Below are 144,179 nucleotides of genomic sequence, written 5' to 3'. Positions count from 1 at the left end.
TTAGATGCTTTTTTAATTGTTCTGGACACTTTTTTAATTGTTCTGGATTAAGTCTGAAATTGTCCGTAAAGTTTATTGTATATACATATATATTTTTGTATTTTTACAACGCGCCTTCCTAGACAATTAATTACAAACATTGCAGCATTTTTATTACATAAATCGCTGTATTTCGAGAGAACACGAAATTAACAACTAATTTATTAATTAATTAATCCATACAGACATCTATGGATTTAGACTTGTACATAAATCAAATTCAGATATTTGTGACAGCGGGTAGGATAATTTTTTCCAATTTGATGGAGGAACCGTCTCAACAATGAAATCAGATAAATTGGAAAGCTCTGATCAGAAATGATTGACTTGGAGCACAGATATCTATGTAAGTCTGACCAGCAGTATTAAAGATTAGCATGATATCGAACCCGATAACCTCTCGGTGCTAAACATAAACGCAACCTCCGATATAGAACAGATGTTTAATCTATGCGGTGTGTAGGTAATCTACCTCTTCTTCTTCATATGAATAAATATGTAAATATATGATAACGTTTCCGTTATATGAATATATGTACCTACGTACATATGTACATATAAGTAGAATCATTTTTTTTTTTGTATGTAATTTTTTATATATAATGTACATAAAATATTATATATCTTTGATACTATACTCGTATGAGCCACTATATTTGAAAGTCCAAATTTTCAGTTCCAAAACCACAATTTCTGTTTGAATTAATTCACAAATTGCTATCGCTTATTTTAATGCGATATGTTGATAATCTTGGAAAAGCAGAATAAACGTATTTACAGGCCACCAGTATTTTTAAACATTGTTAAACGCAAATCATTATATTTAATATTTTGCGAGATATCTCTCGAAATGAACAAAAGTGGACTATGCCACTTTCAAATACATAAATATAACCGCTCATATAATTGTTTGTAATTAATTGGTCAGTAAAGCGCATTGGGGTTTACCTGTTAGACTTTCCTAGTATGTATAATTATATAGTATGTATAATTATATAGTATGTATAATAATAGAATATGGATTTTCCACTAGCCTCCACGAGTTACTAGAAATTAAATTTCCCTCTCTGCGTCTAATTTCTAATGAATTTGAAAATTTATTTCAAACATCGTTTTATAGTTACAAACAGATCTATATATAATCAGTGTTGTTTCAACATCTCGACAAGTAAATATCCGAGCTGTAGTTTTTGACATGTCTCCACATAAAGCGTACATACAGACATACATATACATTTGTATAACATAAAACGGCAGTCTATTGAATCTGCAGTCTAATGACGCGTTTAAAGAAGTTTACGTGTATGGGAAGCGAGTACTCAAAAACCAGACGAGAATCCGTACGAACTAAAAAGCGTACATCGTAAATAGGAGAATCTAAAGTTTTCGAATGCCCGCAAATACATTATATCGAAGAGCCATTCATTGAGATGGTTTCTTTGGAAATACCAGATCTAATAGCCATGCCGAGCATAAAGGAGAGGAAATACATTCAAAAGCCATCTCGAATGAAGGTTTTTACCCTACCTATATCTTCAATATGTCGTTGAAACGGCAGTCGAGTGCATAAAATCGCATCGTCTCCGACTGAAAAGGAAGAAATAATATAAACATACACACACACACACACAAAATAGACACGCGTTATTCAAATTAATAGGAATCAGGGCACGGTGATTCGGATGCGTCTTGTCGATCATTCAGAAAACGGCGTAAATTTTATACCGCAGAGTAAAAGGCGCATTTCGCAATATACTCGATAAGCCCATTGCTATTACAATTTACGTTTCGCCATCGAACCGAACGACGAGCTTTTGAGCTATTCAGCTCCTACAAATATCCTCTCCTTGCAACCTGCGTCCGCAATAAACGTAAAGGACACATCCTACGTGCATTTGCATAATACAACTTCGCCTTAACGACGTCATACGGCCTCGAATCCTATTCAGACGAATCGTCGTTAAAGCTCGCCCGTCTCTCGTCTTCGGAGCTTTCGCGGTGCGTGTGTGCGCAGAACGAGCCTATTTCGGAGATTATCCGCTTTGCGACTTTCGAATGGGAGCCCGTCCTCGACGATTGTAAATTATTAGCCATATATGTAGGCGTGTGTGTGTGTGTATGTGTGTCATTGTATAGGTATAAAATAGTCTGTACAAAGATGTTACGACGTCGTACGATTCGTATGTCCGATGAAGAGTTTTCATTAGTGGCATTGTTCTCGGAAAATGGGGGCATAAAATCGGACCGTATAAGACGACGCCTTTATATCGCTCGGATTTGCATTGAGGGTCAGTTGCTATTATTTTGAGCTTAATGCGATTCGTTGCATGGTTAGAATTTAATTTATCACATTTGCAATATGGGAATTGAAGTCGTCTAAGATACAGTTTGATCCTCGGCATCTTTAGTGTTTAAACACTACACATAAATATATAGAGGTATACAAATATTTTATTTTTTATTTTTAAATATATTTACACCAGGAAGCCTTAACAAGTTAACTACAATGCGCTTTCCTGGCCAATTGCAAACATTGCAGCATTTTTTATTACATATGTAGATTACGGAATTTCAAGATACTGAAAAACTCGAAATCAACAAGACATCTATGAATTTAAACTTGTGCATACATTTAATTGTACACAAATCATATTCAAATAGTGGTGATGTAGTGGGTAGAATGATTTTTAGCCAATTTGATGGAGGAACTGTTTCAACGATGAAATGAAGCGATCATCTTTCGAGTCACAAATATCCAAGTCTGACCAGCAGCATTAAAGATTAAAAATTATTGTAAATCAAGGTCAGTTCACGGGATTGAACCCGGCAACCTATCGGTGCTTAGCATAAACGCAATCACCGAACCATGCTGCTGGCTGATTTGTACATATGTGCATACATATGTAATGGGAATAAATTTTGATTTGTGTAGGTGTTTTCCATGTGAGGCTTTAAAGAAATCATGAAAAGTACATGTCATAATATTATAATTCATGCATATATGTATGTTTGTATGTTCTTGTTTAATATTATATTTTTGAGATGCTCTTTTGGATTCATAAATAAATAATTGTTGCGTTTTGATTTCATAAACCAGTCTAAAATCTTGACTTTTGCTAAGAATTTTTACAAAAAAATCTTTTGCATAATAATTTATGATAAACCCGGTGGATTTATCCAAAAGTTAATATGTCTATTAATAAACTTTCACTTGTCAACAGTATGTTTCTGTATTATTGGTAATGCAACGTTGTTTCAGGAAAGATACAATTTAATATAAGTGGGTTCTTTGGTCATAATGGTAATATAAATAAATATTAATGCAATATGGTTAAAAAAATCTAAAGCATCGTTGCAAAAAATGCGGTTTTTGTAATTACAGTATGTGTTTGAATGACATCACTGAATAAATGTTATTATAATTTACTAATCAATTTTTCTATATTACTAAAATATAATGGAAGCTATGGAAAAGAATCGTTTTTTGATCGATGAAAATATCGTTTAGATCCAAGTGAATATTTTGATAAAAAATGCAATTTGAAAAAAAACATGCGCTTACATCAAAGTCCGATTCCAATGTGTCTATGAACGATAGTGCATGCACTTATAGCGTTGATAATTGATCATTAATCCATACAGAAATATGCTAGTCTACAATTGATTATCATTATCAGTCAATAGCTGGATCAGAGCTCACGATTTAATGCACACATAAGTGCATCTTGCACAATTGCTGATAAGTACAATAATAAATAGGGCTATATTACGGTTAGGGTCGTTGACTGTAAATAACTTTATATTATTGCATGCGAAAAATAATGGTATTAAAGTGTCGTGTAGGCGAGACACACACTATTTTAAATTTGCAGTGTAAATATTTACGCGAAATGTAACAATCAATTGACATTGAAAGATTCGTACTCTCCGGCCTTGAATCCATTTAGGTTAATGGACTTTTAGCGAGAAACACCGATAGCGCTATATAATTGCTCGAATGCAATAGCTATGCCATTTTGTAATAATATTTGGAAAAATAAAGTCGCAATTGATATCAGAAGATAACCTGTCGGTGCAATGAACCGTTGACATTGACTGGTCTACGATGCTCGAACGCGAACTCGTCTTGTCAAACTCTTGCTATTATGTAACGCGATGTATTTATAAACGAATTAAATTTTAAAATATCAACCGCGAGGTTGAATTTGACAGTTTGGAATTTATTTGCGCTGGTTTTCGAAAGTTTTCGTAATCATAAAATTCAGTCCGATTAAGCGGTTATAAATATACCGATGATGCATTAATAAACTTATCGAATTAGCCGACGAATAATGTTTTATTGGTGGCTATTAAAATTATACATAAATAATTGTATAAACCGAAACATAAATCACAACTAATTGGGTAAATGAAACTCTTATGCATCTATTATACATATTTATAATTTTAATTTTTGTTATATCCGTCTCTCTCGCTCTCAGAATACGTTGCATCATTAATATCGTCATACACACGGTTTTTCCCACTGTGTAAACGTTACTTTAATAAGAAATATATTGCGATGAAAAATCAATTGGAATTTTCCAGTTTTTTTTTCTCAAAAATTTTAATATAGTATTAATCTTTACTTAATACATACTAACATTTTTTATTATTTTTTTTAAGGTACAATGATAAGATTTTTCAGTAGTGATAAGTTTAGATTGCTTCCTGTATTACAAATTTAATTGTACTTTTTCTTGCGTGCATATTTCATATATTAAAAAAAATGTTTACACAAAAAAACGTTTACAGCTTTGGTTTAATTACATATGTACATAGATATTTATCAAATTTAATTTATTATAATATATTATAGTATTTAAAATAATTTATGTTCAGAATAGAATTGGTTGTGCTCTGTTTTCAATATGATGCATTAATTTATATAAACAAAGCCAATTTTATTTATTTTCAAAATAAGCTTATCGCATCCTTAAGAAAGAGAGAAAAAGTTATAATTCCACAAATTGGTTAAATTGAATTATTTATGCAGTTTTGTTCCTTTTTTCATATTTTATCATAGCACACTGGTAACTTTTTAAAGTAATATTGTGAAATACAACGATGTACATTTTAAATAACGTATCAATTCCATGCCAAAATCGCCCGTGGATTTTGTCAATTGTCAAAATACTAGAAGAAAATCATATGTAGCTAAAATAAAAACGGACGAATGTATGTGGGTATGTGGTGGGTGCATCGACAAGTATAGAGATTTCTAAAAAACAAATTATCAAGAGTTTTTATATCGACTTCGACTGCGATTTCTATTTCGATTCCGATTCCGGTTCCGATTCTCAATTCCTATTTAAGTTTTGTTTCCTGATTTCTATTTCAGTTCCGATTCCAATTCCTATTTCAATTCCAACTTCAATTTCCACTTCGGTTCCGATTTCGGTTCCAACTTAAGTTACGATTACCATTACGACGACAAAATTGTAGTTTTTTGTTATTATTATTATACGAACATTTGTATTATTTTATTTTAATGTACATATGTATCAATTATTTTTCCGAAAACACGCGTTTAAATATCAACGGTCACAAGGTTTTAGTAAATGATTACTGAAATATTTATTAAGTTGTCCTAAACAAATACATAGGTTTCGTTGACTCATCACATTTGCTTTAGTTAATGTTAAATTAGATTTTATTCGTTTTTGAATATTATAACGTAATGCTATATATGTATATAATCTCTTTAAATCCAGCCGCCGTCAAAACGTCTCGCAGCTATAAACCTTCCCCATATGATCTAATTCACTTTTTGTCGACTCCATGGGTTAAAATTGACGCGAGCGATAGGCAAATGAGACTTCGTTTTACGACTGTCTCCACAGCACGTTCGATACATTCGGATTTGTTTTAGACCTGTGTGTTCTGTTGAAATAAACTTTACATGTATGTACTCTGTACATAGAGTTCGGTGGCCTACACCCCCTAGGGCTCGGTGCCCCCTCCCATCCCACCCCACCCCCCCGGGCTCCGAATCGTTCGCCCCCTCAGGTGCTTCAACCGGCCCGAGCGTTTGACATTACGCGACCCGCACACAATTACGTCAGTCGGAATCAAAAATAAATTTGTTTATTGCGTTTTTATCGCGCGCTTTTATCGGCGAAGACGAGCCAACTCGTGAATGTGACCGAGTGACTGACCGGCCGATCCGATATCGCCAGATCGCAAACAATACGTCAAATCAATTACGCACCTCTTGATGGCACCTCTCTAAATGACGGTGGTTGTTGTAGATTTAGGATGTTATTGTTGCAATAAACTTCTGATATATGAGGATGTTCTGAAAGGAGGACAAGATATGTTCAATGTGTCAATGATGTAGATATGAACAATAACTATGTACATATGTATGCACATATATAGGATGTGAACCAACCTATAGAGCAGGCAGGGTTTAGGGCAAATTTCAGCACAATGGACCACCTCCAAGTAGTTGGCGAACTAATCGAGCGCGCCAACGAATATCAACGGCCACTGTGCCTAGGTTTCGTCGATTATGAGAAAGCCTTCGATACAGTTAGTCATAATGCAGTACTTAACGCTCTAAAAACACAGGGAGTGCCGGAACCCTATGTGGGACTGTTAGCTACAATATATAAGAATGCCACAGCTTCAGTTAAAATTTTTTCAGGTACAGATAGATTTAGCATAGGAAAAGGAGTAAGACAAGGAGATACAATCTCGCCCAAGTTATTCAATGCGGTGCTTGAGGGAGTTTTCAGGAAATTGGATTGGGATACAGCCGGAGTAAGCATCAATGGTCGCTTTTTGAGTCACCTTCGGTTCGCAGACGATATAGTTTTAGTAGCTCGTGATTCAGCTGACCTACTTATCAGACTAACACAGCTGGACAGGGAAAGTAGAAAAGTAGGATTAAAAATTAACGTAGATAAGACTAAACTAATGTTCAATAGTTATTGCATGCCTGATAGCATCCCCTTAGATGATAAACCAGTAGAAGTAGTAAATAATTATTTATATTTAGGTCAAATAATTGACATGTCTGGTAGTAAAAATGAAGAGATAAAGAGACGTATGAAATTGGGGTGGAGTGCATTCGGACGGATGAATGCTGTTTTTAAATCAAAAATGCCACTCTGCCTGAAGAAAAGGATCTTTGATCAATGCGTTTTGCCAGTGATGACGTATGGATGTGAAACTTGGACACTGAACGCCAAGATGCAAAATAAAATCCAATGCACTCAAAGAAGTATGGAACGCTGTATGCTTGGCATAACGAGGAAAGACAGGAAGCGGAACACGTGGGTGAGAAATATGACAAGGGTAGTGGACATAGTGGATAGAGTGAAGAGATTGAAATGGCAATGGGCGGGTCACGTAGCTAGGAGGATGGACGAAAGGTGGACAAAAGAAGTGCTTGAATGGTACCCGAGAGAAGGCAAAAGAGTAAAAGGAAGACCGCAAGGAAGATGGGTGAACGAAATTAGGAAAATGTGCGGAATGAGATGGATGAGTGTTGCGCAAAACAGAGACGAGTGGAAGCGTGTTGGAGAGGCCTTCATCCAGCAGTGGATGGCGAATGGCTGTAAATGATGATGATGATGATATAGGATGTGGAAGGGGAAGGGTGTTGTGTAAGTATTACATAGTTTGGATGTTTTGCTAAGGTAAAAAAATAATAAAACAAAAATTAAAATCGTCGCTGATATATTATAGTAGCGTAAATTATTCATTATGCCAATAAATAATGTTTTAAAATACCATAAGAGTTGATATGTGAAGATGTCCTTTTGCCCCGTAATTAACCCTTTTATTTTTTAAAACGCAATAAATCAGCACACGCGAATAATTTCCATTTAACGACGTTCATTTTCGACCGTTTATATTACGCGGAAAATCCTCCTCTATGGCTCATAATTCACGCCATTCATTGTTTGACGTATTCTTTTATACCTTCAGTAGTGTTGCGTATATACATAACTATATATGTACCTATAGAATAATTTTGAAAATTCATAAGTACATTACATACATGTGTATGTATCCCTATAGTTGGGTTTAACGTAAACTTTAGTGTGTTTGAGTTGACCCCACACGTATCGAAACACATAGAAGTCCCGACTTTATTGTTTATATTGGCAATCAATTAAACCAAAGTACACAAAAACACGCTAGTTGTAATTAATTTATTGCACAACCCAATACTCTATCCGTACAGTTTGTACATGTAATCAAATGCAATACATAATGCTTAATATTAGGTAGTACATATGTATTGTATAATACACGATACCTGTTATCACTTTGGTTATTAAATTTATAATGGGAGCTTTTTTTCAGTGATGTGTAAAATAATTACACGTGTTATGGGGCAACAAAATATTTGGGCAAATTAAAACCATTGAAATTTGCAATAAAAACTAATTTATTGTACGTAGTGGGTATCGTTTTCTATGAAAAGAGCGAGTATTCGTACATGAACATGAAATTACGCGTACACACGCGTTCAACTACTAAACACTATAATCTGCATATTTTATATTGCATATTATATTACTGAAGTCTTTAAATGTTGCTTTAAGAAAATGTGTATGCAAATTCAAATTTTTTTAATGCCGAAATAAGTATGCTGATATGCTAATATGTGTATTAGAAAAAGCATCTATTTTTAAGCATTGCCTTTTTATCGTTATCTAAATGTATAAGGGGGGGGGGGGGGGGGGGGCTAAATTTAACGATATTGAAAGGTGTCATGCTATAACATTACATTTATACTTGTAAACGGTGTATAAATTAATGTTTTTGTATTAATTAAATGTTTTTAAGTTCGAATTTGTCGATTGAATGACATATACATATGTGTAGATAATTTATATACACAGGTGGTCGCATACAAATTCATCAGGGTAAATGCACTGTTATTTAACTTATTTTTTCGTTGAGTGCAAATTTCCTATTCTTATGCTGACGATAGATTTATTATATATGTATAATTGGATGTATTATTATTTGAGATTGAAACATAATAGCGTGTGAGAGAGGGTATGTGTGTGTCGTATAACAATTGACAACTATGAAACAGCAGTTCACGGCACGTCACTAATCAGAACCTCAAACTTCGTAATTGATAAGGCATTCTCAAGAAACATGTTTGTTCTGTGCAGACTTATACTTGTCCATTAACAAACTATGCGTCTGTAAATTCGCAAACTCAGGAACGTTCCGCCGCATTAAAGCGCATTTGCTGAAATTGCTTCAGCAAACTAAACTATACTGAAGAACGTAAGTAATGACGCTTCAGACGCGAGACGAATCCAAAGGCAATTTTCCACGTATTGTGTGTATTCCTTTATGTGAACACCACCATAGCAATGGAGAAAATGTAATTCTTAAAGGGAAAAAAAATCCGATGATGAATCGTTATTGAATCATGCTGATCGTTGCATTCGTGGTGCACTAATGACACATGGCCTTGGTGAACTGCATATACGGCAGGCTAAATTGCAGACGCACTGCTGAAAAACAAGATCGTAAATTGCAATCGCTCGTATGCAGATGCACTCGAGAGTCAATGACACCCGTCTAATACACGCTCAGCTGTAATTCGATAAGTGTACGAAATGATTTTTCAGATGGATCATTCGCCGATTGCTTTTTTTTTGTTTTGATCTAAAATCGAAATGGCAATGGTCCGAATGACCGTAAATCATCGCCGATAAAGCGTGAAACTGTTGTACTTGCGATCGTGGAAATGATAGTTTGCCGATACTTGCGGTACACATTGGCATTGTGATCGTTTTGCGTAACGAACGATTACGCCCGAATTGTGTCAACCCATATAAATCGTTCGACAGCGTCGATTGTTCCGAAAAAAGTATATTTAAATGCGATTAAACGAGAATTTTTGGTCCGTTGAAGCAATTGTTGCGTTTTGAATGGTGCCACTATTGTAATACAATAAGAGTGTGCTAATGTTGAATGTATGCACAGATAAGTTCATATTGTATAATATAAATATAAGTACATATATAGTATATTTGATTCAAAATTTGATTTTATGAAACATATATGTACATAAAACGAAGCAGTGTTGTCTTTAAATTTAAGGTATTTTAGTTCGTTGATCTTCAAGAGAGGTAGAGTGTCAACCGTAAAACCCGTTGGTAGTAAATAAGACCGAAGTGGTGACGAATTCTATTAATTTTTAAAAGTGGCATTCAACTATTGAAGAGTTGAAAGATTGACTGACTAACTTGAATGTAACTGCTTATCGTCTTTCTAAATATGGTTGAAATGTTTGGTGGAACTATGTAAGTTTGAGTCTTTATCTTTTTAGTTAATTTTATGCAGTGACAGCTTTTTTAGTGTGGAAAAACTTCGTTCAAGGTTTAAAGTTTAAAGTACAAGTATTATACTAAAGTACTTCCAATTTAATGAAATTTTCTTCTTAAGAAAGCTTCTACGTATAATAGCATATGATAATTGTTATTAAATATTATAGGTGTGTGTGTGTGTATTTTTTGTAGTTTACAGTATGTACCTATATATGTGCAAATAATCAATTCGAAATGAGTTGGTGGTTTGTATCAAATGATTAATTAAAAGTTTTTTTTTTCTCGGTTTTAGTACTTGTCACACTGTTATGGATAGCGAGTGACCGAGACTTATATTTAATTTAATTTCTCCAAATACTGAATGCAGGGTCTTCATATTTTATGTAGTCCCCATCAAAACCTCCATGATTCGAATTATGTCATTATGAAATAAAAAAAAATGATCAATATCAACAGAAATAATGATTTTCGCGGGAAGCCCATTGAACACGTGCTTTACATATTCGAGGAAGAGGGGGGATTCAGTACGCGCCGCGCTCAATGGTCAGTGTGAAAATGATATCCGTGGAATGACAACTCTGCTTCAGTCTTGATTTTTTTCAGTCATTATTCGACTTTTAAAACATGGCTAAATGATTTTCACTGCTAATTATATTAATTAACCTCTCAGATTTTGCATTATTTTAAACATTTTTAACTGGATGTTTGGCGTCCAGCACAGTGGCTACCGGATTTTTTTAGCACAGTAAGGCAAGTGCTAAGATTCGATATTTTTATACATACATACGAAATACCTATGTACGTTGTATGTACGTAAGAATAATATGCATACATATATTTATATTGAAATTTAGGAATTAAGTTTGGTGAGTGTTTTGTGCTTCAAAATTACAGTATGATTTATCGAAATTGAAGGCTTTTTTTTTTGTACGCATTTAATATAAGATGCTTCGAGAGTATTTTTCGCTGTGGCCATAAATGGCAACGCGACAGGTACTCTCTCAGCCTCGTATAAGTGTATAAATATGAGGTGATGATGATATTAAGGGGCCGGCTTCGTAAATTGTTTGTTTGTCGATACGTCTGGGTTCGAAGGTAGTGTGGGCGATCACCTCGCGGTTAAACGAAGCTCTCGTGTAAGAATTAATTACACGTCTTTGTTTTGCAATTAACACATCCACTACCGCAGCTAAATGCCTCGTCTAGAACGACTTCGTGACGAGTGAATAGAGACAAGACAGAATCCAAGTAGTAATGTGTCGTTTCGATCTTACCTAATTAGTGCAGAATCGAGTCAAGTTTTCAACATACTTTAAATGTGTAATGTATATGCTACATAGATCAATTGTACATTTCGTTCGTTCATGGACGTACTAGTTTGTTCATAAACGAACAAATTTGGCCAGTTATACTATACATAAAATAACAAATTGACAAATGAACTAGTTTGTTCATAAACATTAGGCATAAGTTTGTGTATTATCAATCGTTCGCAATGTAGTAAATGTTCGCAGGGATTGCAATTTACCGTCGAATTTCATAACCCGGTAATCTGTGAATGATTTTTCGTACTACCGGTATACCGATATTAACCGGTAAATGAAAAAAAAATCGTGGGTAGATAGATACATAGCTGTATGTGGCTACTTTTCAAAAAACGTTAACCTAGATTTAATCTTAAGTAATCTAAAATAATGTCGGGTATGCATGTGATATAAATGCATTTAAATAAATTCGTAATAATGAATAAATTTAATTTTTTTAAATTTTAACTAATCATATTTATTTATTTAAAGTTTCACATTTGTATACATACATATATTCGTTGATTTTATTTATAATCGTATGACATAAGAAGTATTATTGAAATTTAATGATGTTTTCCAACAATTTGACTGCAATGACTTATGATGCATGTATGCGATGAATTAAAACTGAAATAAATAATAATGGAATTTTCCGTGGAATATTCTTCGTAGGGTGACCACCGTCCCGTTTTGGCCGGGACAGTCCCGTTCGTCCCGTCGTTGTCGTAAAATTGTTTGATTTCTCTCGTTTCAACCTTCCACTGGTGCACATAATATTTTTTTTCGATACTGTTTTTATTTCCAAATTTTTCCTTGTTTTTCCAAATCAATTTGTTTCCCAAAAACAAATATTACCGGAATTTCCGATACCGATATTATAAAAATAAAAATAGAATGATACCGATATTAACAGTACTTTCGGTATTTTTATTAATGAATTAATTTTTAATAAAGAAAAAAGGCATTGCTTCCGATATCCTAAGCACCGCTTGCTGTTTCAACATGTTTATTGAAAAATATACGCTAAGCCAGCGGTTTCCAAACTTTATGCTACTACGCCTCCCTAAAAAAAATTTTTTTTCCGCGCCTCCCTACCTTTTATTTTTTAAAAGATATAATAATATAGACACGTTTAAAATAATAAACCTTTATTTAAAAATAAAATACTGAACTCTACAATAGACAGAATAATAAAAAGGTTTTACTATAACATAAATTTATACGAACACGTACATATATTTATTTTTATATTAAATTACTAATTAAACTACATCTAACACATCAAAATTGAATACGAAGGATGTTGTTGTTTATTGGCACAAAGTTTATCAAATCTTGGGGGCAATATGGAGAGTGCCACTCGTTACTTCTTTTCGACTATTAACCTGGCTCGATATTTGGTTTTCATTGCAGCTAGTGCTGAAAAGCCCGTTTCGCATAAATAAGACGTTACGAACGGTAGCAGCACTTGCATTTCTTTGCAATACAAAGATTCATACTCTCCACTAGGATTCATCCAAAATTTAATTATGGTTTAATTTTGAAACTTTTGTTTTAGTGAGCTATCGCATGATAACTCTATCAATTTTTATTTTTCGATGGTTGTCATCTCGAATTCGTCTTCTTCACTGTAGTTAAATGGATTCTGTATCCACAAAAACTTTGAGAAATCAAGGTCTTTGAAATAATTGGAAAAATGCAGCACTAAAACATCCAAGTGGTCGGTAAAAATATTTTTACTGGCTTCAATATTGGCTGTGGCCCAGACATCTTTGGAAAGTGAAAACCTATCAAACCCATTATTTTGTAAATTTGATATCCATAACTTTAATTTTTTAATGAAAGGTTTTACTTTGTCTTTTTGAACAAGTGGGTGTATTTGTGATCCCTGCATTGATTTATTTAAACCGCTCAATTTTCCAAAAATTTAAACCAAATAGGCAAGTTTAACAATAAAATTATCGTTCGTCATACAAAAGTGAGGTATAATTAGCTTCCATATCAGCACACAGCTTTGCAAACAGCCTTGCTCTCAAAGGACTATTCTTAATGTTGTTTATAATTCTTATAACTCGCTCATATTTTTTGACAATAGAGCTGCTCTGAGAATCATACAGTGTGTCCAGATACCATGTGGTGCTTTCTTTTTGATCAATGCTTTAATACCTGCTTTGTGTCTGGACATTGAGTGAGCTCCGTCGGTACACAGTCCAATTATTATTTTATGTCGTTTTCTTCAACAAAGCTGTCTATTATATCAAAAATTTCAATGGATGTGGTCTTCCCAAGAATGTGTTTGCAAAATAATATATCTTCTAATATATTATTATCCGCGACATATCGAACATATGCAATTAAATGGGCATCTTTAACTAAAACAGAGCGTATGCAAAGGCGCAATTTTTAAAATCTTCTTCTCCGGATAATTTTTTATAGGAATTAAATGTATATATAAAAATGAAAGAAATATAAAAATAAACATTCATGCATTGAATTTTTACTGTTAAGCTACGATATGAAGTTTTATTTATTTGTAGATATTATGGTATGAAAATTATTTTTTTATTAAAAAGTTTTGGCGCCTCCCAGTTTGGAAACCGCTGCGCTACGCCCAAACAACATTCAAATACAGGATATTCGGGTACAAAACTGTAAAGTAGGTACGTTCCAGATATAAAGGATTATAATGATATTATTATTACTATTTTTTTGTGTGATTTTTAGCTTTTTTTTGCAACCGAAAATGTTGCCGAACATTGTATTTAACGGCATGTATCGGAAAATAGTAAAAATTAAAACAATTTTACAGACGTGTGGCATGATAAAATAAAAAGAGATCGAAAACAATTTATAAAATAATAACTCGCTCAATATCGCGTATGCAAAAAATATATGCATCGGTCGTTTTCGTAGATTTTAGCCATGGAGATATCGTTTTCGATAAATAAAATTTGAAAAAAGTCGATACTATCGTTATTTCTTTTTTAAATACCGGTATTACCAAAGGCTTATTTTTGGTCAAATACTGATACTACCGGTATCGGTATTTCCGGTATTGTAATCCCTAGTCCCGTTTTGAGTCCTGGGAAATATGGCCATAACAATTCTTCGCCAAGTCGCATTTTTCCTTGATATTTACCACATTGTAGTAGACTAATAAACAAGTTGTATTTAATGATTTCAATTGAGTTTAAAAAAATCTACCAATTAAAACTTTGAGCAATGACAATGGATTTTTTTTCTTAATTAACCCACGTTTTACATGGTGTTTTATTGTCTAACGCTGACGTCGAAGTTGAAATTGAAGAATACTTCTAAATAACAACCCTCCCCATTCCCTTTTTGACACCCATGTTTCTTCTTGAGATGTGTCTTTAGAGATCGTGTTCATATTTAAACGTAACAAATTTACTTTAGCATGAAACATCATAAGGCGAAGCCTCTTTTCATAGTATTTGACGATTCTTGGAACATTTATTAACACCCGTATTCCTTTGAATGCTCATAAACAGGTCAAATTCTAACAGTGTAAATTTCATTACACATAAATGAAAGCCCTTCAAACCTGACGCCCTCCCTCATTCTGTTTTCAAAGGGCACTTCTCTCTATTTCACCCACCCAAAGAATACGTATTGCATATTTGAGATTCCTGCTTTTTACCAACAGGTAGGTACTGCATCGTCTATTCGGCATATAATAGGTGTGTATATCACGGGGAAAATTATGTTATAGGGCAAGTTTTTTCCTCTACTTTTAATATGTATTACCTTTAAACACGAATTGATTTATTTTACGATTTACTCCCATGATAATGAAATAAGTTAATGCTGTTACGAGGCTAACATAGATTTTGTGTTACAAATTACTGAAAAAAAAATATGCTCGCCTGGGAACGATTAGATTTATTGACAGAGGACACGGAATATATTCCGACCGCGTATGTATATAATATTATACGAAGTTATTGTATGTCGCTTCGGCGATTCGCGATTAATGCGAGTACTTTTTTTTTGTATTTTTTCGGTGGGCCAATAATGGCCATTGGGCGATTTCAATTTAATTTAATTATCCAGTTATACCTTCGGCTAACGGATAATCTTATTGTTAAAGCGCAACCGAACGATATCGCTCACTGATTTTAATCTGCGGAATTAGCCGCCTTTGTGACGTTTGTATTTCGCGTAAATACTGTTGTACAAGTGGAGCGTTATTGCCAAGTTTAACGTTCGGAAAACGTATTATATTTCAATTGAAACGGCCAAAAATTTATTTCGAGTGGGTGTATAGTAATATTATATTTGAGATTTACTTTCTCCGCGGCGGCCGCGCTGAAATAAATTTGCTTATGGATTGCGAAATCGCCGCAAATATATACATTTTCATGATAAATCGGAATCAATCTAATCACGATAGCGGACCGTTCGGTACTTGCCGGGTTGACTAATCGCGCTTAACCGACTTCATTGAGTAATGGTACAGAACCGCATCGACTGTACCGATTTAATTTATTTTGATTTCAAATTATAATAATTAAATTTTTTGACAAATACTCGAACATAATCATTTTCTTCATTTTATTATAAATACATATGTACATGTATATTGCAAACTACAATTCATCTCTATAGTAATTCATCAATTATATCCTTGGATTTAAATAATTATCGGTTAGCTAAATTTAAATATACAATATGTACATACACAAATATATATACATATATGTAGATGGCCTAAATGGTACCCCGACAAAGCCGCGCACGACATTGCTGCACTGACAGTGCCGCGAACTACAATACACGTCGATATAGTCGCACATTAGTAAAAGTAAACTCCTATATATTATATTTTATATCCAATAAAACATAAAAATATCCAGTTATCCAGTCACGTGGGCGCAACAATAATAAAAAAGTTTTTGCAAGAGCCTAATTGGGGACTAGTGATGAGAGCCTATAATGCAAATTTTATAAGATATGGTGTGAAAAAGTGTAAGTTATAATCGTTTTAGTCTAGAACTGTTCTTGTTTCGAAAATTTTTGAATTTTTAAACATATTTATGAAAATTAAATGTCTCTATCGACATTTAATTTTCATAGATAGTTTCAAGGCGATCAGAAAAGTTTAGGACGGAACCACTTATTTTTGAAAGAAGTGAAACTAGAAAAGCCTTTTTAATAGTTGCATTCAGTTGAATAAAGTTAAAGATAACAATTTTTTTTATCAGAGCTTCTCAATTATTTTTAAATATACCGTGATTCTTCTATCCCCCTATCTCATATATAGAACTTGTTTTATTAAATTAAATTAAATTTTGTATTTTTGTTTTATGCGCCACTGATTTAAATACAGCAGCTTATCAAATTCAAAAAGATTTTTTTTCAACTTACGTACGTGTTAAGAATATAAAATTGATGCAATCAGATTTCTTCATTCTGTTATATCCAGATACATTTGTAGTCATAAAAAATGATTGTAGTTTTATTTTTGCTATAAAATGGAAAGGGAGCGTTAGAAATCAGAGACGAAATTCAATAAAGAATATGAATGCTTATTTTTACATACCTCTTATACAGTTCATTCATTGAATACAGTTCAATATTTATTCAAGAAATTTTCAAATTTTTATTATTTCATTAGAGTAGAAAATTCGATAGTTTTTTTGAATTCACATCAAAGGAGTCTTAAGCTTTGTATAGACAGCGTTGCAAATTTATATGTAGAGCTTTTGTTGCGAAAAGTAAATATTGGAGCGAAAACTGCGAATGGTATAAAATCGCACACGAGGGAATATAAAATATCCCACGAAAATGTCTACATGGCCGTGCCGGGAGATAAAGAAGCTAAACTATACTTTATTAAGCGGTCGCAGACGTATTAAGATACACGTAGAAGTGAAACAAAGAGGTCCCAATCCTAAGTATTTATGTAAAATTTGCAGTATCCTCCATTTGTTCAATGTAATATTATATTTTAAAACTTGTATGCAAATTTATGCGACGGCGATCTTCCTACCGAACACTTTCGCACTTGGATTATACATATGTATGTAAAAGCATTGCGCTTGCTTTAAAATATTATAAAATGTATGTAAATGTGTCAAGTCCGCTTCTGAACTTTTTAAAATAAAGCGTATCGGGCTACAATGGCAGACAATGAACTATAAAGTGAAAGGAAGTATGGTTCTCCTGCCGTCGGTTTACCTATTCATCTGTGTTATTTGGTCGCACTGTTTGCGAGAGGTCAAACCATGGATACCGTTCGTTGAAAGAGCGATATGAATACATCACCATCGTCGATTGTTTTATTAATGAGAATAAACATTAAATGTTATTACGTATTGAAATGTACCTTTGTATACGTATGTTTGTGGGTATCTTCATACTTTGGAATAGGTATCGTATTGTAAGCCTACATGAGCTCAGCACGCGTTCCTCTCAGAACGGAAGATTTATTTCTCGGGCAAGCCCACCGATCTAATCGGAATTATGACTTATTATTCAATTACCGAATGACCTTCCCTATAAAAAATAAGCCCGCTCTAACGAGGCAAAAGTCATAAAAAAAATCAACTCACTCGTGAAGCGCAAGATCAATCTGAACCGCGCGTATAGTACATAAGTTGATGCTTACAAAGTACCTCATATCCATACGAGCGTAACCTATTCCTTTCATTAAATTTTACGATTGTGTCAGTTGATGCTCTCGCTGAGAAATTTATCGTATGCATTTACATACATTATACGTTTATGAATCATCTTTTTATAACCGATGAAAGTTTGGCACGCTTTACACTGAATTCAATTTATTGATTTGAGAGGTAGTAGAATTATTAACTATAAAATGATGACGTTTTGTTCATTTTGAGGCTCAAATTTATATCCACTATAACTGATTGTCATTTTAGAAAGTAAGTATAACGAACGTCATCCCTTTCGATATGACGTTCCACTAATAATTTTTCAAGAGGGTTTCTTTTATGGGACGATAAAAAAAATCGTAAAAATGAAATTGCGAAAATTTTATTGATGTATATCTTGATGATATACGTATATTGATGTATAAATATGTATATCAACAGCGGGCGTTGGTATATCACAAAATTATACATACGAGAGCGTAAATTTGCGTTAGGGTTTTAATTTAGCCGCTCGCAATTAATATGATAATAGAAAAGTGGCGGCTATTATTATTTGAACATTAGCAAATGAAACATTTCCATCAAAATATTGCGCTAAAAATTGAGGGGTTTCTTAGCAAGGAGGTGTGAATAACCGCCGCAAATGGAATCGTATTATATAATACAATTTTATTTTTCGCACAAAAAATTTTCACAATACGATGCACACACGCACGAGCATAAATTTTAAGACAGAGTGGGTATTATTATAATTTGCAAAAATAGAGTTATATATTTTTGCGAATCTTATGTGTCGATTAATATTCATTAATTCGATCGAATTAACATAAACTATTACGTTAAAACGTAAGCGATAATTAAGACAATATTTATAACGTAATTAATAGCGCAATTTACGCTTTTTTTTCAAATGCTCGTTCATATACATACATACATATGTGTGTATCTGTATGTAGATTTATCATATTCTCGTTCATTACGACCGGAAAATTTTATGAAAAAAAAAACACTGAAAATTTACACAACGTGTGATTATAGAATATTAACAATTAAAGTGGGCAACATTCCATGTTCCGCATTTTGTTAAGAAAATATGATAATCATTCGAATTTAATGGTAGAAGAATATTGTTTTCGCTCATAGAAAAGTATGGTAAATACGCTTGTGAAGTATACTAATCAGTATTTTATTGTAGAAAACGCAATAATGAAATAAAAATTTCATATATATATATATATATATGTACATATGTATGTATATGTTTATGCAATGTTATCATCTTCGTCGTCATAACTATAAATATAAAAATATTCAACTGTGGATAATATAAATTGGATAGATATACGATGAGATAATTCGCCATTGCTTATTATAACAATAAAAACACGTTTGAAATAATAAAAGGTATATAAAATTATCATAATTAACTTCAGATTGTTTTATTTTACATAAAATTTAATTTTTGACGGTGTTTATTCGTACACTGATAGGTTAGTTAAAGCTTAAATTTTATTATTTCTTATAAATATTGCGTATTTTCCATCAAACAAGCATAGAGTTAAAAGTAAGCACCGTAAGCTGTCAAGTACACACAAACATACATATATATACATATGAACAAATGTGAGATATGAGATCTCCTTTTATTATTTTGTGAGATACTTAAATTTTTTATGAAATTTATTTTACAACAGCGTTTATTTATGTATCTAAAAATCTTCATTAAAACAAATATAAATTTTAAATATTGAAGCCTGTTCATTTATTAAACAATATGGCAAAGTATGAAAACGATCGGATAAGAGATAAAAATGACCACTGACACGAAAGCCACGTGAAACGTAAAGGAGTTATGTAAAAAATCCTGTATTTTTTGAAGTATAAACTGGTATACATATGAATGTATATAGAAATATAAAGATCTTGCTTTTCTAACAATATTCCCGCTCATATTTATCCTTTTTGTTGTTCCTTTTCTTGCCTTAAATTTCTACTCATGTCCCATATCTACCATTATTCAATGCTTTTGTTCTTTGATTTTATTTTTACTTTATCTATGTACGTAGTAACAATAGATTAAGTTCGATCATGTGAAAATTCGAACTCGAGATTTTGACTGCTTCGAACTCAGAATCGATTACTGATCACATTTTCATGATCTATAAAAAATGTGTGTGTGTCTGAAACTTAGTATCGGTTACTAAAATTCTTATCGACACGACGTAAATTTTTTTTCATTGTTATTAATTTTTAGAAACTGTTTTGGTGCCTATTTTATAAAAATTGTAATGCTGTTTATGTCTATTTTTAAAATACAGATTTCCTTCATATAAAAATTAACTTCAGTACATATGTATGTACGTGTCATTTCCAAACAGTATAAATCAGATCAGATCAGTTCAGGGCATTGAAAAACTCTTCGTTTTTTTCCTCGCATCAGGACATTTTTTTAGCCTCCAGCCGAAGCAAAGCATATAAATCGTGCATATTATTTAATAATAATAAAAATATGACCGTCTCAACGAAAACAAATAATGCGGGCGACAATTAAATTAATCAAACGACCGCTTATAAATCACGGAGACAGTGAGAGGGGGAGAGAGAGGGTCACGACATCCGACTAGATTCGTACGGCCGAATTATGAACCGAATTCGATATATTACGAATTGTCAAACGTTTCCCAGAAATGCGTACATCCTCCCGAGTCGTCCTTCTTCCTACCCCTCCGCGAAAAGGGCGGCCTTTTGCGGATCCGTCTTCCCTGGAATTAGCGATCCCTCCCGCCTTCGTCCTGCTAAAATATGGAGTGTCGTCGTTTCGAGACGGTTCTCCGGTATGAATTATAACAATCCCTAATAATATGTAATTATAAATGTGGCAGACGACTGCCGCCTACGCCTCTCGTTTACCTCTGGCGCGGGGTCGACGTATCGGCCGAGGTCAACGGTATTTGAAGACCCGCCGTATTATTTATTTATTTTTTTCTTTTTGATTTGGGTTCGAGACCGATTTTCGAACGGTGTACAGTTTAATTCGCATTGTGAATATTGTATGTGTGGGTTAAATTCGATGGCTTATCGGCCACGCTTCAAGGTGATACGCGCCGCAAAAGTGAAATAGCGAACGCTTGCGAAACGTAAAAATTATATCGATCGATGAACGTTTTGGCAATTGACAAATGTGCGAGAACAATCGCTTTGAGATAAAATTTTAGGTTTCGGGTTTTTAATGCCGTTTAGTGCCATTAAATACAGCGGTGATACACGAAACATGGGCCAATAGGATAATGATCGGAGTTGCTCAACGTAAAATGTTTCATCATGATTTTTGATGCTTATCAACAGTGACATTCTTTTTTTACATACCTCTTCTTACTTCGCCTTACGATTACAATTAATTATTTCCTAAAAAGATTAACAGTGCTTATAAATTAAAGTACATATTAGGAAACGCATATTATGTATATATGTAGCTTCGTTTATACCAGTGCAGTTCAAACTGGCAACTGCACGTAAGCAGCAGTACGAAAAATATTCTGTAGTATATTCTATATGGACACATTCATGTCTTCCGAAATATTTACGTGGCATACCGAAACAGCAGTAGCCGACACGATCCATTCATATTATACAGCAGTACATGTCACCGAAACGTATCAAGCCGAACCGGTTTTATTCGGCCACTGTGGAAATATTCACGCACGACTTGGCATTCATTATAGTGGTAAATGTTGCCATGTAAATATGAATATTTTAGGAAACGTCATATTTTGACTATATTGATTCGCTGATACGACGCAAGCAATATTTCGCCGTATCGTTGCGCTCTGTAATGTACGTATGTATGTATATGTAAGCCGATTTTCCCTGCACTCGTTCAAAAAAAAAAAATTAACGTGCCAAATACGGGCGGTGCTGTATAGTATGAATAGAAGTAGTCTTTTCCGTGCCTAACTTTTGACGTGCATTCTAGATAATACATATAAGCTGATCTTTAAGCGTGTGTGATTATGAAACTGTATAACTGGAGAATAGCTAAATATAAATGTATTTATATTATCGAATAAAAGGGTTGGAAATATATTTCATAGTTTCGATAAATTAGAATTAATTAACTTTAATATTTTGTATGGTGATAAATTATATTATTATGGGGTTTTGATCTATAGATTAAGGCTTGAGATAATTTTTACTGATATAATTGATTCGAGTACTGAAATCAATATAATATAATTTTAAATTTAATTGTTCTGATAATATTCCTACATGTATATATGTAAATTTTTCATGATATATACGTTGTAATTCTCATATTGAAATTTTAATTGGAGCTCTCACAGTGATTGAAATCCTGAATACACATAAATCACCAGCCAGATTTTTTTTTTGCACTAGTTGAAATGTGAAGAGTTCGACCGATTGCATATAAATCAATCGTTGCCAAACTTTTTATATATCACTACCCTTTTAATAATGGAGGTTTATTTATTCTTGTGCTAAAATGCACGTATGCACGTTTTTGTGATGACTGTCAACGATATCAAGGTCAACAGCTGCAGTAGAGAGCGCTCGTTATCTCCAAAAATCCTTGATACCGTCCGAGCGATAAGCGATCGCATGCGCCGCGGTGCAACGACCCGTTATCACTTTGACTTTGCAATAAGGTCGTTGCTGTTACTGCACCGGTCAAAAACATATTCGCGATAATTGCGCTAGTTGCTTATCGCGCATACAGCCTGTGACTTAATCGAACCCGGGTACCGACGGGCACTCGGCAACTGAATCAGGAACTTTCAAGCCGTGATGGGAGAATACAATTTAAATACGTATTCTTAAAATATTCTTAATCTGTATGTTGCATAGTCAATAACGTTCACTCTATTTACGAAGACCCACCCAAGCTCCAGAAAAAAAAGTGCGCAAAAGCAAAAGTTAGTATACGATCCTAGTGTGCATCTTTTTAAGGAGTGGGGGTGAGTCTTCAGAAATGGATATTTGTATATGAATTTAAGACCTCACTCTTGCAAATGACTAATGTACATACCACGGCCGTAGCTATGTAAGAAGGGAGGCTATCTATGGAGGCACCAGCTGCCCCTCCCATAAATTAAAAAAAAATATATTTATCGGAGGGGCAGGGAGAAATAAAATATTAATAAATAGACACTTAAAAAGTACTAAAACGTTAGCTTGTTTTTGATAATTCGCAATATGATACATACACCTTTTGTATAAAAACGTATTAAAGCGCCGCAGGAGTAAATTCTTTTTGAAAAAGTAGCATGATAAATTAATTTGATAATTTGACCCAAAAAGTCATGATAAAAATAACGAAAAGTCGATTATTCTATAAACCTCGATCGTATGAATTCACTGGATAAATATTTATTTTAAATGTGCCGAAGAATATGTACCTAATATCCACTAATTCTTATATTCCATAAATTCTAGAAACGAAAAAAAGATGTGTTTTTTTCTTTTGAAAAAAATACCTGGTGGGGGGTTACACCTGTGTTTCAGCCCCTCCCTTAAAAAATCCGGGCTACAGCCGTGTTACATATGTATGTATGTATGTACTTATGACACCGTTATGATCGGCTAATATACATATGTATTTACATGTATTACAAAGTCTTTAATGACCTGACTTGACCTTATTCATTACGCGCGCGAATTTTTAGGACTTCAAAACTCACTGAAAACAGATACATTATTCAGAAATCATCTCGAGTTATCATTAAAATTTGATATTTTTGATAAATTTAAACATTTAAAAATTTCAGTCGGTCAAATGTCCATCAGCCTAATGTCCGTTCAGTCAACAGTCCGTCAACTATGTATATACCTATATTGTACTGCTGACTCAAAGCATACAAACTGATATATGTACATATTGTGTTTAATTATTTTTTTTATTATATTATTTTATTTAGGTTATTATTCAAAATGATGTATTTTATTTAATCAATCGAGGTCAATTTGTAGTAGAGGACCGCCACTTATTGTACATTTTTCCTTTATAATATGTACATATATCTGCTCTCAAACTCAATGAAGCTTTTTCCCCTGTAGAATTTAAGGCGGTATCTTTTTGCATGATATCATCATGGCGGTCGGTGGGTGCACTTTATAATACAATGGCAATTAAAATTTGGAATGCTACCCGCTTGGGCTAATCCCATAATCCCCGAGGAGTCCTCCACACCCTTCTTTGGCCCTCCTACGAGACCCGACTATGATCCAAACAAATGGATTGTTTGTTGAATGACACTCGGGCGGTCTCCGAGCCTGAAGTGGCTTAGGTTGAAAGTTGAAAGTGTTAACCCACTTCAAGTGGAGTTAGTAGTTCATTTCGAGGAATTAGTCCGGAAATTCGAGGTTGTTGTGCATGCATATGTGCTTGGACGAGGACTTAATTTGATCATTTATTATCGGAACCGTTTTGCAGATTCACGTCTTGCAAAACAACCAACGATTATCCCAAAATACACCAATCGAAAAATACTATTATCGTTTTGTGTAATTTTCGTTGATATTGTACAACTTTCATGTAACCTTTACATCGGTTATCGCCTTGAATGGTAATTAACGAAATTAAAACATTGAGTATGATTTCAACGTTTCAACTCATTTATAATGTTTATATTGCATTATTAAATTTTTATGATTTAACAATACAAGTTCACTCTCATTTTCAACGTTGTATAATATATATTAAAGAAATAATAATTGGAATGTTTTAATAACTTATCGTAAAATGTAGCTCATATGTAGATACATGACCTCAGGCAACATTGACTTGACTGATAAGCGGCGGCTATCGACCGAGATAACCGTGACAGATTTTTTTACAACGTGATAAATATGATTGATCGAATGCAAAAAAGTGCAATTTGGATAAAAAATAGAATGGAATTTTTTTTAATAGATAAACATGAGAGAATTTGGGGGTAATACACTGTAGGTCGAATTTTTCCCCGCATGTTCGCCATATTTGAAAAATACTTAAATTTGTTATATTATTAAAACGTTGATTAAATTCGTATACACATAGATAACTAGGATTTAGAAAAAAAAAGTCCTTTTAATTCAACGGCTTACCGCATGTAATTACTGCACATTGAACAAAAATACGTAGAATATTTATAACTGTAGGCTTATACAACAAATTATCTTCTTTGGAATTATGATAATATTTATATATATTATCTAATTAATCAGACTAAATATGTATGTATATTCGGAAAATGTAAATACATCCTCGTTTTATTGGAAATGATACATGGAAATTAGTAAAAACATTTTTATGATGACAAATAATATAATGATAATAGATTTCGATACGTATGTACATATATGAAAATCAGATACATATACGTCATTGAGGTTTTAAATACATATAGTATAGCTAAATAACTAACAATGAATTATGAATACATGAATAATGAATTCTTCTTATAATATATTTTTCAGTAAAAAATGTGATTAAATGTCACATGTTATATGCATTATCGAATATAAAATTAGTCATCATATTAATAAACTTATGGCAGTGAATGATATTGGTTATTCAACTTTTATACTGTGCACTTTGGTAATATGAGTTCTAAGCGATGACAAACATCATTTTATCCTCTAAAAAACAGCGGTATTTTATAAATACAAGTAAATATTGTATTTAATATGCAATATAAGCCGTTATAATTGACAATGGCAAAAGTCCACTTTTCTTCATTTCGAGAAATTGCTCGCACAAAATTATTATTTATTTATTTAATATACTTAGGGGAGGCGGCAAAGCCGATAGACGATAGGGGTTTGATCGTACATATTTTATTAATTTATACATATTTGCAAATTAAACGAGAAAAATAAAATATATTAAAAAATGACAACATTAAAATAAAAATAAGAGAGCAAAAAAGTAAACATAAAAAAAACAGAAATATGATCTTGGGAAAGAAGAATTATAGAAATCCTTTAGTTTTAAAAAAATTATCAAGCTTATTCTTAAAAATATTAACGTTATCAGAGGTTACCATATCATTGGGAAGACGATTTCAAACTGAAACCACTCTGTTTGCAAAGAAGGAATCTCTGGTCAATTTATTAGATTTTTCTTTTTGGAGTCTAAGCGAGTGACCTCTGAGGTGAGTGTTTTCGTTGAATGTAATAAGATTAGACATATGACAATTATAATAATTATTTAGTATTTTAAATACTTCGATTAAGTCACCTTTTATTCTTCTCGCCTCCAGTGTAACGAGATTCATTATTTTCAATCTTTCGTTATAAGAATGTGATTTCAATCTTTCGTTATAAGAAGAAGTTCAGAAGGAATCTTTGTAATTAAATATAATATTTTGTGTTTAACAATGTTTAAAAATACTAGTGGCCTGTTATTTACCATGCACCCTTTTTTTAATCTTTCGACTTAAGATCTTTCGTTTTTCAATCTTTGCCTTCCGATATTTGATTTTTCGACCATTTCACTTTCGGTGCCGTGAGGTAGACCCATATTTAATATAACTTCCTATATTTTCTAAATTAAATGCGTAGATTACAAATGAAGATAATTTTTTCTTAAATATACTCTTTTAAATAATTAGGGATTGTTGCAAAAACTGGGATTCGCGTTTGATGTTGTACGTGCTGATGATTGCCATTAGGGACATTTTATCTCGAGTCATTGGCCTTGTGCGGACACAGCACTGGTCGCGCTCGATCCAGCATCTCTCTGGCTTAAATATTGTAGCCAAGTCCGCGGTGTCCGGGGCTTCCTTATCGCGGGGTCTCCGGTTCAATGTTTTATTACGGGGCCGGGTGTGCCGCGGTAACGAGACGCCGGGGAAATCACCGACGCCGGCTCTGGCGAGAGTTTGCATCGCGCCACCCACCCACCCACCCATCTCATCCACCCCAAAACACGACCCAGTAGTAGGCAGGCAATGCGAGCTCAGCGAGAAAACCGAAAACGGGACGAGGGGCAAAGGAAGAAAAAAAACACGAAGAGATACAGAGCCCGGCTAAAAATACGACGGTTCCAAATTTAAGCCGCAAAAGCCGCAAGATTGCGCGGCGCAGACGCGGCCCACAGATAGGGAAAAACTGGCGCCCGTGCGACGGGGCGTCGCGACGTTCTACCACTTTAAAACAAACATTTAACCGCAATTTGTAGATTGAAGGTTGCCCCGTATGTATGGGCCGTCGTTGCATTTAAAATTCATGGACTCGATGTGTCAAGCCAATAAGTGCAGTGGAACGATGGGGTTGAAGTTCAAAAGTCGCTACGTACACAAACAACACTGTCGACGTCGTGTTTCCAAAATCAAATCAAGTTGAACGAAAAAATATTTGTATTTCAATTCGGAATTGACGTAGTTATTTTAAGCAAGAAGTATACCTTGGTGGTAGCGTTAATGCCAACCACCGAGAGGTTCCCGGGCTCAAACCTAGGTTGACCTCGATTGAGGAGATTTTTTTTATATATATGTATTTACTAGTGGCCTGTGTGCACATACTTGTAAAATATCGCGATTCGGATAAACGGAAGCCGCCATTTAATCGGCCGACATAAACAAAAGAATAAATAAAAAGTACGATTTTTTTTTTTAAAAGATAATTAAATTTAAAATTTCATAAATTTGCACGAAGTGATAAGCGCGTGCAAAATAAATATCTCTTTCCGTGATATTTATTTTATTTTATTACATTTTATACCAGGAAGGCCTTACAGGTAAACCCCAATGCGCCTTCCTGGGCAATTACAAACAATACAGCATTTTTATTATACAAGTCGCCGAATTAACGAGACATCTATGAATTGTACATACATTTTATTGTACATTAATCATACTAAAATAGTGGTGACGTAGTACGTAGGAAGGATTTAGCCAATTTTTAATCGGGAACCGTTTCAACAATGAAATCAGAGAAAATTGGCAAACTCTGATAGGAAACGATCGACCTGGAATCATAAATATCCAGGTATAGCCAGCAGCACTACAGATATATTCAGAAAAATTCTTTTCAATCGAGGTCAGCTCATGGGATCGAACCTGGCACCTCTCGGTGTTAGGCAGAAGCTTAACAACCGAGCTATGCTGCTGGCTGCTGGATATATGATTCCTAGGGGAGAAAGAGAGACGGAGCATGGTGTTAACAGCGAGTACTTCGTACACGTGCACGCACGCACGGATTAGGCAATTATTATATACGATACGGTCAAAAAATGACCATTTTACAAATTGAAAAGAAAAAAAATACAATACAAATAAAGTTATTAATAAAAATTTAAAGAAACACAAAAAAGTAACTACAACACGTTAAAAATATTTGGATAAATCGAATTTTAACTTACATCTACTGACATTAAATAAATCAAGCATATACGGCTCATTACCCAATATGTGCAATTTTGACATGACCGAGTTCGATGAATAATTGGTGGTAAACCTGGGCATATCAAGAATATGGTTATATCTAATTGATCTGAAAATAAATAAAATTGTACTATATGCACATCTCCCGCCATTTTAAGTACGTACATATGTTTCATAATGCGTAGTCATCCTGTACACAAAGATGCTGAAAAACCGGAGTTAATGTAAATTTGATTCCAAAACTCATTATAAATAAATACAGTTTCTCAGTCGATTGTTTCGTGCCGTGTTTATTTTCAATTAAGGGTGTATCAAAATAAATATCCCTTTCCCCTGTTGCCTTCCCGCTCCGTATCCTGTCGCCACGCTTTACGGCCCTCCGAATATTTCTCGTGTTTATATCGGCACAGCAGGCTCTCCTAGGTAACAAGCACGACGACGTAAAAGAACAATATTCCTAAGTCTAAATATAACATTATATTCTATGTGTTCGCTAGCTAAAGCACGACCGAAAGTTTTACTCGAGTATTAAAAAATCATGTGTATGGTACATAGAAAGGAAAACAGAAAATTGATCTTCGTGGCAAGTAAATCTCATCTTCAGTTTAAGCTTATTATTATTATTAATAACAGCTCAAATGTGGCTTTTCGGACGTGTTACCTGAGAAAACATATGATGTATTATATATTTCCCTAGATGCATTATGTTACAGTGAAAGTATATTTTCATAAATTCAAGCAGTGAAAATGTATCTCTATAAAATTAACTCTATAAATTTAGCCCTAACAACCCAATCTTAAATGATTAGGGCCAACCCATACTTAACCTAACCTATCCTTACCCTTAAAAAATACCAACCCTAACAATATAATCTTAAATGAATACAACCAACCCTAAAAATATAACTGGTTATGATTTCAATGAAACGTCAGCGAAAATATATTTTTACTTGAAATATAATTTCACTGTGCAAATAATTATTAATATTAAGGTCAAATAATAGATATGTCCGGTAGTAAAGAAGAAGAAATAAAGAGACGTCTGAAATTAGGATGGAGTGCATTTGGATGAATGAATGTTGTTTTTAAATCAAAAATGCCATTCTGCCTAAATAAAAAGATCATCGATCAATGCATTTTGCCAGTGATGACGTATGGATGTGAAACTTGGACATGATATGAACGCCAAGGTGACACACAAAGTTCAATACATTCAAAGAAATATGGAACGCTGTATGCTTGGCATAATGAGGAAAGATAGGAAGCGGAATACGTGGGTTAGAAGTATGTCAAGGGTAGTAGATATAGTGGATAGGGCAAAGAAATTAAAATGGCAATGGACGGGCCACTTGGCTAAAAGAATGAACGAAAGTATGCAATAAGGTAAAAGGAAGACCCGAGAGAATGCAAAAGGGTAAAAGGAAGACCACAGGGAAGATCGGTAGACGAAATTATTTTGAGTCACTAACTTAAATTTTCCCTCTGGCGTATATGGGTATAATACAGAGTTTTCTGAATATAGATTTAGTTGAATGCTGTATAGCCCCGAACTAATTAAGATAAGGAGATGTGAAGAAATCATATGTTAAATATTTCATGTTGAATATTTATATACAACTTAGTGTTTTTAATTTTAACCTGTTTTCATTTCTTGTGCAAAAATGTGTTTACCGTAAAAACGCTAAACACCCACTCGCTTATACAAAATATATGTACATATACATACATATATAGAAATCTACGAATGTAATAATAATGTGATTAAATTTAATTAAATAACGACATAGCTTAATTTTGATTTTTTCTTTTGTGATATATTTACATACATAGACTGAAATTGAGCATAACTTTTGTGATCGCTCCAGTTATTTGCGGGGGGAGGGGGGGTTTTTTAAACGGAAGAAAATTCCGCATTTCCGGAAAATTCCCGGTGAATCCTCAACAGTGTGACGAATAGACGGGGAGCGACGCACAGCCATAAATCTGTCGGCAAATATGCCAAAATGTGCACTCAAGCTTCTTCTAGCGCCAACCGCTCTGAATCATCTCCATTGTTGTTTGGACCCGGAAAAAGCAACCACGGCGCGTTGTTGATTCTCGCGGAATTCTCTCTCGGCTTATGCACAATAAATACTATTTCTGCCCCGTCACTCAGCTGTCACCGGCAACGAGTGCCCTCGCTTTCTTTCGATAGGGAACCGGAGAGGGAGACCTCCTCTTCGTTTGCCAAAACGTCTTATTAAAATTTGCTACACGAACCGTCCTCTCATCCCCTTACGTGCCTTCTCCTGCTATAGCTAAACGTACTTCGAAATTAATTTACAATACACGTTGACTCGCTTCGATATCGTTCACTGTTCATGTCGTCACTGATCTCTCGTCGCGTACGCCAAAATGGAATATAATAATGACAGTATTGAAACAAGTGTTACAATGGGCTATATTGAAATTGGAATGATTACGCTTGATAATGTTTTTAATTAAATAATGTATGGGAGCTCTATTTTGCATCGTAAAAAGCGAATTTAGACATCAGGCCTGCCACGAACAGAAAAAACAATTTCTTACAATGTATTTACATATGTTGATAAGACTTTTCTTGTTGCTGCATATACATACATATAATCTTTATGAGAAACTTCTTTTGATACATTTTTCACTTTCAATTCTTCTCAACTTCTTAGAATTAGCGAATTGATAAAAATATTCAATTTTTTTATTATTTTGGCTCATTATTTTAGGCTATTTTCCCATTTTGTATAAAGGTATAACTTATCATTATTGGCGTTATGTATCTTGAAGTTGCAGACACACTCTGTATGTCTGCAACTTCAAGATACATGACAACTTATTTTATCCTTATATCGACCTTTGTAGGTTTCACAATGATCGATGGTCCCATATTTAAATAAATGTAGGAGAAACTTGTCGAAATAATAATATCATAGGAATTCAAAATTTCAGAAGATCCACCCTTCACAGCTGGAAACCAGGAGCAAGTCTCGTGTCATATTGCCGACTGTATTTTTACTATAAGGGCGTAGACACAAAGAGGTACGCGGTACGTGTTTTTTTTTTGTTACGATAATTGTGCACATATAAAACAATCTCCAACACGTCAAATCAATACCATCCCGATCTTTGGCAAAACTCTCTTCCTGGAGTGTTTTCGGTGATATTTTATTTTTTTATTGACATAGGTTTTTTAGGTACATAGGTTTGTTTGACAGTGATCAATAACAGAGATTCCTATATTTAATAAAATGTAGGAGGAACTTGTCGAAATGATATTAATATACGAATTAAAAATTACATGAAGATCCACGAGCACGAGCTGGAAACCACGAGCACGAGAACGATTATATATAATGTATATTCTTGTCAATGTATATATTATCTAGCCAAAGTGTCATATGGAGTAAACTGTGAAAACACTGTGATATACATATATATGTTTATTAAAATAAAATAAGGACACTGATACACAGCACGTGGTTTTTTTAGATAGTTTTGCACATGAAAATACAACGCTAGCACGCCTTATCTATGCTATGGTATTAGGCCAAAGCTCACTCTGTGGTATCTTATACATGTATTGAAACTTGCCGACATGGGAATATCAAACGAATTAAAAATTACACAAAGATACACCCATCACAGCTGGAAACCACGAGCACGTCCCGTGCCACACTATTTATTGTGTTCTTACAAGAAGATATAATAGCACGTGTGCCTCAGGTTAGCTGTTGCTGATTCAGTGCAATACAAACCTGTTGAAAAAAAAATAATTAAAATTACCATGTAATTAAAAATAAATGCTGGTGAAACGAGGTTGATAAAATATCAGATTCTGATATTCAAATTGGTTCTGTTTCAAGTTCAAAACATCTTCACGCGTATAATAAATTAATGTTTGCAAGTAACACTTTTAGTATCCGGCGATAAAGTGCATTGAATTTATTCATATAACAAACGGAAAGCGTAAATTATAATAAAAATTATCTTAACGACCTCGACCGTGCGGATTCGCGTAAACAATTTTGCACATTTTCGTGTGCATCATATATAATATATATGTACGTACAATACAGACATAGCGAGTCCCCCAAGCTATTGTAGCAGAGATGGAAAGCGTGTCGTTTTATTGGTTGTAAATTACGCAGCACATGACACATTGCCGTGATTAAGGCCGACTAAGAAGACGGGTCGAGGCGCAAATTAATCTGCCCTCGGGTGCATCACAATACTTTTTGCCCGTATTTCGCTTTTTCTTTTGCGTTCCGTTGCAACAGAGGCAAACAAGGAAGAGAGCGAGCATTGTCGGTTCAGAAATTTTTGGCACGGTGCCTGAAAGCGCGACCGTGTCGCATCGCGAATATTTACTGCGCATCAAGGTTGGAGGTCTCCAAGTTGGTTATCATCGAAAATGGAATCAACTGGAATCAGCGTGTGCGATCTTCGATCTGACCTCGCCCTGTCATCAGATACTAAGATCCGTTTGAATATATAATGAAAAACAAACATTACAACTACATACTTAGTTTGATACATATATGTATGTACATTCATTTTTGACTTTGAATGTGTCGAAGGACTATTTGTATGCTATTTTAATTGAACCAAGGTAATATGTAAACTATTTAAATTATCATTATCATTTTAAGTCCTTTGCCTTATGTGTACATTCAGTAGGATGCAAGATATGCCTGTCGTGCACAATCTTGTCAATTATGTTCCACACATTTTCTTCAGTGCTTCGTCCATTATCCACTCAACCTGCTTTGCTTTTATCTGTTCTCTTTCGAATGTCATTCCAGTACTTTCTCTATCCATTTTCCAATGCCAAGATTTTTATATGTATTTTTCTTTTCCTGTTTCCATACTTATTTTCTAAGGATTGTTCTTTCCGAAAGAGCTCCAACCCGATTTCATTCTACTTCTTCTTTGAAAGTGATTATATGTACGATTTTAGGACACATACCCCCGTTCAAAAACCCCCTGGACATTAACCGCCAGTGCAAAAAAAACCCCGCCATGGATACAAATTATATAAAAATAGTAATAAATATTTAATAATTTAAAATGAATAAATAAGAATAAATTAAGTGTGGTAGAGCATGTTTAATTTAAATTTCAATTTATTGTTGTAAATAGAATAAATATTAATTTAATAGAATTTCAGTCACGTTAGCGTATGCGTTCTGTGGTATTGAAAGTAAATTTTCAATATAATTAAGTAAATTAAAAACAAAAAACTATTTATTAATATGTTATATTATTATTATTATTATATTCAAATAAATTAGTATTGATACTGATTTTTTATTATAGATACTATCAATTTTTATAAAATATTTTTATCCATGGCGGAGGTTATTTTTCAGAGGGTTTTTACACGGGGGGTTAATATCCAGGGGGTTTTTGACCAGGGGTATGCGTCCGGGGGGGTACATGGCCTGATTTATATATGTACCTACATACATATGTACATAGCCACAGTATAGCTCACTAGTAAAGCTATTGTTTACCAGTGGAGTGGTCGAGGGTTCAGAGTTTACCAATTTATCTGATTTCATTGTTGAAGCGGTTCCTCCATCAAATTGACAAAAAACATCCTACCCACTATATCACCACCATTTGAATATGATTTCAAAAATACATTATCTATAACATAGATTTCTCGCTAATTTTCTTATATTTAGTATTTGTATTATGCTTAAATGTGTGGTCACAGTGACGCGTTAAAGTATTCTGTAATGTCACTGTGTCAAAATCCCAGCCGGAATCGAACAATTATTCATTGATATTATATGTTGCTGGCAAGATTTGGTTGGTTATTAAACCACATCGATAGTCTCCTTTTAGAGTTTTCAATTTTATCTAACTTAGATAATTGTTATGACGGATCCAATAAAATCGACATCCCATTTATCGCACATTTGTTGCAAATACGGATATTTTGATAATTAAATATACCGAGATTGTAAAATGTTTGGCCAGATGTCCCTTTAGGGCAACCTACCCATTTATCGCACATTTGTTGCAAATACGGATATTTTGATAATTAAATATACCGAGATTGTAAAATGTTTGGCCAGGTGTCCCTTTAGGGCAACCTATCATGATACCTATGTATAATAAAAAAAAATATATAAAAAATAATACAATTTGCGCCAGTTATATAGCTTAATACTACTGACTATGCTTATGTGTCTAATTTGTATTGTATTTTGGTTGCAAACTTCATTAATAGTAAAAATGTAATCTGAAATATAAAATAGTTAAATTTAAGGTACATTAGGTAGTTATATTTGATTCAAATTTTGAATGTATACTAGATGGCGAGCAAAATTTTAAAAGAAACTGAAGGCACTTTTTCGCTTAATAAATATTTACGATTCATCATTGCGCCGTTACGAGTTTAATTGAGCATTAACCGAGCGTGAACGTGACAACAATGATGTAAAAAAACAAAAAAGAAAAAAGTTAAACTGAAACAAAGGTCGTCCCATTCATTCATTGTATTGTATCGACTGTTGTTGAATGATCGATTTTTTAAAATTTTACCGCTTTACCAAAACGTTGACCTCACGAAGTATACATAAATAGACAGACCATGCGATTTGGTTGGAATTTATAAAGAAACTAATTTAATAATTTAAGTTTGGTTGTAAAATACATTTAATTATCGATGTGTAAATACATGTGCAATTCACGAGGGTATTGTGTAAAGATTGTTTTGTTTTGAATGTGTCGTACAATTAACCTTTTGCCAAGGTAAACTTTCATGCGTATTCCTACATACATAAATGTAAACATGAGTGTTTGTGTCGTTCGAGAACGTTTCTAATTGGATTATTTTCAGATTTGTAACGTAATGGGATGGCGGTCGGATAATATTATATTATATTAGCTTCAGACAAATCTTGCCAAGTCAGGACGCAGATAACTGTACGGTAGTCTTTCTGAAAATGAAATAATCGAGGAGGTAAAAAAGAAAGCGAGAGTAAAAATAAAACTTGTTTTTACTCGGCCGCTCAGCGGGAGGTTCGCAGGGTTATTATGGATCCGGGCTATAAAACAGAGGGAGCATTTTATTTTGGGGGATATTCAGGAAGAATATTTCGGTCGTATTTTATTATTTTTCTACTTTTATTTGGACTACCTATGAGTGAGTATGCATATAGTTGACAATGAATAAATTTAATATGTTATTTTATTCTTAATGGGCTTAATATGCCAGCGTCAAAATTATTAGACAAATCATTAGAATTAATGTTCTTACTCGTTTATTCTGGATTTATACGAATTGGTGTGGATTATTTTTTTATGTTTAAAGTGAACTAGACATTTTTTTGATCGATGGAAAATTTTACGTACATATGTATGTAGGTATAGATATCATAAACACATAATAGATGCCCGATAATCGTGGAAGTAGCTTTGGCTCGAATGCTTAGCATTAGAATTGCGGATGACGCAAGTGATTTTCGCAAAAAAAGAAATGCGTCAAGAACAAGGTCGACCCGAAGTGATGCAGTTTTCAAGCGCATATCGCGTCAAGCTTTCAACGATGACATCTCGATCGCATGCAACTAGTGCATGCGTTGTACGTATCTTCTCACACACAGTTTCTCAGTATGTATGTAAATAGGAAAAATATTGATTTTATTTATTATTTCCTTTATATAAATTGATTTCGTATGATCGTAATGGAAACGTTTATTTTGTGCCCTAAAGTAAAACCTAAGATTTAATCGCATAATCGTTAGGAGTTACATTATATCAAGGTCAAATTTATAAATTTCTCCAGACTTTTATACTTAAAGTATACTTTTCTATTTAGTATACTTTAGGTATTTTTATGGCTACTAAAAATATCGATCATTGATTTATTGTGTATAATATTAATATTTTCTTGAGATGTTAAGCCTGCCAAAAAATTCACAAATTATGATTGCAGTTTTAGATGTTTTTTTTATAAAGGAAGTTGAAGATAATCAATCCAGCTGTTTTATACAAAACTAAAGTGTATAAAGGGACATCTAAAGGTATGACTTAATTTAGATTTGTAATAGAAATGAAAGCCTTTCATGCCGTGTTGATATTTTCAATGTAATGATAAGTTGACACAATGTATTTATAGGTGGTATTAGAAATTCTTCGTATTAAAATGGTAATTTCGCATTTATCCTGCATAATATGTGTGTATGTGAATATATATAGGGTAAATGTGTGACCATTGGAGTTTTGTCACCTTTTCTAACCCCCGGCGCGTCGAGATCCGCGCCGCTATGTAAATGTTAATATTAAACTTTTACTCAAATGTCAAACTTCTGCTTATTCTGAGAAAATGGGACGTAACGTGATTTCGCATGAGCACATATAGCTACCTATCCGTTAGCTTGTATATGTGTACATGTGTGTTTTCAGTACCTTTTGACGAAACGTTCTCCAACTTTTCGAAATGAGTTGCAAAGTTGGCGTCGGTGGCGCCTTTCGCGAATTTTCCGACGCGGCGCCGATTTTCCTCTCCAATTGCGCGAGAAATTTTCACTTCAAGGTCGAATCCATAAATCGCCGATTTTCATTAAGAAATATGTACATGCGCGTATTTTCGATCTAAATTTTATCGATAACGAACGGTCGAATCGGCTGAATTGCACCGCATCGGAAATTTACAACGAACGTTCGCTCGACGTGATATACGGAATTTATTTATACGAAAATATTTCGACATTTGATAATGAAATAATATTTGCAATGAAATAATATTTTAAACAGAATTACAAATTTGACATTTTCCAATCAATCATGACATTTTCCAATCACTTGACTTTTAATGATAAAAAAACATACATACTAAAACAAAATTGTATTTGCGAAATGTATTCATAAAATATGGAATGAATTTGATTAATATTTTCAACGATATTATTGGTATTTCAAATCATTCGTTATAAAGAAATGGAACAACTGATCATCAATATCGTATCTCTATACGTAAAAGTAAACAAAAAATCTGCAGCTTAGTGATTTAACCGGGGCTGTGCGGAGTCGGCTCAAAATTTACCGACTCTGAATCCGAATTTTTGTTATGATTCAAATCTGACTTCGACTCCAAACTTCAACTCTACCTACTCTACGATTTTACAATGGTCGACTTTTCCTACCAACGTATAAAATTATTAGCATACAAATAATAGTGATTTTCGAAATATAAAAAATTAAAGGAATTAAAAAAATCAATTAAAATTGATATGTAACCCAATTTATTGAATTATTAATAATGGTTAGGCATAAATAAAAAAGTAAGTACTTTCATAGTTAATGTGTATGAATTTCATACACAAACAAATCAATTTAATAAACATAAAGTAAAAATTATGAGACGGAGGAAACCTTTGGTTTTGGTCACAACGCATAAAATACGTGCAATCCAACAATAGACGATGTAATTTGAATTCATGTTTTTTATGAAGAAATTATTAAATTTTTTTACGACTCCGACTCCGCTTGAAATGTTCCGACTCCGAGTCCAACTCCACAGCCCTGGATTTAACTTTTATTTTTCCAAGATAGCTGGGAACAAATTTGTTTCCGATACGTCCCAGGGTTTGGCACAAAAATGAATTCCACAAATATTTCTTCGCGATCCACCGGTAGATCGACCTTACTTGGATTCCTTACATAAAAAATGTAGGTTAAGTTATACATAAATTCATCATTATTTATTATAGAGTTAATTTCATATTTTCGTAGATATTTCTTCATGAATGATTGCTAAAAAAAGATCGTGGTGATTGCTCTAGATTTTTATTTTATTTCAATATAAAGTTTACCTGTTTACACGCAATCGCACATTATGCTCAATGTAATGGATATTACGATATTGTTCAATCTTTTCAAATACTGGTTAGAGCCAGTTTGCAAACGTGAAACGTGCATATGAACTCTTGTCACGTAATTTAAAAGTGAAGGCTAAATCTCGTTCGAAATATACGCAACTTTTCCTTTTTTAAAAAATCCCATGGATTGTCAGGAAATGGTAATAAAAATGTATACGATTCACCTTACTGGCTGCAAGTAATGTCGTATTGCTATTTTAGATCGACTTGCGTTAATAGGCAATTTATCTTCGGATTGCTATTATTGAATTAGTAATACTTAAAGGTGTGTATATATTTATAGGGAGACACGCATAATGTGTACGGAATACCGAACATAATTCCGAAATGAATATCAAAGAATTATTACTGCTTGAACAACGTTGATGAATTGTCGCAATCAAATATTTACCCATTTGTTTCATGTGAACCGGTTAAGTTCTTAGAAAAAAAACGTATGTCAATTATAATCATATTTACAATGATCAATTCCATGCATTCTTAATATGTTAGACTTGCATTGCGAACATTGTCGCTGACATGGACATGTCGAGTTTGAGGCGAGACGTGGCCTTAACATTCGCACTGAACGCTCCTTTTTAGCATTGCGAATATTTCTCACAGTCTGTAAAAGGCCTCCTTAGTCATTACTGACAACCCCAGGTGTTGTTTTGATAAATAATTTATACAAATAAATAAATGCCATTCGAGTTTAGGTACGAGTCGGTTGTATAGCGTAGTTAGTTAGTGAGTATGCTCGCCAGAAAGGGCTGTAAGTGTTTGTGACGTGAATGAATATTTATCGGAGTTTGTCATTATCGATTATGCGAAAGCTTTTCTGCAAGCAAATAGTCAAAAGAAGACCCCATTGAAATAACACCTCTCAAGTCAATTGTTTTGATATCAAAGTTTCGATTTTGTCTGGGATAATTTTGTACGCACCGGCGTTTGACTTACAAAACATGTTTTGCAGGCAAAAATAGGCGCGAAAATTTTGAGGAAAAGCTTTTGTATTATTATTACTATCGGCGTATGCCAAGAGACGAAAACCGGAATGTTCCGGTTCGTAGTCGTGTGTAAAAATTAAGTTGTTCACTTATTTATACGTGGATTGTCTCGTAAGTTAGCTGTTTTTTATCGTAAATGTTTACGATTTACAAAAAATGCAAACGAAAACACACATCTTATTTTTGGGACGTTCGAACTGTTTCACATAAATAAGTGAAGTATAAAAGAGGTACATATGTATGTAAAAAAGGGATATGACACACTTTCCTCTGTATATTTAACGGCATTTGTATTATTATCTTATATAAATGCATTTACCAATTTGATTTAGGATTATATTATATGTTGCATTATACCTGTTAGAGTGAATGAAAAATATTGTTTTTCCGCCCCAATTTTACAATAGTTCCTCATGTACATACATACATTAACATTTATCACGAATGCAATCTCGTTTAGCTGGTAAATTGCATAGTTGTGAATTTATCGCAAAAACACTTTAATTATAATTTATGAATATTCTAAGTATGTATGTGAAAATTTATCGTACATTTCTCACGCGACTCCGAAACACAGGACGCTGACAATATCCTTTTAAACCTTTTTAACTCGTCAACGTGTCGTGAGGATATGCTTTATGTCCGGTTAGACGCGCAGATTCGTTTGAATGCATTTAAATGCACTTTGCAAGCTATTTCAGTCGTATTTCATCGTGAAACACAAACACACCACCATCGCTTATTGGCATCCTGTTTTTAATTCGATTGCAGCTATTCATAAATATAAATCATATATTTATAGTAGACTCAAAATATACATGTACGAATTTTTAATAAATATATACATAACACAAAAAAAGCTTTAAAATTGCTAGAAATCTGAGATTTTCACTCTTATAGAAATAGTATAATCCTAACATAGTAAAATAGAGTAATGGTGCAGACACACAGAGTGGTACGCAGCACGTGCTTTTTTTTCAGATAGTTTTGCATATGCAAATAATAAGCTAGCACGCCTAATCTATACTGTCGCAATCCTTGGCAAAACTCGCCCCCTAGAGTATTTTCGGAGGTAGTTTATCCTCGCGTTGACATAGGTTTGACAGTGATCGATAACGGCGATTCCCATATTTGAAGAAATGCAGGAGAAACTTGTTGAAATAATAAGATCGTACGAATTAACGAGAACGTCCCGTGCTTCACTTTTGAATGTGTCTTACCATAAGAATGACGTTTTTTTACTTAATACAAATGTTACTAGGTGATTTATGGTAAGCCCACAGGTTTACAATAAAGTAATGCGAAAAATGTAAGAAATTGTATAAAATCACATAAATAGTATATAATGTAGTACAAACGTGCTAATTCCAATGAAGTTTTCAATTTAAATCTGTAACACGACAATGATGATGAAATATATAAAGCAGCAGCAGCTCCGATGTTTTTATTTCTGCAAGAAATATTGAGCTGGTATTCGTCGTTCAACATTTAAATATATCAAGTGATTCTATTTCGCCTCCTGATTTATTTATTTTTTGACATCAACTCCAGAGATTTACGAAAAGTCATATTCTGCACGAGCAATCCATCTGTCAAAAATATTTTTTTAGGCACTAGAAACACTATACGGTAATATTTATCTTGAAATCATTTGAAACTTTCCGTAAATTTTTAACGATTTAATGCATTCCATTATATTTAAATATTTTTTACAACGAACGAGAAAAATACAACGATTACTTCCTGGTACGTTTATATATATCTTTACTTGATATTTTACGACTGTGTGGACAGGTTGATGACAGTGATGGACATTAGCACCATATTTGCATGTACACGTGCACTCTGACTTGCACACCCGGTCGACCTCCTACGTCTCTTTATAGTGGAGTTCCCTTGCGCGTCCATCCCTATCTTTTTGTTAATTTGAATTATATTAGTGTTGCGGATTTACCAGTCTGACAGTACATACATAGTTCTAAAATAGAGTAGAATGCATACTAAGTGACAGTTTTCAAGGTGAAGGTCTAACTAGCAATGTCACGAAGACGGATGCGTTTGAGATGCACTCGGGTCATCAGTAGGCGAAAGTGCGCCGTTCGTCGAGTCTCAGAGGTGACAAATTGGTGGCACGCGTGCCAATCAAAATGACGAAGCTGTATATGCAACAATGGGCAAGCCCATGCAAGGCCTTTGTTAGTTGCCACACAAAAGCAACAGTCGCAACGGCAATAATTTTCGACGACGCGTGACGCGCATTGCCATTGTGCACTCTAGAAGCGCATCTGCATCGTCCGCCGTTGCACTCGTTTGAGTGAGGGCCGGTCGCGTTACCTCGAATTATCGACGACGCAGAGTTGATGAACTCTGTGAGGATGCTGTACCGAAATACCGGGCCGACTTGACGGTTTTAGAATCTCCCGTGTCGATTTTGTGCTTTTGAACGCTCGATACGTTTGATATGCTGTATGAATTCATATATATTTGATACTGCAATTTTAATGACGTAGAGAATCATCTCAGACTCATCAGAGAATCAGCCAGCCGCATAGCTCGGTCGTTAAGCTTCTGCCTAGCACCGAGAGGCGCCGGGTTCGATCCTATGAGCTGTCCTCGATTGAAAAGAATTTTAGTATATCTGTAGTGCTGCTGGTCAGACCTGGATATTTGTGTCTCCTGGTCGATCATTTCCCATCAGAGTTTGCCAATTTTCTCTGATTTCATTGTTGAAACGGTTCCCGATTAAAAAATTGGTTAAAAATACTTCCTACCTACTATGTCACCACTATTTGAGTATGATTAATGATCAATAAAATTTATGAACGATTTATAGATGTCTCATTTATTTGCGAGTTTTCAGTGTCTCGTAATTCAGCGACTTGTATAATAAAACTGCTGTATTGTTTGTAATTGGCCAGGAAGGCGCATTGCGGTTTACCTGTAAGGCTTTCCTGATATAAAATGTAATAAAAATAAAATAATTAATCTCTGTAAAACTTCTCCCCTTTCGCATCCGGGGAAAGTCGAGTCGCGACCGTGCGATTTTGCTTGTGACATATAATTTGAGATAATTGAAAACATAAACGCTACATGCTTATTTGTGTGTAGGTATAAGTATAAAATGGGATATATCTTAACAAATGCGATTATGTTTGCGTGTACTAAATTTACTTATTTAGTTGAGCTAACTAAGCAGTTTCTAATGTAAATAATACAACATTGGCAATAATATTTAATGCTTAGTTATTATTGGGCTCGTAGTATAAATAAGCAAACTATGACTGAATTAAGCATGTATGTACCAACTTATATACTTATTTTTGTAATATTGATAGTATTGGAATTATGTATAAAACTTTCTGACGGCTTTCCTTATTCGGCATTGGACATTTAATTTAATTGCTTCAATGATATTATTTAAATGCAAATTTGATTACTTTTTCTTCTTTCGAAAATGATTCTTGGCTTTTCTTATTGTAATCGTGTACTTTGTTTGACTTATACTCAATTGGATTACTTATGTACTATCGTGTATGGTAATAAAAACTATTAATATAAACGCCGTTAATATTTTTGTTGAATCACTTTGGCCTTTATCAATCGCTTAGATTATTACATCAAGGTAAATTTCAATGATGAAAATTGCTTATTGTCTACTTTGGAATACGTTAAATTTGGCAATTTTCCAATGAAGTCTCTATTGAGTGTTTCAAATACAAAACACAGAGAGTGAGCCAACAAAATTTTTCAGTATAAAATCCCGGCAATCAATTGAAAAGTCGTAAATATTGAATGTGGATTTTATTTCGAACCATCCCATATTTTGATTTGTGTTAATTGAATGGACTGCATGAATCGCAGAAGTTCAAAAAATAAACCTGGATTGATGGTTTCAATACTTCGGTATTACCAATGTATGATTTTAGCTCATATATGTATTTGACAATATATGTTTATAATTTAAATATATATATGTATATATACATATGTATATATGTATAAAGGTGTATTGATACTATCCAGCATTGCACGTCAACACCCCGGCACAGCAGTGTGCGGAAAAGACGCAATATTGCTTGCGTCATATCGTCGAGTCAATATTGACACAATATGACGTTTCTGAAAATATTTAACACTTTCGTTAGTAAGCTTTAACGTCACTTTATGCGTGACACCGTGGTTATAGAAAACCGGCTTTGCTCGATACGTTACCGTGAAATGTACTGCTGTGTAATATAAATAGATCGTGTCGGCTTCTGCTGTTTTATCTACGCCATATAAATATTACGGAACATATGAATGTGTCCATATATACCTACATATATAGTATTAAAGAATATTCTTCGTACTATTGTTTACGTGCAGTTGCTATTCTGTGCTGTCCCGGTATAAACAGACCACAAGTGGTCGAATTAGAGAGTTTTATGTTATAAATTGAATATATTTATTTTGAAATCATTTTCAAACGTCGTTTAAGTACTTATAATATAAAACACCGTTTTATAAAAAATTGGAATACAATTGAATCATTATAAGATTACTTATAGGTTACGATTTAGTGGTGCATTCAGAAAATAGTTTTGCTCCTTAGAACGAATCATATAAAAGACGCATTAAATAAATACATTTCTGTTAAAAAAATATTGAGCAATAGATTTTTTATGTGTAGTATGAAATTATTTCGTTCATTTAACAATTTAAAAGTACGCAGTTAAAAATCATGAAACGTGTGTTTGGTCATATAGGATGCGTTAATGCGCATTTCATTCATTTTTGGTTCCTTTATATTCTTCTGTTGTAAAAGTAATTTATCAAATGTCTACATTATTTCTTTGCAAAGTAGCACGAAGTCACTATCCTTGTTGATCAGTCGAAAGATCGCAAAAGGCTTAAGGATTATTTTTATGATTTAATATCTGGTGAATGAATGGTTCACAATGGAATAACCATGAATTCAGGTAAAAAAATATCTATCACACAACATTATATGCAAAAATACACAGCGGTGCATATATGAATCACTATGCACTGTAGGGTTAAAATGCTGATCTATTTAAAACTATGGATTTGTAGTTATTCAAATGATCAAGTATTTTCGTTTATTTTTAATTTATTTACTAAAGACCTCTAATCTTATTTCTTATTTTTTTACAAATATTATATTACAGAAACATACTTTTTTTATGTGTTCTTTTGATATACATATGTACATATACATATAAATATATAATCTAATAATATTTTTTTCCATTGCTTGTTTTTCTTTAATATAATAGAAAATATTTTAAATTGTACATTTATATTTTTAAATAATATAATATATATTTTTAATTCACCCAATTTTTATGAAATTCTTACGATAAATGCGCATTTGTTTTATAAAATACGCGTTTAAATTGTCCCCTTACTTATTTATGTATATATGTATATACGTATAATATGTACGTATATTGGGGATACACGTTTTACCGAAGGTCCGATTTCGCATAATTTGTCAAATATTTGTGGCCTTATAATACCCGGTTTCATCCGCTCAACCTGTATAATTTGACAATGGCAAGCGATTCGTTATGCACGTGTGAAGGCCGATCAGGATCACAAGATGCATAATTGGATGCGCACGCGCAGGACGTTTACCCCAACCTTTCTCGGAGTCCCCATTATCGTATCACGAAGGACCTCTCAGACCCTCCCAGCCGAGGGTTCGCAGACCCCGATTCTTTCGATTGATCGATACCCAATTGAAGTGTATATTTTCTCGATGAGATCATCGCGCTTCGATGCCGAAACGTGTAAAATATAATCCATAATCCACCGCGAGCCGAACCAAAGGGCGTGCTGTGCAATTAATATCCATCAAAGCGTTTAATTCCGGTCGGACACTTCGTGTTGTTGACATCCGCCAGATGAAATTTCGTTCGATAGCAGTGCTACACAGTGCCGTGTATGTATGTATACGCACACGGGCGGTTGCCCTCGGGCGGCGAGTCGCGAAGAGCGCCGGATATTTAAGCCGTTTATTAAAAACGACATGGAAATTTTAATCAATCTTCCCACGTACATAAAACTCGATGTTTTAGTCTACGTGTGTTAGCAAACAATCTTTAGGAGACTTTTTTAAAATGAAAACGACCTGTGATCGTGTCAATGTCCGATTGATGTAATGTCATCATATTGAAACCTTGGTTTCAGTGTCAATGTGAGATCTTTGATTGTTGATATTTTTATTATTTATGATTCACAGTTTATTCCAAATATGATTATGAAGAAGGTGAAGAGAGTTCATTTAAGTTGCAACATATTGTGAAGAAATTATTATAAAAAACTTTGTTATATTTAACTATTTTTTCTATTTATTTCTTATCTCGAAGTGTACTTAAGGATAGTGGGTACATGTTTGTATTGCATAAATGTACATATATACATACGCATAAATGTTTGATTTTAGTTTCAAGTACATACATACATATGTATGTAGGTAAACTCCCACTGATTTGTTTATCTGTGGCTTGCCTTTAATCAAATATGTAAAAAAGGTTTCGAAAGTTTAACTTTACATTAATTTTAAATATGATTGAAATTATAGGCGAAGCTGGAATAATGAAATAGTACTCAATCATTTTCAATAGACTGGAGATAAAAATGCGAATTTTGGATTTTCATCGATGGACTTAGTGGAAAATTTTCATCGTATAATGTAAATAATATCGTAATCGTAAATAATGTCCTGTGTCTACAATCAATCGATTTATCGACAAAAATTTCGAAAATTTTGTTTTTTTTTCACTAGTTTTCCACCAAGAAAATCAAAAATTCACGTTTTTCGCTCCGGCCAAATATTCAATCTTAAGTTCAGGGATGCCGTCTACTTCATTGCTTATTGACGACGTTATTATTTTACAATGACTTCTAAATATATTCATATAAAAACATGTCATTGCCTCTAATTTAATACATAGCAAGTTATTCGTGAAATTGTGCTAGTCATATTTTTTTCAATTGTGAAGAAGTTCATAACGGTCCATTTGCGGACCTAAATTTGTACAATTTTTTTTCTCCAAATGATCTCCTCTATCACTCATGGTAATATAATATAATGTGTACCGTTAGGCATGAATCACCGTGTATATAAAAGTGCCTACTTGTATATAATAATATTGTGTATTTTGTTTGGAGAACCAGATTGGTACTGTGAATACTCATAAGTGCACTTCTTTTCATTTCGACCGAGTAACACCCAACAGCTAAATTTGTTATATTACACTTTTTTCGGTCTCGTCTTTTTATATCTTTCCATCAAACCAGTTGCTTTTTTTTCATCGCCGCTCACTAAACTCCAGCTAGCGCGTTTTAATATGCCCGGTAGACACGAAGTGGGTACAGGAAAGTTTTTTTTCAAACCATAAAACAACTTTACGACGATTAAATGAGTCACACTTTGAAAACTCACGCACTGCGCAGAGGCGGACTGGAATGGGGGGTTGGATTTAACTTTTATTTATTCCGCTTAAATCGTCCGCTTTTTCATACCTATCCGCTCACCCATTAAAATATACTACGTTTCAACGAAAGTTGAGTGTGAAAGGGATGTTTACAATGGCACGCTCAATTAGGTATACAATGGATGATTTCTTATGTACATATGTATGTATGTAGCTACAAATTTATATATAACTACAAAGAACAATATTTGTTTGAAATAATTCGAGCAAAAAAAATCGTAGTGTGAGTAAGTTTGCATGTTTCTTTATATTTTCATTACATAAATTCATATTTATTACGTACTTATCGCAAATATTTTCGCTATATTTTTGCAAAATATTAAATTGATTTATTTTTATTTGTGTGTTAATAAAAACGATATCAAAACAATGAAATTCTTTTGAATGAAATTGAACTCGGGTGTGCATATATAGCAATATATTTGTATAGAATTATTTATGTCAAACAGTGCCCTAAGTAGATTTAATGCGATATTTTTCCTAGAAAATGATAATAAATTACAGTGTTTTGAAGGCATAATACATTATAATGTGTTTTAACACCAACTTTCTTATATTGTTGTTTGCGAACGAAACGAAAGGCCATTCCGATAAGAAAATAAAAGGTATATCCATAAATATTCAATATATTGGTTTGAATAATTTCATTTATATGTAAGAAAATACATATTTTTATAAAATTTTGTTTATAAACAGGAATGCAAAGTTATTAATAAATGAAAAAAATAGCCAAAATATGAGATTTTTCGTTCATCCTTCAAAATTCTACTTTAATATATATTTATATTGATATTAAATATGTGAAATAATTTCCAATACGGATCTGTAACGCATTTTGTGTTTCAGTAAAGGTCCGATCACATAAAAAAACATCAATCGAAAACACAATAAGAAAAACCACACCGATTCGAATGCACATACAGCAAAAAATTAAAAGCAAATGAGGAAAACCGAATTGGAATCATGGCAGTTATGCGGTTCAAAATTAATACAAGCAATAAATATATACAAATTTTATCTAATTATTTTTAAAACTATCTATTTTGAGCTTTAATTATTTTTATCAGAAAAAACGTATGCAGTATATATGCACATGTGAATCTATTAGAACTAGTTTTTCTATGTTTAAAATCATCATTTAAAGGTTCGTCTCTCTTCAGTATAACTGAGACGCGTTCAAAGTACTTTTTTTTATTTTATTATTTTAATATGTGCAGAAGAGAAGACTTATCATGTTTGATGAGAGGGAAAAAATAATAGATAGATCAGTTTGCAATTGAGGGAATTGGTAGTGAAAATTTGAATGTAATATATTATTAATTTATACCATTTGAGACCTTGAGAAACAATATAATCATATTTTCAAATAAACGATTCAACTTTGTCTTAAATTTGAGCCAAACTTTCAGAATGATCGCTCGGATATAATATGTACATACATACATATGTTCTTATTTTGTAAATTATGTATGTATGAACAAAACCTTTCTTAAGTATATACATTGTCAGATAATGTTACATAGTTAACGGCAATTAGTTATACATCGCAACTTCGCTCGCCAAAGTCGTGATCGTTTCGATGAGAATCGAATCAATATCGTAATTACTTAGACATGAACCACCCACTCAAATTCTTCATTGAAATTACACAGGGTTAAAAAATCCAACATAACTAACACACATCTAAAAACGAATCAATGCGATTGTGGAATGTTGGCTAGACATTCCATAGTGCGGGGTAACAAATTTCAAGTTCGGAAAATTCCTGCCGTATTTTCGACAATACTAAGTGATTTTTTTTTTCCTCTCGGTATAAAATGGCTTTTAGTCGAATTTGTCACTCGCGTTTATGGTAAGTGATTTGACACAGAAACGATAGAGCGACTTCGTTCAGATTAAGTGGACTCGCACGCACGCCAACATTAAGTTGAAAGCTTATCTGAGCAATCTGTTTTAACAATATTAATGATCCGTTAAACGCAACATCCTGAAACCATCTAACAGAGGCTTTTCCTCACCCTTTGCACACACACACACACACATACACTTTTCTGACACGACCCCATACCCTCGATGGCGTACTACTTACTAAGGTGTGTTCGGTATCAAAAAATATTGAAATGGATTGATCGAAGCGGCCGATACGGCTGACGTTGAAAGATGTAGCTTTCCATTCGGGGCGCCATCGAGTGCTGAAAAGCTTTTAGCATTGTGCGTTTAATGTCTTGTTTGTTTCTGATGTTATGAAATCGTTTTCTGAAACGATGCGTTTTGATGAATCGACTTTGATCCTTTGGCGCAGACGTTGAGTACAATTGATAACACTCTTATGCTGAGACTACTTATGTACATATAGGTACATACATGCATACATATGTACATACAAGCTCTTCAACCAGATTTCTGTTAATTTGGATTTGTTCAATCTAAAATGTGCTGATCTGGTTGAGAGATTGATCAGTTTGAGATCGTAAACGTGTGCTTACATTTACTTGTTCATATATCATATTATTTTTTTATTTTTTTCCATTGCTTTTGTTCTTTTCTTAACATTATTTTCATGCTTTATTTTTGTTAACATTTTATTACATTTTGATATCTTTTAATTGTTTTTTCATGTATATCCTAGCTATTGTGACGCCCTGGAGTATATCTGTAATATCACTATAGCCTTTCTGTAGTAAATAAATAAAAAAAAAATGTACTTAGTTGATGTGTACAATATGTACATAATTGCACCCGAGAGAAATTTTTTTATGTGACCTTCCTTGGTATAATAAGTCAAGGTTTCTATGTATTTAAGTATTTATTGGAAAAAACTTTTTTGTTTTGAATGTCATTATGAAAAATACTGGAACATTTGAGTCACGTCATGTTTTTTAGATAAATTTTATTTTCATAAGAATGTTTTATTAAATATTCTATTAATAGATAGAGTTATAAAAATATAAGAACAAATAATTTATGTTAAAGAAAAACAAGATTTTCCACCAAATTTACAAATGTTTTCTTATAAATATGATATAAAAAATAGCTTTTATAAACAAGGGAAATAAATTAATCTGTATAAAAAAATCTGATAGAAAAAGTAAAATTGATGGGGTCTATCTCACGGCACCGAAAGTCAAAAGATCGAAAAAGCAAATATCGGAAGACAAAGATCGAAAATCGAAAGATCTTAAGTCGAAATATAAAAAAGGGTGTATGGTAAACGGTACTATGTATGTATATATAATAATATATATGAGTGGCATGCGGTAAAATTATCTCTTTTTTTGTCATACAGCCTTGTTTAATGTGCGCGCGCAGGATACGGGAGGAAAAGCCTGTTCCTCTTGTTCCTGTTGTATCCCGCTCGCGCAAATTAAGTGAGGATGTACGACGGGGGGAGAGAGAGTTTTACCGTACGCCACTGATATATATACTAACCGTTTTTAATATGTATGCATGGTAAACGAACATTTTCGATTTTTTGACTGTCGGTGCGGTGACGGTCATCCATATTGATGATATGGACATGAGTAGAGGTAGGATAGCCAAGGTGCCGTTTATTGATCAAATGTTGTAAATGCATTGTTAAAGGTTTGCCGAACCTTTTTTACAAAGGATTTACAACAATTGAACAATGAGCGGCACCTTGGCTATCCTACCTCTAGACATGAGTATGGTAAAAACACAACTAACGGTTCCAATCGAATACTCGAATACTCGATATAATATTTTTTGGTTTTTAGATTAAAAGTCAAAAATTAAAATCGTCAATATTTTATTTTATTTATTTTATTTTTATTTTTTTATTTTTTTTATTTAATTTACACCAAGAAGGCCTAGCAGGTAAACCCAATGCGCCTTCCTGGCCAAAGACAATTATATAAACATATATGTACACCATTCAAATATACACAAATACTTCCACGTATACACAAATACACATTCATACATACATAAATATAAAAATACACATATATACATATACATACATACACACCTACACATATATATATTCACATATACATACATATACATATATATATATATATACATATACACATACACATACAATACATACATCCATATACATACAAACATTATACATGCATATACACATAAACACATAAATCATTACAATTAGTTATTGAGTTCAATTGACTCATATTAAATAGTTCTGACATAAAAATTAATTCATTAGGAACAAAATTCAAACTCCTAGGATTAAAATCACCCAAGATCATGACTTTCCTGCCAGCCAAAACATTAAAATTATTTTGCAAATTTGAAAAGAATGAATTTATAATTCGGAGGAGATTCATTCGGAGGAAAATACAGTACACATATTAAAATAGAAAAATTCTTTAAGCGAAGTTCAACCCAAATATGTTCACCGATGGTATTGAGCTGATCAAAAAGGCGAACAGATTGAAAACTATGTAGCAACTCGTACAGTGAGAAGTACTCCCTCGCCTCTGCTGCAACGATCCCTCCGAAAAACTAAATAGCGGTCATCGAAAAGTTCGCCATTTAAGACAGAATCGCAAATCCAAATTTCAGAAAAAGCAATTAAGTCATGATCTTGAGCAAGAACAGCAGATAAACAAATGTCGGTCTTTGAATTAAGTCCCTTTACATTTTGGTAGTAAACATTTAAGGACTCACAAAGGCGCGCCCGTTCCTTTCGGGTCTTATTAAATTGCGGCCTTTGTCTTCCGAAAAAGCCACCGACGCAACCCGACTCCCCGCGGCCAAAAAGCAGGATCAAAAACCACAGAAAAGTCAATATTAATCTATCACTGAGGTTGACGGACATTAGACCGACGGATATTTGGTCGAACAAACACCTGGCCGAACGACCACAAGGCCGACAGTTGACCGAATGAAGTTTATCCAAAATATCAAATTTTAATGAGGTTGAGGTGATTTCTGAACAATTTATCCAGTTTTGAGTAATTTCGATACTCGGTCGGATACAATATTTTAATTTGTTCGTATATTTTGGCGCGGTTTTGTCACCGAGCGCTTTTTGCTGGGGCGGGTTTGTCGCCGCGGGGTTATGTCTCTCGCGCTTTTGTACCCGCGCGGTAATGTCGGGGCAGTTATGTCGGGGTGCTTATGTACCGAATGGTTTTGACTGGACACCGTAATATAAATAGTGTACGGTACGTTCAAATAAGAACTGATTGCAATCTTCAAATTGAGTATTTCAATTGAAATCATGGTATCAAAAGCTAGATATTATAATATGAATGAATTTGTGTGCTTTTTTGGTATATTTTTACATTGAACGATTCCTCGAATTGTAACCGGCACGCGTTCCTGTCATAACATCGGGGTTAACGTTTACGTTCATACAATGAATGAATACTCATGTCAAAGTCAACGAATCATGGTACATACACACACACACACACACAATTGTGTCAAATCTGATTAGTGGATAGATGCCGATTGATTGATGGAGAAAAATTTATTAGTCGATTGTCGTGTGCGTGGGTGGGTGTACCGTACTCTCATAACACGCGTGCTCGCTGGAGTGTTGAGTGTTAATAATAATGAGACTGAGAGGGCACATGAGTCTCGTTTATCCGTTACACCTTTCTATAAAGCTTGTCACTTATCCGGCAATGGGTGATTAATGATACGACGCCGTTTCATAATCCGGGTCGCATCGACTTATCCTTTCATTGGAATAATCGATGTTTGTTTTTATTTTTTTAATATGGTAATTATAGAAAAGGTTCGAGGTCTTTCATCATATCGGCCCAACGACCGCCCGCGCCCCAGATCAGATTTTCCCATCTAAACTCTCGGGTATATTTATATTTGTTAACGGACCTTTTCATCGCCCCGCATTTCACGTAGGAAAATATGGAAATGAGTTCTCACAATTTTTACTTGAGAGAGCGTATCGCGGCTCTCAATCGCGACCATACAACGTGTATAAAAGTGCCCTTCGCCAGGTTTTTAATGGCTGTATCCCGGGTTTAAATAAGCGTAAACGACCTGTCGGCGACTCCTATTTCGTATACACGGCATAAAAACCATGTTCAACATCTTAATTGCCGCGGTGTGCTTTCCGATAAAATGGAAAAATAAATAAAGGAATGAAATATCCTTTTTTAGTGTAGCAAATCAATGAGTCAACGACGAAAAATTAAGGTCGACGACAGGATGTTGTGTGCGGTTTGGTTAGGTAGGGGTCGCCGCCGCCGGTATCGGAAAAGGACGAATTTATTATCTTCGCAGGAGACACTAATTAAAATGAATAAATCATGGACAAACAACGGCCAATGAACAAGTTTGGGTTAGGGTGTATTCCGAGGATGGTGGTAGGGTAAGTGGGGAAATACCTCTCTTCCCCCGCCGGTTAGATGCGTAACTGATAAACAAAAAAGGCCTCCGCCGATCTCAAAACAATAAATCACGCCTCAATGGAGGACGATCTATTTAATAATAAAAGTGCGCGTCGAATAACCGAACAATATCCGCTTAGGAGAGCTCGTAAATCTGAATCTCTAGATGTGGGATTAATGTACAATAATGCCGAAAAAAAATAATATTAAAACGAAATACTATTATATACCTATAATAAATGAAAACTTACGCGCGGATTGAAAAGCGTCTAGATGAGAAGATTGATGACCTTTGACATTCATTTAATATATATTTGAAGTAAGCTTATTGTACGATTCTTACGACTACTCATCCCTCGATTTACGAGGTAGACTGCCTTATAAAATTTCATTGTTTGATTTATTTCTTAGCTATATACAATATACTTATACACATGTATGTACATGTACATTTTTACTCTAAAATTGATGGTTAAGAGATAATACACTTGCCTTGTTTTGCTAAAAAAAAAGTCCGCTAGCTACAGTGGTGGACTCCAAGCATCCAGTTAAAAATATGTGTTTTATAAATTTTACGGGGTTAATTACTGTAATTTGCTATGAAAATGGTTTTATCATAAATAAGTGCAAGAAATGAATAAAATAACGGCTGAAACAAAGCCGCCACTCTAAGGCAAACATCATACACTCATTGATCGCTAAGCGCAGCGTACTGAATGTCTCCCCCCCCCCCCCTATCACTCTCTCTTTCTCTCGCACTAAGGGGCTTCCCGTGAAAATAATTTTTTTTTTATATTGATCAATGTTTTTTTTTTTGTAATGACATAATTCGAATCAAAGAGGTTTTGATGAGGAATAAATAAAATATGAAGACCCTGCATTCAGTTTATTCGGAGAAATAAAATAAAAATAAGTCCTGGTCACTCGTTATCCATCACAGTGTGCGGCAAGTGTTAAAATGCGGATGCTGGTTTCTAAAAAAAAAAAAAAACTATTTTATAAGTACATGTGTATGTACTATGATCATACCTACTTCGACATAAAATATTTGAATTACATATTCTCGAAGGGCTTTTGCGAATCTTTTTTTTTAACATCAACGGATAATTAATATTGATTTGTTTTATCGTGATGTTTTTTATGAACAAAACTTAAGAAAAAGTGACAAAGGTTAATGCTATTTTATTAAAAAATATATATTTATTTTAAATAATACTACTAACATATTTAAAATGATTTGTATATGCTTTTTGTTTAAATCAGATACAATACTATCAAATAGTCATAAAATATAATATAATATAAAATATATTATAACATAAAATATAATATAAAAGATTTTAAATTTAATTTCTATATACATATAGATACATCTAATCCCAATTAGATTTACATACTTTGATGTACTAACATATATCAAATTTAAATTCTATTTCAATTATTATGCCAATTGCGCAGTTTTCGTCGACGTAACTGTCTAACGATCGCTCTCTTTATTTTAAGCACACAAACGGACATACGTATGTATATCGCGTTTTAAAATTATACATCTATGTACATAAACACATCATTATAATAAATTATGCCGATGTAAACGTAAAAGGCGTATTAAACGATCGTTAACTTCGATCGGACGCATCTCTTCGTGTGTAACATGAGCCGGGAGGCGAGTTCGCTCGCAAAACAGGCTCTTTCCTTTCAATGTGTGGTAAATATGTATTGGTATGCCTGTGTGTGTGTTATTTTGCCTTATTTCTGGCTCTCGACAGACAGCATCCACTCTTCTTTTCATCTCTCTGAAAAGGAGAAGACAGTGTGTGCGGATTGCGGCAGTCCGAGATGAGATAAATGATATAGTTTATGCTCGAGAACTTAGCGTGTAGTCACAATGTGAGAACGCCATTAAAATCACTTCTCAATTTATTCAATTTTCGATTATTTCCTATTCATGAAATATGTAGGTTTTACTCTACGAGTTGCTTTATTGTTATTTTTTAAATTCATAAAGACTTTTTTTTAGTTTATTTCATTCAGCAATGATTCAAATCAAATACATATGTACATTCCATTTATAAATCATAAGAAGTCTTGCCATAGAAAAATGAACCAATGACGTAAATGAATATTGATCTGTACAATATATTTTTGCAATAAAAACACACTTTAATTTAATTTTTAATTTATATAACATATTTGATTTATTCGAATCATATTTATGTATAACTAGCTGAACCCGGCGTGCGTTGCATGCCACAATAGCGCATGCAATTCCCGTTCCCGTTCCCGTTCTCATTCCCGTTCCTATTTGTCGGAAAAACACAGGCGGCGAACTTGACTTGACTTGACTAAAAAAAAAACAATAGAAGGCGGTGAATACTTTTTCAATTATTCAATTGTTTGTTTATTTAACCCAAAAAACGTAGGTATCGAACTGATTTGAAATTTTTTGCCACTCAATGGCACTCATTCCCGTTTTTCCCGTTTCCGTTTTTGGGGAATTTTTTTTACAGAAACCATCACGGACATGCACACAATAACTTTTGTAAGTTTAATCGCAATCGGTTGAATCGTATAGGAACGCATACGTGACAGACAAACAGACAAACATTGATTTTAAATATTTAGATAATATAATATGTATGTGCCATTAAATTATATCAAATACATAGGTATGCATGATGTTACAATATTTTGATATGCTAAAAATTTAATTTTTTGTGTTGGTATTGAATAAAATCAGTCTTAAATATAATTTTACTTTAAATATGCCCATAATCAACCGAAAATCATAATATTTTGATAAAATTTTACATTGTTAATATTATATGGAATGTTTGTAAGAATAAAAAACACACATTTTAAGAAAAAGTTTTAAGGTTTTCAAGCGTATTTTCTTCGATGTTTTCTAAATGAACATTTTAAATAAAATACATGTCAATTTTTGCGAAAGGTGTGCTCTCAGGTTTAGGTGCGGCCAGTGGCTCTCGGACGATGACCACTCGCCGGAGGCGGCCAAAAGGCAGTCCAGCTTTTATGTTGAATTTAAAATTGCCCGTTTTGTTTCCAGACTCCAATTTCGCAACCAATAGAAACGTGTGTGTGTGTGTGCACGTGCACGAACGTGCTCGCACACCTAGCTAGGATATATGGGAGCTCTCTTGAAACGACCAGATAAGCATCTCACACGAATGGCTCCTTTTTTTCGTCGGCAGTCTTGCAGATGGGCTCTGTGCTCTGCAACAGGCGCTTTTGTCTCTCGTCTCGAACGCGTATTTAAAACAAAGTGAGAAAAAATTGAACGTTTGACTTCTTGGCAATGCTACTTCGACTGCACTAATAGAAATTTTTAGCGCTTTAATAGTCGTTAACACGCTTGCAAAGTACCAGTCCCAGTTTACCCATTTTTGCTAAGTGCTTAAAACTACAATTTTGAGATAGCTTCGTTCAAAAATTCAATCAGGATGCAGTCCTCTATGGATTCGTATTGTCTTCTCTCGCGAAATAATCATATGTATAGATACATACAACAGGGATCTTCCAAGATAATTGTTGACAAGTTTAGTACTAGAAAGACGGGGTAAAGTGGGATCCTACATATTTTCGCATATTCTAAAATGTTATAGATTTTGGTTTTACTAGATTCGTTTGCGACTTAGACTACTTTAAGAACCCTTGTTCTACACACATATGCAAACTTTGTATATGCCAACAACAATTTTTTAAAGTTTCGAATAAAATAAGTGTTTATTACTAATTTCAGAAAATTCTCCGAAGTATGTAATAAATAATCAACAGACCTATTCAATATATTTAAAGTATTTGACAGAACGAATCTTCGTACTGCGAATACTTAAAAGTTTATTTTTATATCAAATCTGTTGGAAAGCTGTTGGTGAATGAGTCGCACTATTAAAGAGCTATAAATAATTATAGGAAATTATTGGATTATTACAGAAATATAATATTAATTTCTTCCAAAATTACTGAATGGATGAATTAGACATTTATTATATAATACCTATTTATGTACTAATATAAATATCTTTCAAGCCAAATATTTATTTTAGTATTTCTTACATATGTACATAAATTATTTGTATCCCTATGTTATGGTAAGTTACATAATATTAGATTATTCAATCGAGTAAAAATTATTTCAAAATTCGTTCAAATTAAAACGGTTTCATATACATATGTACATACATATGTAGATGCAAATCGTTAAATTTACGAAGCTTCATTTTTTTATTCACAATAAAAACCTGCTTTGACGCTTTTGAATGTTCGATTGCTTGATTGATCTTCTTTGTGCTGCTTTCAATGATTCAAATCACACCATCTTCAAAAGCTATTATGCATATTTTGCATACATTCGTGCGAATTAAAAAATAAGGAAAAAATAGCACCCATATATAAATTCTGTTTCATAAAAACAAACTTCTATTATTGACGGTAAATATCTTTTAAATACACAATACTTCAATATAAATCAATTGCACAATGTAAAAATGTCGGCTTGTTTGTACATGGGTACAGCTGTGCTGTCTATCAATATGTACTTTTATATACGATTTTAGCGGAATAAATGCTACAGATATTTTTCGTATTAGACATACTTAATGTACACAACTTCAAACTGAAGTAACTTCTCAGAATTTACATATTCTATTATATTACGCATACTATGAACCTATTGTATGTTAATATACGCAAAAAGGCCATAAAATAAATCAGATAAAATTGTTATTTCGGATACATTTGGGCGTTTCATAATAATAAAATATAATAATGTACGATTATGTTGTTTATATTCAACTACCGTTTCTAAACTCCAGGAGGTACAACATTATGTTTCAATACATCAATCGAATTGTAGACGAGCACGCATTATGTAGAATACGATGAAAATTAAAAAAAAAAGTTTAAAATCCCCTTTTCAAAGCAGCTAAAAATTTAAATAATTTATCCAAAACAATAATGACTACCTACGTCTAAAATATCGATTCTACAACGTACATACAATTGTACTCTTACAAAATTTAATATATTGTTATTTGTTAAGCGAACGTTTTACAGTTATTCATTCTTCACTCTTGAACATAATTGTATTGAAATATTCATCGTACAAAACGATTCGTAATATATTATCATCACGGACTATGAATAGACCATGTCCAAAATGGATTCACGATTATTCTTTTTGGTATATCTATACCTGTATGTTATCAACTGGTCAGTTTCGTGCAGAAGAGTATGGAATATATACATACGTACATATGTATGTATAATATTAAATATACATACATACAAACATATGCGAGAGTTCGTTCAAATCAAACCTGTACGAACAACATGTAATTGGCTGATTTTTTCTTCCTCCCCTTTTCTCTTTTTTTTTTGTTTTGAGATGAACATTGATTTGGTATCAAGAAGGTGACTCAACACCGTACCCGGATATGTAATTTAATTTACAGCAGAAATTATCTGAAATTACAGCCGGTTAAGAAAGGACCTGATCGCCTCAGGGCGAGCGTGACTGACAGTTCAACAATTGCAGGCTTCTAAGTGATTCTAACTCAATATATGTATATTTATACATTTTGTTTTGCTTTTGATTTATCCCCCGAAGTCCTAAACGATTAGGGAATGCATAATAAAATCCGTTTTTATTGCTATTTTTACACGTAAAACCTAATGAATGAAAGGTATTGTTCGGTGGACTATTAACGCCATGTTTGAAAATGCACGTAGATATGTATTTTTTATGCATTATATTTTTATCAGAACGATCAATTTATCATATTAAAATTAATAAAATATTATGTCGAAAGGTATGATTATGTTTTGACGACAGGCGTGCATTTGAAGTTAGATCGATCAATATTGTGTAACGAGGCGTAACAATACAATATAATTTTAGCGATTGCCACGTTACTGATAAAAAGTTTTTTCTGTACAAATATTTACTGTGTATTTTTTATTTATACGTCGTATTTTATGCAAATTTAAAGTATCGCGTACCTTCATATGTAAACAGATATTACTTTCACATTAAAGACTGAATCGCTTAAAATTTTCGCATGTTCAAAGTATACCGTTATGTTTACTTGAGTATACAATTTGAATGAAGACATAAGAGAGAAATTTGCTGAGTTTCCCACATGAATCCACTTAAGCCGTAATATTATCGAAGGAAATATAATATTCAATCGTTAATTTAGTTTATAGCACGGTTCTTCTCGCGTTTATTGTTTCCTGCAAAATTAAGCCCCGCAAATAGGTGAATGTGTCGATAATTGCCAAGGATTGAAGGTGTGTTTGTTATAATAATAGCGTCGTTTTATGGAAATAACGGGATTTTTACGATGTGATTAGTGAGCGATGAAATGGTAACTTATACATACATACATACATACATATAACGTGCGTGGAAAATGAGACTCTCCGAATGTATTTTTAAATATTGATTTAACGCCGATGATGATCATCAAGGTACACCGGTTTTATATCGAAAGTCCTCAAATGACAGCTTCCATTTATCGGCGAGATTAATTTCAATCATCGTCGCTTTGGATCTGGATTGGATCCAATTTGATTACATTGACATCTTATTAACCTTCGTAAGTGTTGCGAGATTTTTATCCGGCGGTATATTTACATTAAACGAAACCTTGAAAAGTTGAAAAGTGAAATAAACGCTCGCCTATAAATACAATATACACGTGTCAGAAAAGTAACACGTCAACCTTTACAAAGCGGTTGGAAATTTCGGAAAATTACAGTGCCGAGTGACTTCGGTTTTGATCAAGCGCCTTATAATGGGGCCGCGGAAACTGTAGCTTTTAGACGCGAGATCCATTAAAGAATAATTTACACATAAATTTCGTAAGTTATCCGTAATTATATAAAGCTTTGCACACGCCGCACATACATACGTACTACTGCTGCGAAGGTTTCATAATTAATATTAGAGTTTGGAGACAGTTACTAATGTCGGCCCGTTTAACATAACGCCCACGCACCACCTCTGGTGAAAAACACACGCCACGTGTGCTCGCAGCCTCGGAAATTGGATGAAAAATAGACGAAAACGCTTTTGACAATTTCGAAAACTAATATGATCGAACGACCAAGTCGATACCTGTCAGTGGTGCAGCTTCAAAACGGTCCGAAAGCGCGTTCTAAAATTTGTATTTAATTGCAGCTGATTTAAGTATGAAGATTTTAGCCTAGGAAATATGACGTCTCTAAAATCGCCATAAACACGAGATTATCTACTATAAAGCTATAATATTTAAACTGTAACATAAAGCAGAAAAGATTTGTAATGATTATAATAATTTGACCCGGGACTTACAGTTACAGTCAATCGCAGAATTGCGTCAAATTTATGCTCAAAATATACGAAGTCTTGTAAATAATTATAATAAACGAATTTATTTATTTCTAATGATGTTTACAAAACAATAATTCTGGAATTTTAAGCTTAAATAGCGATAAATATGTGGATACCCTTCAGATATAAACACAATCTGCTTTGAATCGTTGACTTTAAAGAGTTTTTAGTTTAAATCATTATCATTCACCATCCACTGTTGAATAGCCTGTACAACACGCTTTCATTCGATTTTGTTTTGCGCAACTCTCACCCATCTCATGGCACACATTTTTCTGATTTCATCCACACATCTTCCTTTCGGCCTTCCTTTTACATTCTCTCGGGTAGTATTCCAGCACTTGTTTTGTCCATTCTTCTACATACATAGCTACGTGACCCGCCCATTACCATTTCAATCTCTTCACTATCTCCAGTATATTCACTACCGTTGTCATATTTATCACCTACGTATTCCGTTTCCTATCTTTCATTATGCCGAGCATACGGCTTTCCATACTTCTTCAAAATTGGACTATGGGTAATATTTTGCCATTCGATGTCCAGGTTTCTCACCCTTACGTTATCATTTGCAAAACACATTGATCGAATATTTTTTTCTTCAGGCAAAGTGGCCTAATTTAAATATATAAAACTTAGTTGTAAATAGGTTGTTGAGTAAAAAATAAAATTATCACTAACTATTGTAAATAGACTAAAGATGTATTGCGAACATAATTTATTAACATAGTCTGTTAAATTGACTGATTGTCAATTTTTTCTACATTACACTATTCAGTTCGTAAAAACTTTCATTAATTTATGAACGATTTTAATTTTGTGCCAATTATAATATTAAATTTGTTTAGATAATTCACTGGTCTGACATACTAAATACTAGTGTACGAATTAACTTAGTATTCTCTTTTTAATATAAGTACTAATTTATGTAGTTAAAGTTCGGTTAAGGTTTTGTGTCAGTAGATCATACAAATTTTTCCATAAATAAAAAAAAATTAAAATAAATGTTTCATTTTATAAATTTTGAACAAGCGATACACGACTACTTGTCAGTGCTGTGAAATCGATGAAAATAATATATTATAATGCTTGTTGATACTACCAAATTGGTCACTTGTGGATTGTGTGACCCGTGCGTCTCGAGTGCGTATTAAGGTCAAGAAGCTTTTGAAATGAACGACCAAACAACACCGCTCGCTCTTCGGTTCCAATCGGTTATAATATAATCGAGGTGTGTATACACTCTATGTATGTTTTTACTCTTTTTTATGTAAATGCGATACTAGCGGACCGCGTGGGCGACAAGTTTGACAGGCCTGGCGCCCATATGCGGCAAGACCATAACGCAAACATAACCATAAAAACGTATATTTTTTCGATATACGGAAATGCCTCGTAAACGACGACAACTTTTTTTTGGTTACGGTTTTTATTTTTTTAATACATAGTAGACTATTAATTAGAAATACATAGTCGCCTTTGCCATATACAAGTGGAACCTTATATGGGGAAGTTTAATTGAACGACGCTCAGGATAAATACATAAGTACTCGAATACATATTTCTACTAAATTAAACGTTTAATTATGTGCTGATGGAGAATTTACAAATGACCTTTAGCTACTTGTGTGACTTCAGAGTGACAGTGCAATGTCATTAAGGTTAAAAATAAAATGTCCATCTAAAATGGCGTGCTATTTATCGTGCATACTTTGAGCATATTCAATTTTCTATCCCGTATGTTTTTTTTTGAAATTGTCTCATTGTCTGTAATAGGAAAATTCTAAACTAAGGTTAACACTACATATAGTCTTTATCAATCCTAAAGTCGATAAATTACTTGGATTTTGAAATAAAACGAGAACCCTATGATATTTCTAATAATTGATATATTAATTACCGTCAATTGGTATAAATAAACTATTTTAATTCAAGTGATAAACGATTAAAGTTTCCTCTTATCACATATTGATTGATTTATGTGTGTTTGTACTTATCGATTTCCATTGTACCTTAATCTTATATAATAGTTTCATTTATTGAAAAAAATCTCACGACACAATTTAAAATAAGGAAAATGCATCACGATATACATATTACAAAATAATAAAAATAGCAAATATTTCATATTGTACGTAATAAGCGTTGAAAAATTTATATTGTCATTCCAATATTGCATCCCTGGATGAGTGGCGTTGGAAAATTCGCTGTATGCATGCTTCGTTTATGAAATTGAATTAGGTATGCCTTTTTAATATATTGCGGCTTTTCAAAAGACAACCGAGAATATTAGCTGGATTAATACTGGAGATAGAAGGAGACACGGTTATATCTAATCAGTGAAAAATATCAATACGACGACCTTTGATTTAATAACCATTTTATGAGCCGTGAAGCTTGCCGGTACGTATGGCTGAACCCATCGTGTGGGTGTGCATTTGATCAGATATTTCAACAGCAACAAATTAGATATAAAATTGTGAAATATATGTACATATGTACGTATAATGTTTACTTTAAACAATCAATTTTAAATATCTTTAGAAAATTAAATTTAAATAACCTCGCGAAATAATAGGACGAGAGATTTACATATGTATGTACATATATTATACACAAGTATCTATGTATGTATTTCAAACCTTGGTTATAATTGTAATATATTAATTAAATTAACGCCTTTAGATAGGACATCATATCATAAAATGAATATTGTGATTGCTTTGCGTGGATTTTGTGTCGGAAATTGCGGTTGAAAACGAATATAAATGTATATGTGAATGCACACTTGTGAATTGATTGATTTTATTTTTATTTTATTTTATTTTATTAATTGAAAAATCAACAGACAGGATGTACAGAGATAGGTATAAAAAAAACAAAAAGTAAATAAATAATATATGTAACATCCGAGTCCAATAATAGATATTTACAAAAATGAAAAAGATAAATATAAGGAAAACAAATTAAAAAGTAAAGAATAAAGGCATGACAAAATATGTAGTACATTGCATAATTAAACTATAGTATTAAAATATTTGGAAAAGGTTATAAGATAGAATATAAGAAGAAATTGAAATTTACAAATATAAAACAAATGAAAAAGGTAAATACAAAATAAACAAATGAAAAGGAAAAGAATGAAAGCTATGATATGATTAAATAGCACATTACATAACTAAACTAAAGTATAAAAATAATGGAAATATTGGAATGTAATAGGAGATTATAATAGGAGAAAAAATGAATCAATCGGTCAAGATTCTCTTGATGTTAGACCTGAATTGATGTAGGGAAATACCAAACAGATCAACCTCATTCAGCTCTCCGTTAAACATACGATAAACGCGCTGCAGATAAAAATATTTTTGGGAATTAGTATTGAAAGGATCAAGTGAAAAGAGTGCAACGCGTCTAGAGTATCGAACTGGGATTCTGAAATTAACCTTATTCAGTAAATCAGAACAATCAAGGAAACCATTTATGAGCTTAAAGAAGAATATAGCATCAGTATGTCGTCGCCTGACAGAAAGATTGTTAAAAGAAAGGATTTTTAAAATGTCGGAAACAGTAGAATGGGTATAGGTAGGAAAAAGGTAAAGTAAGGATTTAATAAATTTAAGTTGAACTTTCTCAATACAATTAATATGGGATAATTAAAAAGGTGACCAGATAATTGAGGCAAATTCAAGGCAAATATATGAACAATCATTACTGCAATAAAATATTTAAATTTCCTCTCGAATCATTTTAAAAGTACGAACAACGAATACGTACAGATTTTATTAATCTATAAATCCGGGGAGGAGGCTGAATTTCGAAAACAATGCGAGATATTTTTCCGCGGTTCACGCTCAATTAAGCTATGAAATGATAAGTTGAAAAGGCTGAAATTTTTTTTTAAGTTTTTTTGCCACGCCGGGGGTTCTTTTTTCCCTTTTGCGGTGGTCGAAAACGGGAATGAGGCCAAATTATGGGGTATAACAGACCCCAAGCCCTCCCCTGTGACGTCCAGGGCCTTCCCCCAGGAATAGGATAGGTAAGCGAGTGAGGAACGTGCAAACACGAGCTTTTGGATTCCGACAAAGTTCTAATTTTTAATTCAATGTTCACCTAATGTGAAATTATCCTAGAAGTATGTTTATTTAATCAGTAGGGAATATACACACACACATATATATACACACACATATATATATATATATATATATATATATATATATATATATATATATATATATATATATATATATATATATATATATATATATATATATATATGTTTATTAAAATAAAATAAGGACACAGATACACAGCACGTGGTTTTTTTAGATAGTTTTGCACATGAAAATACAACGCTAGCACGCCTTATCTATGCTATGGTATTAGGCCAAAGCTCACTCTGTGGTATTTTATACATGTATTGAAACTTGCCGATATGGGAATATCAAACGAATTAAAAATTACACAAAGATACACCCATCACAGTTGGAAACCACGAGCACGTCCCGTGCCACACCATTGATTGTGTTCTTACAAGAAGATATAATAGTACGTGTGGGTCAGGTTAGCTGTTGATGATTCAGTGCAATACAAACCTGTTGAAAAAAAATTAATTAAAATTACCATGTAATTAAAAATAAATGCTGGTGAAACGAGGTTGATAAAATATCAGATTCTGATATTCAAATTGGTTCTGTTTATATATGTATATACATATACATAGGTACATACTTACGTATTATATAACCAGTAAGTCCATCTATTTTAATGTGGAGTTCTATAGGGAGCGTTTATTGCTGTTTATTGTCAAATGTGAGAATGTCTGTATCGTAGCAAAAATGGACCAACTTTATACTTAATTTAATTTCACCGTACTTGTAAATACATTATTTTCGTTTAATTTATTTTTTTCGAGGTGCCGTTCTATTTAAAGCGTTTCGGGACATTTAACACAATTACCGGGCCGAGTTTACCCGGGCTAAGAATCGTCAGACAAATCGTCCGAATTCCGGACGCAGGAAAACCGCATATGAAAACGCGAACGGGCCAATTATTTGCAGGAACCGTAAAAATCAACTGCCGGAATAATTAACGAGAGAGTACGTACACTGTTGAACAGAAATTGGAGACGGAAAAAGCGCCTTCACCAAAGTACTTTTCAACATGTAAGCTTTTGTACGAATTGCGTAGGGTTACCATATTTTACGAACCCCAAAAGGATGGAAGTTATCAAAAAAAAAAAAAAAACACTTGAATTCTTTTTAGAAGTTAGGCAACATTTTTTAAAGAAACATTAAATAAAACTTTTGAGGTATAATTTTGCAGAAATTTATTAGAATTATCGATCCAATAAATCATGTAATTTTATTAACTCTTTGTATATCGTTACACTAGCTTATAAATCCAAAATACATACATTTTTATGTACATATTGCGTTCAGAAGAGCTATGCATCACTTTTATGGTTTTAAAAGTATAAAGCTTAAAGTTAAGTTGAATTTGGCAAAGTTTCTAAAACATAATATAAACATATTAATTTTTACAAATGAATATATGTATTTACTAGGCTTAAAAGCTAGGGTAACGATGTTTGATTATTGACTATGATGATATCTGATCATTTCGATTTCAGTTATTATTTGAATACGTTCGAATTAGGAATTCAATACCGGTACTACCGTAACCAGTTCTACCAGTTTTTGGTCAAAATTCTGCCTTCGGTACTATCGGTTGTTCCGAAATATGATAATCTCAATTTAATGTTAGTTGAATTTAGAAGAAAATGTTGAATCGGTTAGTTTGTATGGATTTTTTGTCGAAGAATGAGTCAATATTCAACATCGTTTTTGACCTGCTATTCAGAGAAGCCCTTACATCAGGACAATTACATAAATTTAAAATCAAAAGTATGCCGAAAATATCGTACTTATACCTTAAACTATTAAAGTATTTCCGAATACATATAAACATACATACATACACATGCATTGATTTACAACTCACTATCAACATTGAGAAGCTTTAAAAAAAAAACAAAAGTATTCTTTATAGCATGGAATTTTATTTTGAAACTCATTGATCGGTTATCCGCGCGCTATAGAAGGACTCAACACATTATTTTGTTATTAATAAAGGAATTGATTGAAATAATTATTGATTAACCGAAAATTATTAATTATATTTTTTTGGTTGTTAATTAAATTTTATTGCACTAATTGATTAAATAAATTTAAACTGGTGGTATTGACGGTTTTCGGTATTTTTGGAATCCCTAGTTCAAATAACCGGTTTATTTCATTAATATTTTTAAGTGATTAGATTATTTTTATACGCATATAGATTTGAATTGAAGTTTTTTTTAAACTAACTTTTTATTCTGAAAACGCAAAACCAGAAAATTTTCGGTTTTAGTTAATTAAGTGGTGGTTTAGAATTATATATTTCAGAAAAATGGAAGAGGAATGAAAAGTATGCAAATATAACATGGCGTACTCATTCAGGTTCTAGAGACGATCTCGAATTATTTACCCCGCTATCTCCGCCATCGGACGTATTCGCTGAATCATGGGGGATGTAGGGAGGCCAAAGCTCACACTTGAGACCCCTTCTATTAATATAAATATTTGATATGGAATATCGCGCTTTGTCATCTGGCACCTGTAAACAGCGACCCGGACTTTCCCTCAACCCCACACCTAACGTGTCATGATATGAGGGTGTCGACTGTGAACTCACCCACACCTAGAGGGTTGGAAATACTAGAAACAGATCGGTGTTTCCGATTACGTTAACAACCCAAGCACAAACTCACATGGAAAGCGACGACAAATCAATTCTTACATTATATGTAATAAACCCACACCATTTCTCAAAAGGTATCAATTTATTAAATTTCCAACCCGAATCGGAAGTTTGTATCATTGCCGCATTCAAAAAGTATACATAATACGGTCGAGATGTTATCGGCGTCCCCTTTTACTCTGTGTATGTATGTACCGAGTGACCCAGTACTACTCATAGCTTTTAACACTATCATAACCGGTATTACGGCACGCTTGAGTCATTGACTTTCACGAGTTTTACTATCACTATCGCCATAGTGGCAGTATCGGCCGTGGTGTTTGACACAGTTCGTCGATTAGCCGGAGCTAATAAATAGGCGACAGGAATCATTATACTTATAAATCTTGGACCCGAGAAAGCTATTGCTGGACATGTACGATGCTTTAAGGCCTACGCGCGAGGGTTGACTATATTTTATAGACCCTCTCAAAGGGATAATAAAGTGAACAATAGCTCGTGCGATAACGAAACTGTCGTATATTCAATACTACGAGAACCCCAGGTTCGGCCGGGACACACACATACATATAGGACAAAAATCAAATCTGCTATAAACCACACGAAACCATTCAATAGAATAATATGTACATATATGTATGTAACAAGGTTATACCAAATCTGCTTCGAAAGAACTTTTTCGAACAATTGAAATAAAGTATGATTCTTTGATTACGTAATTAATAGTTGTGATAGGCCATAGTGATGTATTCAATTACTGTGAAGTCACTATGGCAGCGATTTCCAAACTGAGAGGCGCGGATCAGTACAAAGCTAGGTTATAAACTTTCAAAACATAACATTCAAATCTATTCCTGAAAAGCACGTAATTTTTGACTGGTTACAAGAGAAAATATATGTAAAGATAGTAGGAATGTAAGTCACAGGGAACAAGGAAGTAGAAATATCAAGACAAGAAAATTCGATTCATCCTATTTATCAATGGGATTCACAAATGGGATACATATATACATATGTAGATGGTTAGGAAAGACCAATATGTTTGCTCTGTACGAAAACTTCAGCTGCAGATAGTATGAGACCAAGTAAATTAAAACGGCACATTACTATGTATTCTGAATGCATTTTTCAAAGAAAATTAGACCAGTTTAATAAACAGAAGGCAACTTTCAAGAAAATAGTTTTTGTTTTATCAAACGCATTGCTGACATCTCACAAAGTTTCTTACAGAATCGTAAAATATAATTAATGATTAGCGAAGTAAACCTAATATAAACCTTGCTAAAAACCACATGCAATCGGAGACACCAGTTTTGTCAGCAGTTATTGATATGGTTCAAATAATGTTCGGCGAATCATATGCGAACGACTTGCTGATAATACAGTTGGAAGGAGAATTTTATTGTTCTGTCTATTATATGTGTGGTTTTTTTTGTATTAACTCATTTTTATCATAAAGAGGGAAGGGGGGGGGGAGCTATATATTTATGCTATTAATATTGTGCAACTATTTTAGAAATTTATATGGAAAATTAATTTTTGCCGCTTTAAAAATCACTTTGTGTAATAATAAAGGCTAAAATATTATATATAATATAATACATGTATGTATAATATGTATCTTTGCCGTTGCATATATGTACGAATATGACATTTATGCAGGTCTTGATTTATCGTTTTTATATAATCCATTCGAAATTTTGAATGGTTTACGTGATCTCTTGGGTACTTTCCCAACGTACATACATATGTACTATATATAAGCCTCTAAATATGCATAGGACAATGATTTGTTTTCTTAGTCAAATTTGAATGGAACAATTACATATAAAATTAGAGAATGGGCCAAAAGTCGGTCAATTTAAATTTAAACTGTACAATTTTTGCAGCTAATATGAAAATATCAAAATATTTGTTTTGCTTTAATTTACATATGAATCTGTTCGGTCTCCGTGACGAGACAGAATGTTAAACGACAGAAAACGCAAATATCGGAAGGTAAATATCGAAAAGCGAAAGATCTTAAGTCGAAAGATAAAAAAAATGGTACATGGTAAACGGTACATACCCACGTACATACTCACTTAATTTGCGTGAGCAGGATACAACAGGAACAAGAGGAACAGGCTTTTCCTCCCGTATTAATGTGCGCGCGCAGAATACGGGAGGAAAAGCATGTTCCTCTTGTTCCTGTTGTATCCTGCTCGCGCAAATTAAGTGAGTATGTACCGTTTACCATGCACCATTTTTTTTTGATCTTTCGACTTAAGATCTCTCGATTTTCGATCTTTGCCTTCCGATATTTGCGTTTTCTGTCGTTTAACATTCTGTCTCGTCACGTAGACCCGAATCTGGTGTATTATTTTAATGATGGAAAGTTGTTTAGATATTAATATTTAAGTAATGGCTATATCGATTATAGTTTAAAAAAATCATTTTTGTGAATCTTGCGTCGAACTTGACATTATTAATGAAAGCTTTCGCACTCGACAAAAGTGGGTCAAAAATCTTCGCAACAACAATAATATTGTCAAGATGTGAAATTTCTGTTGAAAAATAAAGGTTTATTCAAGTCGTCTGCAATAAACGTTCTCAACCTGAAATTTATGCATCATTGCTTGAGTCATGATAATTTACATCGATGTTATCTCGCCGAGAGAAAGAAAAAGGCCTCGCTCGGAAGCTGCAAGTCTGCACAAGAACGACCATAATTTCTCGATGAATAAGGTAAAGGGTTGACGCAAGCTTTAATTGATTTCGAATGCGATTGTGTACAAAACGGCAGTTCGTACCAGAATACGTATAATGTCGTTCGGAAAACGATATAAATATAATAAGCCGACATCTGGGTTCACTCCGAGCAAGGTTGTCCGTTCAAATTCAGTTATAAATGAGATGATATTATTTAACCTTGATACTTCTGAAACGAAAAAAAATGCCGACGATATTTATGCATCTTTGTTACACTAAAAAAAGCGTGAAAAAATTACAGAAACCGCAAAGACGAAAATACAGCCGTCGCCGGTTTCACATTCATCGATTCGGAATTCGCAATATTACGTCTCGGCATTAAGATTTATAGATTCGCATCAATAGCTGGTAAAAAATCAAAGAATCCAGTATTCTATTCACGTTCTTTATATGTTTGTAATATCGTTAATGTTAAGTCCACATTGAAACTAAACACTGAAAAAAAGATATTTTATTTTATAATTGTACATTTTTTTCTAATATTATTACAATTTGGTTTAGAACTATTACCAACATTTTGTACGAGGTGATAGTTGATCGTTATTAAATCTAATTGCAATGTTTGACATTAATTGCATAATATATAAATATTTAAACACCGAACTTTAACACCGAGTGTACATCTGCATGCATAGCGCGAGTAATTTGCGCAAATTAGTTTTAATTTAAGCATGTAAACCTCAAGTTTATTACTTATTTATTCATCAAATTTAAAGGCAAATTATGTCTGGATACTTTAATATATGTATACATACGTTAACAACGGACATTTTTGGATACACAATATATGGTTATGACCTTATTTTTCAATAATGAAAATGTATGTACATACATAGGTATATGAAATCTTGATATAACATTGATTTGTATAGATATTGTCAGAAATTTCCCAAATCTATTTTTTTATAAATCTTGTAATATTTGTGGTATATTTTGGAAAAAAATCTTAATTAAAGCGATTCTATGTATTATTTAAATCATATTATTGTAATAGTCACTAATCATAATAAAACATTTCAGTTATTTTATGACCCAACATATATGTATAATACTATATCAACAGTAAAAACACACTCAAAAGTTAGGTAGACTCCAGCTGTAATAGGCGTGTCTTCATGTCTTATTATTTCGACAAGTTGCTCCTACATTTCTTCAAATATGGTAATCACCGTTATCGATCACCGTCAAACCTAAATTTTAATACAGGTAAAGGTGAGTTTTTCCAAGGATTGCAACAGTATAGATTAGGAGTTAAAGCATTTTTTGCATGTGCAAAACTATCTAAAAAAAGCACGTGTAATTTATCACTCTGTGTGTATGGATCTTAATTTGGCATATTTTACAATGTACATACGTATGTACGTACATACAAACATTTGTATTCTCTTATAATTAATTAATTATCTTATTTAATTATAAAACTTTTGAATATTCAATATTGAATAGTATCTTGTACCTTAAACTATTAACATAAGCATATGTATATATGTACATATGTACATATATGTAAGTACAGTTCAATCTATATAAATTGGACAATCCATCGATTCGCATATGCATACGTACATATGTATATACCACGTTTTTATTCGTACTGGTTTTATCAGTACAGTACTGTTTTTTTTTGTGTATCTGTTCTGGTAAGTCGTGATATAAAACCAGTACACTTTTTTCCTTATATAACTTTTTGTTTATTTAATAGAATTTCATAGATGGACTGAAATATTCAAATGATACGATTCCATCTTTAGCGGAAATGATATCTCCTTCAAAAAAATTGGCAAGTTAGAAGAAAATGTTAACCAGAAACAAATACACCTGCTGAGCGACTATCTTTGACGAACAATATGTGGTCCAGTAATAAAACGCAATCGAATGTTGAAACTTTAAAGTGTTTGCTATGTATAATTTTAGCCAGTCTTGTGTAGAATTTTATAAGGGTATTCATGAATAGATTATTTATATATGCGTCATATATTTATCATTCGAATGTTCAGAAGCTCTATAAACCAAAGTGTTATAAGCGCTAATTTCATATTACATTTCTGTTATTCCTGTATTAATTATTTGGTTGTCTCTGGACAACTTCAAGAGCACGTATCTGCCTCGTTAATCGAGAGATTTATATAAGCTGAAATTCGTCAACCACGAAGCTCTACTATCTCAAACCAGGACGCGACAAAAACAACAGGAAGTCTTGATTTCTCGCTCCAATTTTTATTTGTCGAATTCACATTTAATACGGATATGGCCAGTAGCTGCGATCGGATCAATTTTTCAAGGAAACGAAAACCCGACAGAACCGGTAGCCGGAGACAGGGCCAGCTCGTGGGCAAAAGTGCGAGTGTCGACAGGACAGAAGTGTACATAAACCCGTAGTGCAACGGGTCGATCACACCGGTTCTGACCAGTTTCGGTCGTGACTCATGCTCTCTCGCATACATTCAACACCTTCTACTCCTCTCGAAACCGACACTTACATACGTGTATTTTCGTCGTACCTATATTATAAACATACATACATAGTTGCGTGCTGGGACAAGAGTTGCACTCATTATGAAGGTGGGTCCGTTGTAGGCGAATCGGTTATCGGAGGTCCGATTGGTATTCAACGCGCGCGGCCCGACCCGCCCGACAATACATTCGCGTATTAATTAAGAGGAAGCCACTTGTCAGATAAGACTGTGAGGAATGGTTTTTACATACATATATGTAATGGCGATGATGTAAGCGCGAACTGTGATTTTAACCATCCCTCACCGAAGTGGGGTATGCAAGTGCCCCAATTTTTACGTTTTTCGTACTAACTATGTGGTTTTCAAAGCTATACACCATATATTTCTTATATTCCTAGAATGAACTACAAGAAATTTATTTAAATAGATTTTGTATGATTTAGAAAAGGGGTACATCGTAAAAAATACATTTATACATACGTTCCAAAGAATGATTTAAAGGCGGTAGCGATAAGTCATGTTTTGACTGTTCGCTTGCATATTCTTGTTGATGATGAATCAATGCGAGAGAAATAGACAGCCATATTTTCGTAAGCTATTGTTTTCGTCGCTTTTGGCACGTGGCTATTGAGTCATGCAGTCGCCTGTTGGCCTTACCTATGTGCGTTTGCATGTTGACACTTGTTTGTCTATTTTCGTTAATTGTTTACTAATAAAGTTTAAAACTGAATTATAAACAATAAAAGTTTGAAATCCTTATTGTAATTTTTATTTCCTATGATATTATTTAACGAGAAGTTCTGCTATATTGTTTTGCAAATATGGGATAAACCGTTATCGATCACTGTCAAGCAATGGTTCGAAGGGTCGAATTGGTAAATATCACCGTCAAGCAAGGCTAAACAATACTATAGAATTTCAACGAGACCGCTCCAATGAATAGAAGGTCCCTTGTATATACCACACGTTACCTCGTATATGACCGCCGTCTAACATGTTTTTTTCTGTTATGTTTAAAACTATCTAAAAAAAAAACGTCCCACGTACAACATCCCGCATCCCGCGCTGTGTGTTCGCGCCCTTACTCGACCCCGGTTCGGGACACTCGTTCGATCTTGACGCCCCGTCCTTCAAAGGTTAAATAAGTCAATGGAATCGGCCTGAAAAAAGTATTCACGTTGATTACAGATCGTTGTAAGTATTCGTGCAAACAATTCTATTTGAAAATGTACGCATGCTTAATGTATTGAAAATCATCGATAAGGAACCGATTGGTGACCGTGATGTTTTAGAATCATTCGTTTTAGAATTGTTTGGTTGTAATGTATGTATACTGAATGATTGCTCAATCATCTAGTCGAACTTCTATGTTATTAAGTATTTATGTACAACTAAAGCTTGTTATCTTCGATATTTCCTTGATAGGTTCAAATAGTATTATAATTCATACCTAACTTTTAACAATGAAAATATAATGAATTGTTGTCAAATCCCTATATAATATTTCATCAAAATAAGAAAAAAGTCATTATCAGGCTAAAATTTGTATATAAATAAATGCTTTTTCTTTTTTAATGACGTCACAACTTATATTTATTCTAAGGTTGCCATTATCCCGGTTTCAGGTATCTCATCTCTGCGTACCAAAGGGACCATTCTGAACAGTTAAGTCCTGGTTTCAGATAAGCTGCTTTCTTATTATGACTAGTCACCGGACCCATAAGGTGCCGTGTATTGTTCAAAGGTTGTAAATGCATTGTTAAAGGTTTGCCGAACCTTTTTACAAAGGATTTACAACAATGGAACAATGAATAGCACTGTGACTATCCGGGCAGATATACACGATATTTTTGCACCATCGTAATGGCGGAGGATCCATTTACTTATATTGATGACCAAAATGAGCAATATGGCAAAGTATGAAAACGATCGGATAAGAGGCGAACTTTTTCCAGAATTGTAATCGTAAGTGAAACGTAAAGGAGGTATGTAATTAAACAATTAAAATCTGATATGGCCAGATCACGGCGAACAGGTTGGAAGACAGGTGACAGTAGCTTGCTAGACGAAATAAACGTCAAACAACTCGAAAAAGCGGACACTTGAAACGCATTGTATACGATATTTTATCTCCAACGTAATGGCAGACGATACACTAATGTATATTGATGACCAAAATGAGCAATATGGCAAAGTATGAAAACGATCGGATAAGAGATAAGAGATATAAAAAATGACTTCTTAAAGGAAGACCATGTGAAACGTAAAGGAGGCTAGTAATAATTAGTAAAAATGACCACAACGAAAATTGAGAAAGAAGCAGATTCTAATCCTATGTTGATTTAATTTTCATTTTTCATATTATTTCCTTTTCTTTATGATATATCAAGTTATCAATCATCCTATTATATGTATAACAACAAAAATAGCTGTCTGCTACTTCACATGTATATGTACGATCATTTACAAATTGTATATGATATACATATGTATATAAATTCCATTGAAAGTAATTTTAGTCTGTTTATGACATACATTTATACGAAAAAAATTGTTTAATTGCACGTTGTGACGCGCGCGTAATTGAGAAAAATATATTGCCCACCGGTCGTTTACATGCCATTATAGAATACGTTAGTTAGTTGGGTTCTTTTTTTTCGGAGCGTTGATAAGCCTGTCGCGTTAATGGGTTCATAACGGCGGTCGTGTATAAAAATATCAGTGATAAAGCGAAATTTTCCCGAAAGGGGTTGATTTTCAGTCGACACGCACGCCCACCCACCCATTCCCTCTCCTGCTTCACTTTCGGCGGTGTCGGAAATTTCATTTAACCACCGGTTAAATACGGTTAACTATGGATAACTATAACGGTGGAATTAGACGTATCCTTGTATCTGGCTAACGTGCACTTTTCAATTTAACTATCCGATTACCGGTCACGAAACGATCGAACAGATTAATCATATTCCCAAAATTGAATAATAACAAGACAGAATGTGATAAAGGTATTGTTAATATTAGCCTTATCATACGTATTTTCTAATCAAAATTTACTTGCTATTAAATATTTATTACTATTTTTTATTCAAATTATTCTATAGTGGTTTTAACTTCGAACTGCTAAGATACACTCATATTATATTAAATACATATGTCGTTATAAGCGGTCTCAGTGACGAGCCAGAATGTTAAATGACAGAAAACGCAAATATCGGAAGGCAAAGATCGATAATCGAAAGATCTTAAGTGGAAAGATCAAAAAAAATGGAGCATGGTAAACGGTACATTCTCACGTACATACTCACTTAAATTGCGCGAGCAGGATACAACAGGAACAAGAGGAACAGGCTTTTCCTCCCGTATAAATGTGCGCGTGCAGAATACGGGAGGAAAAGCATGTTCCTCTTGTTCCTTTTGTATCCTGCTCGCGCAAATTAAGTGAGTATGTATGTACGTGAGTATGTACCGTTTACCATGCACCATTTTTTTTTTTGATCTTTGAATTAAGATCTTTCGATTTTCGATCTTTGCCTTCCGATATTTGCGTTTTCTGTCGTTTAACATTCTGTCTCGTCACGTAGACCCATTTTTGACGTTTACATAAATTTTTAACACATTTCATATAGTGGTTAGTTAAGTGAATAATGATTTTTTAGGTCACAAAACAGAGTTCTTCAAAACAGTCGATTTTGTCAGAACAAAGATTTTCGACTTAAAGCTTTCTGCCACTAAACCGACGATATTAGGCCACTGTGGCGCATTAGGTTCTTCCTGTCATGCCACAATGGTCCAAAGCTATAAATGAATGAATAAATAAATAATAATAATCTATAAAAACCATATTAAATATTAGAAACGCATTATGATAATATGATAATATCAATAATCTTATTTGAAATAATGTAATATTGATATAATGGTGAGAGTTAACAGATTGAAATGGCAATGGGCGGATTTTGTAGCTAGAAAGACGAACGATATATGAACGAAATAAGTGCTCGAATAGTACCCGAGATAATGTAAAAAAAGGTGCAAGGAAGGCCACAGGGAAGATGCATGGATAAAATCATAAATGTGTGTGGAATGAGATGGATGAGAGGCTCCTATAACATAAACAAATGGAAGCGTGTTGGAGATGTATTCATTCCAGCAGTGGATGGTGAAAAGCTGTACATTATGATGATGATGATAATATAATTAAAACATATATTTAACACATTATTTTTTCAGTCTTTCGTACGTCAATAATAATAAATTAATATATCAATAATAATACATATACAATAATAATACATATAATAATAATAATACATCAATAATAATAAATTAATATTAAATTTAAGTACATGTTTATTACTATAGTAATGAAACAACCACTTAGAAGTGCATAAATGCATTCGAAGTATTGTCGAACAGTAATTAAACTAGTTCATGAAATATCATTAAATTAACTTCCATATTATCAACTCATGAATACAAAGAGGGGGATGAAAATCGTAGTGGTCGTTATCCAATAGTTAAGATACAGCTCCACTTCCTTTTGAGCTGTAATCTTTTTTAAAAATTCAGTTATCACTTCCCGTTATTAAGAAAGATACCGTCGACTCATTAAACATTAAAACGGGTAATTTATAGCATTTGCAGTTTTCGTTCTCGTCGGTTCGCGGAAGTGCATCCCGAACGAGCATTTTTCCTGTCGCCATTCAAATTCGCCATCGTTAATCATAAATGTCGTCGTATTTTCATTCAAGGCGGGTTCGAAACCCATCAAAGTACCTCGACATCGATATTGCGGATAATATGCAGTTCTCGATAGTTACATATAATAAAAGTAATTAGTTACAGCAAGCGTCTTTTATGCATAATAAATTGTGAATCAAAATTAGTACTCGTAAATTATATGCAGTTCAGGAAACTATTACCTGTTTCAAGTTTAAAGTTTTTTTTTTCCGAGCAGCTCAAAGGGGCAAAGCCGTACTTTAGAGATTGCAGTGTTGCAGTGGTCTTATGTTGATCAAAAGGCCATTGTTTAATAATCCATCTTTTAGTGGCTTCAGCGTCTTCAACCACCTGGTGTTCAGTGTCTAGTTCCACAACATAATAGTATGTTTTAATCGGCTTTGCAACTATTATATATTGTATCATTTTATATATACATATGTACATATAATATGCGGTGGTATTACAATCAGAATCTAATATAAGCATTATTTAAATCGGAAATAAGAGCTTGTTACTTGGTATTTCTTTACATTAGATGTGAAAAATTTTGTACGCTGTAGTAACTACGTTCTTTTCATTGAGTTTTCCAATACTTTGCTTAGTGTTCCATATAGTATTATTTTAGGTTTTCTTGTACGTTTCACATATCTAAATAATTCTTATTAATTGTAAATAGGTTTTTGAGCTCTTTTCCTATTATGCTGTAGGTACATTAACATTAGAATAATACAATACTATGATTAATATTAAATTAAAATTGTAAAGTAGAAAATGATCAGTAGATCAGTAGCTATTAAAATAGATATACGATATATTGTGAACATAATTTAGTAATAATAAAAAGCATTTAAAATTAAAAAAAATAATAATCCTTATTATCAAAACTTGTTCACTAGTGTATACATGGTTTATATTAATAAAACGGATTTAATGTTATGGACTCTCCTAAATCCCCTTTGCGTATTAAAATTGAAAATGATTCAAAAGCAAAAAAACTTTATATACTTTATATATTTATATCAATTAATAATTAATTTAAATACTATATTCCGACCGTTTGTATATAAATGAAAATTAATTTAGAGAAGAGCTTAATTGTAAACTAATTAGTTATTATACAGAACTATGATTTAAATAAAATATATTTATTTAGCTACAGCGTAGCTCACTGTTAAAATACATTGTTTGATAGTAGAGATATCGTGGGTTCAAATCTCAGCAGGAACGCTGCTGACGAGATATGGATTGTAAATTGATCCAGATTGGACATCTTCTGTCAGCAAGTAAAGAACAAAAAAAATTAAACTAGAGTTTATGATTTTTATCTTACTTACTTTTTGTGACGGATTCAATTGAATTGGCATCTTTCCCCCCAGTTCCTCGCAAATTACATAGTTGCATCGAATTTGTAAAAGATTGGAGGGTGTATACCTGTATAAATAAGTGAATGAAAAAATTTGTCATCGATGAGTGCATTGGCTTATTCATTACGCATATCTACTTTTATTTCGCTATTGGAATATACGAGTGCTTTTTATTATTTGTTTTCATAAAATACAATACGTGCAGTTTTCATCGGATAAATTTTATGCATGTTATATTATACATATATTTTGAGGCTTTGACATTGCATTCGCGGAATTATTTCATCGGACACAAAGTGCGTATTTGATTCCATTGTGAAAAACGATACGTTTGATCACAGTGGCGCCCGTGCGCACACTTCCAATATTATTAATCATTTCATTTCATGCGGCCTACTGGCGCTTTTTCACCGGAAACTGCAAAATGGGACCCGCAGACAATTATAATTATCGTACAATTCGGAACGTGTACGTGAGCATACATCCAAGTGTGAGTTTCGATGAAATGGATAAAATGGATTTATTGCCGTTTAATATTTCATACGCCGGCCGCCCCTGGGGCGATGTTATAATATTTTTCGGAGAGTACCGAACACTACCCAACTATTCCCATTCATATTGACGATGTATGCATTCGCTATGTAAAATATTCGATGCTGTTTTTCATAGCCGCGTGCATTCGAAAGCCCCTATCTAAACATCATACGCAAGCCGTAAATGCATTCAAATGACGCGGCTTTTGTATGCACACTTCATTAAAATTGCAACGGTCACAGGATGATGCTGCAGCTTTGATAAAACTAATCCATGGTAAAACTGTTCAAATATCATACAATCCCATAGACATAGAATATGTAGATGAACGTATTCGATCAATATTCTGTCATTTTATATGCGTTGTATTGTTTTAAATTTAATAAAAAAATATTACATATGTATGTCATGACAATTTTCAATACATAGGATAAAAAAATATGATGGAAACGTTTGTAATAATCATTGTTCGTAATTGTAATATGTAGTAGATACAAACTGCGTAAAAAAAGTATGAAAGTAAAAAAAAACGAATGAAGTCACCTTTGATATTTCAATTGTATTATAGGTTTTAAAATATACGAGTGAAACGTAAAGCGTCTAAAGAAGAATGACAAGAAGTAGTTCAAAAAGAAACTTTTTGAAATGTCAGTGTATAAAAATAAATTCATTATGAATATTTTGGTCTAAATTTGGATTAAGGTATTAAAAATGGAAATCTCGCAAAAACTTCATTTATTATCGTTGTTTTGTACGGTAAAAATAGCAGTTAAATTTTTAGATGAAAGAAAAACTTTTTAAATATGTTTCTTTGGCTTCGCTTAATTTTCACTGAAGGTTGTGAGAATAAGAAAAAATAAAGTAAAAATGGGACCCGTTTGTGCTTTAGTGTTCTCCAAAATACAAATATTCCTTAAATAGAATACACGATTCTATTATAAAATAAGGTAAAATTGAGGCAAATGTGTATTTACAATGAGTGAAACTTAATTCTCCAATTCTACTGCAATTCCAGATTTCTTCACAATGCTCGTTTTGTTTCCTTAAAATCTAGGATTTGTGTTTTGTTGAAGCTTTTGAGTAATATGATTGATAGTCCTTATTTATGAAACAAGATCCCATTACAATGTCCAATCAGATCCCTCCGTGATCCTTCATTAATTCACATAAATCCCTTTTCTACCAATTATTCCTGTAATTTGTTTTTATATAGATCTTTCTCTTCTCTTAACAATTCCCCTTCATATTGATCCATTTTGTTGCTACTTTTCTTGCTTTAAATTTCTATTATTTGGTCTTAGTATCACATTTCACATATACATATTTTTATCCCATCCATTTACCACTATTTAATGCTTTTCTTATTTGTTTTTATTTTATTTAATTATTGTAATTCGTTTTTAGAATTTTTTTGTATCAATTTTGTTATTTCTCCGCTTAGTGGCGGAAAATTTTAGGTCAAAAATTGAATGGTTTAACTAAATAATGCAACTCGGTATATTTCAACACGCTCTGTCGTTTGAAAAAACAAGCTACATACATATGTACTTCATATTCGATATATGTATTTTTGACGTAATTTAATGATTTCAAAACGATATAATGTTTATAATTTAATCAAATATATAAATTATAAACACATTTCATATAGTAGTTAGTCTAATGAATAATGATTTAGGTCAAAAAATAGAGATCTTCAAACTTCTAGATTTTCGAATAAGTCGATTTTCTCAGAACAAGGATTTTTGACTAACAGTTTTCTGCCTCTCAAACGACGATATACGTTGTTGTGCTGTTTGTTTCTGTTTTTTTTTTTAAATAAAAATAAATAAAATCAGTCAGATCAAACTGATAAAAGAGCTTAAGTCGCTCATACATACATACTATCGTGTAATGTATTTTTATTACTTATTCTATTCAAACTTACATATCAACTTAATGTTATGAACATTTATACGTATTGTAAACAAGTTTTTATTAAATAGAGCGACGAATCTGCGTGTCATTTTACTAAAATGGATTAAGAAAGTACGAGAACTGATTGACGTACCGATTTAACGACTTACACGTGCGCTGGAGTACACATCGATCGTTGACGTTGAACCTCGGATTATGCAAGAATTGACCCGAGAGCTCCTCTTGATAATAATAATACTCTAAATATAAAACCGGTAAAATTTTGCATTGAATGAGCCTTAACGACGAAGCCGAAACTCAAGACGGTTCCCCTTCATTAATTATCCGGCAAAGTCTTCTCTCCTCCTTCACCGAAAGAGTTCCCTCGAAGAGAGCGATCGCTCGAACGTTCACGATATCAATTAGCGGTAGGTTGAAAAAGTTTTTCAAACCGGAGCGCGCGGTAAGATCAAACCTGAATTCGTTACGGATCATGGAAGACGATAAAGCGAATTAATATTCCATTTAAAGGCGCCGCGGGCCATTTTAGTTCCATAGTGCTTTCGACTATGTATTACAGTGGATGGGATTAAAGTTAAATCAATGAATAGTTACGCGTCGTCGCCGACCACGTAAGTGATGACAGAGATGTGGGGATTCCTCGGAAGAGTTCCATCCGTTATTAGATAAAACGGATTTCCTTCCAAATACTGGAAATTTACTCATTTCTAATTTTTTAATTCATACATGGTTATACCATGCATAAGAAAATAATTATATTAATTAAATAATATTTATGAATAATTTAAAGATGTATTTGAACATCTTGTCACTTCAGTAAACATTCTAATATATGCATGTATCAATGATTTTCAACTGAAACTTTCAGTAAGTGACATTACTCATTTCATGACAATGTCAAAAATAAAAATGCTTGGTTCACACGCGTTGCTTTTTCCGTAAATTTGTCAAAGGCGAGTTCATCGTATGTAGGAATTTTAGCCAGCAGTATAGCTCGGTGGGTGCGTTAATTCCAACCGCTGAGAGGTCCCCATAATATAATAAAAATAATTTATAAACTAATTTATTTGGAAGTAATTCTGTAGTGCTGCTGGTCAGACTTGGATATTTGTGACTCCAATTCGATCGTTTCCTATCAGAGTTTGCCAATTCATCTGATTTAATTGTTGAAACGGTCCGTCATCAAATTGGCAAAACCATCCTACCTCCTATTTGTCACCACTATTTGAATATGATTTCAAATTAATAATCTATAAACTTATATATGTACAAGTTTAATACCATATGTGTCGTTCAGGGGTGAAACTAATGGCAATCAATTTTTGAATTTATAATGTAATGGCATCAATTTTTGGATTTATAAAATCTTTGAATGTATTTAAAATTTTCATCAAGTAATTCATATGAAATCCAGTGTTTTTTTTAATTTAACCAAAATATATTTCACTATACGTATGTAGGTACATACACATAATAAGAAAAATCTGTATACCATAATGAATGAAATTAACCTTCGCTTTACGGTGTTGAAAAAATCCGCACGCGCCGATGCTACATATGTAGTTGGCATACCTGTGAAATTAAGTGAATTACGAAGTTTTTACATACATGTATGTATATATTACAGTTGAAGTGTATCTTCCAGTTGTCATATATATATATTTTTTTTTTTATTTTTTTTTTATTTTTTTTTTATTTCATACCAGGAAGGCATTACAGGTAAACCCCAATGCGCCTTCCTGGCCAAATTACAAACAATACAGCATTTTTTATTATATACATAAGTCGCTAAATTACGAGACACTGACTTAAACTCGACAATTAACGAGACATCTATGAATTGTACATACATTTTTATTGTAATATTTACATTAATCATACTCAAATAGTGGTGACATAGTGGGTAGGAAGGATTTTTAGCCAATTTTTAATCGGGAATCGTTTCAACAATGAAATCAGAGAAAATTGGCAAACTCTGATAGGAAACGATCAACCAGGAGTCACAAATCCTGGTCTGACCAGCAGCATTACAGATATACTCAGAAAAATTCTTTTCAATCGAGGTCAGCTCAAGGGATCGAACTCGGCGCCTCTCAGTGTTAAGCAGAAGCTTAACGACCGAGCCACGCTGCTGACTATTTGGAATATATTCCGTCTAACCCACGTAAGTTGATTCTTATTGCGAATTACATTCCAATTGGTCAAAATATATTACAACTGAAAATACAGTTCAACTATAAGTTGGTACCAGATTAGATGGAGAGGTCAGATTTTCCTGAAAACGTTACTCATCTAGTAAATCGAGTTGGAAAGTCACATTTTTGTTTTTTACTCGTTCTTAGAGTTATCGTATTACGATACTCTTTAACTATATTCGTAATATCTAACAAATATAAGTGCATTATTAAAATCGAAAGCATTCGTATAAGCATCACAGCTGTCAAAACTCAACTGTTATATTACACTGGCACACATTGTTGAAAGTGTATTTGCGCTTGTAAACACAATTTACTAGTTGAATTGTATTTGAATATACATAAATGACCTAAAACGCCAGTTGGAATATAATATAACTGAAAATACACTTGTATAAAAACGCTTATTTCATTTGGTACAAGTCAAAAATACTTATCTTCGACTTGAATGATACGAAAACGCTCTACTGTTGGCGATTTGAAACTTTTACGTTTACTAAAAAAATATTATTATGTATTAAAATATTAATTAAAAACTCTTGGGTATTAAAAAAAATGCAAAACTTTCACCAAGTGGATCTTTCATCTATAAGAGTCAAACGAATATACATAATGTACCGGTCTGCGTGACAAGCCGGAATGTTAAATTACCGAAAGCGCAAATATCGGAAGGCAAAGATCGAAAATTGAAAGATCTTAAGTCGAAAGATAAAAAAAAAGGGTGCATAGTAAACGGTACATACTCACGTACATACGCACTTAATTTGCGCGAACAGGATACAACAGGAACAAGAGGAAAAGGCTTTACCTCCCGTATTAATGTGCGCGCGCAGAATACGGGAGGAAAAGCCTGTTCCTCTTGTTCCTGTTGTATCCTGCTCGCGCAAATTAAGTGAGTATGTACCATTTACCATGCACCCTTTTTTTTGATATTTCGACTTAAGATCTTTCAATTTTCGATCTTTGCCTTCCAATATTTGCGTTTTCGGTAATTTAACATTCCGGCCCGTGAGTTAGACCCATAATGTACATATTCCATTCGTTTTTATTTAGTCCTAGCTTTGACCCATTTCAAATTCGACATTAAATATGTCATATCTCAATTTATAATCAAATTTATGCTAATTCTTGTGTATTTAATATATACGATATTACTAATACCTAATCGAAGTAGCAATCGCTTAAAATACCACTCGGCTCGAAAAATAAGTCGACAAAAATCAAAGGTGACATTAAAATACACGGCGTATTTATATCCAATGGCAAAAATTTTTGATTAATACACCCAATCTCAAATTACTCACTTCGGGCTATTTTTTAAGTGATAAGATATATATTGAAAAAAAAATCTATACAACACTAAATTATTTATTACCTAGTTTTGTTGTTGCGTTTACACGCGCTACACAGATCGAATGATGTCATAATAAAACTAGAATCCTGAAGCGGGCACGTGCAACTTGCGACATCGATACGTGGGTGTTTACTATCTATTATCTATTATATTATATGTTCGAACGGTCGATTTTGAGAAGCTGTGGAAGAATATCAATTACTGTTGCTGATTTTATTTTTATTGTTTTTTTCTTTAATGGGATTTTTAAGGAATTAAAGAGTGTCCAAGGATGGGGTCGGCGTTAACCCGTTCAACCACGTCCGCCCCAAGATTGATGATGGAAAAGCATCCTCGTACAAGAAGAAGGGCTCCGGATCATATTTCATAAATTCGCGCGGGGCTGAAACGTCAGTCTGTCCGTCCGTGGACAATGTTATAAATGGCCGCGGTTGTCGGTTCATTTGCGCTTAATGTACAACCAATTATGCCGCAGAGTCAAATCGATTTTTAACTTGGCAATTTTTCAATCGAGTCTACATATGTACAAATGTACGCACAGAGGGCATGAAAAGCGATATCTACATATGTACATAGAAGCTACGTATCATTTAATGAATGATGATTGCCCGAGATTATCCATCAAAAATTCCTTTTTCCAAAAGAAACATAACACATAAATTTCATTACCGAACTACATACATACATATTTTAGTAAGTACTATTTTTATCACTTTTTAATGCTCACTATTCGATTGGTTCCAAATGTATTGGAAACAAATTCGTATAGTATTTTTTCTCCTGACAACGTATATTTTAGGTATGTATGTATATCATGATTCATACTAGTATTACGAGTATTGGATGGATGATCATTAGGGCAATGATAAATAATAATACACGTACCGACAGTGTTGTATTAAAAAAAGCAAAAAAAAAAAGGCTTTCTACGTAAGTAACAATAGCCAAAATGCCCCAAAAGCATATTTCGTTATTCACCCTCCGCTGTCTAGTATTATATAGTCGAATATACAGCGGATGGTGATTAAAGCAATATGATTTTGGGGCATTATTGCTATTGTTGAAGACTTAGAAAACCTTTTTTTTATCACTCTTTTGCAATCTGCACTGTTGGAACGCGTATTGTTATTTGTCATTGTCCTAATCACCGTCCGCCCTATAGTCATGAGTATAAGTGTCGAAACCAATAGTACAATTTATTTATGTATTTCCTATACATTTAAAATATGCCCATGAGAATTTTTAAAATAAGCCTTTGTGAGTAGAAAATTACATACTATAGTTATGAATTTAAATTGTTCCAGTGACCTATAATTGTAATAATAAAAATCATATATAGTAGAGACGTCCATGGAGATCTTTTACTAATGCAAATAATTCTTAACTAATCAGACCATCTTGTTTCCTCCCAAATGGTGGAAATACCATATGATGACTCCTTTGTATTATATCATCATCATCGTCTAGATGAAGGCCTTTCCAACACGCTTCCATTCGTCTCTGTTTTGCCCAACTCTTATCCATTTCACCCCACACATTATCCTTATTTCGTCTACCCATCTTTCCTTTTACTCTATGGCATACTCTCGAGTACCATCCTAGCAATTATTTTGTCAACTTTCACCCATTCTTCTAGCCACGTGTACTGGCCATTACCATTTTAATCTATTCACTCTTTTCACTATATTCACTATCTACCCTAATCATACTTCTCACCCACGTATTCCGCTTCCTATCTCTTCTCGTCATTGTGAGCTTACAACGTTCCATACTTTTTTGAGTGCGTTGGGCTAGTGTAGCGTTAATACATATGCATACATACATATATACCCGCCCGTTGCTATTTCAATCTCTATTTTTTTTATAAAGAAGAGTGATTTATCAGTGAGTTATTTAAGCATTAATGCCAGGTATCGTTGTTTTTTGGCCACTGTATACAGATAGGTACGTATTACATACATACGAATATATTACAGCCTGAGAGATCACGGTCAATGAAAAATATACGTAATCGAATAATACGTACACAAAAACACGTTTTTATCATGCGCTGTAAATCTCAATTCGGTTACAATAAAGCGCTTCGGACAGATTGACATAGTATCATTGAACGATTGGAATGGCTGCTGTTTTTAATCACCATTCCTAATCTCGAGTGCCTAGTCTAGTATACCTACTCCACGGTAGGATGATATCAGGTCCCAAAAATAAAGTGTCTTGTTGAAGCCTGTCTGGATACACCCTCTACAGGTCACTCACTTACTCATTCCCGTGTGCGAAGTACGGCGACCATAAGTCTAAAATTAAGCTCGGGTCGTACAGGATCAAAACAGTAAGATGAAATAGTGTGTCCATACATGGACACGGCTTGACTGACTCTAGAATTTAGTTAGGGACTTTGCGGTCAGGACTATGTTGAACTACATAGTTGAAATTTGATACTCACTTTCAATATGTATGTATTATACATCGTAGTTACTCTTACCTGATTTCATTTTGAAGTTTACCTCTCTGTGATATATTATAGAGAATATAGGAATAGAGGCAGTATTATTTCAATGACCTGCTTATATGATTGAAAATAAATATTCATGTGTGTGTGTACTAACTAGGTTCTAAATTACGTTCATAGTTATATAGCTCGTATGTGTCGATTCATTAATCGACCTGATAGTTGAATGATCTTCAGAAAAATTAGCGTGCCTATCGACAGCAATACGTATCAATCAATATGCAAATGGCGGTAATTTGCATTCACTGACATTATTAGTATGTAGAAGGTCGGTCTCGAATTGAATCGTTGCCGAATTTTTTTCTTCTTTTTAACGAGTATAGTAAATATTAATCGATTGCCGTCGTTTGTAAGTAAGTAGCAGGAAACTGGGTGTGTATATCTCCCAAATGAAATCGTTCATTACATTAAGAACGATTTGTATTCAGTGAGTTGCCATTATTTTAAAGATGTCTAAACGATTTCCTATCTGTTCCCCGAACGATCTCGTACACTTGCGCTTAATGTATGCATATGTAAACCAAACAAGCGCTTGTGAAATACGCCTGATTGAATGGTGACCCTCAATCGATGAGGCCAGAGTGGAATAATTGCGGTTCGTTATTAGAATGATATACGGTTGAGGGAAAAATGAATTTGTTCTAAAAAATAAAAATAAAACATTCAATCGACCCACTTGAAAATGTTTACTTTCAGATAAAATTTAAAATTAATATGAATCCGTTGATTACAATTTTACTCTATGACTATTTATTATCGTTTGCGTTAAAAAGAAGTATCAGCAGGTTGTTGTAATTACTATGAACAAAAAAATTTGGAATAGATTGAAATACTTATAATTACAATATACAACGTATGTAGTAAATTAATCAAGCGCACACATCAAATTAATTTATCCAATACATACATACATATATTAACAAAAAACTATTTTAAATATTAATTTCATGTAAATTAGAATCATATGGAAAATTTTAATTATCACTAAAATAAATTAAACCATGCTATCAATATTTACATTAAAATTGTATGTGAATACTAATACAAAGAGTAAATAAAATAAAAAGTATTGTTTGTAAATTTACCTCAAATTTCAATTAACTTTCAGATTAGCAATATGTCAATAGGATTTTTAACTTTTTACACTCCAAGTGTACAATTTTTTCTTTCGTTTGTTTGTTCAATTTGGAAAAATTAAAAAAAAAATAAAAATTAACTAGATTATTTATGTACGTACTATTAGGCATAAGTATTTTCAATCGTTTGTCCTTTCCTCTATGTACATAGGTATGTATGCTTATCCTGGATTGCAATTTAAGAAAATTAGCGGAAACGGGAATTATAGCAAAGTTGTAATTCGGTTACGATAGGATTTCCCTTTAAAATACTTGGAATTTTGACATATTGCAAGTTTTGACAGCTCAAAAGTTTTGACAGCTCAAAAGTTTTGACGGCCAAAAGTTTCATATGACACCTGGTGAGTCTATTTGAAGATAGGTTTTTGACTGTTAGTACTTGAGCTAAAACCAATAGGTCGTGTATGAACCAACTAGTATGTTCATGAGCTAACCAGAGTGAACACTTGGACTGTAGATATACTAGCATTAAAATAAGATAATACTATTAATACTAACAAGAAAAATGATCATTGGATCAGTTGCTACAAGAATAGACATAAGATGTATAACAATAAAAGGTATTAAATAATCAAAATCCAAAAATAGAAAATATATTATACAAGTGCTAGTTTAAAATTCCTTAGGTTACATGAACTATTGAAATTTTAGCCTCGAATAAAATGAATTTACGCCCCCTCAATTAAGCCAAGATTTTTAAAATCATTAGTGTCTTATTCAAATCAAATTTACGTGTATTTATCTCATATATGTATGCATCTTTAAATCATATGGGTGAGATGAAAATACTTGATGTAATATTGCATCTTTCTAAAGGTCCCTAATTATTGAGCCATTTAGACCGTTCTTCCGAGGGAATCATGGGGTATTTTCACATTATGTAACAGGGCATATACTTGGCTGTGTATGAAAATAATTTCGGAACTTATGGTCACCCCGAAGCGAGGTGAACGTGTCGGCGCGACCGGCCGTGTTTGCGGAGAGGCTTTCGGGGGTGAAGGCTGGCGCCCACCTGAAACGCGCCATATCGATTTTGGGGCGCCAAGCCTGCCCCGGCAGGGACTCAATTGAAAACCGCTAAACAATCGAACCAAACTGCCTCTTTTTTATTTTTTTAGAAGACCCATAAAGAGGCCTTAGAACGGATCTGCGTATAGCAAGCGCGGGTCTCAAGGATTTCCCACCTTTCAAAATGAACGGGAGCTTTTAAAAAACACGTACATATACACATGTATGTATGTAGGACTTTCTGAAAATGCACGACAGTGACGATTTGTAGTCAATGTGCTTATAGCCAAATAAAAATTGAAATAGGCTATTTATGTTTGTATTTATATATATATAAAACCGAAATGGCATCTGTAATTCGTTTCTGATTGCCTGTCGTCAAAGACGTTTCTGATTGGCTGGATTGGTCAAAGACGTTTGTGATTGGTCGGTCGTTAAATTATATTAATTTTTTTCGATTCAAATATACATATATAAATTTAATAAAAAAATAAATGAAGATTTTTTTCATGATTCTATTTTTTAGTGTACGGGCAGCCGTGGTGAGCGGACGGAAAAGCGGCGGTCTCTGCTGCTATCGCCAAATAATACCGAGCGAAGCCGAGTAGCACCACTAAGCATGTTTGTATGAATATACATACTAGTGTTTTTACCCGGCTTCGCTCGGTATTTGTGATATAAACATCTTAAACATGGCAAAACAATCTAATAGTAAACATTATTTATTTTTTTTTATTAAATTTATTTGAATCGAAAAAATATAATATTTAACGATGTCGGAAAATTTGATTTGTCTTCGATGTTACCAACAAAACTTACATACATACATACATATGTAGTTACAAAGTCTCTTTTGAAATTATATATTAGATGAATTTGATTGAGAAGTGGACTAGGCACCCTTCCATTAGTGTTTTAATGTATTACTGTTTTATTTTCATATTTAATTAAATTTATATTATCGTTTACACTCCCTGAATTTTTTCATTTGAATTTTAAGTTGCAAATTATCGTTTACTGTTATGTCATCCTGATTTGATTCTCTATTCCTCTATTCGTTTAACAGATTTAGCAAAAATACAAACAAAATGAAAATGAAAAAAGTCTATTTTGTAAATTGGCTTTAGATCTAAATACTTTTTAATGTTCATAACACATCTTATTAAATATAATATTACAATAGAATTTTTAATGCACCTCGTTTAACAAATATATCATCTTCAGCCACTCACCATCCATTGCTGGATGAAGGTCTCTCCAACACGTTTCCATTCGTGTGTGTTTTGTGCAACTCTCATCCATCTCATCCCACACATTTTCCTAATTTCTTGTACCCATCTTTCTTGCGGTCTTCCTTTCACCCTTTTATGTTCTCTTGGGTACCATTCTAGCAGTTATTTTGTCCACCTTTCGTCCATTCTTCTAGCTGTGACCCACCCATTGCCGTTTAAATCTCTTCACTCTCTCCACTTTATCCGCTTGTCATAATTCTATATCTCTCCTCGTTATTACGAGAATACATCGCTCCATACGTATTTGATATTGATGTTGGAAAACTTCAAGTACTAGATGGTTTTATTAGCTAGAGTTTTCAGACGGTGATTTACAGATGTTTCAACGACTCGAAGAATCTTAGCTGCAATTTTCACACGGAGCAATCATTTTCTAAGAATCTGAAGGCTTTTTCGTATAAAATCCTAATAATCGTGTGCATTAAATGGGAAAAAAACCCGTTGAGTTATTTTAAAGTGTAACGTTTTTCCATCTTTACGGTAAATATCGGTCGTTTGTCGTTAAAGAGTCAATTAAATACGCATCATCGCGACATTAAGACGGTGTAACAGCACGCGAAACGAGATGTGCAATAAACTGCAGGCATTGCACATCTCTCGCTACAATTATGCAGGTGTCACCGTCGTAAATTCCCCCTGCAGTTAACGTGTTAAAATAATGTGACGTTTTGCCGCTTGTTCGTACAACCACACACATGTACTCACTCGTACATATGTACTCGTGTATGAGACAGTGCGATGTCACCTCTGTTGCTGCGAAATGGTAAACTTTTCGAGTGTGCGAAATCTACATTTAAATGGAAAAGTTTATTTTGTAGTTTATATTATTATTCTTTAATGCATGTACATATGGAATGTTCTTACCTACTGAAGGAATTTATGTTCTCTACTGCAATACAGAATTTTTTTTGTGTGCAAAGTATTCTTCAAAGGGTTTCAAAGAATATTTCATACATGAAGAAAATTTCACTGTATATTACTGTAAGCTTAGGAAATTTATTTATTTATTTCATTTTTACCAAAGTGCCATAATAGGCTTCCCCAAATGGACACCACTGGCCAAATTTGCAAATTCGATCAGACAGTGGTGACAAACAGAAGTTAAGTGGTCAATTTATGAGGAATTGTTTTAAAAATGAAATGAGATAAATATTGACAAATTCTGATGGGAAAAGATCAACTCGGAGTCATAAATATCCAAATCTGACCAGAGACACCACATAAATATATGTATATGTATAATCATGCAAGCATATGATTCTTTTCAATCGAAGTCTAACCAGAACTTAAAACAAGGGAATTTATAGTACATTAACCATTGAGTTATAATTTTGCTTGAAATAAAATTTTCAGAGCATCTTGGATGTAAAATCAAACAATTTTGTATATTTTTAAAAAGCTGTAAATTAAATTCATTGAATTTTATGCGCATTTAAAGTATCGCGATCACTTATTTCTTCGGTATTGGCAGTCATAACCATAAATAATAAAGTAAAATACCTATACATATGTATGTAGTTTGTATTATGGAAAGCACATAAAAATATATGTAGAGGAAATTCAGTTTTTTTTTTTACTTTTGGAGACGACATGGGAGGAAAATAGTTATCTAATTATGTATAGAGAACATTTAATATATGTACATAGATACGTACGTATATCTGTGTGTAGTAGATAAATTATATAATGGATTACCCATATAATTTTAGTCTTAATAATAATCTAAAAAAATATCGTTCCATCTTTTTGACTATCAGTACAAGTATAAAAATAATCAACATTGAAGTGCATCGAAATCTTTGAGGAAAATCGATCGAATTTTTCAACTTATCGAAAAACGGTATTGAATCGTCGTTCAATGTAATAAAGTTTAACTGTATTTTTTTTTATTCGGAATTCATATGTACTTTAACATCTAAGAATCTTCTATGTCAATTTTATTGAGATGCGATATAAATTCTCTCATAACGGAAACGCGTTGCATCGATTTGACCTCGTTTAACGGTGACTTTAGTTGTTCGAGTCCTTGGGGCGACAAGGTGTTAGGTCGTCTGGGTCCACTTCAAGGTCACCGGACGACTGAAAAGCCCACCGGCTGATGTTTCTCAGCCAACGGGAAAAAATCAATTTGGGACCGCAGACCGAACGAACCAGACCAAGGACGACGACCCCGTATCTTTGGACCGAAGGTTGTCGACATCGGCCTTCAGCACTTCGAATGGGCCTAATTATGCAACAGCACCACAGAGTTCTAGAAGTCTCATATTTTCTTGCAAACTTAGTTAGGACGAGCCTTAACTAAGAAACATTAGAAGAATTCGTAGATTTCTTTCAGAAAGTCGGAGTGCGAAATTTCGGTTGAAATAATTTATTCACTCAATTCACACAACTTCTCATTTCCGTCTAATTCACAAATAAAACTGATCAAATTAATATTTATATATTCAAATTATGAACGTTGTTAAAGACAGCGCTGCCTATAGAGCGAAATCGGGCCCTGGAAATATAGTAATTCTGGGCCCCTTTCTTGGAGGGGGAATTATTTTAGGATTTTGAAAATAAAATATTCCTCTTATTCGATATATTTAATAAATATGAAAGAAAAACATGAACCGCAATCAAAAACTTTTTTTTTTAATTACCCTTAAAGTATATTATGTACATTTAAGATTATATTAAAATATCAAAAACAACACGATATCATCATCATCATAATCATTTACAGCCATTCATCATCCACTGCTGGATGAAGGCCTCTCCAACACGCTTCCACTCGTCTCTGCTTTGCGCAACTCTCATCCATCTCACCCCGCACATTTTCCTAATTTCGTCCACCCATCTTCCCTGCGGTCTTCCTTTAATTCTTTTGCATTCTCTCGGGTACCATTCAAGCACTTTTTTGTCTACCTTTCGTCCATTATTCTAACCACGTGGCCCGCCCATTGCCATTTAAATCTCTTTACTCTATCCACTATGTCCACTACCCTTGTCATGCTTCTCACTCACGTGTTTCGCTTCCTGTCTTTCCTCGTTATGCCAAGCATACAGCGTTCCATACTTTTTTGAGTGCATTGGATTTTGTGTAGCATCTTGGCATTCAGTATGTACATATATTAGCCACAGGAAAAATTAAAAAAGAACCTTGCAATGTTAGATATTTTAATTATAAAAATAAAAATTTGGCTTGTACGTTGCAAAAGAATTAATAAAAAAAACTTTTTTCCACTGGCTTCCTTTAAGATTTTATCCAGAAGTTATCTAATATATGTATAATTTCGAAAGAGATTTATAAGCATGGTAATATATAATTTTGGTTCGTAACATCGAAAACAAATCGGTTTCTATGACGATTCGATATATATATTTTTAGATTCAAATAAATTCGCCCTCAGCCCCTGGTGGGCGCCGGGGGCAAATTTATATATAGTTTTTGTATATAAATATAAAATTTTTATTATATATAAATATTGTATAGTAATATTTATTATATATACATATCTATTGAAAAAGATTCTTTTAAAAATGAGTATAGGTAACCCTCGTTTGTTTTGACATTGACGAGTGCAGATCCGTTATTTGCTTTTTTTATTAGTCTTGTTATTATTTTTTTCAGCATCAGGCCCTTCAAATGTCGGGATTCAGATCTCGGGAATTTGTCACTGAGTATTTTTTCGGTAACGCAATAGTACATTTTAAAACCACTTGGACAATTTCCATTGTCGGATGATGTCACATGAAATTGGCTTACGTATTAAAAAATAGTATTTTGCAGAAATATCAATTCGACATCCCATTAATCGATGACGTTAAGCAGAACGATTGCACTTGAAAAAAACATGTTTTTTTATATACATATTTATATTTTTTCAACGTGGGGAATCGTGACAAATTGTTCTGGGAAAACTAAAAGTTTTTTTCTGGGATCATTAGTCAACCGCAATTTCAGTTTTTTCCGTAGATTTTATTTCGGATTTAAGGTTCCATTTCGTATGTTTTTCCCCCTAGTCGGTCGCTGTTTTTTCTCCCCTGGTTAGTACGAAAATATTGCCGTCATTAATTTTGCATTTATTTCAGGAAAAAATCGGCATTTTCTCGTTCAATACGCGAGAGTCTGAAGAAAGAATTATGTTTGCGTTATGTAGTACATCGTAAATACACTCTTATTACCCGGACTATTATAACTTGACCTTTTGACCGGGTAAAAATAAAATGAATCGCCGATAAATTCGCATGCGTACGCAATAAATACTAAGTGCGATCAAAAACTTCAAGGATCGCCATAACGACTTGTCATATCGTTGCGATAACTTCTCGGCCGCATCTGGTACATGTATGTATGTACGTAAGAATAATATGTTCCAGCAGAGGAGAAAATCGACGATCGTTCATTGGTAATTTTTGGGAAAAGCGATTTATTTCAACTACTGAATCTGGTATGTATGTAGCGAGTTGCCCAGTGCCACAAGCCCACGCAAACGTTCGATTCGCCACAGTCTAGCTGGGAGCACATATTTCATGGGAAGCTGGACATCTTCTATGATATAGTGCCAGCGGTTAACAACGACCTATTACATATTAAATAAAACGTTTCCACAATAGCGGTATAACAAAGCGCACAGACGACATGAGTATGGACGAAAAAAGGCCAAACGGTGCATAGAAATTTATTCGAAATGTGGCATTTATCCGTTGCACAATACAACGGTTTTGAAATTAAAATGAATTGCTTAATATTTTTGAAATGAAAGTTAATTTATAAAATTCAAACTTATCTATTAAAAAGCAAGGTAAATAAGAAACAAGCTTTTCCGAAATTATTTTTCAAAATCCATGCGAGATGAAAAAGGATAAGGCTTTATTTTTCTTGCCTATTCAAATAACGAAATGAGAAATCTAAAAGTTAAGGATCATCCTTTTTTTTCGGCTTCAACTGGATTGACGCATACTCATCCTTGAGTATTGCTGCTTCATCACGACAGTGATTATCCCAGTGTATTTTAGAGGGGATCTGACAAGAATAAAGTGATTTGATGAGTAAGATGAACATTTAAGCGGTGCCAATTTTGAATGAATCATCATAAAAAAATCAATATCATTTTTTTTATACATTTATTATAAGAAAATATATATCGGAGCCCTCAAAATTTGACTGAAAATCATCAAATTTGAATACTTGAACATTTTATCTACTGACATATCGCTGATTCAATATGCTGAAGGAAGTGGAAATCCACTGGAGTATTTTCCCAAGACAAATATGGGGAACGAAACGTCTCCATAATCACAATACTTAGGAATGAGGCACACGACTTTTAAATAAAAAAAAAACACATACAAATTTTATACGAGACGAATTGTAGAAGGAGGGGGAAACGTTTCTTATCTCTTCATTTCATACTCATCATACGAATGTCCTACCTTTGCAACTTTAAAAGTCATACTATTTCAGTGCTCGGTATCACACACATCCTTTAACACTTGCCGCACTGTGATGGCGAGTGACCAGGACTTATATTTTATTTTGTGTCTCCAAATATACTGAATGCAGGGTCTTCATATTTTATGAATTCCTCATGAAAACCTCTATGATTTCGAATTTTTATTATAATTTAATTATAATTATTTTCGCAGGAAGCCCATTGTACATGTCCCTCACATATGCGAGAGAATTCAGTACATTTCTTATGAGAGGGGAATTCAGTAAATTTCTTTTACTTATTTTATATTATTTGACGTTTAATACATGAAAAAATGATTAACCTCGTATATTTGGCATTGCTTTTAACTTAAAACACACATTTTTAACTGGACGCTTGGCGCCAGCATAGTGGATAGCGGATTATTTTAGCAAAGTAAGTCACGTGTTAATGACTACATTTTTTTATTTTGTTTATCATTTAAAGTCCTGGTTCAGAGTTAATAGGTCTATCGACTTCACAAGTAAAAATTACGTACATCTTAAAGTAATAAACCATACATTATGGGATAATTGATTGTGGTTATATGTATTTTCAACCATCGTTAGAATATACCTATGAATATACCTATATTTGATGTATATGTACTTAGTATGCCAAAGCATGAAAATGCGGTAAATCATGGAATAGGATTGCATTTTTTCGAGAATGAATGTATAAAACAGTGTAGCGGCAGAGTTAGCGGTGTCGATGCTCACAATATGCATCGCGTTGCAGCCGCCGCTGTGCGACTCTTGTTCGGTTGCACAGCTTGCAGTATCTTCGAATGCAACACCTCTCCCTGAATATGTTATTCGAAACGATCGGATACATATGGGCGAACGAACGTATTGGCCCGTTCGAAAAACTGCACATACCCCTATTTTTGCCGAGTGCAACGCCGTACGTTATGCGCGCCCCCAGCTTCAACCCCATCCTCGATGCAACTTTCAGGTTTTGTTTGTTGTTGCATTTATTTTCAACCCGCGTGTATGTATAGGCGAGTGTTTGAGCTCGATGCAGTAGATCGCGCCATTTGAATAATTTATGAACGATATCGATAAAACAAATTCGGCCAGGCCGGGCGAGAGAGAGAGAGAGACGCCCTCGTCTCGCGCTTCGACGGTTATTGATTGCTGATTCGCTGCGAAAGAGTTGAAAAAATTTAATAGAAATAAATACATTTTTAACCCACGTAGTTTTCGAATCTTTCGGTCGTTCGTCATGTCGCCGAAGCGCCTTTCATGTGATGGGTTGTTAATATTAAATTTTAGATTCGAACGTATATACCTACATATGTACATATGTATATATAATATATGTATTCTGTATATTTATACAAAGGCAATGAATTAAATGAAATTTCTATTCAATTCAGTCATCTTTATTATGAACCCTCCCATAATATACATATAAAATAATTCAAATTACATTCAAACAACAAATGAACATTTCAATAAAAAAACAGTCTAATGGCGTATTTAACGGTATTGCGACGCCAAGTTTCAATCGGCTTATAATCTGTAGTATTTATACCCATCGATAGCGTTTATGGATCGCAAATTCATCTTCTGTGAATCGGACGAAATTATTAAACGTGTCTCGGTATAAAATCGCCAAATTTATTACAAACGTTAAGCAGTTATAGATAACCTCTAAAACTGTAGTTTTCTTATCTCGAATAAAAAGTCAAATAAATAATAAAAGTGCGTGCAAAATATCCTTGATTACATTCACACAAACTGTAAAATTTTAATTATATTTAAAAATTCATGATAATTTTGCCGTTGAAATTTTCAGTCACAGTGATATTATTTTAATTTATCTATGTATGGTCATTTGTTTTTTTTTCAAATAAAATCAGAAGCAATTCAAATTTTACATAAAAATATATTACAAACGTGATTAATAAAGTAATGTGTAGTGTTTCGTGCAAATTTTGTGAAGGCAGTGGTATTCAATTGGTGGCAATGAAGATACCATCCAGCTCGTAAGATATTAATGTTAGGTTTTATTACGAAATTCAATTTAAATAACACATGTATCAATACACATATTTATTGAAATTTTCAGATAAAGGTAAACAATGGAGAATCTTCAACATCTTGAAAATGTTATCTAAAGGTTTTATTTATTTAATATGATTTTTTACTTCATCTATTTTTATATATGTGCTTATCTTATATCAAGGGTACTCAACCAGGTTAAGGTTGGGAGCTACTTTTCATCTAAATTTTTATGGCGATCGACTTTTTTGTTTCTGTTTTTTTTTTAGTACTTAGAAGTTAAAACATTTATTTTCAAAGGCAAAATATCGGTAAATAACTGCATAAACCTAATAGTTTTAATATTTTCCTATTTTTTTTTATATGAATATATCATAAACATCCTTTACATATCAGTATTTGTCTATACATTTCATATGCATATGTATGTACATATGTATAAGGAGATTTCAATTGTGTTAATTTGTAATTCAATCAAATATAATTCTAAATTTCTCTGGAATTTCATTTCGATGTCTTTAGCGAGACTTTGGACATTATTTTCCTTCATATACATATAAAGGTTCATTATATAAGAATATATTTTATGAGGCTCATTAAAGACGGTAAGCTACTTGTTAAATTATTCCAATATTTCTTGATTTAAAAGCCATTCCTTGTTTAGCAGATTTTTCGCAATAATATTCCTTTCTATCAATTAAAAATATTCTTATTTCTGGTAACAGCTCTCGAAACCCAATTGAAATATATTATTTGCTCAATCACCCTATTATGTACACTGTGAATCAGTAAATCATTGAGATGTGTTGCAACTTCTTCCAAAAGAATTTTTAATTTTCTTCTCCGAAGCGCTTTACATCTCATAGAATTAACTATTATACATATTTTATTTTAAAATATGGAAATTACTACTATTTTCAGAGTTCACAATCGTAATTGAGACCGACCAAATGTTGCTTGTCGATCGACCGGTTGGGAGCCCTCGTCTTATATAGTATACAAATTGCACAGCTGGGGTCTTTATCTTTTTATTAATAAATCGAGTCGTACAAATTTTATATAGACAATTTTTTATTGTTTATGATAGATGTTTTCCAAGTATAAATCTTGGGTTAAAGAAGTATGGCAATTTTGTCCGTGCGGTATATGCGAAAATGCTACTTTGTATATACAGTACATAGAATGATTGAGCAGGAGGCTCACTTAAGCCACATAATCATTATCGTATAAAAAACTTAAGAGCGTACAATTTCTTTAAGACGAGGAGACGTAATGTGTGCGTGCAAAGTAAAGGTTACGCACCCCTGCGCGCGCGTCTCCAGAACGATTTCGCTCAGATAATGACCGGTTTCGGCCGATTTTCTCACGGCAATCATCCCAGCGAATCGCAATCTGTGGGGCGTCGTTGTCTTAACCGTAACCACTGTTATATTGGTCAATGGGACACCTGCGCGACAAACTCCGTGTCTCGGAGAGATGCAGATGAGTCATGAGCGAACGAACGTGCGTGACTGCAATTATTATGCAGAAATCGGAACGAAGCAAACCGCAATTATTGTTTTTTTTTCTTCATCTTCTGCTATTCATGTTGTATGTATGTATGTATGTAGTTGCATATAGAACGTACATATGTGGCATTGTGGGATCAGATCCTGGTACGCAACTTGTTGGGGACTCACGCACGTTTAGCCGCACAAATGTAATTTGCATAGTTATTGTCTCGAAATGGGTCGTGCGTACGTGTGCCCCTCTCTCTCTCTCTATGTGACTGTATGTATCTGTATGCGTAAAGAAGTTTATGAAATCATTACTCCTAGAGGTCCTGTATCCTGTCTGTCCTTATTTCACGCCCTCATGCACAGCGTTGCCGCACGTATAAGGTTATTTTCCCAAAGCATGTTAACATGTCCGATACATTATTGTGTCTTTGAAACTCTCACCCCCCTCCACCCCCTTCTCTCTAGGCAGGGCGTGCGTTTCGAATATTCGAATACATCGAATTCCATTCGAGATTTTTGGTTGCCTTCGATGCAGAAAGATTCTTTTATATTTTTTTGTATTATAATTAAGATAAATTTGTGTTTTAAACTACATATGTACATATTTTAAGTCATCGATGGAATATTTGTAAGGCTGGGCGATGACGCTGACGATGTAATGTCGGAACAAGTAGGAAAGCTTTTCATCCAAACCCAAAAAAACGTATATGCAGCAGAATAGACTATTGGTTAGCATATAGTGTGTATAAAAAAAATCTCATAGATAATCACGGTTCTTAAGCGCTAGTTAAACACTGATATTTTGTTTATATTCCAAAATTCGAAAATCAACGCTTTGAGTCGTCGACTTTGTTTTATGTGATATGTATTCGTCTATAGAAAAAATTCAATTGGTCAATTCAAACTTAACGGACTTATAATGTTATCTATTGAACGTAAAGAGGCTCATAAATTGTCTGGGTAATATGTAATTGAAAAATTAGTAAATTGAAAGGCAACGATTATTTTTTAATTTTAAATTTGATTTGATTTAAATTTAAAGTTAATTTTTGTTAAAAAAAGAGCCCTTTAGAATTTTGATTTTTTTACTAGTAACGCCACTGTGGCCACTGAGGCAAATTCACTTTGACCCCGGTATTTCTTTGAAAAAATTTAATTTTCAGAAATAATTCTACGGAGTATGTACTTTTCCAAAAGCTCGTGTCTCCTTAGCTTGTAATATTATGGTTTTTAAATCCACAATATAATGGAGTTTATGATGCCATGAATTTTTTTATTATGTTAACGTTTACACAAAATGGATTCCTTTAAATAATACATACATATATATATATATATATATATATATATATATATATATATATATATATATATATATATATATATATATATATATATATATATATATATATATATATATATATATATATATATATATATATATGTATGTAGGTATCTATACATATTCTTGGAATCTCGCTTATCCACTCTCAACTGATTTTCATAGCGTTTCATTTCATTATTGAATGCTTGACTTGGGAAAACAATTTCATTAGTAGTATTTTGATTTCAATTTCAAAACAGTATTATTACTTAGGGTGTTGTTTTCAGCCGTCTGTATAAAACAGTGTGCTTTCTTTGTTTTTGGTGTACTTATTCGTTTCTCAAATAAAAATTTACGACACAAACGAACTGTCGAGTGTGTCTTTTGAAATACAGATATGTATGTACATATGTACTGTACAGAACAGATACGCGAAGAAACGAAATAGTAACGTTTTATATATATAAATACATATATACATCGCTGCCGGGGGGGTACTATTGATTGAATCGTGACTAAGGAGACTATCGCTGGGCAGAATTCCTGAAAGTCATAGAAACGTTAAGGGTAAGGAAAGGCCCTGGTCGAGAACTATTCTAAAAATTTGCATGAGCATGTCAGGGCTGAACAATGTAGTTATTTGGCGGAACACGGAATGCGACCGAGAATACTTTGCGTCGGTTCGCGCGAGCCACACTGTCGGAAAGTTTGACGAACCACGTAATACGATTTTCTTCACAGACACCCACCACACTTGCCGATGTTAAATGTAAAAATAGCATTTTTATACCTAAATAGATTATACTATTGCATTTGGCCAGTGACTATTGAAACTCTCGTAAGACAAGTCTCATATTTGAATACATATATTCATAGTTTTTCTATCATTTACCGATCGATCACATTTTGGTTAGAAAGTATACACAAACATTGGAGTTCATCGAAGATGGTCGGAAAATTCAGCCATTTCTTTCATCGGTTTTCAATGGACAAACTGTTATGGCTGCTGGTGAGATTTGATGTTAATAAAATCCAGGTTGGCTTTCTTTTGTTAGAATTTTCCAACGTTCTATCCACTTTGTTATCGCGGTGACATAGTAAATTGACACCACCGTATATTATTTGTATACAATATGTATGCACTCTACCATATATTCGATGCATTTTTCATCATTCGTTTATGTCCTCTCCAGAAGGCAACGAAAAGTATTGTTTCATGTGAAAGTTATTAAAGTGGCTTTTAGACTAAAGTGACTATGTACTTAGTACGGATCGTCATTGCGTGTATCTTAAAATCATTTTAAAAAATGTTCTTCAAAATACAATGTTACTCAAACTAGTTAACACGGGTTACTAGGAAAATCTCAGCATGTTGTCAAATATTGTCAGCATAGTCTCTGGATTACTTGGTTTCTGAATGGATGTTTCGAAAATCTGAAATGATTATTAATTATTAATCTTCTAATGATATAATATTTGTCCCACTCTGCGATACGCTACATTATAAGAATGCAAGTATTTGAAACTTGATTTACATGTTATCGATAAAGTTTTCCGAAGCTTTCGAAAATCTTGAAAGATTGAAAGTCACATCCGGTATTTTTAAAGCTCCAATAAGCGATACATTCACCATTGGCAAAGAGGGAGGCTGGAGGGGTGGGGGTTGACATTTTTCCTATCGCCTCGGGGCGGCAGTCAACCGGGATTGCACATACCCTGGAGACCGTTGCACATGCACATGCATCGAAAGTCGACATTCCCTGACACGTGTACGGCACGTCGACCTGCCCGTGCGCACCTCTGACAGCAGTAATGCAATAAAATTTAGCCCCGACGCCGACGACTGCTGCGAAAGACCTAAACTCAACAGTTCGCAGACAAGTCGGCCATTACAACGTTCAAATGCGCGCATGCAATTCGTTTCTCTCTCTTTCTCTCTCTCTCTATGTTTAGTTCACTTTACGACCGTGGAAATTGTTCAATTTTACACATAAATAATAAGCTTTTACGACGGTCGTGATTCTTACACCCCCTAGTACCCGTCGAACCCCCCCTCCTTGTGAAAATTGGACGTTTAAGTCGATTTGACGTACTGGAGAAAATCGAATTATGCCTATTTAAGCGGAAACAATTTAGTTTATTGCTCGTATTTACAACTGGCGCAGTTGTGTGTTTAGTTACACTACTGCTTTTCTTTTTGCGTTATTGGCCTTTCAACGCGCGTCGATTTCTTGTTTGAACGTTTCGATTCAAATCTGTGAAGCGAAATCGATAAATAGCGGTGATTATTTGTATGTATGTGTATATTTACATATATATGTATGTAGTATCGAAGATGGTCGTTGGCGTTTGTGGTACTCGAATATGGGTGATTATAGTTGGTTAATTTAGGGTTACTGCAGATTAATAAGTTGGGGTAGTGTGCGTCGAAATTTTACTGAATTGAATTCCGAGTCGTTTGATTACTCGGAATTTACATACATACACATGTATGTATCAGTGGCGTGCCGTGACTTTCAAAACACGGGACTAAATATGGACAGAAAAATATATTTATATATGTACATACATACATATATAAATAAAAATGAATTAAAATAATCTGAAAAATAATTTTTCATTTATATTTATATATTTGGATGAATAACACTGAGCAACAAAAAAAAAATACCATAGCGGAGACTAATCAATATTTACTAGGTTTGATTTACTGAATTTGAATATGATAATGATTTTTGTTGGTTCGCTTTCGTTTACGAGATATGAGCGTTTGAAAAAATGTGCAATTTTTTGGCTTTTGCGGTCTTTAACTCAAAATGTAGTATTGCTGTGTTCAAAATGAGTATGGAATCAATAGTCTAAATGATATAGTCAAAATGAGTATTGGAATCAATAGAATCGCGTATCTTACTAACTATCATACTAACGACAACTCGAGTGGCAGATATTTCGTATTCGCAATTTTCGTGGTAACGATTGTCGTGTGTGCGATCGCAATGTGCGAAATAGTCCGTTTACCATCAAAGTTGGTTAAATCTAATCGATCTGCCCGGTACATGGAATCGGTGCATGGAAACTTAAAAAATATCTGGAAAACTAATTCAATAAGCCCGTATTCTAAATTTTGTTTTTATTATGTCCATTTCGGTTCGGCTCAGTAACAATTAATTCATTCACCAATATTTAAAATTCAATGTGGAATATTAAATTAAAATAATAAAACAGATTTTCATAAATTAAATGAAATACTTTATAGGCAGGTTTAGTGGACAAACCAATATCGTTTTATAGCCTCAGCTCAAATGTATAATATTATTATTACTTTATATATAATATGTACATATGTTTATAGGGAGTTCCGCGTGCTTTTTATTATTACGTGTTTTATGGACACGACAAGTGTGCTCGTATGATATAATATTATATTTCACCGTGCAGAATTTCGGTATATTATAAACACACACACACACACACGTTATGTATTATATAATATGTATGTATGCATGCACACACGTATTACAATGTGTAACATATGTGGTTAATCGTCGCCGGCGACATTACCCAAGCGAGTTTCGATCGCGGTGAAAGCTCTCAAGGTTTCTCCGTTATAAGCGGAGCTTTTCCGACTCGTCGGAAAGGTCACCCTCGTCATTCGAGCTACCCTCGGGTTGGTTTTTCTTTTTTTTTTGTTTAACCCTCTGGTTGCACTCGCGTGCCGCCTCTGGCATGTCCGCTTCCCGCCGGAATTGGAAATATGAGAATGCAGGCCGCTCACGCATCGCGAAGCCGCGAATGCAAATGACGCGGTCGAATGCAACCGCGCAATAAATTACCGACTTTTCTTTTTCAGACGACCGCCGACACGAATTTTCCGCGATTCGATTTTTTCGCAGGTTAAATCACCGCTGGGTTTGAACGGGCAGCGCGCTGTGTTGGTTTTTATCAGTTCGGCACGAACTTGATGGATCGCGTTTTCCGAACCGAGCGCACGCCACTGGAATTTGCACTTGTTTTTTCGCGCCTTTGCAGCCCGTTTACATTTTAACGGCGTTATAAGTACGGTGTGGGGAAATTTGCAGCGCGCTCGTCAAAATTGAGTGGAAATCGGGATAATTTGGAAAATTGTTCTCGGAAGTTTGCATGCGTTTTCAAACGACAACTTCTAGTGTGGAATTTTTCAGTTGTTTCGATAATGCGTTTTTAATTTTTAAACGCGATTAACAGAATTCAAATATCGTATGTATATTTTTATATCTATGTACATTAGTGTTTTTACCCGGCTTCGCTCGGTATTTATTTATATAATTTTAAATATTTGTAATATAAACCACTTAAGCATGGCCAATCTAATAGTAAACATTTTATTAAATTTATTTGAATAGTTTTATTTTATTTAAATTTATTTGAATATTCATTTGTTTTTCTACGAACCAACAATAGTTTCGACTCTTTCGAAATTATATATTAGATGTACGTTTCTTTATTAGTACGTCATATTTTACAGAAATGAATTATATGATGATTTATGAAAGAAGCAAATAAAGTGGAATGCATGAAGAGTTTCATGTGTTAGTATGTGGGACAAACCAAATACATATTATTTATATCTTGCAAATTCGAGTTTACAAGTATCTCGAATTCACTGATATTATAAAATGCTATTATGATTGTTTGTAATTGGCCAGGAAAGCTCATTGGAGTCTACCTGGTATTTGTGTACATATGTATATGAATAAAATAAAAATAAAAATAAAATGTAAGTATAATTATAATTCCCTTAAACTTAATAGAAACTTTTCATTAATTAATTTTGTTCTGACGATATATCGACATTATAACATTATTTTTCGTCGATGGATTCATCGAATGAAGAATACTTTGAGCAACTGTTATGCGGTTCAGAGCAAAAGCTGATTAATTACGTGAATTATAAATTACGTTTATATAAAAATGATTCAAAAATGGAATACTTGGAATATTATTTAAAATGAATTTCTCGCAATCATTACAAGGAAAGTTTGCTTATATTATACGTCGGATGTATGTACATATGTATTCTATAATTCATTTGGTTTACACACATGGTGTTTTATATACGTATGTATACTTCACAATGTATTCATAAACCTATCATCGTACGAAAATAAAATTAATTGATGTTGCCTCGCTAAAGATTCAATCAAAATTGATGAGAGAAATTTAAATTAAGCAAATAAATTCCCATTCAAGAAGAAGATTCCAATATATGGATGTGCGAAACAAAAGCATCGAAATCATAAATGTGTACATATTATCCGGAAACATAAGCACATGTGATTGTGCTGGTGTAGATAGACGAGTGCGTGAAGTTTTATTCGCAATTTCGCACACCCTTTCGACACATCGGACGGGATCAGAGCCACCGAACCGAAATATCAAAAGCGAATAAACATACAAGCACGCGTCAAATATGAAATTTGATTTATTATGATAACCTTATCAATTTCAGTCGTTCGTCACGTGTAAATCTCACGGTTCACCTGGTGCCACCCCGCGCCACGGCTTCCGAAATGTCACCTCCGGATTAAAATACACGCGCTCTCGCGCACCCCACTTTGGAAAATTCAAGGAAGTCAACAAGCTCACACCACCCACATTAGGTTTTCCACCTTCTACCCCCCCCCCCACCTCTACTCCCCCCGACTACGATTTTCCGGTGGAAAATCAACGCACCGGTTCGCGAGGCGCGACCGCCTTTCAGACGACCAACACGTGCATTCAACCCTCTGCCTGGCTTAATTATTTATGAGCAAATGGTACAGTCACGCCATCCGAACTGGCCCCCTTTTCTCCCCTCTTCCCTTCCCCCCCCCCGAAAAATTCTAGATCTCGGCGTAGAGATATGGGCTTTGAGTGAACGCGACAAATTTGAAAATTTAACGCTCGTATTATTATAATTCAGCGATTAGCATCTCATGTCTGGTAACAATCAGTCCACTCGGTCATACTGTCGCGTCTCAATTTGATTTTGTAAAATCGGTCTATTCCGTTGGTTTTAAATTTGAGTCATAGTATGGTTTAAAAAGTGAATAGTATTCTGGTTAGATTAGAATAGGTTGACACAAATATATTTCTACTTTTCGAAAAGATTTTGGCATAAAATGTGTGCTGTTAAAATAATATTTATATATGTAGGTACTGATTATAAATAAACAATTCTTAGTATAAATTCGTGATGTGATGTATTTTGATGTCTCTTAATGATGAGTATTAATTTTTTTACAATATTTAAAGGTTTGTTTTTCATGTCAGACAATGAACTTGAATTAGACGGAACTGACTTTCATAGTTATTTTAATAATTGTTTGGATTTGAGAAATGATACGTGGTAGATCGCATGATTCTGAGAAGATCAGAAAGGACGTTTCCCAGAACTGTACTATATTATCGGAATTCTTATTTATATATCTTCTTCTGAGGATATTGTGGCAGTCTTGTATTTAAAAATGTAGCAATATTTTTTTTTTACATAGATCAATTTTTCTATTAAATATTTCGATTGATTTACAAATGGAAATCTGTGATATTGAGAAGAGGAGAAGGTGAAAGTATGAGAGAATTTCTCTGAAATAATTCAGTCGATCTAAACATTTTAATAAATCAACATTTTCTTGAACTTTATGGCTATTTTAATTAAAAAAACAAAGAGAAGATAATAATTTTATTTACCGTGTATAAAAGGCACTGTGAATGAGATGTTCTACATAATTGAAGATTTATTAAAGCGATATTTGAGTATTGATTTTGCCAACTAAAGCGTTGCACAGCCTACACAGAAGGTATGGTTTAATTCTTATTACGGGAATAATGAAGACGAAAGAAGAGATTGTAATTCAAAGTATTCGAGGAAATGTGATGTCTTATCGTCTTAAGAATTTTCCGGGAAATTTCCGGGGAGGATGCGGGGGTGGGGTGATGGGTTGGGTACATCGAGCTTTCCGCGAATTTCGATCGTTGGCAGCAAATTAAAATAGACGTTTCTTTAATAAGCTCATCTCGGTGAACGTGCTTTAGATGCGAACTCGGATATACATTTTAATTTTATAAGGACGAAACTCGCTTTTGATAGGTGGCGGCGTCCGTCCACCCTAATATAATAATGTAATATTTGGGATGAAAAAAAGCGACAAAAATTTTGCCATGCCAAACGTATGTACATATGTATGCGCATATGTATGTAGTCAGGTAATGTGCAGAAAAATTGCATAATTGATGTTGTGTTACCGTTATGCGAGTGTCGAAAGGATAATAAAAAACGACAATGCTGATATGCGGTCAATTCGTTCGATGCGGTCCAGTAATTAAAACTGTCATCGAAACACAACACTTTCACGTCAACTCCATACATTCTATTATATTTGCCGGTATTGGATTTTAAAATCTGTATTAATAAGCACTGCAGCGGTCTGACGGATGAGTGTTGAAATCGATTTATAATCCATATACGTATATGTATATATGTACAAGCATATGCAATTGTATTGAATAAAGTTTTTTTAAAATCAATAAAAATCTTTTTACAAAGTGCAATAAACGAATCTTGAAAAAAAAAAATTGAAAGCTGTACATTCGTGTGTAACCTTGCCTTGTTATAAAGACTCCTTCGGTCCACGAAGATCTTCGAAGCACGTGACTCATTTTACAGCAATGTTTATTTCAGCGCACGCCGGCTCTCGACGACACAAACTTTGTCCTTTTACATCGTACAGTACTATTATTTCAATAGACTCCTTCATCCTTTTTATTTATTTGGGTTCATTTTACAAGTTTGTTAAACTCGTTTTTCTCCTTGCTCGTTTATCGAGATTAAAAAAAAAATTAAGATGATATTTAAAAAGTCATAGTACAAATCGTTGGTTTTAATTTTATAGTTTATTTAAGGTTCTGTGTAACCTTATTAGTAGTTGATTTCTACCTATAATAAATGATTTTATTCAGTTATGGTACTTTAAATATGGATGTACATACATACATGAATAATATTATATGAGTATGTATGTTATAATAATATCATTAAAATGGGCGTTCATCTCAGAGAGCAATGGCTACTTTCTGAATCTGATACCTTGTTAGTCCAGCTTCTTTCAGAAGACTTTAGACTATTTCCCTCCCTTTTCACTGTTCTAACTAGCTCAGTAGGTCAATTTGTGGGATTTTTGAGGACATGGTTCTAAAAATGAGATCTTGTTTTCTTCTTCAGTCTCTCCATTTTTGATCGATATTTTTAAAGAACTGTATCCTTTTAATATCGTTTGGATCGCATATCGCGTTACTTTAGGTTGTTTGGGAATTTTTATCTATCCCGGTGAAAATGTAATAATATAACCTGAGCCCTTGTTCCCTTCACTTGATTCCCGTGCTTTTGGGATTTTTCAATAAAAAAAGTTGCACAAAACAATAAACAGAAACGGAAACGATAAAAACATCGCGACGTAGTACTGGTTTCCGTAAAAGGAGCAATTTTGTATTTTTTTAAAATAATAAACAACCCAATAAAGAGAGAGTAGGGTTACACAATTGAGAAATTTCTGGTAAGATACGATGCAGGTAGTTCAGCTACCAAGTATTTTCGGTCAAAAGTAAAAGGAAAGTGGCCTAATACATTTGTCCACGGCTGTATATGTACACATATACCATTATGAAAAAGAATAATATTAATTAATAATAATAATAATAATATAATATATACATAGTTGAAAATATTAAATAAGAATAATACATACATGACAATAATAAAATAATAATGGGGAAAACATCAGCCGAATGGCAGCTGTTGTCACGTCGAACTGGCAGATGATTCTGATGTAATTTTAAATTATATCGGTAATTACTAAATCCCTCTACCGCCATGTCGGGCACGTTTGCCTTTTTTATTGACATGTCGTATGTCGGCAAAGTTTCAAAGCGATCGGATGATTGGAAGTGGTTCAAAATCAGTTCACAAATTTCGACCGGCTAAGGTGCAGACACACAGAGTTGCGTGTTTTATTTTTCAAATTTATAAAAACGCCAGCACGCCTAATGTATACTGTCGCGTTCCAGGGCAATACTCACCCTCCAGAGAGTGTTCGGTGATATTTTATCCTTTGCTGACAACAGTGATTCCCATATTTGAAGAAATGTATGGGAAAATTAATATCATACGAATTAGCAATGACATAAAGATACGCCCATCATAGTTGTCAAGTCCATGCCGTACGATTAATTATTACGAAATGAGACAGATTGTGACTCTAAATGCCATTTTTTTAATCCATTCAGTTACATTGCATCAAAGTGGTGAAGGTGTTTTTGCAGCCCCATATGAAATTTCAGTTTATTAGATGACGGCAAATTGCATTTTTGCATACGTACATACATACAAAGGTGCATGCACTTAGCGTGCGTATTTGGTTAATTGTGAGGGCATTTAATGCGAGAGAGCACTTTAATGCGTGCTCGGCTCACGAACGGGGCATTTGCACCATTAAATATTCATAAAGCAATACCATACCATATCACGACGAGTTGTAGTTGTACGTGGCCTCAAGGACGAGAAAAAATAATCAAAGGGTTATTTCGCTTTAAAATCAGATTATGTACCTACCACTACATTTTTTTTCTTTTTCATTTTTTTTTAATGTGCGCGCCTCGCAAACTCGCAGTTTTAATTCGCGCAATCACGCAACGCTTCCGTTTTTCAGGGTTTCCACCGCGTTAAGAGCGATGATTAAAAATAATGCACATCTATTATTCAGTACGTGGCTTTTGTGCGAGTGTTTGTGCAAAGTAGGTACTTTGAGTACGTACGCGTGCGACTTTTCGGTTTTTCGGCGGTGCAAAAAGGTCGCGCAATTAGTCATACGTGCAAACGATTTTCGTACTTGAAAATGCGAAAAATATATATACGAATGTTGTGCATGTGTGTGTATGTACGTCGGCAGTGTGCGATAAATCATTCTCAACGTGTCGGGTAGATAAGGTGTTAAGCGCTGTTACCGCGTGTGCCGCACGTTATGGCAATACGCTTTTTTGTTGCAGTTTAATTTCGCAATCCGTAATTTTAAATTACCCCCCTTCCTCCTCATTTGATTCGAGTCGACTTATTCAACCGGAACATTTTCTTGAACTTTCGCCTTTATTGTGCGAAAAAAATCGCATGATTTGTTTTATTGTTTCTAGAATGTAACGCTAATCCTCCAAAAGTGTGATTTTATTTTAAATTTAAAGGTTAAAGGTGCCTGACCGTCGCGTTGGGTTTGAAAATGTAAAGATCGGATGAATTTTTCGCGCGGGTGCGTGATAGGTGGGCGCATTTTTTTTTATTTTTTTTTTATTTCATTACAATCAAATCTCGTATAAATCAAAAACGTCACAAATTAACCCTTTGGCCGTGCGTCGCCTCGTCTGCAGCGTGAACTGAAGCGTACGATCGCGAGTCGCAAACTTTGGTAAATTATTCCCATAAAATTAAATGCCGCATGTATTATAGATTGCAACGTCAGATAGATTTAAATGGCCAAACGTAAATTTTAGGCAAAAGAAATTGCGAAAGCCGCACATTTTCTGCAATAAAATTTTATTGCGCAATCCGATAGTACTATGTACGTTGTAGGTACGCCGCGAAACTTTCTTGTGCACGGAAATTTCGCTCGTAATTAATATTCACTCCATGCGTAAAATAAATATTTAAAAATATATATTTTTTTATATTTAAACGTCACTCAAGTGTCGTTTTCCGTGTGCAAATTTTCGACTGCTTTATTGCGTTTTTTTCGCGGTCTGCTATGAATATGCAATAGTGCGATTAGCAGTAGCTCTGGCTAAATTTGCAGTAACGAAAGCAAACGTATGTGTGTGTGTGTGTGTGCGAGAAAAGGGTCAAATTGCATGATGGTAAAATGGCGAGTCATAGTCGGTCACGAACCCGTATAATGGGACTTGCTAATTAAATGGCAAAGCACTTCAACAGATGCAAACGACCAACGGTATAAGCAACACAATTAGACATTCGTAAATGAGTGATATTTTTCTCATTGCATCATTGAGCGAGCGCAAAATTATAATTGAATATTTTGTCTAAAATGAAAACGTTCCAGAGTTAATTTAATTAGGTTTTATTTGCTCTCAAACATTATGACAATCTGTGTATGTATGTATGTACATATATACATATGTTGATAGTGAAATTTTATCCGTAAATATGTATGTATTTTCGTATACACAATTATGTCTGTAACTATGTTATTATGCTTGTGTTTAAGCGCACGGAAGGTTGTCTCAACTATAATTATCGTTAGCTGACATTAGTGGGTTAATATGGCACGGTGACATTTAGATGTTGAATCTTTGTGTTTCAGTCTGGTAATAATCTTCCATATTTCAAATTTATTGCTTCTATCTGGCGTATATAAATTTTTGAACCTTTGTCAAAATTGCTCCCATTACGTGAGTTTATTTATAGACAAATAAATGTATGGACACAAATATTTCTATCGTATACCAGCAGCAACAACTTGGATTAGTGATTACATTAGAAATCATATAATGCTTTCGGTTAGCATATATATATACATACATATAATGAAACGGTTCTAACAAATTGGCAGCCTTTAACCATTTTCTCTCAAATTTAGAATTTTTTTGCACCTCGGATTTCGTTGATTTGTATAAATTCTGCAAATTTGGCCATAGATATCTCTATGGATGTTAGTTGTGGTAAATATATACATATTTGCCTTGTATAATACAAACAGTACTTCTGTACAATGTTTGACCATAGATGTCGTATCATAATATGGGTGTGTACCTGTATATATAATTAATAATTCTTAATCTATATACCACATTCGTCGCATTGTAGCAATCTGTTAAGACAATGGTGCATGATTGATTAAATAAAATAGAATAAAAATATACACAACTACTAGAGTTTAGTTTAAAAGTAAAACTTCGACTAGTTTAGAATTCGATATCGTATTATGACGTTCTTATTATAACATTTAAATTATGAACCATTTTGAAACTGCGCTATTTGATTTGAGTTGTTGATCTTATGTAGAGCCCTTCAGAGAAATATTTTTATTTGATATTGTTGTTTTGAGTACAATAATACCATGGAATGAGCGTAGATGTTGGATTTATAGTGAGTGAAATAGTTGAGAATGCGCCATAGAAATTTGAGTCGAATCGTTACTTAGCATTAATGGATCGGTTTGTAAACTGTTAATTTATAAACTTAATTACTGAAGCACTCTCTGATCTGCTTGGGTTAAGGCTCGCGTATAATGTGTGTACAAAATCAAAATTATGATAGGGTTTCACACGTACATAAGTATGTATGTGTATAATTATGTAGTTTATAACCATAATTTTTATGATTATTCCTTGACTGGGACAATAACACTGAGCAACAAAAAATATTACCGGAGCGGAGACTAATCAATCATTAATAATAAACGTGATAAAGGGAAAAATTAGCGAAATTAGCTCATAATATTACAGAAAAATGGTGTCCAAAACATATGTTATTGACTTTAAAAATTCACTAGATAATTAAAAATTAGCAATAAAAAAATCTTCCAAATGATTTCAATACTAACTTTTGGCACAGCAATACTATTTATGGACTGCAAAAGACAAAATCTGTAAAAATTGTACAATTTTTGAAACGTTTATATCTCTTAAACGAAAGCAAGGTTACAAAAATTATTGTCATATTCGAATTCTGTGGATTACTTCTAGTAAAGATTGATTAGTATTCGCTCCGGTAAGTCGCAAGCGCGATTTTTTGTTGATCAGTGTAATTAGATCGTATCGTATAAAGATTTTATCGTTTCATATAAAACCTATGAATTATATTCAATGTTTTATTGTTTCTTATCCTGTCGTATGTTTTTCACGTGATAGTGGGACAACCGAAATATTTTCCTCTCTCGGGAGACCACATGTTTGTCATGATTTAGGTGCGAGATTCACAGGCAAGTATACCTACGTTATATACAATGTATGTACATATATGTGTATATAAGAAAAGAGTATAATAAGTACCTTTGAAAAGTTAAATGAATGCGACTTGTTCAGTTGAAAAGTTTGCACGGCAATTTTTCCTTCGATTTTCGTTCGGGTGGAGATGAAACTTTCCACCGTGCATTTTCCGTGCACTTAACGATTCGCTTCTCCTTTGCGATAATTTTTCGTTCAAGTGACAGCGACTCGTGCACGACTCATCATCCTCGTCATCATTATCATTATCATTATCAACGTCGTCGCCGTCGTCATTTTCGTTCGCTCGTTCATTAATCGCGATATTTCGGGGTCGCGTGTAGTAGTTGTGCCGCTTTCTCTATTTCTCCCCCCCTCCTATCCCCGGACCATTTATCAAATCCGGCGTGAAAGAGCGCGCCAGCTTCAACACAGCGATTTTATTTTCAACTTTTGGACATTTGTGGATCGTGAAAAATGGTTTTGGCGCGTCAAAGTTAATAACTGGCGCCAATTAAGGCGGAGGAGTCGCCGCGCTCGTGTTCGATCAATTATCCGTTTCTTGCGTTCTAGGTTTCGGTTGACAAATATGCTTCTTCTCGATTGATGTAGAACACGAGAGTTAAAAAATAATATACAGTAAAATGACCCAAAAAAAAATTCGACGAGAACAGTTTCGGCAAAATTCTAAATAATTCAATTTGACCGGTCCAGAATTTGACCGGTCGGATCTCAAAAGTGGCGTGATATGTCCGTTGTGGTTTCAGGGTGAAAGTGCTTACATCAGACTGGTTAGGCTAGGTTCAAAATGAAATATCGATTTCATAGCCTTGAGATATTCCCGTAGGAGGGTTTACGCGCCGTTCCTTACGCAAATATTATATGAAATACTTTTTTATTAATTTGTTTTTGTCAGTTTAAGTAAGTTAAGGTTAAGGTGTCGAGGTCACTCTTACTCGTTTTGCTGCCAAATGTGACGACATCTAATCTGACCAGTTCTAATGAAATAGTAAGTCTTCGTTTAAATTGCACATTTTGCAACGAATTGTGAAGACATATTTTTACGTATTTAAAAGAAACGTGGTAACTCTTAGAGCAAATATATGTATTATACATAAATATGTACATACATACATGTACATACATACATACATATGTATGTCCATATGCCCATAATACAGCGAATAAGACTAAGTAAGCTCTATTACGTTCATATAACAGGAATTCTGTTTAATAGCTATAATATATATATATATATATATATATATATATATATATATATATATATATATATATATATATATATAAATATATATATATATATATATATATATATATATATATATATATATATATATATACATATATATATATATATATATATATATATATATATATATATATATATATCATCATCATCATCATTTACAGCCATTCGCCATCCACTGCTGGATGAAGGCCTCTCCAACACGCTTCCACTCGTCTCTGTTTTGCGCAACACTCATCCATCTCATTCCGCACATTTTCCTAATTTCGTTCACCCATCTTCCTTGCGGTCTTCCTTTTACTCTTTTGCCTTCTCTCGGGTACCATTCAAGCACTTCTTTTGTCCACCTTTCGTCCATCCTCCTAGCTACGTGACCCGCCCATTGCCATTTCAATCTCTTCACTCTATCCACTATGTCCACTACCCTTGTCATATTTCTCACCCACGTGTTCCGCTTCCTGTCTTTCCTCGTTATGCCAAGCATACAGCGTTCCATACTTCTTTGAGTGCATTGGATTTTATTTTGCATCTTGGCGTTCAGTGTCCAAGTTTCACATCCATACGTCATCACTGGCAAAACGCATTGATCAAAGATCCTTTTCTTCAGGCAGAGTGGCATTTTTGATTTAAAAACAGCATTCATCCGTCCAAATGCACTCCACCCCAATTTCATACGTCTCTTTATCTCTTCATTTTTACTACCAGACATGTCAATTATTTGACCTAAATATAAATAATTATTTACTACTTCTACTGGTTTATCATCTAAGGGGATGCTATCAGGCATGCAATAACTATTGAACATTAGTTTAGTCTTATCTACGTTAATTTTTAATCCTACTTTTCTACTTTCCCTGTCCAGCTGTGTTAGTCTGATAAGTAGGTCAGCTGAATCACGAGCTACTAAAACTATATCGTCTGCGAACCGAAGGTGACTCAAAAAGCGACCATTGATGCTTACTCCGGCTGTATCCCAATCCAATTTCCTGAAAACTCCCTCAAGCACCGCATTGAATAACTTGGGCGAGATTGTATCTCCTTGTCTTACTCCTTTTCCTATGCTAAATCTATCTGTACCTGAAAAAATTTTAACTGAAGCTGTGGCATTCTTATATATTGTAGCTAACAGTCCCACATAGGGTTCCGGCACTCCCTGTGTTTTTAGAGCGTTAAGTACTGCATTATGACTAACTGTATCGAAGGCTTTCTCATAATCGACGAAACCTAGGCACAGTGGCCGTTGATATTCGTTGGCGCGCTCGATTAGTTCGCCAACTACTTGGAGGTGGTCCATTGTGCTGAAATTTGCCCTAAACCCTGCCTGCTCTATAGGTTGGTTCTCGTCGAGGATATTCTTCAGCCTTTCTGTAATAACCTTCGTGAAGAGCTTGTAGACCGCTGAAAGTAGACTAATGGGTCGGTAGTTCTTGATATCGCTTTTGTCGCCTTTTTTGTGTATTAAAATGATAGTTGCGTTATTCCATCCTTCTGGTATAGCTTGGTTCTGGATGCATTTGCTGAAAAGCCTAGCTAAGATATTAATTAGGGGGGGGCCGCCACATTTTAGTAAGTCGATGGGAATATTATCTTCCCCTGGGGTTTTACCATTCTTTGCAGTTTTTAGCGCGGCCTCTACTTCGCTAGGCAATACTGCAGGAACCCTTTGGCCGTGTGTCGATTCCAGAGTGGGGAATTGGCCGTTGTCGTTCTCGTATAGTTTTGCATAGAACGTGTAAACTCTGTCTATGATTTCTTCTCTATTCCTAATTATTACTCCGCTCTCTGATCTGATTGCGATCATTTGGTTTTTGCCTAAGAAAAGATCCTGTTTGCACTTTTTCAGGCTACGGTTATTCTTAATGGTATTTTCTATTAGCTTGCTGTTAAAATCCCTGACATCCCTGACTATTCTCTTCTTAATTTCCTTATTTACTAGATTGTATTCTTGCTTATTATTATCCCTATCTAAATTCCTTTTATGCTTAATTAGGTTTTTTGTTTCCGCTGAAATTTTGCTTAATTTAATCTGTTTCCTGAAACCACCTAATTTCTTACCTGTTGAGGTTAGAACCGAACTAATTACAGTGTTCAATTCCTCGATGTCTGCTTCTGGGTTTAATTTCCCGTATCGATTTCCAAGTTCGAGTTCGAATTCCTTTTTCCTAGACCTTAGTTGAGCGAAATCTGGAGAGTTACTGCATCCTTTTATTAATTTCCTACGTTCGCAATTTATATTAATGGCCATCTTGGCACGGACTAATCTGTGATCGCTGCCTATATCTACTTTACTTAAAACACTAACGTCTTTAACGGAGTGCAGGGCATTTGTTAGGATGAAATCGATCTCGTTTCTGTCTCCTTTAGGACTCTCCCAAGTCCACTTATTGTTGGTGTTTTTCCTGAAAAATGAATTAGTGATGAAGAGCCTGTTGTGTTCTGCGAATTCTATGAGGCGATCGCCTCTGTCGTTTCTTTGGCCGGTACCAAAATTGCCTACTGCTCTTTCTGTGTTTGCCTTTTGTCCTATTTTTGCGTTAAAGTCGCCCATGATTATTTTAAAGTGGTGGCGGCTATTATCGTATGCGCCCTGTAGTTTTTCGTAGAAGTCTTCTATTTCCTCGTCTGGGTGGCTAGATGTGGGGGCGTACACTTGGAAGATTTGACAAGTGTACCTGCTCGAGATTCTTAATACTACATAGCATATACGTTCCGATATGTCGTTTATTTCTATAATATTTCTTTCTATTCTCTTATTGATAAGAAACCCTACTCCTCCTATTCTACCATTTGGTAGCCCTCTCCAGTAGAGACAGTTACCACTTTTTAGGATTATTTGGTTTTCCTGTTTTCGTCTTACTTCGCTAAGTCCTACTAAATCCCATTTGATACTTTCTAGTTCATTCTCTAATGCAAGCACACTTCCTTCACTCGATAACGTTCTTACATTGTACGTGGCTAAATACAGGTTTCTATTAGCTAAGCTATCATCCATCGTCACTCTTACCTTGTTGGAGGTTTGGATATTATTTTTCTCGCATTTATCCAAGATGTGTTGAGAAAAAGGCGGTACTTGAGAGAGATTTCCATTCAAGGAGTGAGTTCTTACCGCCATAAACTCTTCTCTGTGGTCAGCTTTGACATATAGTCATCCTAGGTATCACTTGGATCACTTATGAGTTATTACATGCCATTTAACAGGGTTACTTTGTAAGTGAAAGTAGTTAGTTATGATAATAATAGATTAGCAATTGTTATACTACTTTTTTACAGATCTTTATCGTGAGACGCCTCTTTGGAGACAACGGATTTATATATGTGAGTGCGGTTTGCAATTTAATATTTTAATAATAACTTTAGTAAAGTATATAAAATTACACGAATTACTTTAATATAATTTAAATATGAAAAAGAACTGATAGACAGTTGGGAAACACCGTTTCTGTTTGCTATTATTCTATTAAGTAAAGTTCGTTAAAGATTTTTGGCTGGAAGCAATTATGTGGAAGATTTATTGCTTCTGTGGGACCGACTTGGCTGGCGAAGGACCCTTTTTTTGTATTCAGGTAGGGAGATGTATCTCGTTTGACACCGATTTGACACAAAAATTAGCACAAAATTTTTCGAAATAACTGATATAAAACCGCTTTTTACGACCGATTTGCTGTTTATTTTTACACTTAAATTATACTAGGATGCAATTAGTAAAATAAGTGATTAGATGGTTAAGTTAAATTTCGTGCAATAGCCGGGTTTAAGCGAGTAATAGCGGGAGGAACGCAGAAGCACGTCCTCCTCACATGACACGAAAGACCGAACCATATATATATATATATATATATATATATATATATATAAATATATGTATTGACATATATTGAATTGAAGCAAATTTTGCGTTAAATTATGTATATTAAATATTCATTGCTAAATCAACAATTCCATATAATCTCCGCGAGGGTTTACTTATACAAATATTATCTATGTATAATATGCTAAATTATGTGTTCAGTGTATGTATTAATATACACAGTAGTTTGTTCAAAATCTAGTCGATTATAGTTTTCGCTTGCATGATTACTGTTATCATCATTATCTTCGTCATCTACAGCCATTCACTATCTACTGCTGGATGAAGGCCTTTCCAACACGCTTCCACTCGTCTCTGTTTTGCGCAACACCCATCTATCTCACCCCACACACTATCTCTATTTCTATCCCTACCCATCTTTCCTTTCACTCTTTTGCATTCTCTCGGGTACCATTCTAGCAATTATTTTGCCCACTTTCACCCATTCTTCTAGCCACGTAGATTGCCTATTACAATTTCAATTTATTCACTCTATCCACTATATCCACTACCCTTGTCATACTTCACACCCAAATATTTCACTTCCTGCCATTCCTCGTTATGCCAAGCATACAGCGTTCCATACTTTAAGTGCAATGACATTTTTGATTTTAAAATGGCTTTCATTTGTCCAAATGCACTCCATCCTAATTTCAGACGTATATTTATTTCTTCTTCTTTACTACCGGAAATTTCTATTATTTGTCTTAAATATAAATATTTTATTGACACTTCTACTATTTTATCATCTAGTGAGATGCTACTACTTTGGTCTTATGTACGTTAAAAAACTCTAGATAAATTTCCTTCCGAGAGGTTTACTGATATTCTGTAATAAGATGATCCAATCATAAATTCAACTAGATATTTTTCTTTATTTATATATTTCGGAATCTATTTAATCAAAACCAGATGTATTACGAAAATAAAAATCCATATCTGTGTACGTATTAATAGTCCGTAAATGATAACACAGTCCTGTTGTATAACGCAGTGCTTCCCAAATTCGGAGTCGCAACCCCCTGGGGGGCCGTAAGATTTCTCGCGGGGGCCGCGAAAATATTCAATAGAAAGTACAAATATTCATTTATGAATATTTTTCCACCTTACATATTTAGGGAATGTATATATCTACGAAAATATTTCCCAAACTTGAATGAGGATGAAAGGAACAATTGGATAAGAACACCATTTGCCAAGTCCTTAAAATATGATCATATTACGTGGACAGCTAAAGAAGAGTTGATCGATATCAGATCAGATCATTTGCTTGAAGTGGAATTTAATGAAAAAAGTATTTCAGAATTTTGGTTAAGGCGACAGCAAGAATATCCTGCTATTGGAAAAGAAGCCCTGGTAACTCTTATTCCTTTCGCGATTACGTACCTATGCGAAACAGCATTTCCGTCATTACTTATATTAAAAAATAAGCAAAGGTCATGCCTTTCCACGGAGACTTTGGAAGATGCTTTGCGAGTTAGCATTTCTGACATTGAACCCGATATCGATTTGTTATGTAAAAACATGCGACCTCATCTATCGCATTAAATTGTTTCATTGTGTATAGATTTTATATTAGAAAAATGTTTTTAAGCAAGTTCCTATAATTTTGTACTGAATATAAATATGTGTATTATAATTGTAATAATTACTGCCAAATAAACCTTTTAATAAGAAAAAAAATTTTAAAGGCCTGGAATTAATTATTTCAAATTTAGGGGGTCGTGACATGAAAGTAATTGGGAAGAACTGGTATAACGAACCAATCGTGTTTCGCGAAGAATACATCTACCTGGTCCGTACGGAAAATGGACATCATTTGGATGTCGAATATTTTCGCAGGGTCGATTGCAATCGACATGTAAAATAAACAAGAAATAACACCGGCGGAATTTTCCGAGTAACGTCACGTTGCCGGAACACGTGCCGAGAGGCTACGAGTGCTTTCCACCACCCAAAACCACCCCTCCTCCATTTTCTCCCGCGTCCTTCTCTTCCCCCTGCCGAAAAGCTGCGCTGCTGAATTTCCGCTGGTTTTTCCGGACCGGACCGCAAATCTAGCCGGCGGGACAGGACCGGCTTGTTGGATGCAACTGTTACATTCAATTTTGTTGACCATGGAACTGGCGTGTCCAGGCCCGTGGCTGGGACGTATGCCAAATTGACAGTATTAGTTTTGCCCGTGGACACCTAAAAAGAAGTCAAAGTCAACGCTAAAACACAACCACATACACACACACATACAATATCCTCTCATCCCTTCACCTGGCATCTGCACATCTACCCCTCCCCTCTCATTTTGTTGTTTTCCCCTTTATTTGTACGAGTTTTCCTAGGTCGACCTTTCCTTTTCGTTTGTCTAGTATGTGGAACTATAAAGTTGGTGAGTATCGGTTCTGCGTCGTGTATTTGTTTACGCAAAAATGAGGAATTTGTCCTTCGTCGCGTGATCATTTGATACGCAATAATATGTATATGTATGTAATTCAAAAGAAATGAAAAACAAGTGTTTTTGCGATTTTAAGCAATAACAATATTGCGGTCGGATATCTCCGGCGCTCGAAACCGCAAACCGTTTATTTCGCGAAAATATCATCGTAAATATTTGTTTTGTGCGACGGTTTAATCATTGCGTATAAGATAATTTTATCTATTTACATATGTGTACATACGTATGTAAGTGTATATAATATAATAATTATTTCGATTAATTTGCGTTTCATAGTCAGATGCGTTGTCAGTAACTACAACTAATTCAATTAATTGCATTATTCTCTAATGGTCATAATTAGCATTACTATGGTTATTTGTTTTAGTTTGTCAGGTATGTACGTATTAAATAAATTAGAAGATGAATGAAATTAGATATATGTATATATTTTATTGTGAAGCAATCTCTATTAAGGTATAATTAATATTAATATTTTTTAATATGATAATATTAATATTTTTATTTTACACGACGCAGTTTTTATCGACATGATTTATATGCATATATGTATAGTCTGTAGTATATTTAAATTTATAAACTGGAAAATATTTTGTGAAATTTGTTTTCTGATCGATGCGGTATGTCATAGGGATTTATTTAAATGGAAAAGCCACACAAATGCGTTTCACCAACGAATAGAGATCAATTGAAAAATTATGATGCAAAATGTGCCTGTTTATACGAGCTTGGCGCATACATAAATGCATCCCAACTTTTTCCGGCGCATTTAATTGAATTCCATTGCAAAAGGTATTGAATTTCGAACTAATTAAACCGACAGAGGCCCGTTTTTGAAAAGCGATGGCATTTTTCAAATTTTGCGCATTTTACATCCGCCCTTTGTTTGTAAAATTTCGCGCACGGTAGGTTGAAATTCCAATTAGCAATTAATTGGAAAACCGTGATTGAATTTTTACGAAATGCGTGGGAAACTATCGCGGAAAGTGGAAGCTGCCGTTCCATCGTCGTGCGCTCGCTCGGGAAAATCGATACGTTCAAGTTAGTTGTTTTTCGGAAAATTGTTTGAACGAAAACATTAAACTTATGTATTCAATATAAACAATACATTAGATAAGTTAACTGTTTTTCTTCGCTCTCGAGTTGGTTTGTTGTATGAACAGCTTAAATAAAAATAAACATTTCGACGGGATTATAATAATAAAACTTAAAGCTAATATATTTTAAATGTACGCCAAAGTTCTATAAAATTACGCCTATCTCATTTCAATAACGATGTAAGTGTTTTATTTATCGCATCCTTTGAAGCAACGTTTTCCAAACGTTAGACTTGAGACATCGATCTGAATATAATTAAAATATACAGAAAAAGAAGGGGGGGTACTTTTACATAATAGCCAGCAGTATAGCTCAGTGGTTGCGTTTTTTTAACATCAAGAGGTTATTTGGTTCGATTCCGGGCTAATCTTTAATATACTGCTGGTTAGACTTGGATGTTTGTGAGTCCAAATCGATCGTTTCTATCAGAGTTTGTCAATTTTATCTGATCATTGTTGAAACGGTTTCTTAAAATTGGCAAAAAAAATCATCCTACTCGCTATCACAAACTTTCTGTATTAATGTATGTACAATTTGTAAAAAAATATGTACAAGTCCAAAAATCCATAGATGTGTCAATGGATTAATTGATTAACTAATTAATTAATTGTTAATTTCGTGTTCTTCAGCTTCTTGAAATACAGTGATTTATGTAATAAAAATTCTGCATTTTTTGTAATTAATTGTTCAGGAAAAAAAAAATTAAAAAAATATGATATTATATGTGCATATGTATGTATGTATATGCATATGTATTTAACAGATCGGAACGAAAAGTGAATCGGTTCATTCTAGTAAAATTTAATTTTCAAGAAATATATTCTATCGTCTTTTGCTTTAGGCAATTAATTTCTGCATTCTAGAGATTATTTGGCAAAAAATTTATACTGTTAAGGAATGGATTTCTCAATCATTTCATTCAGGAAATTTAAGTACCTCAAATGTATTGTTATGCAATAGTTTTCAACATATTACCATCAAGTTCGTTAACTGAGCTTGTTATTAACTCATGAAAATGTGAATTATATTGATGACCAAACCGACAAAAATGGTAAAGTTTGAACTTCGTCACACGACAAAATCGATTCTGAACTAAGAAGATATTAGTAAAAATAATCAATTTTATTAAATTTTGTCAAGAAGTAGCATAATCATTCAGAGTTATTATCCTATTGAATCATGGCCTTCAAATATTTCACGTAAAACAATTTGTGAATAGGTTTTGAATTTTTTTTCCTATTATTCTGTACAATAAAATTAAAGTATAAATGCCAAAAGAAATTGTAAAATAAAAAAATGATCCCTAGATTAGAAAGTATTAAAATAGACCTTTGCACATAAGATGTATTTTGAACATAATTTATAAATAATGAAAAGCATTTAAAAATCAAAACTAATGTACCACAATTTGAAGACATTCTTTTTAAGAATTTATAAACAAATTTAAATTTGAAAATATTTTTTTATAATGAAAATTATACGTAGTCAAGACCACCGAGAATGTTTTTAAGAATCTAGTGCTTACACGTCTGTTGAATATTTTCGGTATTGTATTGGAATATAAATAAGCACTTTAAGCCGATGAAATCGGATTATAAATTTCAGTAACAACTTAAGTTTACGCGACAGGTTTCCGGTGAGTCCACGGGCGTAACACTCAGATAGCCGGAGTGTTAAATTACCCATTAATATTATCGATAATATAATTTCGGAACGACGCGCAACGCAGCCGTGATGACCCGCGTTAAATCACACATCGACGTTGGCACAAAAATATCAAAAACATTAGTGTATTTTAATGGCCTTCAAGAGGAGGGGAAATTTCATCGGTGTTATTTATGCGTTGTGGAATTATCAAAATATTTTTTTAATATAGAGATTTCAGCGTGTGCGTGTGCGTGTATTCATTTCTGCTCGCGTCACAGAACGGTAGGAAGCGTGAAAGATTTTGGTTGAAAGCCAATTTCGGCACGCGTATCGAAGTTTCGTCATCGCTGAAAGACGACGCTGGTGATGATGGTGACATAGTGTTATGGGGGATTTAAAAATAATGCGAGATTGAATTTAAAATCATCATAATCATTTACTCCACACTGCTGGATGGAGGCCTCTCCGACACGCTTCCATTCGTCTCTGTTTTGGGCAGCTCACATTCATCTCATCCGATACATTTTTATGATTGTATAAACCCATTTCACTTGTGGCCTTACTTGCGCCCTTTTACGTTCTCTCGGGTATCATTCGAGCATTTGTTTTGTCCACCTTTCGTACAATCTTCTAGCTACGTCACCCGCCCACTGTCATTTCAATCTCTCCACTCTTTCTACTATATCCACTACCCTAATAATACTTCTTACACACGTATTCCGTTTCCTATCTCCTCTTGTAATTCCGAGCTTACAGCGTTCCATACTTTTTTGGGTGCGTTGGGATTTGTGTAGCGTAAATACATATATCATGAGCAGGAAATCTTTAGACTTGTACTAAATATGGGGAAAGATAGGAAAATATATATGTTTATTTATGATATACTATATATAAAACAGACGCGATGTAAGGATGTATATTTGTATGTATATAAATGGAAGAACGTGGGGACAGTATGGGGAACCAATCACAGCCGAGTATTCGAGACGCCGGGAAGCGTGGGAGTGGGGAAGTGGGGGAGGGGGGGGGTGTCGAGCGTCACTCGCATTCATGCCGGGAGCGCCGATGTGCACAAAATGTATCACTTGTGTATCACAAAGTGTATCAAAATGTATCACAAAATGTAATTCGTAATTTCTTTCCGAAACCAGCCGTTTCGATTTCGATTCTGGATTCTAGAGGTGCACACACACACACACACTCATTCATAATTTAGAACGGGTTGGATTGTTAAGTGTATAATGTGCCACTTTTTATTACGATTAATATTACGTGTGCGCGCGCGCCTATACATACATATATATTACATACCTTACATTACACTTACATATGTACATATATATGTATAACATAAAACTTTATTTTTATTCGTGTTTCAATTCCTTTTCGAAATCAACGGGCACAGCACTAGTATGTTTATAAATTTAATTCACAAGAGTCAATGGAGTTATTAATTATGAATTTTATTAATTAACTTGACAAAATAAGCTTTAATAATCATCAATTACTATAAATTAAATTAATTTGAGATATTGTTAGGAGGTCGTATCTAGCTCGAGCTAAGAGCTAAGATCGATTTATAAATTTTGTTCTCTTTTAGACTTTTGTATGATGATATAATTTTAACAAGATTGATATGGTAATGAGCAGAAAATGTGACTTAAAAATGTATGAAATGTGAACAAGATGAACAAGTGATGCAAAAAAGACAACAAGCGAAGTGGGTGAACGAAGCAAGGAAACTGTGTGAGGTTAGGTACATAGATGTCTGTTGCTCAGAAAAGAAACCAATTAAGCAGTAGTGGATGGCGTTGACGATGATGATTTTTTAACGGTTGCAAATTTTGATTATGATTCCTTATTATATTTTTAATCGTATGTGTAGGACGAATGTCGCAGCAGACGACGACACATACAGCATTATACGCAATCACATATGGACAACATCGACTGAGATATCGCTTATACAGTCGTCCTTGCTTCGATTTGAGCTGGCCTGTCCCCGACTCTGTTTACACTGCAGTTTATTATAAGATAGGTCAGTACACGTACACTCATGTTCGTGTTCGCTTGGTGATAAATACGAAAATATCGCAGACGATACTCGGAGAGGACGTGCACTTTTCGCGAGTCCATGCCTTGCACCGCATGCAAAACTCTGACCTCTGCTAATGCGCTGCGATTGATAGATTGCAGCCGGACGGGCGGACGGGGCAGATGATCGGAGATGCAAAAAAGAAAATTGCACGGTCTAAAAATATAATCGTTTTATCGCAATTGTATTGTATGCGTAGGTGCATTCTAAATAGTACCTAGTAACGGTAAGTAAATTCGCGTGTGCGAGTCACTCCTGATTAGTACGAATTTATTTAGATTCGTTTCTGGGAATTTCATATGGGCGGTCGTGCATTTTCGTCGAATGCAAAAATCGAACAAAACGAATTATGCACTCTTTAATTTGCGTCCATTTCTAGCGTTGTGCATGTATTGTAGACTTGCACAGCGCTCTGCAAACCGTCTCGTTTCAGAAAATTCAGTGAAAAATTTGTTTGATTAAACTTTGCGTATGTTTTTTGTATGTAAATATTGTCCTGTTTTATTTCGATATAAATTGTACTCTCAATTATCCAGGCTAATGCTGGGAAGTACGGGACCGGAAAATTGAAAAACATGTATAATCCGAACTATTAATTTTTAATATCGTTTCTATTGTTTGTGAGTCAGTAAGTGTATGAGTGATAATAGAAACGATATCATCAGTCTGCATTGAAATCCCGGATCATTTGAATCGCAATCAAACCACTCCGATGTTTTCCCGATCCAACATTTTCAAATCATTTAAAATTTTCTATGAATCTCAACATTTCCCATATATCACTTGCCTCCGTCTCTTCTCAATCGGATAAATCTATTTCCACGTTAGGAAGAATCCTTTTCCATGATCAAAACAGTGATATTGGTTTTAATTTCGACCAAAATTTTGCTATTTTGTGTTCAGCAAATTTTTTCCAGAAATTGGTCAAGTCATAATCTTCCTTGGGAAAGATTTTGAGAAAATCGGTAAAGCCGTTTTATTGATGATATGAAGCCTTGGTCCATAGGTTGAATTAGACTTAGACTTAATTAGGCGGTAAAATTTAAGACTGAAAATACAAATAGTTGAATGCAACAATGCATAATTTAATGCAATAATGCATAATTTAATGCAAATAGTAATTAAATGAATGACTGAACTAACGTATCTAACGAAAAAATGTGTAAACAATAAAACAAAATTATACATATGATTAAAACCAATAAAATTTATAAATTTTTCACTGTTTTTAAGGAAAATTTATCATCAGTTTGTGCACTGCTCGTTGGTTGTCCAGATTAAACTATTAATGCACTTCGATATATATGTAGGTACATATAACGATACGTAAAAATGGTATAAATTATTAATTTGGAAAGATATTTTGCTGTAAGTAAATAATATGAATATATGGGTGGGGGGGGCTTAAAATATTTTGCGGGGGGGCACCAGGAATTCACGCTACGCCACTATTTATGGAATGATATGTGGGCATTCCCTTTATTAAATGACCACACTGTTCCAATGCAATTTCATTTTGCAAGCGTTGAGAAGCACTGTTGTAGACAGTCTCTATATGTATGTGTTTAAATCGTGTAAATTACTGAGAATCGATCGCATCGTGTTATCACTGTGAAATGTGAAACACGCAACACCTGCAAAATCAAATTTTATTTGATTCGAGTTTTAATATATTTTTTTTTATTATCATTTTCGTGTGCGTTCATGTTTCTGTTAAAAACATACGTATGCAGATAATGCTAAAGACTGTGTCGGATCATTAATCTTTCATCGCTAACTGAAATATCGTAAAGCTCTTTACGAGGGCATACATATGTATGTACATGTGTGGTTCAATACGTGTTTCAAGTGTCATTCAACTTTCATTAATTTAAAAAAATATACATACATATGTATGTATATGTATGTATAGAGAGTTTTTTTTATTTTTATTTTCGTAAGGAGTTGACTATTTCAAAGTTCATAGTCGAAGTCGTGATGTTCAATCGTTTTATTTTGTGTACGCGTTCATAGAAATATTGGCGTACATTGATACAGTCACGTCACACACGTTTAATTTTGGCCGTTTGATGTGAGGGGGTCATTATCAAGGTCGGTCGGCGAGCCGCCCATGGACTATTTCGGCACAGAAGAATAAATAAAGTGCAGTGGCGTAGCCGGGTTCAAACAGACGGGTCAAGACACCGGGAGGACAATGAGGTCAAGCCGATGCCAGAGGTAAACAAGTTCGGAGCAAACGTGATGTACAAATGCACCCGTAGATCATGCGCTTCGGACGTCTGCCGAAAATAATATTTATGTGTGTATTATTTAAGCTAATAGACAGGTTTATCTTGTCGGTGCATTGCTATGAGTGTAATAGAACAAGCAAAAGTACATACACGTAAATGGTGTGATTTTTTAAATGGCTGCAATTTTTAAAATATTGACATTAAAAAAAATCGTGTTTGCAAAGCTTGTTGTTATATCCTTTTGAATTTTTCCGTTTAGCTAGTATCGTCATCATAACTATTGTAACAGACAACCGTTTTTACAAACCGCCTTTACGTTTCACTTACGATTATTACTTTATGTATGTATGTATATACGTAGTAACAATAGACGATTACTTTATCTATGTACGTAGTAACAATCGATGAAGTTTTGTGATCATGCGAAAATTCTAACTCGAGATTTTGATTAATTCGAACTCAGAATCGATCACTGATCACGTTTTCATGATCTAGAAAAAATGTGTGTGTGTCGGTGTATTTTGGGAATTTTTTGAACACCGTCAGTCCTATCGAACTGTAACTTAGTATCGGTTACTGAAATTCTTATCGATACGACGTAAATTTTTTTCATATTTTTAAGTTGACTGGAATTGGAAACTGCCGTTATAGGTGTCTTCTTTTTTTTGAGTTTTTGAATTAAATTATCTCCCAAACCGCTGAATCCGATTGAATTTTTTGTAGGTGTAATAGAAATTATAAATTTTATAACCCAATATTTTTTAAAGATGCGTGCTCTACAAGAAAATTTCGAGTATTATTCTTGTATCAATAAAAAAATCACTAAATTTTATAAACCGGAAGTGGAATTTTTTCCTTTTAGAAAGGTCAAAAATGTTGTGACCACGATTCTGTCCACACCCCTGAACGTATCAAGCAGAAAATTTATATTTGTATCCTTTATGTATTAACTTCGAGCTGATAAGGTTTTAGTCAGAATTCGTAAACACGGAAGTCAGACAATTTCTCGGTGGTTAGGCTTATTTGATTTTGTAATTACATGTTTCAATTCTTTTCCCCTGAAATATTGTAGGAAGAGCGTATCTAGGCGTTTTCTGTTTGAAAATATTGGCTTAATACAATATTAGATTAACTAAATGATCTCGAAGATTCATCGTTGAATACATTCCTCCTCTTCTAATCAATTTTAATTCGATTTTTCTTTTCAATGTATGTTTTATTTTATTTCAATCCAATTGCAGATATTGTCGGTATACTGACAGAAAGATTTAAGTAAAGAATCCTTTATTTGAGAAAGTCAAAATAAAAATAAGTTTGAAGCTCTTTATTTTGTGACCTGAATTTCTGAATTCATTTTTTGACTTACATAAATTCAAATTCAAAACAACCAAATTTTTGACTAAACGTTTTCTGCCAGTATGTATATCGAAGATAGGTATATTATATGTATAATTAATTGAAAACTTAAAAAAAAGAAAGGATATCGTGACGATTTTATGAAAAGGTAAATAAATTATTAAAACATTTTGAATATATGTATCTGAATATTTGGATGATAAGATATGATAATTCATAAAATTGACACTGAAGTGGTATTATTTTAATTTTTATGGTTTTAAATTACACAAATGTGTGTATGTATTTCAGGATTTCTGTATTTGTTTTTTCTTATAAAGAGAAGACATTCATGTCAGTATTGCAACGGGAAGCATTCTTGACGGTAGAATAATTTCTATATATCCAAGGACGCGGCGTGAAATATGACATATAAATCTTTCGAAATAAAACAAAAGTACTGAAAAATAATAATAATAATAAAAAGGAAAATCTCCATATGTACGTATATAATTCTGTCTCACCGAAAACGGCAAGTTAGGTCGAGTAACTCTGCAAATCTCGTCGTTGACGTAAATCGCTTCTCGCGGCTCCGTGTAAGGATTACCTTACAAAATATGGCGTTTGCTAAATGTGACGTCTGAAATCGCGGCAGTAAAATCTAAAATATACATACATACATACCTTGTATGCAAAATCGGAAAACATCTGAAAATACGCAAAATATGTAATAGCTTAATGCGGACTTTTGACAAGGATGTGAGGTGACGAAATTTTATATAAAATCCATCATGATAATAGTTGGGTCATTTGTGATACTCTGATGGTGATCTATATCGTGCAAGTGTTACAAAAAGTATGCAAAGGATATACATACATATGTAGAACGGAATAAGTATGCGAAAGTTTACTCCGAGCTTGAGTGGTTGAAGGTCGATCGACGTCATCCGTTAAGCTAGGTCGTTCACTGAAAAATTTCAGTTTGCGCATCTGTTCGTCCGAAAAAAAGTTCTCGTTTTATTTCAGACGCTGCGGAGCTTTCAAATTTAATACTCGAGCACTCGCGAGCGCAGTGTAATGCGATTTTTTGAGCTTTTGAAACAAAATTATTAAACGCTCCCAGCAGACGTCTATAGAATAATAGATTATCGACTCTCAAATAACGCTCTATGAAACGTCGCCCGGCTTCAAAGACAAATTGAATAATAGAAAGCTTCGGATTTGGTGCATCTGGTAGTTGGTCGGTGGACTATGAGACTTTCGTCTGGATTAGCCCGTGTATGTGAAAAATTTTGTTTTTCCGTCTCGGAAAAGTTATGGGTTCGAGCGCGATTTGTTTGCGTTACGTACGGCGCAATGAGACTTTTGGACCTTGGAATATGTACGTGTGTCTCAGTTGTTTCTCTATTAATTTGATATACGATTGTAGAAGAAAAGCGCACCACATAAATAAGGCTATTGTTTTCGCTTTTGCCACTTATTTTTGAATGCTAACGAGTAGAACGAACCCATACAGTGTTTTTCCTGTGCGCAAATTCACACAAACCACTTTGATATTTTAATGCGAATTTCGCTTATTTACGTGTACTTTTCGTCGGGGATTATTTTTCGCCGGAAAAGCAGGAAAATACACGCGCACGCTGCGCGCGATTTCGACGAACAATGAGCGAACGCTCTTCGTTTAATTGGCGGGGAAAATTTTAAGGAAATCGCATTCACTCGAGACGATAAAGGTCGCAGTTAAATTAGTTTTAACGCTCATCGAAACAGGGTTAATTTCGAGCGCTCGAATGGAGTCGACTCGCGTTCACGACTCTTTGGATGTCTTTATCTTTATTGGACGGGAAAATTTTCAGAAACGGCACCATAATAAAACTTGCACTATCTAACATTTATTTGCGCTCGCATAAATGGCGCGCCATGTTCGCCGATTATACGGTTACACCGTAAAGATATACTTACTTCACTCTCCCGCATATTCTTCTAATGTTGTTATAGTCGAGCTATAAAAATTTTATATGCGCCAGTTTGCCGCGAAATTAATACACAAAACAGATTTATATCACTAGCGCATTAAAGGAACTCGCGCGATGTTTGTTACGTGAGAGTTTCTCGCACAACATCCTTCTATTATATACATAGGTATGATATATAATGCTATGAGGCTGTACATATTTGAGTTACGTACTTAAAAGCGTAAATCGTCATCTAGATGATAAGAAAATTCTCTCTGACCCTATATATAATAGATATACTGACATTGAGGAATAGTACTGAAAGTCTGCTACAATTTAAAGAGGTTTGTGTGTGTGTGTATATATGTATAATATTATTGTGGATAGTATACTATACTGTAAGGATAATTCTTACCATTATTTTGGGTTCAACTTTGATTTTATATACGAGGCAGCTACTTTTTTTGCTTCTGTATATAAATCATATCAAATTTATCTGTATAATTCATATCTTTCAATGATATTTCATATTTTTTAGTATTATAAAATAGAAGTTGATGTATAATAAATAATGCAAGTCTGATAGTATTACATTAGACAAGAGAACACTAGAAGTACATATATATAGTATGAAATTATGTATATCTAGGTTAAATCATTGATAAGCCCGTTAATAAAAAGAATTAGGAAGGAGTGCATTTGAAAAAAATAATGTCGTTTTCAAATCGCAATTGCTAATTTGTCTGAAGAAAAAAGATCTTCAATCTATGTAGGTATACACAGTTATGACGTTTGTGTGCGATACATGGACATTGAACACCAGAATGCTGAATAAAATTCATTGCACTCAAAGATTTATAGAATGCTGTGTGCTCTGCATGACGAGGAGTGATAGGAAATGGAATACATCGGTGAGAGTATGATAAGGGTAGTTGATATAGATGAGAGAGTGAAGAAATTGAAATGTTAATTGGGGGGAACGTAGGTATGTCCAATTATATAGATCCCTCCGTAATCCTTCATTATTTCACATTAATTCCTGTTCAAAAAAACTATTCCATTTTATGTCAATCTTACTCTTCTCTTAACAATATCCCCCCTCATATCGATATTTTGTTTTTCCTTCTCTTACTTTAAATTTCTTTTATTTAGCCATTATTATTAGTATCCCATATCTTCCACTTTTTAAAGCTTTTCTTCTTTGTTTTTACTCTATTTCATTGTTATTTATTTATTTTCGAATCCTTTTTGGTGTCAATGTTATGCTATGTACATACGTTATAATGCTGTTTTTAAAAAATTAATACACATATCATGTACTTCTCGGTAAACTTGATCGTATTGCAATTTAGAGACTACAGAGAGGATGGGTCATTGATTTCACAAGATTATCTAATTTTTTTTTAATTTTTAAGAAGGGAAAGCTTTTCATGTTTTAACAAAAAACATATGAAGGCTCATTGCAATAATTTGTTTCGATATACATACATATATGTATATGATTGCATTAATTTGAAAACTGAGTCTTAAGCTTAAGCTTTGTACATATGTACATATAATAAATATGTATGAGCAGAGATGTAGAATATTAGTAAGAAAAGGATTCTTGTTAATGGTCATCGAGGGAATAGATACGTATGTTGAACTTTTCGGTGCAATATTAAACCTGGTGAAATTACTATGAACTGCATGCGCTAAGTAGTATGGTTTTCACGTAGAGTGCACGGCACTTGTGTCCATTCTGGCTGCGAGTGGGTAAGTCAGCGGCGCGTGCTAATGCAATAACCTAAAAACATTTATCGATATCTGTAGCATTTGGACGAGAGCGGGATTGCAACTGTAGTCGATGCTTACTGAGTGTAATAAGTAAACGGCTAGAACCCAGTGGTGGGTTAACTTTCATTTTACCGTTCGGTTACGTCGGCAACCAACCGGTTGCGCAACCGACGTCTCTAAGTTTTTAGCTCCGGTCCTGGTCTCGGATATATCTACCAGCCAACATTTCACAAGTCGTGACTGCCCTTTGTATTTGAATGAAAATAAGACGTATAGAGCAACACCGTATATACACTCGTAGATTAGACGTAGTCGGCACATGTATGTATATAGATATGTAGGTAATACCAGCTGGTTCGGTGTGGCCGGCTATATAGCTTTCCGCGCTACGTCACGTCACATTATATTACGTTCACGTAGATTGCGCCTCTTCAAGTCGAAACACACCCACGCCGGCTTGTATCTGTGTGAATTCGAAACGGCTAGTGTATTCATGCCTATGTGGAGATTTGTTATTTGTATAAACATGTCGGATGTATTCAGAGAAAATTGTTTGATTAGCAGAATTTTAATTGAAATTGAGACAGTCATATTAGTTTGAATGTATGTATATATATATATATATATATATATATATATATATATATATATATATATATATATATATATCCAGCAGTGTGGCTTAATGGTAGCGTGTATGTTTAGCACCAAGTGATCAGTGGGCACGATCCGCTATACTGCTGGTTAGATTTGGGGGTATTTGTGACTCCAAATCAGAGTTTGTCAATTTTATCTGATCATTGTTGAAACGGTTCCTCAAAATTGGCAAAAAATCATCTTTCCTGTCGTCACAAATCTTCTGTATTTATTGTATGTACAATTTGTAAAAATTATGTACAAATCTAAAATCCATAGATGTCTCGATGGATTAATTCTGTAATTAATTAATTAATTAATTAATTGTTATTTCATGTTCTTCAGCTTCTGGAAATACAGTGATTTATGTCATAATAAAATGCTGCATTGTTTGTAATTAATTGTCTAGGAAGGCGCATTGGGGTCTTCCTGGAATATATCTATGTAAAAATAAAAATAAAAATAAATTTAGGTTAAAATATAACATACATTTATATATATATATATATATATATATATATATATATATATATATATATATATATATATATATATATATATATATGTATATATATTTCTTATTAGGTATGTTCGCACTATAAAGTGATTTTGTTTCACTTTTCTATGTCTAATTTTGGATTGGGGTCTTATTTTGTTGAATCTGCTTTCAACGATGACTTCTCATTCAATACTATTTTATTGTGATGAGAACTTTCCTTGGAATCAATTTCTTAAGATTAACTTGTATTATAAATATGGAATGTTTGTTTCACAGTAGCAATAATTGTGTGTTGAAATATCTAGTAGAAGTGTTGAAATATCTAGCACGCTCTTTTTTTCGCATAATACCATTGCAAAATGAATTGAAAATATAAAAAAATAAATCTTCAGAGTTAGTTTCAAATTAAAATTTTGGCAGCTTTCCTCTAAGAAAGTTTATTCACAAGATAATACAATTATAAGATAAATGTTTTATACGCATGTATTTGAGTCATAAAATGAATTAGTTTCGATTTGAGTCCTCATTTGAAATTGTAAATGTTTATTATGAAAATTCCACTTTTCTTCATTTCGAGAAATATTAAAACATTAAATATAATGATTTGATTTTAACAATATTTAAAAATACTGGTGGCCGTTTATTCTGCTTTTCCGAGATTCTGGACATATCGAATTAACAGAAGTGATAACAATTTGTGAAGTAAGTAAAACAGAAACCGTGTTTTTGGAACCAAAAATTTGACTAATTTCAAGTATAACGGCTCATATACATACATATGTATGAACATACATATATGCTGCGGTCGAAGTGTGTTTTCATATTAGAATACAAATCAAATAGTAAATTATAACTGTACAATCGCTAACTCACTTTCAACAATGTGCGCCAGTTTTAATAAAACATCTTTGACAGTTTTGATGTTTTTACGAAGGCTTTTAGAATTCAATAATGCGTTAATATTTGCGAATAATAATACGAAGTATGGTAATGAGTACAGTATTTCGATAGCTCTATGATTGAGTTCAAAACAAAACAAAAATGTGACTTTCCAACTCAATTTACTAGTCGAGTGACGTTTTCACGAAAGTCTAGCCTTTCCATTTAACCCTGTAACTGCTTATACTTTTCATTAATATGTAAACTATAACAGTAGTTCGTACCAGGATAGAGTGAATATCTTCCAACTATACACTGTAATATATGTATATGTATGTATGTACATATATAAATAGTATAATTATACATAGTACGTATTCTGGTAATGTAATTAGTCTCAGTTTTTCCCGAAATAAAATCTAATACGTAGGCTGTTATCTATCAATAAATTTAAGTAATTCAGGTATAACACATAGAGCTAAATAATCATATGGATTCCTAAAAAGGCTATCGTCTTTATTGACCGGCTCTTTTCCATCGGTGTATAATTATAGTTTTATAACGCCATCAAATATATTCTTAATGACGGCAATATTGAATGCAATATAACTTCAGCTTATCAATAATACGAAACTGGATTTTTACTGCTTTATGGAATCACAGTTACCGTTTTTTTATTTCAATATTGCGTCCGCGATGTGATTTTATTTTTTGTAGATAAATTAAAATTAAAATTCCTTTGATAAATTTAACACCAGCCCAAAAATTTGTATACGTACGATTGAATAATAAATTCGTCCGAAATATATAATGTAGGAAAATATTTGACGAGGGTCGCGTCTGAGAAGCTTTGTTGAATAATGAAAATGGGCCGAAAGTATATATAAAACCCCGATGTGGTGTATTAGATTGAATTAAAAAAGAAAAACTTCACAGACTGATTGTGCTTTTAATGAACGTTTGATGAAAGCTTTCCCAAATATCTCGTCAATTTTCATTACGCCGAATTTTAATTTAACATCGCCAAGTACATTCATATATACATATTAACACATGTAAATATTAGATTTCACGATATTTTCAATACATCATTATATACATTGAGTTTACAAAGTAGGAATACACTATGCAAAGCGTGGATACGTGCAAAAATCGCCTGCATCGCTTGTGTGCGTCCTGGAGATGCAGCCTGCGATGTCAGCGGATATAAATAAGGCGATTGACTTTGGTTTCGAGGAGATAAATCTCCCAGAGAACACAGAACAACCTCTTGCACTTCTCAGACTGTGCATATCAAAAATTCAAACTACACTGATATCATCGAGACTGACGATTTTTTAGCACATATGAATACATACATATGTACATGGAGGTTTAATTTGAATCGTATAATAATATATTATGCTTGTGTAAAATTGCAAATGGGAGAAAATAATTAATTTATGTCGGTATAATATATGTATTATGTGAATTGTGACGTTTTGTGATGTAAAGTGTACGATCAAAGTAATGCAAGGCACCCTATGGGAGTCGATTTTGCATGACAAATGGAACTATTTAACTATATATGTATCTATGTACATACATGTGTTTTGTAAATAATTTATTGGAAGCCGTCATCGATAGGACGTTTCGTAATATTGCAATTTATTAATAATAATAATGGCGAATGAAATTGTCTTTTTTTTCACAGTAAACGTTTCGGGTTATTTATATACGTATTTGTTCTGTAATAGTATTTCAAGGTTTTCATAGCAAACGTAACAAATTACCCACGGACTTTTAAATATATGGGAACGATTTCAAAGTGATATTTAATTTTTATTTTTGTATATATACATACATATATGTACAATTGTAATTAAATTGAGTCGTACGCATTTTTAGTTGGATCAATTTTTTGTATCAAGTTCATATATTCGAAATTAGAGTTCAGAACGATTATTATACGATACCCTGACCTATGGTTCGCCTTGTATGTATGTAACACAGAACAAGTTTCTAAAAACCGGTTCGCAAATAAATGCATTTATAAAATAAAAACGACGTAATGGTGTGTTTTTTCAGGTGAAAAAACTTGACGATAAAAAAATATCATTCGTTCGTTGACATTATCCGTTTTTAGATAGGTACAGGTTATTAAATTCAATATAATAAGCTATTGAGGTGTGTGCGTTACAACGTTACAGTCGAAGTGTATTTTCAGTTTTAATATATTCATATTCGAATACTATTCAACTAGTAAAGTATAGCTCTACAAGGGGAAATACACTTTCGTCAATGTGCGCCATTTGTAATATACATATGTACATAACAGTTGAGTTTTGAGAGTTCTGATATTTTTACAAATTCAATGAAGCGTTAATAATTGCTAGGTATTACGAATAAAGGTAATTAGTATCGTATTACGATTACTCTAAGAAGGTGTTCAAAATAAAAATGTAACTTTCCAACTCAATTTACTATTTATCATGAAGTTTTCATGAAACCCTAACTTCTCCATCTAATCTGGTACCGACTTAAAATTGAATTGTTAAATTTGAAGTTGTAATATATTTTGAATATTTGGAATGTAATTCGCCATATGAACCAACTTACGTGGGTTAGACGGAACATATTTCAACTAGTCAAAATATATTACAACTAAAAGTACACTTCAACAATAACGTTAGTTGATACCAGGTTAGATGTAATAAATTCCAAATTTCCTAGTCAAAATACATACATATATTACAACTGGAAGATACACTTCAACTGTAACATCTATACTGAAATAGTCATTGTAGTAGATTTTTAACGATTTCCGCCACATCTCCGTGTAATAAATGTGTGTCATGTTAGAATGGAGCTTTTGTAAACATATGTAAAACGTATGATAAATGTGAACATGTTGGATTTGATCTAAGGCGAGATGCGATCATCATGGTAAGGGCCAAAAAGCTATTTCTGCACCACAAGGTCTTTAATTTTGTCATCAAACGCATTTTGTTGTTTCCTGATAGCGTTTTCGCGTTAAATATACGATGTTTTACAATTTGGCGTGACAAAATGCTGAGAAACGACTATTTTAGATTAGCTCAAATATATATGTAACTTCCACAGTGACAGAACTTGTTACATTTTGATGTTCCCTAGATTTTATTTCAATGCGAAACGTATAAATAAATACGAGTAAGATAAAAAAATTTCCGTTGCGCAGGTCATGTTATATAATGCTTTCCAAGCCGCGTTATTTATGAGCTTTATAAATTTTCACGTATGCTTTTTGATTTAATTTTTTTTCCGCCCGTACGTTATATTTTACAAAAAGCTTGCAAAAAATCGTGATAATGAATAAATCATTCTGAAATATATATTTTTGCATTTCATTACGAATTTACACAGGCGGATAAACATCTCGTGAGAGACATATCTAATTATTATACGAGTATGAGGGACGTAAGAGTCGTAATAACTACTGCTAAGCACAGTTGATTTAATTTCTCAAATCAACGTGGGTCGACTCCAATCAACTCAAATTACTCCCAAGTAAGAGCAGCCGCGCTGAACATTTTCGCATACGAATAATTTATAAACGAGAAGTTTATGTATGTATGTATGTATAGTGTTACAGTTAAACGGAAAGAATTTTATAGTCGATTTCAAAAGTTTTAGCGTCGCTAAAAAGTACAATTAGCCCATTTCGTTCGATGTTCACAGTCGGAAAGCATCGATGCCATTATCGTTAAAGGTTATTTCGGTGTACGTACAAATAATATTGTAATAACAAACAATGATTCCATAAAACTGAAGTTGGAGTTTGATTTCGCCAGTGCTATTACGTAACATAATCGATAATCGATATCGCAGTGATTCCTACGTTTATTGAATGGACTTTGATTTTATTTATCTGGTTTTGGTATAAGCGGAGATTGCCTATTTTGTAACTAAGCTCATTTCGCCTCGTATTTTACTAACGATTTGTGGGGTTTATTAAATATACCTTACAGTAGAATTTTTCCTTGAATATAATGAACTACTACTTGCATAGTTATGTTTACAGTTCGCTTGAAAAAATCCTTCTCCGATTTCATATTCATGTTTTTAACTATGTATTTGCATTAAATTATTGTTTCTTAAGGCATTTATTGTAAAATAAGAATGATAGTGAAGGTTGACAGACTATTGGCCGAATGGCCACTTGGCTGACGGACATTTGGCCGAACGGACATAAGGCCAATTGACATTTGGCCGAATGAAATATTTAATTGTTTAAATTTATCAAAAATATCAAAATTTAATGAGGTCGAGGTTATTTCTCAATAGTATATCTGTTTTCAGTGATTTCAATACACAATCAGCCAAAAGACCGTCAACCTTTATACTTAATGCATTAAGAAACAATACTTTAATTCCATTCTTTGATTTTTATAATTTGTAATTTTTTTTATCTATGGGTTATTGTTTTATGATTGTGTTAAATGTATTTTTATTTGTGTATATATGTTTTGTTTTTGACATCCATAATTTTTATAGTTATTATTTTGTTTCTTTTCTCTTATATTTTTGACCATTGTGGTGCATTAGGAATTCCTGTAATGCTACAATGGTCCAAACTATAAATAAATAAATTATATTGAAGGAAAAATACTACTTTGTAAAGTCTACGGATAGTGAAAGCATAGCGCAACTAAAGAGATATTGAACTTTAAAATATGAACTACATACGTATGAAGTGCATAGTTCAAGTTCAATTTATCCCTCCGATACAAAAAAGAAAAATGTCTATAATCGATTACTTTAACTCATTTTCAACTGGGTAAAAGTAAACTCTCGCTGATGACACTCTTCTTCTGCAATCCTCATTCCATATTCCATTAATCAGCATTAGCACAAACAGTGCACGGCGCATGAATAATTAGCACTGCTTCCATAATGAGCCCATTTGAATGCCTTACACATGTTTTTGTGTGCCCTTGCTTGCTCCTGACTGCGAGATAAACTACATAAATTAGTTGGTTGTTCGACAAGAAACTCGAAGAAGTGCCTCTTCGCTCAAAATTATTTGCTTAGTGTTTTGCGAGACCGAATCGACCGGGCCTGCACTCACCCTGCAATGTTGACCCTTTCGCTTAAAACGGAAAATATTAAGTACACACATATGTATAATATGTACACACACTAGGTATCTTTACGTTCGATATTACATTTAGATACGACTATTTTTATTAAATTTAAATTGTCGAGACGGTTTTAATGTGTTATTCAGCTTAATATGTATGTACATATGTAGTGGTGTTATGATACCCGATCGTTGGCAATATACCGATTCCATAATCTTTCTCAAATACATGATCATTAGGCGCCATACTTCACACAGTCCTAATACCGGAATCGTGCTCGCGTAAATAAAATTAATGATAGCGCGCCCAACCTCTAATGATACTGTAATTCGTTTTTCGGTAAGCATTCAATTGATCCGCACAATCGAGACGGCAGTGTCAAAGCTCGCCATATCATAGTCTGATGATTGATTTGCGCATTTTTTATTTGGGTACATTTAGTTGGTATTATAGAGTTGTCGCTGGTGTGTCTAGCATCGTTCAGTTTTAATCTTCATTGAAATTTAATTACGTGAAGACGGAAGCGAGGCAACAAAAAGCCGTTATGCTCTTATGGGTAAACAGGATGCCCCGAAGATGACCACCAAATTAATATCATTACGCCTTGATAAAATAAATTACCTCGAATTGAGTGCTGGCGCCACAGCGCCGTGTTACTTTCTGCGTGAAAGCGCTCTTTGCGTTCGTGGACCGAGCTGGATGCGAGATCTCTTCCATAGTGCGTTCAGGGCTGGCCAATATTGCATCTAACGTTCGTTAGTTTGACTTCATATATGTAGTTGCGTTTTATTTTCTTAATCCTCTTCCAAAATACATATGTAAGTACCAGTGGCGTACCGTGATGTCAAAAACAGAGGACTAGATATGAAAAAAATATATATATAAAAAATATATATAAAAAATATATTTTTAATTTTTGAATTATTATAATCTGTCTTGAATTGATGTTTTATTTTTATTTTTGTGTTAACAGAAATATCCCAAGTAGCTTAAATTTCAAAATAACATCTTGTCTTAAAAACTCAATCGTCTGAATGATTTGTCGAACAATCGATCGAGAATGTAACATTCCGAGGGTACTTTATTTGTTTCTGGGCGTTCCGCACTGATTTGTTCTGAGGGAATCATTTCGTGATTCGAGTTCCTTTCCATATTTTTACTTAAGAAGTATTTTGTATATATGTTATATTTTAACAAAAAATAAATAAATTCAGAATGATGTTTAATAGACACAAATCAGGATATTCTTAGTGAAAATTCCATAAATGCTTGAAGAGATGAGTAAATCAAAAAATGTTTTGTCTTCAATGGAACGCCCATACGTAAAAATTCATAAACACCGCGAAAGGAACAGAATTGAGACGGCGAGTCTGTGCAAGCGAACGACGCGGCGGACCATCTCTTAACAATCCACTACCTCAGGTGGGTCCGATTCGGGTTTCTGAACTTCGCTAATCCGGGTAAACAATATCAATACAATATGATATTTTTAAATTTCAAAATTCAATCTATCAATTTATATACATCATCATCATTTACAGCTATTTGCCATTCTGTTTTGTCCAACTTTCATCCATTTTACCCCACACATTTTTCTAATCTTGTCTTTGCATCTTCCTTGCGGCCTCCTTTTTAAACTTTTTTATTCTCTGGGGTACCTTTCTAGCACTTATTTTTTCCACCTTTCATCGCTGTCTCCACTATATCCACTAATTACCCTTGTCATATTTCTCACCCACGTATTCCGTTTCATACATCTCTTCGTTATACCGAGCACACAGCGTTCTATACTTCTTTGAGTGCATTGAAATTTATTTAACATCTTTATAGTGTTATATTTGTGTCGTTGCTATATTCAATTGTTTTTTATAAATTTTTACCAACTTTTTTTGTTTATACCTAACTATATATTATTAAAAACCATTTTTAATAAAATCAAGATCATCTTATGAATTTAAAAATTATTGATAATATCTATATTATGTATGTACATATACATACATATGTATGTATGTAGGTACGCATATAAGAAGCATTTGAAAAAAAAATAGTACTTGAGACTTTTATATTATATATTATATAATACATGGCAGCCCTATTTTGCCCTCAATTAGTTCGTGCTACTATGAGAAAGATATACGTATGTATGTGTACATATATAACAAATTAGAATGAATATAATCTCGTGCATCAAAGAGACGCTATTGGTGCGTGTAATACTTAAATTGAAGTAAATTTGTCTAAAGATTTTCCTTTTATTGTTAAGTTATAAATACAATTTGATTAATAGACGATTGAAGGTGAATATATAGCTTGGGCATCTCTGATTTATTAAAAAAATATACAAGCGTTATAGCGAAAGCTTTTTTAAGAATACCTTTGAATATACATATGTACATATGTAGTACATACACTTTTAGCCTTTTTTTTAACTCGTATTGAAAACGTTTTTCTATATGTATACAAATATTATGAGACAATTTATTGTCCAATTAAGCTGGCAACTCGAGGCTATGGTGACGGTGCGTATTGTTTTGATTCCCATTAAAGGTTCGATTGTTCCATGTATATATATATTACATATATATATATATATATATATATATATATATATATATATATATATATATATATATATAAATATATATATATATATATATATATATATATATATATATATATATATATATATATATATATATATATGTATACGTACATATGTATGTAGGTATACAATACATATGCATGTATGTATTTACGGATTTAAGTATTTTTGGATTGCGTCATAAGTGAATTTTCGAATTGGTTTTTCCGTTGTATTATATAATAAATATTCATACAGGAGATAGTAAAATTTCCAGGAAGTGAATAAAATATCGATCATATCGTTCAGGATTTAATTGAAATTGTGATCTATATTAAATTATTGCACACCTCTCGGTATTGATACGCTCGACCGATTCAAAAGACATCCCCTTTGGATTGTCCATTAAAAATGATACTCATCGTGTGTAACAACACTCGTGTAATAAAAACGTTACGATTGTATATTAACAAGATTGCTGGTTTGAAGTGTGTAATCCTATATAAATGCATCGCGGCTCCTAAGCGCATAATCGGCGTATAGCGTAATAACGCGAGGTTCGTTTTGAAGTGCTTTTAGATTCTGTATTT

This window comes from Arctopsyche grandis, chromosome 8 (assembly GCF_051622035.1).
Source record: "Arctopsyche grandis isolate Sample6627 chromosome 8, ASM5162203v2, whole genome shotgun sequence".
In the NCBI taxonomy this organism is placed as follows: domain Eukaryota; kingdom Metazoa; phylum Arthropoda; class Insecta; order Trichoptera; family Hydropsychidae; genus Arctopsyche; species Arctopsyche grandis.
This window is presented reverse-complemented; position numbering follows the sequence as displayed.